A 139882-nucleotide genomic window follows, 5' to 3' on the forward strand; every position below is an offset into this window, starting at 1 on the left:
GGTTACATATTTTCCTAGTATTTTATGACTTGTCACATGACGAACCCGGTATTTCATGCCATAACCAGAAGTGCCATTCTAAAATATATAAAGAATATAAATGTCTGGATTTGATTTGAAGACATTTTATGATCCCAAGCCCAAAAAAGCCCAACTGATCGTGCCATTATCTAATACATTGTTTATGATATAGGCTACCGCACATGACACAAAAACATAAAAGCCAATAGATGTATACATGCTCTCTTGGGTAAATAAAGGAAACAAGCTCTAGTAGCCTAATCTTTTTGAGTGTGGACTGTAATAGTATACTGTATTGTATTATAAGGACTGGAATTACAGACCTCATTCAAAACATGAAGCTGGGAGAGAATGTGATGCTGGTGCAGGACATGAGGCCTACAAAGTCACAATTATATTTGGAAATATAATATGGCCTATTTTAAAATGTGTATAATTTGCAGGCTGACATATACAGTGCCTTGCGAAAGTATTCGGCCCCCTTGAACTTTGCGACCTTTTGCCACATTTCAGGCTTCAAACATGAAGATATAAAACTGTATTTTTTTGTGAAGAATCAACAACAAGTGGGACACAATCATGAAGTGGAACGACATTTATTCGATATTTCAAACTTTTTTAACAAATCAAAAACTGAAAAATTGGGCGTGCAAAATTATTCAGCCCCCTCAAGTTAATACTTTGTAGCGCCACCTTTTGCTGCGATTACAGCTGTAAGTCGCTTGGGGTATGTCTCTATCAGTTTTGCACATCAAGAGACTGAACATTTTTCCCATTCCTCCTTGCAAAACAGCTCGAGCTCAGTGAGGTTGGATGGAGAGCATTTGTGAACAGCAGTTTTCAGTTCTTTCCACAGATTCTCGATTGGATTCAGGTCTGGACTTTGACTTGGCCATTCTACCACCTGGATATGTTTATTTTTGAACCATTCCATTGTAGATTTTGCTTTATGTTTTGGATCATTGTCTTGTTGGAAGACAAATCTCCGTCCCAGTCTCAGGTCTTTTGCAGACTCCATCAGGTTTTCTTCCAGAATGGTCCTGTATTTGGCTCCATCCATCTTCCCATCAATTTTAACCATCTTCCCTGTCCCTGCTGAAGAAAAGCAGGCCTAAACCATGATGCTGCCACCACCATGTTTGACAGTGGGGATGGTGCGTTCAGGGTGATGAGCTGTGTTGCTTTTACGCCAAACATAACGTTTTGCATTGTTGCCAAAAAGTTCAATTTTGGTTTCATCTGACCAGAGCACCTTCTTCCACATGTTTGGTGTGTCTCCCAGGTGGCTTGTGGCAAACTTTAAACAACACTTTTTATGGATATCTTTAAGAAATGGCTTTCTTCTTGCCACTCTTCCATAAAGGCCAGATTTGTGCAATATACGACTGATTGTTGTCCTATGGACAGAGTCTCCCACCTCAGCTGTAGATCTCTGCAGTTCATCCAGAGTGATCATGGGCCTCTTGGCTGCATCTCTGATCAGTCTTCTCCTTGTATGAGCTGAAAGTTTAGAGGGACGGCCAGGTCTTGGTAGATTTGCAGTGGTCTGATACTCCTTCCATTTCAATATTATCGCTTGCACAGTGCTCCTTGGGATGTTTAAAGCTTGGGAAATCTTTTTGTATCCAAATCCGGCTTTAAACTTCTTCATAACAGTATTTCGGATCTGCCTGGTGTGTTCCTTGTTCTTCATGATGCTCTCTGCGCTTTTAACGGACCCCTGAGACTATCACAGTGCAGGTGCATTTATACGGAGACTTGATTACACACAGGTGGATTGTATTTATCATCATTAGTCATTTAGGTCAACATTGGATCATTCAGAGATCCTCACTGAACTTCTGGAGAGAGTTTGCTGCACTGAAAGTAAAGGGGCTGAATAATTTTGCACACCCAATTTTTCAGTTTTTGATTTGTTAAAAAAGGTTGAAATATCCAATAAATGTCGTTCCACTTCATGATTGTGTCCCACTTGTTGTTGATTCTTCAAAAAAAATACAGTTTTATATATTTATGTTTGAAGCCTGAAATGTGGCAAAAGTTCAAGGGGGCCGAATACTTTCGCAAGGCACTGTATACCTTTCATAATATTTCCCCTAATGTTTTACCATGTGTGTATTAGCCTACCTACTCTTTCTCCATTGTTGCGTCATTCCTTCTTTGCTTTCAACAGTTAAATGAAATACGTTTTGTTGTCCTTATCTTCACCATTGTAATGACATCTTTGAATAATACATATAGGACCAGAATAAGATGCAGATGGCTATCTATTCACTCCATGAAGATTGACCAGTTATGGGTCTGAATAAATAACTGCCAGAGCCTACCATCGCACATTCTCTCTTCTTTTAAACTCCATGCAAGTTCTATTGGATGCTGTAGGCCTATTTAACATTCAGCAAAGAAGAGACTGCATCCCTCTTCGATTAGTCTACTGATAGTCTAATCATGCTTAAAAAAATATCCAACAAGCTATTATTTTAGTCTAGCTTTTCCTGGGACTCCAAGAGCTAAGGAGCATTTTTTAAGGAGAGAGGCCAGGTGTGGATTATGCAAGTGACGAAGCCTATAGATCTTTGAGCCTACCGGTTTCAGGTAATAAATTAAAATGCAGTATTAGCCTTATTTAGCTAAGGAATGATGGGTTATGCATAGGCTAAGCTTCTAATTTATATTACCTGAAACAGGTAGGCTCAAAGATCTATAGGCTATAGAGTGAATTCGGAAAGTATTCAGACTCCTTCCCTTTGTCTACATTTTGTTACGTTACAGACTTATTCTAAACTGGATTACATAAAAAATCGTCATCTACACACAATACCCCATAGTGACAAAGTAAAAACAGATTTAGAAATGTTTGCTAATTTATTACAAATTAACAGGAATACCTTATTTAGTATTCAGACTCTTTGCTATTAAACTCAAAATTGAGCTCAGGTGCATCCTGCTTCCATTGATCATCCTTGAGATGTTTCTACAAATTGATTGGAGTCCACCTGTGGTAAATTCAATTGATTGGACATGATCTGGAATGGCAAACGCCTGTCTATATAAGGTCCCACAGTTGACAGTGCATCTCGGAGCAAAAACCAAGTCATGCGGTCGAAGGAATTGTCTGTAGAGCTCCGAGATGGGTTTGGGTTGAGGCACAGATCTGGGGAAGGGTACCAAAACATTTCTGCAGCATTGAAGGTTCTCAAGAACACAGTGGCCTCCATCATTCTTAAATGGAAGAAGTTTTGAACCCAAAGACTCTTCCTAGAGCTGGCCACCCGGCCAAACTCAGATATCAGGCGAGAAGGGCCTTGGTCAGGGAAGTGACCAAGAACCTGATGGTCCCTCTGACAGAGCTCCAGAGTTCCTCTGTGGAGATGGGAGAACCTTCTAGAAGGACAACCATCTCTGCAGCACTCCACCAATAAGGACTCTATGGTAGAGTGGCCAGACAGAAGCCACTCCTCAGTAAAAGGCACGACAGCCTGTTTGGAGTTTGCCAAAAGGCACTTAAAGGACTCTCACACCATGAGAAACAAGATTCTCTGGTCTGATTGAACTTTTTGGACTGAATGCCAAGCGTCATGTCTGGAGGAAACCTGGCACCACCCCTATAGTGAAGCATGGTGGTGGCAGGATCATGCTGCATGGATGTTTTTCACCAGCAGGGACTGGGAGACTAGTCAGGATTGAGGGAAAGATTAACGGGGCAAGGTACAGAGATCCTTGATGAAGTCCTGAGCGCTCTGGAGCAGGTTGTCAGACTGGGGACGAAGGTTCACCTTCCAACAGGACAACAACCCTAAACACACAGCCAAGACAACGCAGGAGTGGCTTCGGGACAAGTCTCTGAATGTCATTGAGTTGCCCAGCCAGAGCTCGGACTTGAACCCGATTGAACATCTCTGGAGTGACCAGAAAAAAGCTGGTGCAGCGATACACCCCACCCAACCTGGCAGAGTTTGAGAGGATCTGCAGAGAAGAATGGGAGAAACTCCCCAAATACAGGTGTGCCAAGCTTTTAGTGTCATACCAAAGAAGACTGGAGACTGTAATCACTGCCAAAGGTGCTTCAGCAAAGTACTGAGTAAAGGGTCTGAATATTTGTGAATTTGAGAGAATTTTTTTTGTGCAAACATAAAAAAAAAAATATATATATATATATATTTTTTTTTGCTTTGTCATTATGGAGTAGTGTGTGTAGATGAGGGGGGGGGGGAACAATTTTATCAATTTTATAATAAGGCTGTAAAATAACAACATGTGGAAAAAGTCAAGGGGTCTGAATACATTCCGAGTGCACTGTACAGCATATATCAATCTTGACCAGGATTAGGCATATCTATTTTTGGATGCAATTTGAATGGAATTGATGGAGCAAGAAAGGCAGTGTTTGCAAACGCACTGACTTAAAGTAACGATATTCAAGTGATAGGCTGTTTTAAAACTCTGCAGCTGCAATTTACAAAATGCATCGCCCCCGAAATCCAGATGGAGAAGTGTAAATTGGACTGCATTCAGACCTTATATTGCTGTAGCATAGGCTATGTTGAGGCAAATGTAGTCCTACCTTTCACAAGAAAAAAAAAGTTACCATGAGATGCATGCATTGTGAACTGCGCTCCATACTGAACAGCGTTGATGATTGATAATGCAGATAGCAGAGTAGGATATGGCTGCAGTGGTGTAAAGTACTTAAGTAAAAAATACTTTAAAGTACTACTTAAGTACTTTTTGGGGGTATCAGTACTTTATTTTGACATTTATTATTTTTGGCAACTTTTACTTCACTACATTCCTTAATAAAATAATATACTTTTTATTCCATACATTTGCCCTGACACCCAGAAGTACTCATTACATTTTGTCCTGACCTTATCAAGAGAATAGGGATAACCAGGGATACTGCATCTGATCTGGCGGACTCACTAAACACGCATACTTTGTTTGTAAATTATGTCTGAGTGTTGGAGAGCTCCCTGCTTTTCCGACAATAATAAAAAACTATTGTGCTGTCTGGTTCTTAATATAAAGCAATTATGAAAATTACAGGCCTCTCTCATCTTTTTAAGTGGGAGAACTTGCACAATTGGTGGCTGACTAAATACTGACTAAAGGCACTTTAAACTTAGAGGATGTTTGGAGAGAAAGGGAGGGAGGAAGAGTGCAACAGTGCGCACGTGAGAGAGAGCTGTTTCATTTGTGGTGGGAGAGAGTGGATGATGTTCATTGCTATAGAGAATAGGATGGAAATGGGTAAGACGCTTTAGTCTTATTTTCTACCCTTTTGATCTCTGACCTCAGATGCTTTAACTTTTCATTCAGACTTATGCTTCATTTGTAGAAGTAGTGTCATGACAAACATGCAATTCCTAATGTCATCTCATAATTTTTTAGAAACTCATATGCATTAGAATTGTTGCATTGTGTGAATAAAGACCATATGAGGGCGAAGTCATGTACTAAATGTCTTCTATAAATCTAATGACTTTATTTGTTTCAAGTCCTACTTGGTCATAGGTGGGAAATGTATAAAAACTGGGCTAACAAATTACCAAAATGTAACCTTCAACATGTTCGCCAGCATCTTCCTCCTGGCGGCCATCAGCCTGGACCGCTGTCTGTCCATGTGGGTGGTTGTGTGGGCCCATAACAAGTGCACGCCATGCAGGGCCGAGGTCATCTGTGTGGGGATCTGGTTAGCCTCATTGGTCTGCAGCCTCCCGTTCACCATCTTTCGGCAGATCATGCACTATGGTAATAGGACAATATGCGGTTATTAATTTTCCCATGATTACTCCACCTACAGGAAAATGGTTGTGTTCCGCTTCCTGCTGGGCTTTCTCATCCCCTTCCTGGTCACCATAGCCTCTTACATTGCCATATGGATACGCACCAGGCGCCTTGAGAGGAAAAACGTGCAGATCCCTCCGGATCATCGTCTCCGTTGTCCTGGCCTTTTTCATCTGCTGGTTGCTCTTCCACGTCTTACAGTTTCTGGACATCATGACAAATGGCAGCCCAGGCCTCAACCTGGTCGTGCATATTGGAATTCCCCTGTCCGCTAGCCTGGCCTTTCTCAAAAGCTGCCTGAACCCCATCCTGTACGTCTTCATGTGTGACGAGTTCCAGAAGAAGATGCGTCAGTCCGTGCTGGTTGTATTCGAGAACGCTTTTCCAGAGGACCAGGGGATGAACTTTGTGTCATCAATGCGCTCCCATCTCTCCCGTTAAGTCTAAGTCTCTGACTCCAGAGAAGGACATTTACGCCTCACTGGTGACCAGTCTGATGGTAAAGTGGAAACCGAGGTGTGAGATGTCTTCAAAAGACAGGGCTAGTACATCTGTATTACAGTGTAATTTGACTATCTATACTGTAGTTATGAAACCTGAAATGGTCAGTAGTTGTGGTCATAGTTGTGGTCATAGTTGTGGTTTTCATGGTGGTATTAATCAAATCAATCAAATGTATTTTATAAAGCCCTTTTTACATCAGTTGTCACAATGTGCTTTACAGATACTCAGCCTAAAACCTCAAAAGTGCAAGTAATGCAAATGCAGTTAACGGATTTAACTTCTAATGTTATAGTGATGTTATGTTGAAGTTATGGGGGACCTTTTTTTGATGTTATGGGAAAATTATGGGGATGCTATGTTGACGTTATAGGGAAATGATGGGGACATTATCACACACAAATAGACAATAACACTCCTACACCTCGAATTTCAAAATCTTACAAGACTGTTCGACCAGACGGATCGATTAACTGAAGGTATTTTGGTATCAAAAATGTTTTAAAAAAAACTCTTACAGTCATTTATTAATTTCTGTGTTTATATTTTTCTTGTAGCTAATATAAAAGAGTTGACTCCTAAAAGGACTCTTCGTAAGTGTTTTTCTTTGGTCAGATAAAGGTTTAACTTCAGACGACATTCCTTTGTGATCCAAAACAAACTGAACATTTATTGCCTGTATGTGATCAATATCTTGGACCTTATTTCATCCATGTGGACTGTGTTTCTGACCTGCAAATGACAAGATCCCTCTGGAAAAACCCTCTCCCAAAATAACTGCTGTGGAGAAATCCTTTGAATTACATTTCAGAAATCAATCAACTGTAAAAACAGCACTCTAGCAGATTTATTATAGCGATAAATAAATTACAATAGCTCAATAGTTTATAACTTTTTTACACAGTTTACTTACTTTAAATTAGGGAGACGTGTGTGAGACTTTTCTTTTGAACATCTATGCAAAAAAAAAATATTCCCAAGGGCACTGCTTATCTGGGAAACTGGTGATCCTAAAACAAATATTTACCATTGGAATTGATTTAGAGTATCCCAGAATTTAGACAAATGTTGTACACTACTTAACCTGTTTACAAACTTTTCATGACACATTGTGGAATCAACAACAGACTATATAACGCATTACCAGATATTCTGTAATATGACAAAAAACGTTAATGTAATTATTATCCAAGAGTCCCAATACACCAGTCACAGGTGAACTTGGGCCCACCAGAAGCATCAACTTGCTGAAAGTATTGCTACATTTTCAAAACGAGGACTTTGGGTCCTTAAATGTGGCAGTATATGGTAAAAATGGGCTCCATGAGGCTCCTTTGACATTGTCACACGCAATGGCCTCCTTGGGGAGAGGACTAGGGCAGCGTCCTGGGGTAGATGACTTCCTCGTAGCTCCTACCTGCTCTATTCTTTTCTCCTCCCTCTGCTGTGGGATACTACCTGGAGGATTCCCAGCTAGCGGTCGTACATTTCCTTCATCTCTTTCAGGATCTTGATGCTCTCGCTATACCTCAGCTGATTCTTGTTGGACGCTTCTTTCCATCTGAACACAGTTATGTATATTAAGATTGATCGCAGCTAGATAAACAATGTTTACTGACAGAATTTGTATCAACTTTTTTTCCCAATCAAGATTACATTCGGATCAATAGTTGATATTCGACTCCCCAATCTATCCATGTCAACTAAGTTAGCTTTTGTGATTATTTAGATGCCTTGGACTTACTTTTGCCTTATCTTTTTCCAGCGTTCTATGTGGTTGTATATGAGGGGACCAGAGACAAGAGCTGTATCTGTAGACTGGTGACAAAGACAGACAGATTGTTTCAATCAACCGTTTTACTGTGGCAAATATGAAAGTGATGGCTAGGCGTAGTAGATGTTATACAGTACCTTGCTGACGATAGGCTTTTCTGTGGATGGGATCCTCAGATTGACAGGATCTCCAGAAGGGTTGAGAGGACAGGTGGTGGGCGGAGGGAGGCGATACACATTCTGTCCCTTACCATTGAGCATGTCTGCAGCCTGGTAAGATGCACGTGAAAACAAATACTGAACAGAGAGCTCTATTGAAAAATATATATATTTATGCCCACATTGTGGGCATCTTTGTCCTGCTTTTTGGGTGTGAGCTTACCTCCTCTTCCCCCATGCTGTGTGGGGGGCTTGGGGATGCAGCTCTCTCTCTCACTGCCGGGTTGTTCCTCATCCAGGCCCGGCAAATGGGGTAAAGTGGGGTACTGGTGGTGTACTGGGCCAGGTCCACACTGCGGTCAAACAACTTGATAATGTAGGCATCTAGCAGAGAGGGAGGAGAACAAATGATTGTACATGTAGGTGAATATCTAGAGCTTGAACGGTAGAGTCAGTGAGTGAGACACAAAAGGTTTTTAAAAGTCAAACTACAGTGCCTTGCGAAAGTATTCGGCCCCCTTGAACTTTGTGACCTTTTGCCACATTTCAGGCTTCAAACAAAGATATAAAACTGTATTTTTTTGTGAAGAATAAACAACAAGTGGGACACAATCATGAAGTGGAACGACATTTATTGGATATTTCAAAATCATGCAAAATTATTCAGCCCCCTTAAGTTAATACTTTGTTGCGCCTCCTTTTGCTGCGATTACAGCTGTAAGTCGCTTGGGGTATGTCTCTATCAGTTTTGCACATCGAGAGACTGACATTTTTTCCCATTCCTCCTTGCAAAACAGCTCGAGCTCAGTGAGGTTGGATGGAGAGCATTTGTGAACAGCAGTTTTCAGTTCTTTCCACAGATTCTCGATTGGATTCAGGTCTGGACTTTGACTTGGCCATGCTAACACCTGGATATGTTTATTTTTGAACCATTCCATTGTAGATTTTGCTTTATGTTTTGGATCATTGTCTTGTTGGAAGACAAATCTCCGTCCCAGTCTCAGGTCTTTTGCAGACTCCATCAGGTTTTCTTCCAGAATGGTCCTGTATTTGGCTCCATCCATCTTCCCATCAATTTTAACCATCTTCCCTGTCCCTGCTGAAGAAAAGCAGGCCCAAACCATGATGCTGCCACCACCATGTTTGACAGTGGGGATGGTGTGTTCAGCTGTGTTGCTTTTACGCCAAACATAACGTTTTGCAATGTTGCCAAAAAGTTCAATTTTGGTTTCATCTGACCAGAGCATCTTCTTCCACATGTTTGGTGTGTCTCCCAGGTGGCTTGTGGCAAACTTTAAACGACACTTTTTATGGATATCTTTAAGAAATGGCTTTCTTCTTGCCACTCTTCCATAAAGGCCAGATTTGTGCAATATACGACTGACTGATTGTTGTCCTATGGACAGAGTCTCCCAACTCAGCTGTTAATCTCTGCAGTTCATCCAGAGTGATCATGGGCCTCTTGGCTGCATCTCTGATCAGTCTTCTCCTTGTATGAGCTGAAAGTTTAGAGGGACGGCCAGGTCTTGGTAGATTTGCAGTGGTCTGATACTCCTTCCATTTCAATATTATCGCTTGCACAGTGCTCCTTGGGATGTTTAAAGCTTGGGAAATCTTTTTGTATCCAAATCCGGCTTTAAACTTCTTCACAACAGTATCTCGGACCTGCCTGGTGTGTTCCTTGTTCTTCATGATGCTCTCTGCGCTTTTAACGGACCTCTGAGACTATCACAGTGCAGGTGCATTTATACGGAGACTTGATTACACACAGGTGGATTGTATTTATCATCATTAGTCATTTAGGTCAACATTGGATCATTCAGAGATCCTCACTGAACTTCTGGAGAGGGTTTGCTGCACTGAAAGTAAAGGGGCTGAATAATTTTGCACACCCAATTTTTCAGTTTTTGATTTGTTAAAAAAGTTTGAAATATCCAATAAATGTCGTTCCACTTCATGATTGTGTCCCACTTGTTGTTGATTCTTCACAAAAAAATACAGTTTTATATCTTTATGTTTGAAGCCTGAAATGTGGCAAAAGGTCGCAAAGTTCAAGGGGGCCGAATACTTTCGCAAGGCACTGTATCTGTGTTTGGCAGGGGATTGACATCTGCAGCAGACTTACTTTGTTTATGTTGGTTGCTCTCTGTTAAGCTATCATCCATCTCTTTCCGTTTCTTCCTCCGGTGCTGTGGGAACCGTGACGATGGCCTATGACATCAACAACAAGGGAAAGGGGACAGGTCAAGGCCTGTCAGTGTCTAACAGCCACACAGTCAGATGTGTTTAAAAAAATCAAATAAGACTTACCGCTTCCCAGCAGAAGATGGAGACACATCCCTATGGAAGAAATAGGCAATCGGAATTACTACAGAAGTAGTGGTACTAACGGAACCACAATAGGCTATTGAGTAAGTCTAAATAGCATACTTCTTTTAATATAAAAAAAAAATACAAAAAAAGAAAGAAAAAAAATGGCCATACTTGCTCAGAGACTCTTCTGCCATCTTTGTCTCGTCTTCATTTTGCTCCCTGTAAAACAGCAAAAACAGCATTTCCCATCACCTAAGCTTGATTAGAGGAAAATGAAAAGTTCCTGAAGCTGTACGTTTCAATGTCAAGCCAGTTAATGTACTGCATCTTCACAAATAAAATGAAAACACCAACCTCTCACTGTCACTCTTCTCTACCAGCCCCTGTAATACTGCATCTAGTCGGCTGCGTGCACCACTCCCCTCTGCATCTGTCATATATAAATAAACAGTCGACTTTACTTAGGAGAGATATAATAATTCCAGTAGATAGTGTTAGGTACCACTGTATCGTCAGCTGAATGGGTTTTTGGTTTTGAAATGTTCAAGCTCTCACCTGGCTTCTCAGTCTTGATCTTGACGTGATGCATGATCTACCCGTTCACACTGACATTCAGAAATCCCCAAAACAAAGATAAAATACAAGTTAGTTGGTAGCTAGCTACAACGACAAGCTTGATAAATTGATTATATAAGAGAAAACCCTGATTCAAAATGTTTCTAGATATTAACGTTAAATGACCCAAGGGGACACTGTTGTTGTGCCTGGATACTGAACCTAAGTAGCTAGTTAACGTTAGCTAATTGAAGCAGTCTTTTCTTGAATACGCGTGTGTAGCCGCATTATTCGACTTGTGTCTATTTTATACATCACTTGTCCTCAGCAGAACATTATTGTCGAATTAATGTCTAAAGGCCACGTATCTATACATAGAACGTAGTTTTGTTACCCTCCAACAACTAGCTAGCTAGCTGCCTGGTTAGCGCGGTGGTCGGATTTGTTTCAGTAGACTTTCCTCTTCCGCGCGCAGGTCGTTTCCTTTCTGCTGGTTGGGCAATGCGGAGTCAACTACACGACTATCATTGGTCCAGATCGATGTCTGTCACTTACCAACTTTCTGTAGATTGGCCAGAATCGATTGTTGTCGATAATGATGTTCTCGGAAAAGATCAACTCAACATTATCGAATCTGTCAAATAATTGAATAAAAAGTTATCCTACGAGGAATGTAACATTTAGAAAAGTATAACTAATTGTCTAGACTATGCATATTTTCCTAATCTAACTATTTTATTTAGCCGTTTGGTTGCCTGGTAACTGACACAAGTCCAAGCCAGATAAAAACCCGGAAGGCACAGTGTGTTTTTCTTTCATTGAATCAACCCAGGCAGTGATCAAATCGAGATGCTCAAGTAACATTTACATGGAAAGTACGTGCTTTTTAAAAAGTTAATACGTTATCGGTGTCAGTGATCTAGCCTTTCTAAATGAACAAACTAGTTGTAAACTGCAATGCTGTTAGCTAGCTAAGTTACAGGGAAAACGTTTTGCAGTGCTCTTTTCACTCTCTTGTTAAATCAAATGCATGTGTGCTAGCTATTTACCTGACACACACTTTAACATTGTCTCATCCTATGATTATAGCAAAGAGTAGTCTACATGTGGGCTATAACACTTCGCTGCCCATTGTGTGAGTTGGTGTCGGTGGTACTGTCAACATGAAATCCAGGTGAGACGTGGAACAAATAAAAATTAATGCAGAACTACCGTTTTCAAAACCAGAACGATGTGGGTTTTTTTTACCACAATGAAAATGGTCATCTTTTGTCTCTTGCTCTCTTAGTGGTGCTGCTCTGTTCACAAGGAACAACCCCTTTCCGCCAGACCCACCTCTGGGAAAAACACATTTACAACCCCTCACGCACCAAGAAGCTTCCAAAACAACAGAGGAAACCCGTAAGAACTGAACTATGGGGCTGTCGGGGTCTTTTCCAAATACACATACTCCAATACAGTAAATGCATGTATTGTCAGTATAGTCTCCTGATCAAACTAACTTTTTTTCCTGGTTTGTCTTAGACCCTGAACCCTGTTGGCCTTGCCCAGCTGTCTAGCCCTCCTCCTCTCCAGACACACTCACTGAGCCCAGAGGACCCGTGCTTCCTTGGGGCAGCCAACCACTTTGTCCTCTGTCCTCCTCCTGCCACTAGGCCCAGCCTAGTTTTTAAGAGTCCTGGCCCTCCACTGATCTTGTGTCCTCCCCGGCCAACACTGCCGCCTCCCCGAACACAGACAAAGGCATAGGACCCAACATCGGGAAAGTCCCTGGTTTCCACTGGGGGAGGAGAGCAGGAAGATTCAGTGTTGGTAAAGTATGCTTAATTCTATTTCTAGAATTACATAATGGTGATTTGTTTTATTTGTGATGTGTCATACAGCATTTGTGACCCTGCATCCTCATGTATGTCTTCATTGTAATGTGTATAATGATATCCACAATAAGCTTGCAGGTGACGAATATAGGATTTTTGTATTGCTTTATGGTGTTATGCCCTTTACATGTCTCATTAATAACTACAATAATTCCTATTTCCAAGAACATTGAACACTTTCGTCACGGAAGGCCGCAGAGTCGAGAGGAACGTCTGCAGACGTCGGCAATGGTGGGAGAGGGCCAGCAGCCTTTCTGGTGGCTGTCCTCCTCCCCTCTACCCTCCAGTTCTACACCCACTCAAACCACTGACAAAGGTACTTCACTTTGCTCATTCATTGTTCTTTACATCTCATTGAAACTCATTAAAAGTTTTGCTGGCTCGATAAAACAAGGAATCTAGTGACCGTTGTGATGCATTTGACCAACTGTTTAAAGGAAAGAAATCAAGAATGTAAGGACAAATCCATCTAACAACCCAGATAGCACCATCAAAATGAAATCTATACACTGGATGAATATGTACAGCAGTAGCTATATTAGTGAGATATATCAAGAATCCAGTATGTAAATAAATATGCTGTGTGTATAAACAGTAAAATACAATTTCTTATTAATTCCCTATTTCTTTATGCACACAGGCCTTTCCCTTAGAAAAGACTCAGCCACCACCCTCAGTCCAGTTGGGTAGTTTTGGCATGGCACAACCCTCTCCCCATGCAGGGGACTCCTTGATCTTAGTGCCATGGTGTGTGATGAACCTTGTTGTTACAAGTGTACATTGAATTGGTGGGGTCAGTGTAGCCATCTAGTGGTGTTAATTGGAACAGCATTGTTCTGTTCATGCTATGTTTTGTTAAGAGTTTGTGTTTGAGATGTATTGGACAGGTTTATGTAATGCTGTCAAGTGTGCAAGAGCCAGAATGGCTGAGATCTATTGGAAGAAAGACTACCCATGCAGAGTGCCTCTCCTCATAAATATTTGCATACCAACACCAGATGACATGTCCTGCCCAACCAATGTGTTTATGTGAACTAGTCAGAAGCTGTTCCCTTTGATTATGCAACTGTGTTTGATGACTTTGTTGATACCCCTTCTGGTCAAAACACCGCTCCATATCCAGCTTGCTGCATATCCCTGAGGGAATGAGCTAAACTCTATGCAACTGACGTGAGCTTTTATAGAACTGATCCATAAAGCGTTTTCAAAACGAAACCCGCTGAGGGCTCAGTTACACAACATTGTGAATGTTCTAGAATGTTGGTGATAGAAATGGTGACAGGAGATGATGCCTCTAATGCACTCACTGGCCTCTCTTTCTGATGCCCTGTCAGGGCCTGTCAGACTCCTCTCACGGTGACCTTGGAGGCTCCGAGATACTGCATCTACAGGAGAAGGCCAGTAGACTGCTACACAGAAGGTGGATATGCTGGGAGGAATGGGGTTGGGGTCAATTAAATGTAATTCAATCAGTTGCAATGTGGAGAATTGGATTAGTCTTACAAAAAAAAAAAATGTTTTCAGTGAGCACTCACTCAGTAGTGGATATATCCTCATCAGCTCTGAGGGCCTGGGCTGCTCCAATTTGTCCTCCCCTGTGAGCATAGATGAGCCAGTCCAAAGGCCTATAATTACCACTCTTATCAACTCAACCACTGGTGAGTCATGTGGGTTGGGAAGTTCAAAACATCTGATTTGCATGAATTTCCCTGGTCTCAACCACATTATATTGCTTTTTCAAACTCCCAGAGCCACTGTTATTCTGTGCTCTTGCCACGTCCCTCATTTCTCATGGTCACCATTTAGTTTCCTTTTGCAACTTTCTTTATTCTCACACATATTGCAATAACTCTTCTTGTGCAACCGCTTCCTCAAGTTGTGGGGAACCTAAGCTCTTCAGACCTCTATGCTGGAACCGTGCCCAAACTGTCTGTGGTTGGTCCCCCTGACCCATGCACTCGCCCAGAGGAGGACATCAGCTTTCAGTGGCGCCTGAGGAGAAAGATGGAGCAGGCCAGTAGGTGGTCACACCCACATCAGGTTCGCACCCTTCATCAGCACTCTGTCAGCTGGCAGGCACACAAGGTACTTACCCTCAAGTCTACTACACCTGCTATTAGAAATATCTTTTGAAGTCTCTTTGAAATGTCTGCTATTGTGTGGTAGGATTTTCCAATGCATTTAGCTAATCACAGATAATTTGATTTATTTTCCTTCGTTAGATACAGCGGAATCCCCACCCTGCATATTCCACTCACCTGCTCCTTCACCCCAGCCCCCCAGGAGACCAGTGTCCCCCATGGACCATTCTCCTCTGCAGCTGCCCTCCCCATCTCCAGCCCCACCGTCTCCAAGTTGTAGCCGGATACCCTGGTCTGTCCCCACATGCACCTCCTCTGTGACATCGTTCCTTATACCACTCAACCCCTCTCCCCTCCACCCAGCCACCAGAGGAGCCCAAAGAGGAGGGAGGTCTCTAGGGCCGACCGGACCATCAGGCAGCCCAAAGCCCAGTTCAGCTCCACAGACACCTCCACTGAGGAGCCCACTAGTAAACATGAGTCCTCTTCAACACCACCCGCCTTGTCTCTTCGCCTTGCTCGCATCACGTTGGTGATGCCGACCATGCTGAGAGGCCCAGCTATACAGATTGGAGTGTAAGCCAACACAGCACCAGATGTAAAGACAGGGTCACCCCATGGAGAGAGGAGCCCAGCAGAGGCGGGGGCAACAGGAAAGCAGGCCAGGGGTAGTGAGAGAGGGCCGCCCTGGAGATCGTGCTCCATCACCCTCTCCCATACACATTAACCTGGGACAGGTCAGTTAACACCGTGGGTCATCAGCATCACCGATGCTAGATACCATTAATACATTGAAGAAAGACAGTTATACATTTTTCATTGTTACAATAATATTCATTTACTTTATTAATTTATCCAGGTTAGTTTAATTTAGATGAAGATATTAGATGAGTAAAGCATATTAATTTACCTTAGTAAATTGTAGTTTCAGAGGTAATGTTACCGACCATGGACTCCCCGGACCCGCCCAGAACCCCTGTGTCCTCTGACTCGCCCAGATATGCGCCCCCACAGTCCCCCGCCCTGCCTCCCAGTGCACAGCAGCCCCGGGAGGTCGTAGCTCAGCTGCTGCAGGAGGCTGAAGGTGAGACTGCCTGGTGCAGTGGGGACTGCTGACCTTAACTCTCTAGGTAGCAGAGGTGGAATAGACTCTGGCCGTATAATACAGTGTGTGTATATATAGCCTCCAGTCAAGTTCCACCGGGACTGAATCCAAACAAACTTTTTCCTGAAAATTTCATTTCTATACATGCATTACTTACTCTAAATAATAAGTTAGGATTTTGCCCTAAATGCTAAAGGGGTCTTTTGCTTACTATATAGGGCAGCATAACAATTGAGTGATGCCATAGTCTTCTGTTATTGTCAATGTACTCCTGTGTGGACCAGTGACAGTTATTGGTTTTTACTTCACCTTGCTCTTGTTCATGTGTACATTTCTGGCTATCTATACCTTTGTACAATTAACATGTGATCTAATATAACATATTATGACCACCTGGCATAGCTTTGCTGGAAAGTAACTAAAGTTAGAACAAAAATAATCGGTCATGTAATCAACTGCTCCTAAAGTTACTTTTGTTATCTGCACAGTGACATTTTAACTGCGTATTTTTTTCCCCCTTAAGATTCAGACGAGCAAGAGTTTAAAGACGACCCCTTACTGAATGTCTTAAGGCAGCAGAGGATGGGTGAAGGAGTAAATCAGGTAAAGAACTGGTATATGTTCCCTAGATACAGTACATCAATCAATCAATCAATCAATCAAATTTATTTTATATAGCCCTTCGTACATCAGCTGATATCTCAAAGTGCTGTACAGAAACCCAGCCTAAAACCCCAAACAGCAAGCAATGCAGGTGAAGAAGCACGGTGGCTAGGAAAAACTCCCTAGAAAGGCCAAAACCTAGGAAGAAACCTAGAGAGGAACCAGGCTATGTGGGGTGGCCAGTCCTCTTCTGGCTGTGCCGGGTGGAGATTATAACAAAACATGGTCAAGATGTTCAAATGTTCATAAATGACCAGCATGGTCGAATAATAATAAGGCAGAATAGTTGAAACTGGAGCAGCAGCACAGTCAGGTGGACTGGGGACAGCAAGGAGTCATCATGTCAGGTATTCCTGGGGCATGGTCCTAGGGCTCAGGTCCTCCGAGAGAGAGAAAGAAAGAGAGAATTAGAGAGAGCATATGTGGGATGGCCAGTCCTCTTCTGGCTGTGCCGGGTGGAGATTATAACAGAACATGGCCAAGATGTTCAAATGTTCATAAATGATCAGCATGGTCGAATAATAATAAGGCAGAACAGTTGAAACTGGAGCAGCAGCACAGCCAGGTGGACTGGGGACAGCAAGGAGTCATCATGTCAGGTAGTCCTGGGGCATGGTCCTAGGGCTCAGGTCCTCCGAGAGAGAGAAAGAGAGAAGGAGAGAATTAGAGAACGCACACTTAGATTCACACAGGACACCGAATAGGACAGGAGAAGTACTCCAGATATAACAAACTGACCCTAGCCCCCCGACACAAACTACTGCAGCATAAATACTGGAGGCTGAGACAGGAGGGGTCAGGAGACACTGTGGCCCACTCCGAGGACACCCCCGGACAGGGCCAAACAGGAAGGATATAACCCCACCCACTTTGCCAAAGCACAGCCCCCACACCACTAGAGGGATATCTTCAACCACCAACTTACCATCCTGAGACAAGGCTGAGTATAGCCCACAAAGACCTCCGCCACGGCACAACTTAAGGGGGGGGGGGGGGCGCCAACCCAGACAGGATGACCACATCAGTGACTCAACCCACTCAGGTGACGCACCTCCTCCAGGGACGGCATGAGAGAGCCCCAGTAAAGCCAGTGACTCAGCCCCTGTAATAGGGTTAGAGGCAGAGAATCCCAGTGGAAAGAGGGGAACCGGCCAGGCAGAGACAGCAAGGGTGTCCTTCGTCATTTATTTCATTGACCTTTCCATTACTCATTAAGATAATGAACTTAATATATTTTCAGGGTAATTACAGTGCCTTAGAAACTATTCACTTTTTTCCACATTTTGTGTTAAAGCCTGAATTTAAAATGGATTCATTAGAGATTTTTTTTGTCACTGGCCTACACAATACCCCATAGTGTCAAACGTGGAATTATGTTATTAGAAATCGTTACAAATGAATTAAAAGCTGAAAAATGTATTGCGTTAAGTATTCAACCCCTTTGTTATGGCAAGCCTAAATAAATTCAGGAGTAAAAATGTGCTGAACAAGTCACATAATAAGTTGCATGGTCTCAATCTGTGTGCAATAGTGTTTAACATGATTTCTGAATGACTACCTCATATATATATATATATATATATATATATATATATACCCCACACATACAATTATCTTTAAGGTCCCTCAGTTGAGCAGTGAATTTCAAACACAGATTCAACCACAATGGCCAGGGAGGTTTTCCAATGCCTCACAATTAAGGGCACATATTGGTAGATGGGTAAACAAAGAGGAAGAAAAAAAGCAGACATTGAGTATCCCTTTGAGCATAGTGAAGTTATTAGTTACACTTTGGATGGTGTATCAATACACCCAGTCACTACAAAGATACAGGTGTCCTTGTTTACTCAGTTGCCGGAGAGGAAGGAGACCGCTTAGGGATTTCACCATGAGGCCAATGGTGACTTTAAAACAGTTAGAGTTTAATGGCTGTGATAGGAAATAACTGGGGATTGGTCAACCACATTGTACTTACTCCACAATCCTAACCTAAATGACAGTGAAAAGTAGGAAGCCTGTACAGAATAAAAATATTCCAAAATATACATAATGTTTGCAATAAGGTATTAAAAAGTAAAACTGCAAAAAATGTGGCAAAGAAATTATATTTTTGTCCTGAATACAAAGTGCTATGTTTGGGGCAAATACAACACATTACTGAGTAACACTCTCCATATTGTCAAGCATAGTGGTGGCTGCATTATGTTATGGGTATGCTTGTAATCGTTAAGGACTGAGGAGTTTTTCAGGATAAAAGAAACTGAATGGAGCTAAACACAGGCAAACTCCTAGAGTAAAACATGCTTCAGTCTACTTTCCACCAGACACTGGGAGATTAATTCAAATCAAATTTTATTGGTCACATACACATGGTGAACAGATGTTATTGCGAGTGTAGCGAAATGCTTGAGCTTCTAGTTCCGACAGTGCAGTAATAGCTTACAAGTAATCTAACAATTTCACAAGTACTTTGTATACACTCAAGTGTAAAGGAATGAATAAGAATATGTACATATAAATATATGGATGAGCTATGGCCGTGCGGCATAGGCAAGATGCAGTAGATGGTTTAGAGTACAGTATATACATATGAGATGAGTAATGTAGGGTATGTAAACATTATATAAAGTGGCATTGTTTAAAGTGACAAATGATACATTTATTACATTAATTATTAAAGTGGCTAGAGATTTGAGTCTATGTTGGCAGCAGCCACTCTGTTAGTGATGGCTGTTTAACAGTCTGATGGCCTTGAGATAGAAGCTGTTTTTCAGTCTCTAGGTCCCAGCTTTGATGCACTGATCTCGCCTTCTGGGTGATAGTGGGGTGAACAGGCAGTGGCTCGGGTGGTTGTTGTCCTTGATCCTTTTTGGCCTTCCTGTGATATCGGGTGCTGTAGGTGTCCTGGAGGGCAGGTAGTTTGTCCCCAGTGATGCATTGTGCAGACCTCACTACCCTCTGGACAACCTTACGGTTGTGGGCAGAGCAGTTGCCGTACCAGGCCCGACAGGATGCTCTCGATTGTGCATCTGTAAATGTTAGTAAGGGTTTTCGGTGACGAGACAAATTTCTCCTGAGGTTGAAGAGACGCTGTCTGTGTGGGTGGACCATTTCAGTTTGTATGTGATGTGTACGCCGATTCACCTGTCAGCAAGATTGTAACTTAAAACATAAGGCCAAATCTACACTGGAGTTGGTTTCCAAGGAGAAAGTCAATGTACCTGAGTGGCTGAGTAACAGTTTTTAATTAAATCGATTTGAAAATCTATGGCAAGACCTGAAAATGGTTGTCTCGCAATGATCAACAACCCATTTGACAGAGTTTGAAACAAATAATGGGGAAATGTTACACAATCCAGGTGTGAAAAGCTCTTAAAGAGACTTACCCAGAAAGATTCACAGCTGTAATCACTGCCAAAGGTTCTTCTACAAATTTCTGTATTTCATTTTCAATAAATGTGGAATAATTTCTAAAAACATAGATTGTGAATTCAGGCTGTAACACAACAAAATGTGAAATAAGTCCAGGGGTATTAATACTTTCTGAAGGCCCTGTATACAGCCTTTTTCTAAAATGGATTAAATAAATAAATAAATATTTTCATCAATCTACACACAATATCCTATAATGACAAAGCAAAAACAGGTTTTTAGAACAGGACAATGACCCTAAGTACACAGCCAAGACAATGCAGGAGTGACTTCGGGACAAGTCTCTGAATGTCCTTGAGTGGCCCAGCCAGAGCCTGGACTTGAACCTGATCGAACATCTCTGGAGAGACCTGAAAATAGCAGGGCAGCGATGCTCCCCATCCAACCTGACAGAGCTTGAGAGGATCTGCAGAGAAGAATGGGAGAAACTCACCAAATACAGGTGTGCCAAGCTTGTAGCGTCATACCCAAGAAGACTCTAGGTTGTTATCGCTGCCAAAGGTGCTTCAACAAAGTTTTTTTAAATTTATTTTATTTCACCTTTATTTAACCAGGTAGGCAAGTTGAGAACACGTTCTCATTTACAATTGCGACCTGGCCAAGATAAAGCAAAGCAGTTCGACACATACAACAACACAGAGTTACACACGGAGTAAAATAAACATACAATCAATAATGCAGTAGAAAAATAAGTCTATATACAATGTCAGCAAATGAGGTGAGATAAGGGAGGTAAAGGCAAAAAAAAGGCCATGGTGGTGAAGTAAATACAATATAGCAAGTAAAACACTGGAATGGTAGATTTGCAGTGGAAGAATGTGCAAAGTAGAAATAAAAATAATGGGGTGCAAAGAAGCTAAATAAATAAATACAGTAGGGGAAGAGGTAGTTGTTTGGGCTAAATTATAGATGGGCTATGTACAGGTGCAGTAATCGGTGAGCTGCTCTGACAGCTGGTGCTTAAAGCTAGTGAGGGAGATGTGTTTCCCGTTTCAGAGATTTTTGTAGTTCGTTCCAGTCATTGGCAGCAGAGAACTGGAAAGTTCTGAATATTTATGTAAATATCATATTTCAGTTCTTTATTTGTAATACATTTTGCAAAAAAAAAAAACTTTTGCTTGGTCATTATGGGGCATTGTATGTAGATTGAGGGGGAAAAAAACGATTTAAACCATTTTAGAATAAAGCTGTAACAGAACAAAATGTGGAAAAAGTCAAGGGGTCCGAATACTTTCCGAATGCACTGTATTGTTAAATCATGATGTGTTATGCTGATTGTTTTGTCTTGAGTAAAATTGTACTTTTTCTTTTCTCATTGCAGACACAGATATGGATCCTAGAGTGATATAATATTCGGCTATGCAAAGCATTGAAGCAACCTTGGAACATGCTCTAAAAATAGATGTTTTTTCTTTCAGCGAGGTGGACTCACTGTTGGATGAATTCCAGGAAGCGTGATCACTGGTGGTGAGCACACACATGGAACAAAAACAACAATCAATTCAACAGCATTTTTATTTTTGTACCGAAATATAGTGCATTTATTTTTGTTAACAAATTCTCTTTTTACAATGAATAGTTAAATATACAACAACCTTACAGTTGGGTTTTGTGAACATTCTTGATAATCTGATTGTTAACCTTTACACATGATTTAGAGGGCATTAGACACGCCACACAATCAAATCAACATTTTCAATGGTTTTATCATATTTACAATAAATGGTTCCATAAAAATATTAAGATTGATGAGTTAAATGGGATTCTTTAGGATGAGGGATGCTTTTAAATGAGAGATCTGTCCTGTTAATATGTACAAACCTAATTTTAATGCTGTGACAGCTTAGTTAATGGGTGTTTTGGTACAGGCAGGCACCAGCTCCTTGGTGAGTGTTTGATATGCCTGTTGGAGGAGAGCGTGCCTGTATTTTTGCTTCTATCCTTATTTGGTGTGTGTACAGTTTACCAAGTTACCAATTACTTCACACTGGAAGAAGTTAAGATACCCATAACTACTTTTTTATTTTCTTTAACTAAAGTTAATTTGAAAAATTGCAAACTTCTTTGCGATAAACTATTTTAAATTATAAATGTCAGACTACAAATTGCAAGAACAGATCACTCTGTAGTAAGATGTTAACAGAAAGTGTAATTTAGCATATTAAACAACTGTTTCAAATGAGAATTAGAAAGGGGTAATACTGAAAAAGGAAATTATTGCCTACTTCACCCATGTTTTCAATTTGCAAAAGAAGTAGTGTGTAGTTCCAGTAGTTAACTACTTTTTTTTTTGCTGTGTAGCAAACTACCAGATATGAACTGCCACCAAGCTACTGCAAAATGTAGTTAAATTACTAGTTGAACTACATGTAGTTTACTACTACCCCCACAACACTGGTTCCTATGGATTGTGTGTTTGTTCTTATGGTGTGTATGCTCATGATTCTGAGTGGGGCAGGTGTCTGGAGTTCTCCCCCTGCAGCATAGGGGCCGATATGATGAGGATGCCTTCAGGCGACACAGCCGACTCCAGAGCCATGGAGTCCACTCCCTCTGGAATCCTGTAGCGCCGGTTAAACTGTCGCGTCACCAGCCCCGACCCATCCTGCAAACACACGTTATAGTGAACACAGTCAGTGAGGAATGCTCGTTTTCAGGCTAACAAGTGGCCTGGTTTCCAGTCTGTTTGGTCAGTAGTTGTCTGAAGCAGAAACAGACTGCATAGCAACCAGGCTATATTCAATGTCTGTCATCACACTATGGCAGTGTGATTATGAACAGAGAACAACTCTTGCATAATACATGTAACACAGTAGTTGCTTACTTTTTTCTCTTTGTGTTTCCCTTGGACCTCCACAAAGTCTCCTGTCACCTTGACCATCAGCTCCTCTGGGTTGAAGTGTTTCACATCAACCTGAACTGTGAATCGACTGTGGTCACAACACACCTGGCAACAGGGGAAGATACCAATATTACTACTCAAATTGACACTTGCTGCTCTATTACTGCTGGTTTAATATACTTTTATGTAATTATATTCAAATGATAAAGGCAAGAGCACCTGCAGTAAATGGGCATTCATTAAAATGTCAGTAGAATATAGAAAGTAAAACATAAAATGTATTAATCAAAGCTACCTCATTGATACAGAACAAAGTCATGAAAAATGAATCCAGAAATGGTTTGATCAGTGAGAAATTAGAACACTGCATGCGTGCAGTGTAACGGGAATAAACCTACCTGTGCAGAGCCAGTTTGCTCCGTCACTGGGGTGAGCAGCTCCGACGGCGTGAATGAGTACAGCCCGAATGTCCCGTTCAGCCCGGGAAGAAGAGGCGGCAGGACCCTCTCCCATGCGATACCGCTGGCTGGAAAAGTGGGTGGCAGATCGAAGTCCATTTCGCGTCTGAGGTAAAAAATTAAATATGCAGTGATTACTACAGCCTTTCACACCCGTATGGGCCGGGATGTTACGAATATTCTAGGCCACAGGAAGAAATCGCACATGGGAAAAATGATAGACCTACATTTATTGGACGATTCGAGAAACTATTAGCCTAATAGAAGTTGTTAGAATGAAGCAAGAAATAATTCAACTATAATATATCCCCTTCTTCACTGCGGAGGTTCAGAAAGTGATTGATTCGTAAAGACTACAGCGATGGTTTTTATAGTCCTTGTCAAATCTGGAATATTGTAAATAATACCGAATACGCTTGAACCTCAAAGACCTTTCAAATTGTTGCTGGGAAGGGTCACCGTGTAAAATCCCGTTTGAGACGTAGAGTCGTTAGCACTTACCGTTATGATATGCCTGCAAGTCCTATTATGTTCTGACTGCCAATAGGATGGATTGCTGCGTCCGTGTATCTGACTCTGCCCTTTTCCCTGACAAACTGTGGAAGTGCCAGTTAAGGTCTGTATTTATGATAGCAGGAGTTAGATAATGAGGCGGGAACTTCGCTGTGGGGCACCCTGCTTGCTTTGGATTCACCACCAGACCCCCTGGGAATAATGATTTTATTTTAGTTGTGATCAAATGCTTCGATAGCGTGGGGACCTGCCTTAAGAAACACTCCTCCCTATCATATCAACCTAAATATGAAGAACTGTTACTATATTCTCCATTATAATCATATAGTGTACGTGTGATAGTGCACCTTTTTAATTAAGCTTACATGGTCGTTTTCCTTGACACCTATTGGGAGCCCCTTCTGGTGATTTGGCAATTGACATTCAACACTGCCAAAAGCAGTAATCTCAATACAGTGTTCTGCCAGGCAACAGTTCAGACGCTTCCTTCTAGGGATAGACTGCATAACTGACTGGACTGCTCAATAATTGCTACAACAGATTCGTTGAAAACTGATTCAATATTGCAATTTTATTTTGACAGGCTTAATTGGAACGATGGTATCCATTAGGCCTACACTGCATAAACTGTGCTTATCCCGGGTTATCAACTGGGGCATGAGGATTATTTTTCTTTACCTACACTTATTAAACAGAGGTTGAACAAGGTCACAAACATTGTCAATGTCACACCCTGTAACAATATTTGACCAAATACTGGAATGTTTAAGATGTTACAATATTTATTGTATAGGTCTACATACTTCAGATTTTTCTGTTACATTGTTTATGTAATGATCTTTTGATCAATGTGAAGCAGGCACACTAATCTTCAATCACATTGGCCTTATTTGGAAGTCTTTCTATTCAAAAGAAAAATTATTCAATATTTGTATTAATTTTATAATTTCTACAGAGATGATCATAATCCCAAAGAGAGGGATGAACAAATCTGTGATTAATGTTAGCCAGTCTCCCCGAGCCACTTTGTCCTGGTGATTAAAACGACCTTATAATAATTAGGTCATCATGACATGCAGGGTGAACATCATGTTCTACAATTACACTGACACCACATCCACAACAATGTCATATAAGCCTCCAGCATGTCACAGATCTTAGCACCTCATCGATTGGGTATCTTATGACCATCCATCACACACACATCTGATTTGGGTTTACATCCACTGCCCCTTGACCCCATTTAGAGCAGACAGTTGTGTGACTTATACAACCCTGGCAGACTCAATGGACTTGTTAAGTACTGGAGCTGGTGGGGTGACATGTCCTTCCTGCCATGGCGTCAGTTGGTAATAGAAGTAGAGTCTGACTGAGTGCCTAAAAATGGCATCAACCATGATCCTGAAGAGGGGGGGGGGGGTAACATTTGCTACAGATGGATTGAGTTTCATAATAGGCGCCTAAGAGATTGGCCAGAAGCGGACCTCATTTAAGCACTTAAAAAAAAAATAATTCTGCAATCATAAAGTACTTTACTGGCTAATATCTCATCACTGTTGGAATGGTTTACACAGAGTACAAAGGATACTATGAATATTATTATCTGGAATAAGTATGTTGTTATTGTGAGCAGTGTTACACAAATACTGACATATTAAACACAAACCAATTGGATATTGTTATCCAAAGCTATGCTCATGCCATTCATATTATCCATAGGAGTCAAATGTCTAATGAAATGCACACTAGACCACAATCTGGCATCTAAACTCAAAACCTTATTACAGCAAATAAAAAAGGCATACACTTCCATTTAATTTAGAAAGTTAATGAATTTGCTATTTATTTTTGTCATACATACCATTCGCCTGTATAACCTTCCAAATTTACTCAAACGTGTTGAGACATCCACACACTACACACAATTTGGGGAAAAGGTGCAGTGTTCATAGGACATCTTCCCACTCATTAAAGCCCAGAAGAAAATTACCATGGTTATCCATTGAGAAACTACACGTTTAACTATTTCAACCTATGTTAGATTTGCCTATTAATTCTGTCATGGTAAAGTTTTATACAGTAGGAAGCTTTCTTGTTTCCCCGCCTTGTCTGTCTCAGGGAATGCCAAGTGGAATGGTGAAGGAGAGGTAGTCGCCCACCTCACCCCATTCTGCTCTGAAGTGCTGGAATATGGTTATCCATGTGGTGAGTACTGCAACCCACAGTAGCAACCCCAGCCCTGAACGCTTTACATCTGAAAGAGAGATGTAATGTATTGTAGTCATGTTTGCATAGAAACTGCATGCTTTCACTAATACTTACACTAATGTTAATTAAACTAATACAAAGCCAACTTTGTTTTAGCTGGATCATCTTATCTCATCATGGATCATAGGCCTACATCTCATAAGACACACAACCTGTAACAAATGTATTATTTATCCAGTATGTGGATTTGCCACAACAAATATGGACAACTAATCATTTGTACAGGAATCTTGAGTTACATTAATTAACAGCACTTTCTCTGTGTACATTGACTCTGATTGGATGATTGACACTCACATGTTTTGATCTGAAGTTGTTCAGTATATGTTGGCTTTACAAAGGCCTCTTTGAAAAACCACACCACATTCACCAGCCACAGGAACGGAAGGAATGCAAATCCCCCTGAGATAGAAAGTCATTACAGTATTACTACATGATTCTTGCATTACTTATATATATATACACACACACACGTTGTAAACACTAACATTGGAGAGCTCATGCAATGTTTTTCTCTTTGAACCATGCCAGGGGACAGAAATCCCCTGGTCACGTGGCTTATAATTAGAGAAAAACAACACTTGGTGGTTCAGACTTACCAACTTACCGAAATAGTATTTCCTACAGAGGGTGAGTTTCTCCTCATTGGGAAGGCGCTCTAGGTTCATGTTGATTTCCCCCTTCGTATTGACAGCTTTTCAAAGAGACCTTGAAGTATGATGGAAGAGGATAAAAGTGAGAGGGTATTTTGAAGATCAAGACTGGCACATTTCGGCTTCATGGAACTGCCCGTCTGTAAAATACGAGGGTGCCATCTATCGATAAGAATGGAACAAGTCTTGTGTTTCCACCGAACTTTTGCCTGGCTATCTGCCCAGATGACACGATAACATATTTAAACACCAATTTTGCGAACTGAAGTATTTTAAGGCGAAATGTGTAGGCTAGTAGATACGTTTTGAAAAAGCAGTCGAGAATAATGCGTACTGGATGGCTAAAAATATATGCTACAATGTTAACAGCAATTGTCCTCTATTACAGAAAATACATAATTAATAATATTTTCCGAGGCTTTTACCTGTAATCTTTAATTACATAGATGTCAAATACCTCTAAATTGCTTGACAACTTCACGTTCAACAGCTCAAAACATACACACAAAAGAGAATGTCAATTTGTTCATTTCCGCTTCCTACTCCAGTTTCCCCCCCCCCCCCCCTCCGTTCGTTGTAGTTCAGATAGCGTACATAGAAACGTATGTTTTGGCATTTAAATTAAAATATATTTCAACAGTGTAATTCACTTTTGCTTGTAGTAAATCACCTATGATTGCTGACAGTGCAGATGATGTGAATTGCAATGCAAAATATGTGCTTTGCAGTTGCAGAATTACTGTTAACCTGCCTGTCTTATTCTGTGAATAATTTTCATCAGGGAAGTTTACTACAATATACAACCATAATTCTCCTCTTATCAATGCAAAATAATATAGGCCTAGACTTGTGGATATTTTCAATTCTTCTTTTCAAATTCTGTTTAGAGCTTGATTTAAGTGCATATACTCTCTCTCTCATGTAAGGAGCGCGCACATAATGTATAGTGGTGCAATTTGTATGATCATATCAAAAGACGAGGACAAGCCGCTCTGAGGAATAGGAAAAAGCATAAAAATATTGGTACAGCGGTAGATGGCCATTCACAAAATGTGTATTTTTTTGCATGGAGGGAAGCTGGGCCTTGTAGTTAATTATCAATAAACGTAATGGTTGTAATGAAACGATGATCGACCAATGCGTCCTTTGTTTAATATCAAATGGGTTTATTACTTGTATTACATAATGCATTGCACACACCACCCCTATAAATTCCAATCATAATTTAAATAAAGATTTGCAAGTTACCCTGTGAAGCTTTCCTTGGACATACTTCATTTCCCGGCAGCCTTGCGGGTCCCCCCTCCCTTTCTCGCGCCTTCCCTCTTGTCTCACCTCAAGTTGCTATCGGTGTTGTTTTTGAAGCTATGATGGCGGCAGCGGGATGCGGATCAGCAACCGCGGCTGCCATAGGAGGCCAAGTTGGTACTGCTGCACCCCGAGGTCGCTTCCCTGGTCGGCCATGGTCGTCTCGCAGCCGCTTGCGTTCTGAGAAGCGATGGCAACTCGACCGATCAGGGGCAGAAGCTGAGGATGTGACTAATGCTGGAGGCCCAAGGCCCACAAGCCTGGTTCTCTCGTTAAACGAGGACCAGTCTCACTTGCGCTTACTTGGGATAGAGTCGAACCACAAGAGCTTAGCGGAGGCTGGGTACAGCTCAAGTGGGAGCGAAGAGGTGAGAGCCCAAATCGCTGCTGGAGTTAGTATATTTTTGCTTATTTTATCATGCCATTTTGGTTACCTGTGTTGGTGTGTAGTTTTGTGTGTGTGTGTGTCATGTAGAGTTGGCCCCGTTTCATAATACTTTGCTTTAAGTGTCAACATTAGTTAGCTAGCCAGCTAACGTTAGCAGTAGCGACTTCATGAGATGTTCGTCAATAGCGCTAGCTAACAAAGGGGAAGGCTAATGTAATATTTGTCTGCATTGGAGCTCTATGGTTAGTTAGACATAATATTTACCACGAATAACTTACACCCACGCTAGCTAGTCAGGTATTTGTCTTAAATTAGTATTTAACTGGTTCATGCCTGTAATTGCTGCAGTGAGTAACGAACGTAGCTACATAAATGTTTCTATGGATTCAAGAGGGGGAGGGGCTACGTCAGATACCTACTCTCTATGATAGCTAACTAACTACGGTGTATGGGGATCATTTCACGTTCCTTTCAAGAACAAGGCTTGCAGAATGTCACCAGGTCAGTTTTTTTGTCGCTGTCACTGAGTCAATTAATGTAACTAGGTTGTTGAAGTCATTGGAGGGAAACTGATAACGAAACCCGGTAGTGGGTACATTTGTCATGATGTGAGATGTTAACGTTACTTGGCCTGCTATTGCAGTCCATTTTCTATTTCATCACAAGCAAGAGAGGAGCACCAAGCATATTATATATTTACATTTGAAATATAAATGACCTAGGCCTACCTAATGACTGCAAGTATTCATATGTTAATAATCTGGCTTGGACCCAAGCTCCACATTAGCTGACAAAATGCTGCTGCCACAATATCGACTTTATTTGCATATTAACAGGCATGTAGCAGATGTAGTTAGAGGCCTGCAACCCCTCCCCAGTTCCCAGGCATGACTGGGTAAATTGCTGCTGGTTTCTTGGTAATGTCTCGCCATCCATGAACAAAGATGCATTACCTGGAGGAGAAGATCATTTGAAAGATGTGCTTGGACTGTTTTTGAATGATTAACTTAACTAGTTGATGTAATGGCTTGTCCAGTGCACTTGTGTTGGGTTTGTAATGGTATAGTTTGGTGCTCAAGACTAGCACAATAATCTACAGGTCATCCCAGTGATAGTAAACATTTGACATGGGAGACCTATTCCAAGTAGGCAGTAACCTATAACACTATACATGGTCATTTCCATGTAAAAGAACCCATGAGCACCAAGGTGAAGTTCGTAGGAGCATATCAAATTGGGTGTCAAATGAAAGCGAAGAGTATATTTTTGGAAAATAAAGGTACAGATGCATTAAAGAAAATACAGTTTTTTTGCAAATTAGGAATTGATTTCTGGCACAAAAAAAAGATGGAAACGGGTCTTTAAAAATATCTACCAGAAAGTCTTAAAAGGTATTAGAAATAAATCAAAACACAATGTTGAAGTAAAGACTAGAGGTCGACCGATTATGATTTTTCAACGCTGATACCGATTTATTGGAGGACCAAAATAATGACAATTACAACAATACTGAATGAACACTTATTTTAACTTAATATAATACATAAATAAAATCAATGTAGGCTCAAGTAAATAATGAAACGTTCAATTTTGTTTAAATAATGCAAAAACAAAGTGTTGAAGAAAGTAAAAGTGCAATATGTGCTATGTAAGAAAGCTAACGTTTCAGTTCCTTGCTCAGAACATGAGAACATATGAAAGCTGGTGGTTCCTTTTAACATGAGTCTTCAATATTCCCAGGTAAGATGTTTTAGGTTGTAGTTATTATAAGAATTATAGGACTATTTCCCTCTATACCATTTGTATTTCATTAACCTTTGACTATTGGATGTTCTTATAGGCACTTTAGTATTGCCAGTGTAACAGTATAGCTTCCGTCCCTCTCCTCGCTCCTCCCTGGGCTCAAACCAGCAACACAACAACAACAGCCACCATCGAAGCAGCGTTACCCATGCAGAGCAAGGGGAACAACTACTAGAAGGCTCAGAGCGAGTGATGTTTGAAACACTATTAGCGCGCGCTAACTAGCTAGCCATTTCACTTCGGTTACACCAGCCTCATCTCGGGAGTTGATATGCTTGAAGTCATAAACAGCGCAATGCTTGACGCACAACGAAGAGCTGCTGGCAAAACGCACGAAAGTGCTGTTTGAATTAATGTTTACACACCTGCTTCAGCCTACCACCGCTTAGTCGGATACTTAGATGCTTGTATGCTCAGTCAGATTATATGCAATGCAGGACATGCTAGATAACATCTAGTAATATCATCAACCATGTGTAGTTAACTAGTGATTATGATTGATTGTTTTTTTATAAGATAAGTTTAATGCTAGCTAGCAACTTACCATGGCTTACGGCATTTGCGTAACAGTCCTTGTGGAGTGCAACGAGAGAGAGGCAGGTCGTTATTGTGTTGGACTAGTTAACTGTAAGGTTGCAAGATTGGATACCCCGAGCTGACACGGTGAAAATCTGTCGTTCTGCCCCTGAACGAGGCAGTTAACCCACCGTTCCTAAGCCGTCATTGAAAATAAGAATGTGTTCTTAACTGACTTGCCTAGTTAAATAAAGGCGTTAATATAAATAAAAACACATTTTAAAAAATCGGTGCCCAAAAATACCGATTTCTGATTGTTATGAAAACTTGAAATCGGCCCTAATTATTCGGCCATTCCGATTAATCGGTCGACCTCTACTCTGAATGCCAAGTGTCACGTCTGGAGGAAACCTGGCACCATCCCTACAGTGAAGCAAGTTGGTGGCAGCAGCATGCTATGGGCATGTTTTTCAGTGGAAGGGACTGGGAGTCAGGATCGAGGGAAAGATGAACGGAGCATAGTACCTTGATGAAAACCTGCTCCAGAATGCTCAGGACCTCAGACTGGGTTGAATCTTCAACAGGACAACGACACTAAGCAAAGAAAGGGAAAGGGGGATACCTAGTCAGTAGTACTAACTAAATGCCTTCAACTGAAATGTCTTCCACATTTAACCCAACTCCTTTTGAATCAGAGCTGTGCGGGAGGCAGCCTTAATCGACATCCACATCTTTGGTGCCCAGGGAACAGTGTGTTAACTGCCTTGCTCAGAGGCAGAATGACAGATGTTTACCTTGTCAGCTCGGGGATTCGATCCAGCAACCTTTCGGTTACTGGCCTAACGCTCTAACCACTAGGCTAGACAATACAGGAGTGGCTTCGGGACAAGTCTCTAAATGTCCTTGAGTGGCCCAGCCAGATCCCGGACTTGAACCCGATTTGAACATCTCTGGAGAGACCTGAAATATGCTTCAACAAAGTATTGAGTAAAGGGTCTGAATACTTATGTAAATGTGTGGGGGTGGGGGGGGGTGGGGGCGTAATATGTTTTAGAATAAGGTTGTAATGTATTTTTGTGTTGTAGAAAAAGTCAAAAGGGTCTGATTTACACCCCCCCCCCCCCCCCCCCCCCCCCCCCCCCCAGTTAATGCAACTTCTCCCAGCTCTTACTGACAACTACCCACGAGACCACTTGCTTTCCATTTACTGTAACTGGCACGTTGACATTTGGTCAGTCCGCCATGGCCTTGATTTCAACGTCCAGAGACGTCGGGTTTAGACCGGCCTCGATTTAGCCCAAACATAGACGTCTATGATCGGTGATCATACCAAATCATGGACGTCTGTTTCACAAGTTTGCACAGTACAGTGAAGCACAACTGGGTACAATAAAGAGTATAGATCATTACGCGTTAATGCAGAAATTTTGCATTTTTCCCTCAGAAAAAGAGAACGCCTAAGATGCTGTATCTTGCTGCGTTTTACAAGCACAGATCTAAAATGCTTATTGTAATTTCTGCTTGGCATCAGACTAATTTTGTGTTTCAGTTGCACTTCACTCGAATGAGAATTCACAAACAGGCATTGTGCTCTGACTGACATGTAGGTACTTTTCTCTGGTAATTTTATCGGTGTAGCCTATTTTTCTCAGGTAAAATGCAAGATTAACTTCAAGAGACACATTAGGAAATGTAGCTAGCTAATCTCTTTCTATGATAATAAACAATTGAAATATGATGGTCATACATCGTTTTTGCAAAAAATACCTAGATTTTTTTTCATTGTAAACTAATTTACTTGTGTGGCTGTAAGCCAGATAATGTTGCACTTCTGTTGTCATCTGATGAAAATGAAGCTATTTTCTGACGAATGTGTTGCACTAATGTATTTTCTGTAAAGAACTATAGTTGCACTCCACTGATCACCCTATTGAAACAAAAAGGCACTCTTTCAACATAAAACTCGTGGGAAATGGTTTAAAACACAGATTTTGATGAAAATGCAGATTTCTGAACTCTAACGTGATCCCTGGTACAGTAGAGTCTACTGTACTGAATAGGGATCTTAACAGTTAATTGGTTAGCCGCCGAAAATACAGTTGACCGCTCATGCTTATCAGTCTATGGGTTAATTGGCATAATTTAGGGGAATTAAATTGTTCTTGTGTATTTTCATTGGTTCTCCTGTATCTTATTTATCGCACGTGCACAGCATACAGAGAATGGCCTATCACCTGTCAGAGAGCAGCTCCTCAAAAGATGGTACTGGAGTGAAACGTGCTTTTATATATTACTTTTTATTTCTCAATCTCAACTCGTATTTTAAGCCTGCCTCCCATTTCCCATTCGAGTGCATATGCTATAGTCAACGATAGTCAGGCTATCACCCACCACTTTGCAACATGAGCTTTAGGCAGTATAATTGTTTGAAACCTGAAAGTTTTACTTTACTTCAAATAATGAGCCATTTCTTACCTGGCTTCAAGGTCGCCCAGAGAAAATCCAACCATAAAAACAGGCAATTATTTTATATAGACTTCCTCATGCCATTAACTTTAATTTCTCTACTGTTCTATTGATTTTCATATCAACTTTCTTTTGTTGGCTAGAAGCAAAAGGCACAATCCTAGTCATATTAACAACCCATCCTAGTTGTTGCTTTTAGATTCCCCGTCTTTTTGTGTGACAGATTTGAATCCCTGTCACACATGAATCGGCTCGCTTTAGGTGCACAGTTTTAGAACTACTTTTTCCCGCATAATGCATTTTGGCAAGTGTTTGAAAATGACGTTTTATTGGCTGCTTCATTACAAGAGTTGCATGTTCCATAATAGGCTATAACATTTTGACTTTAAAACAATAGGTGTGGTAGAGTTGCATGTTTGCATTTAAGCTCTTAATGAAAAATGTCCTCTCCTTTTTAATGCATAGTATTTTCAGTTGGTCATGCCATTTTACTGTTTGTAAAAATGTAGCTGTTTTATTGACCGGTTAATGATGGTCGGATAGTCGGCAGCAAAATTTACCAAAATTTGCAATCCTAGTACTGAACTGTACCCTACATAGAAGTCTATGATTGGTTCAGATTTGTTCTGGACCAACCAAATTTGGTCTTAATTGGTGACAGAGATCATGAGAATAATGGCCAGTGTGTAGAATAATACCCATATATGCAAAGTAAGATATTGCATATTTTGTACCTTTTTGTGTACCTAATTCAGGATACATCACCATGAAGAGTGAAAATCATATCCATAATTATGCATTTCTGTGTTGTACAGATCAGAGACCGATTAGGTAATTCCGCAATCATTGTTCTGTTGCCGGTTGTAAATTCACTTCACATAGTGTATTCAATAACCAACATCGATTTTCAAAGTCAAGGTGTCATGTCATAGCTGACACTCCATTCTTTCTGCTAACATCTTTGAATCTGACGTTTTTGGAAAATGTGGTTGCAATAACAGAGGGAGATTTTACTGTTACCAAATTTAGCATCTGCACAGTTCTACCAGTAAATGTATTTTTGTGAAATGTTCTGTGTAAATTGTTCAAAGTAGTCCTTGTGCATAGAGTTTGTTCGGTTTGTTCAACTTTGAAATCAATGTTTTTTTCTTTCGCATACATTTGAATGTAAAAAATAGGAGTCTCCGCGTAATTCTGTTATCATGGAATAACCTACTCACTACATGACATTACACAATATCATTTTTGATTGCCCTGCCACTGTTCTCCCTCAAGATTGGGATATAAAAAAAGATCCTGTAGTCAACAGTATTAGTACTAGCAATCAATTACATAGGCCTAGTTGTGTTCAGGTGTGTGTGTGTGTTAGGTTATTGTCACAGTTGTCAAAGCTTTTAGACCTATTTGTTGCATGTAAACTACTATTCATCAATTTCAAATGCATATTCGGTATCAAACTGTTGTGAGGTTATGGAAAATTGTGAAACAGTCGGAAAAAGAATGTTGGGTGTCCAAAGTTAATAATCTGACCTTGCCTTTCAGGGAGATGATTTCACAGGATTTGAATCTGATCGTAAAGGATATAAAGGCCCCATACGGTCCAGACATAATCCCTCCAAAAGTAAGTATTAGCCTATTCTACACCTATGCCCATCCCTTGCCACCTATCTATTATTCTTGGGCGGAATCGAGATTTTCATACTGTTATTCTGCCATACCGGGATTTACGGTATTACTGGTATAGCACACAAGAGGCTCAAAACGCAAAAAAGGCCCATTGGCAGTCTATTACCAGAATTACAACAAAATTAGCACAATTAATGGCAAATTCTCATGGACGCTTTTAGCTGAATGCTAACGGGCACAAACAAACAAACCAATTGAAAAGACTGGTAAATCCAGCTAATAATGTTATACAAGTATAGCTAGTAGTAATTTCTGGTGTAGACATTTATAAGCTAAAGTGAACGAGAGAAATTGTGCAAATAAACAAATTTGTATTGCATGCTTGTCTGAAGGAAGAACAGCATCTGTATGCTGAGAAGAGGGGAGGAGAACAGAAAGGGTGAAAAAACAATAGTTGGAAGCACAGAGAAAAAATGGCAACTGTACAGATAATTCATCCATAGCTCTTTGACTTATCAAACACGGCAGAAAGCTAACCGCCCATCTCCTTATTAATTCAGCCACTTACAAGTAACTAACAAGTAACCAAATACACAGCTGGAGAGTATAGCACATCTTAGACAGTTTATAAGATATCTGATGGCTAACACTTAGTAGTGAATTGCATACAAGTGTAACTTTATCACCTCATGTGCGCCACACAGAGACCGATAGATAGAGAACACAATGGACTCACCAGCTCCCGCTTTCTCCCGAACACGACTGGCTGCTGTTCTGGGAAACTATGGTATGCTTCATAAATAAAAATGTGACTGGGGAAATAGGGTTGCACATTTTGGGGAATATTCAGAGGTGGAAACTTTCTGTGGGAATATATGGAAATTTGGAAATTTAATATTAATACCATTTAAATGTAGATGTTTTTTGCATTGGATATATTTACCATATCATATGGAGACAAACATAAACCTTTTACCTTATCATAAGTAGACATAATTGCAAATTATTAAATCCTTCCAATGGAAAAAAATAATTTAAAAAATGCAGTTACTAATTGAACTTTAATTAAATGAGTTGACTCTTCACATGGGATGATTTCACTGAACAACAAAAGGGAATATATGATCCATCGCTTCTCCCAAAAATGTTTTCAACACACAGTGGGGAGAACAAGTATTTGATACACTGCCAATTTTGCAGGTTTTCCTACTTACAAAGCATGTAGAGGTCTGTAATTTTTTTTATCATAGGTACACTTCAACTGTGAGAGACGGAATCTAAAACAAAAATCCAGAAAATCACATTGTATGATTTTTAAGTAATTAATTTGCATCTTCACTATCACTTTCCAACCTTGTTGAGGATGTCTCGTTGTCAGTCTCAAAAAGCCTCAAATTTGCCCGGATGTCCACCAATTTTTCAACCCTTGTATTGGTCAGCCTGTTGCCTGCTTTGGTGTGTGTGTTCCCAAACAAGGACCAGTTGCACTCTGACTCGGCTGATGTTGGTGAGATTTGGAGGATGATGGGAGGCAACAGGGGAAAGAGCCTCAGATCCACAATGCCCCTTCCACCAGGTGGCTGATTAGATATGTTGGCACGACTGCCATATTGCATCTCCATCCCAAAGCCCTTGCTTGGAAGTGTACTTCGCCAGACTGCCAAGACCCTTGCCCTCATCCAGGCCAAGGTGGCGAGACATGGTAGTGATGACACCATAGGCCTTCTTGATTTCTGCACCAGACAGGATGCTCTTGCCAGCATACTTAAGGTCCAACATGTACACTACGGTGTGTATGGGCTTCAGGCAGAAGGCTTTGCGGTTTTTGATGCATTTCAGAACTGCAGTTTCCTCTGCTTTGAGCAACAGTGAAGTGGGCAGGGCCGTACGGATATTCTTCTCTTACATCTGCAAGCAGAGTCTGAACATCAGACAAGATGGCATTGTCTCCCTCAATCCGTGTAATGGCTACTGCTATAGGTTTTAGGCTGTTTACCACTCTCTTCCAAAATACATCATCGAGGAGGATCCTCTTGATGGGGCTGTCCATATTGGCAGACTGTGATATGGCCATTTCTAGGAGAGACTCCTTCCCCTCCAGGAGACTGTCAAACATGATGACAACACCACCCCAATGGGTGTTGCTGGGCAGCTTCAATGTGGTGCTCTTATTCTTCTAACTTTTCTTGGTGACGTAGATTGCTGCTATAACTTGATGACCCTTCACATACCTAAGCATTTCCTTGGCTCTCTTGTAGAGTGTATCCATTGTTTTCAGTGCCATGATGTCCTTGAGGGGCAGATTCAATGCATGAGCAGCACAGCCAATGGATGTGACGGTAAAACTCTTCCACTTTAGACCAAGCAGCCTTCATGTTCGCAGAATTGTCTGTCACCAGTGCAAATACCTTCTGTGGTCCACGTTCATTGACTGCCTTCAGCTCATCTGCAATGTGGAGACCGGTGTGTCTGCTGTTCCTTGTGTCTGTGCTCTTGTAGAATACCGGTTGAGGGGTAAGAGAATGTAGTTAATTATTCCTTACCCACGAACATTTAACCACCCATCAGAGATGATTGCAATACAGTCTGCTTTCTCTATGATTTGCTTGACTTTCACTTGAACTCTGAACTATGCATCAAGCAAATTAGTAGATAAAGCATGTCTGGTTGGAGGGGTGAATGCTAGGCTAAGAACATTCAGAAATCTCTTCCAATACACATTGCCTGTGGGCATCCGAGGTGAACCAGTTGCATGCACAGCTCAACAAGACATTCATCAGCATTTCTCTGATTACGTTCCTCCATTGAGTCAAATAAACTTCTGATTCCAGGAGGACCATGAGCTGTTGCTATCGATAAGGTGTCTCATCATTTTCACCTCGAATAGAAGTAGAGGGACTTTTGTCAGAGGTTGCTTGTTGTGAGCGCTCAGGGAACTTTATGCACTTGGCCAGATGATTCTGCATCTTTGTTGCATTCTTCACATGATTTAGCACAGTATTTGCAAATGGGCACAGCTTTTCCTTCTACATTGACTGCAGTGAAATGTCTCCACACATCAGATAGTGCCTGTGGCATTTTCCTGTAAAGATTAGATTTTTTTTTAAAGAAAATCCAAAATACAATTCCATGTACAGATAAATAGTTAAGCAGTCAGATTAAACAACTCCTTTGTAAGATAAATGTTTTAAAATGAAACGTATTGAAACGGATGAATTAACACTCCTCAGTTAGCAGGCTCATGCAAGCTAAAACACACATGGTAGCAAACACTAACTAGCAGAATTTGTTAACCAGTTAGAAATGATTTAAACACACTTTGCTGTAGGCAACTATTTACTAGTTAACAAATGTATGTATGTCATATAAAATATATCCCCTCACCCAGTATTGTAATCAAAACCTACCAGAAAGCATGTAGTCCTTGGCTCAGACAGTGTAGTAGTGTGGGCTCAACATTAGTGTGCAAGATCTTGAGAATCAGCTGTACATGTGCTGGAAGAGTGCACTGCACATTTGATGGAAGATGCCGTGGGTTGCAATTCCATTGAATTGGGGATAGTTTAACCAAAATATGCCACAAGACCTAGAATTGCCTCGTGTATCCCACATAAAAGGTTCACCGTTATAAGTTAACTTTTTTGATGAATTTAAGCAAAAGTCCCAGGCTTATCTTCCCATGGAAAATTCCCGGAAAGATTCCGACCCTTTGCAATCCTTCTCATGATACCTAGGAAGTAAGTGTTATGTTCGGGGTAAATCCAACACACCACATCATTGAGTAACTCTCTTCATATTTACAATGTTATGGGTTTGCTTGTCATCGGCAACTGCTAGTGAGTTTTTTTTTTTTAGGACAAAAAGAAACAGGATAGAGATAAGCACACGCAAAATCCTTGAGGAAAACCTGGTTTGGTGTGCTTTCCAACAGCCACTGGAAGACAAGTTCACCTTTCAACAAGACAATAACCTACTACACAATGACAAATATGTACATCAAATTAATATTTGTTACATGCTCCGAATACAACAGGTATTTCACCTTACAGTGAAATTCTTACTTACAGGCTCTAACCAATAGGGCAAAAAAGGTATTAGGTGAACAATAGGTAAGTAAAGAAATAAAACCACAGTAAAAAGGCTATATACAGTAGCGAGTCTAAAAGTAGCGAGGCTACATAGACACAGATTAGTCAGGCTGATTGAGGTAGTATTTAGATATGGTTAAAGTGACTATGCATATATTATGAACAGAGAGTAGCAGTAGCGTAAAAGAGGGGTTGGTGGGTGGTGGGACACAATGCAAATAGTCTGGGTAGCCATTTGATTACCTGTTCAGGAGTTTTTTTATGGCGTGGGGGTAAAAACTGTTGAGAAGCCTTTTTGTCCTAGACTTGGCACTCCGGTTCCGCTTGCCATGCGGTAGAGAGAACTACATACATACATGCATACATACAGTTGAAGTCGGAAGGTTACACACTTAGGTTGGAGTCATTAAAACTCCAACCTCACAAATGTCTCGTTAACAAACTATAGTTTTGGCATATCGGTTCAGAAATCTACTTTGTGCATGACACAAGTTATTTTTCCAACATTTGTTTACAGACAGATTATTTCACTTCATTCACTATCACAATTCCAGTTGGTCAGAAGTTTACATACTAAGTTGACTTTGCCTTTTAAACAGCTTGGAAAATTCCAGAAAATGGTGTCATGGCTTAAGAAGCTTCTAATATGCTAATTGACATCATTTGAGTGAATTGGAGGTGTACCTGTGGATGTATTTCAAGGTCTACCTTCAAACTCCGTGCCCCTTTGCTTGAAATCATGGGACAATCAGCCAAGACCTCAGAAAACAATTGTAGACCTCCACAAGTCTGTTTCATCCTTGGGAACAATTTCCAAACGCCTGAAGGTACCCCGTTCGTTCATCTGTACAAACAATAGTACACAAGTATAAACACCATGGGAACGCGTAGCCGTCATACCGCTTGGGAAGGAGACGCGTTCTGTCTCCTAGAGATGAACGTACTTTAGTGCAAATCAATCCCAGAACAACAGCAAATGACCATGTGACGATGCTGGAGGAAACAGGTACAAAAGTATCTATATCCACAGTAAAACAAGTCCTATATCGACTTATCTGAAAGGCCGCTCAGCAAGGAAGAAGCCACTGCTCGAAAACTGTCATTAAAAAGCCAGACTACGGTTTGCAACTGCACATGGGGACAAAAATTGTACTTTTTGGAAAATGTCCTCTGGTCTGATGAAACAAAAATAGAACTGGCCATAATGACCATCCTTATGTTTTGAGGATAATGGGGGAGGCTTGCAAGCCGAAGAACACCATCCCAACCGTGAAGCACGGGGTGACAGCATCATGTTGTGGGTGTGCTTTGCTGCAGGAGGGACTGGTGCACTTCACAAAATAGATGGCATCATGAGGAAGAAAATTATGTGGATATATTGAAGCAACATCTCAAGACATCAGTCAGGAAGTTAAAGCTTGGTCGCAAATGGGTCTTCCAAATGGACAATGACCTCAAGCATACTTCCAAAGTTGTGGCAAAATGTCTTAAGGATAAGGTATTGGAGTGGCTAGCACAAAGCCCTGACCTCAATCCTAAAGAAAATGTGTGGGCAGAACTGATAAGGCATGTGTGAGCAAGGAGGCCTACAAACCTGACTCAGTTACACCAGCTCTGTCAGGAGGAATTGGCCAAAATTCACCCAACTTATTGTTGGAAGCTTGTGGAAGGCTACCCAAAACGTTTGACCCAAGTTAAAGGGAATGCTACCAAATACTAATTGAATCTGTGAAATTCTGACCCACTGGGAATGTGATGAAATAAAAGCTGAAATCAACCATTCTCTATTATTCTGACATTTCACATTCTTAAAATAAAGTGGTGATCCTAACTGACCTAAGACAGGGAATTTTTATTAGGATTAAATGTCAGGATCTGTGAAACTGAGTTTAAATGTACTTGTCTAAGGTGTATGTAAATGTCTGACTTCAACTGTACGTACCTTTTTAGTATTTTTACTTAAGTAGTTTGTTTTGGACTTTACTATTTATATTTTTACTACTTTTGCTTCACTACATTCCTAAAGAAAATAATGTACTTTTTACTCCATTTTCTATGACACTCAAAATTACTTGTTACATTTTGAATGCTTAGCAGGTCAGGAACAGGGTCTAATTCACACACTTATCAAGAGAACATCACTGGTCATCCCTACTGCCTGAGCTGGAGGAATCACTAAACACAAAGTGCTTAATTTGTAAATTATGTGTAAGTGTTGGAGTGTTCCCCTCTATCCAGAATAAAATGGTGGTCTGGTTTGCTTAATATAAGGACTTTGAAATGTATTTATACATTTACTTTTGATACCTAAGTATATTTAAAACCCAATACTTTTAGACTTTTACTCTGGTATTTTACTGGGTGACTTTCACTATTACTGGAGTCATTTTCTGTTAAGGTATATTGGGTACTTTTTCCGCCACTGCAAGTCTATACTGGTGTTGCTTACGAAGATGACATTGAAGGTTACTGAGAGGCCTAGTTACAACTGTTCCCTTAAATCTGCTTGAAAATCTATGGCAAGACTTGAAAATGGACGTCTAGCTATGATCAGCAACCAACATGACAGCCTGCAGAATTTTAAATAGAGTAATGTGCAAATATTGTACAATTCAGTGGTGCAATGCTCTTATAGACTCACCCATAAAGACTCACAGCTGTAATTACTGCCAACGGTGATTCTGACAACTATTCACACCCCTGAGTAAATATATATGTAAATTAGATTTGTGTATTTCATTTGCAATAAATTAGTTTTCACTTTGTCATTATGCGGTATTGTGTGTAGATGGGTGAGAAATTTCATTTTAAACCATTTTGAATTCCGGCTGTAACACAACAATGTGGAATAAGAGAAGGGGTATGTATACTTTCTGAAGCCATTGTATATCAGCTTAGATATGATAGTAATTTCTTCTCTCATTTGTTCTTTTCCTCCATAAGGTGATCCTGTCCAAACAAAATCAAAAAGGATACGAGAGAAGCCACCCCTTGTAGTCACCCCAAAGGAGACAGATGAGTCTCCCACTCCTGAAGAAGATGCACGATCTTCACAAGAAATCCACTGTGCAATTTCTCCAGATGCAGTGCCTTCCAATGATGGTAGGAAGGGTTCAAAAAACAAGCACTCAAACCCAGCAAAGGAGAGGCGTCCTGCGAAAAACGGGGCAGCTTTAACTCCAAGGATTACCATCAAGTTGGTGGCCAAGAAGACGGTGCGAAAGGAAAAGGGAGGACGTATAAAATCTGTGGAGAAGCTGAAGGTAAAAGGATTACATTTTCAATCAAAGGCTAATGACGTCAAAGGTGACCAGATCTCCAGTGCCCATGTCAAATTAAAGACCGAGGCACAGCATCTGAATGGCACTGAGGATGAGGGAGGCGGAGGAGCCATACCGGCAAGGAGGCGTGGTAGATCTGCCTCCAAGATCACTGAACCCTGTGTTCAAAGGGGGGCCAAAGTTGGGGATGTTGATGACCAAAAATCAGAGGGGGGTATAAAATCAACAGGCAAACAGGACATTGCACTGGAAAGTGGAAATGCGGAGCCAAAAACTGACATTAAGAAATTCAAACGGAAAGAAAGAACCACAGAGGTAAGCACTGAAGTCAATAAACTGGTGATCCGGAGAAGAAATCGAACTACTAATCCATCCTCCGAAACACATGAAGGCCTTGTAACAGAATTAAAAAACCAGAGCAATGACAAAGTATGTCTGGCAGAGTCATTGTTAGAGGTTTCAAGAATAGAGGAAGCCAAAACACCACCCAGAAAGAGTAGGCGTAAACAAAGCAAGGCACATCAAGGAGAGAAGATTTTCACAGAAATCCATGTTCCGTTAGCCACAGAACCTGAAAAGCCAATTGTTGAATCCAATGACGGTCTGGCTTTTAAAAATGATGATGACATAATCGGGATTCCAAGTTTTAAGCTGATTAAAATCAGAAACCCCAAATTGGAAGGCTCATCTCGGACTGACAGTAAGGGCTCCTCTCGTAAGAAGAAACGAAGCAAGTTTGTGTGGACACTTACATTGGTTAAGGGGAAAAGAAAGGACACCCAAGTGCAGGCCTCTGGAAATACTGTCAAAGGAACAGAGAAGCAGCGGAATAACACTGAATTAGACAATGCCTCTCTTTTTGAACCCAGTGTGATCAAGAATGTTGAGAACCCTGAAGAGAAAGAGGCCACGAGTTGTACCACTTCCAAAGATGCTGAGCACACACATAATGAGAAGTCTTCCAATAAGAAGATTAAGGAGGCTTTGTCTCTTGAGGAAAAGTCATTTCTTCATGTTGAGGTGGGACAGGGAACGCAACCACATCCAGAGGAGGCCACTCAAACTGACTGTGGTAATACTGTGGCAATGGTTGTTCCACCCCTTCAGATAAAAAAGGTCTCCTCACCCGGTAAACCTAAACGCTCAAAACCATCATTCCTGATCCATCAAACTACTCCTGCGCCTGAAGAAAAAAAGATAGTGGTAATCACAAAAGATTCAAGTGAAATTCTGGAGGAAAAAATGTCTTTATCAGACACAAATGCTGTGCCAACTCCCAAAGCAAGGAGGAGAAGACTGGCGAAGATGTCTACACCACGGAAGAAGCGTGGAAGTCATAAACCCTGGACAACCCACAAACACAAGCTTCAAACAAGTCCAAATGTGGAACATCCATCTGATGAACTTTCCAGTGAAGCAGAACCACAGACCAATGAGGTTTTGAAGACTGAGGTTTCCACATTGTCTGTTTCTAAACCTAGAAGGAGAAGAAGTTTGAGTGTTTCAGTTAGAAAGAGGCCAGGGAAGACGCAGATGTTACCTGAACCCACTGAATCTCCAAACACAGAGTTAGCCCCATCTGAACCACAGACCGAGGTCTCCACATTGTCTGTTGTCTCTAAACCTAGGAGAAGAAGTTCTAACCTTTCAATTAGAAAGAAGTCAAGGAAGACACCATCTGAAACTGCAAACACAGAGATGGCCCCATCTGAACCACAGACAGAGGAGGCCTGTAAGTTGTCTGTTGTCTCTAAACCTAGGAGAAGAACATCTAGCCTTTCAATAAGAAAGAAGTCAAAGACACCAACATCTGGAACTCTCAACACCGAGATAGCCCCGTCTGAACCACAGACAGAGGAGGCCTGTAAGTTGTCTGTTGTCTCTAAACCTAGGAGAAGAACATCTAGCCTTTCAATAAGAAAGAAGTCAAAGACACCAACATCTGAAACTCCAACCACCGAGACTGCCCGATCTGAACAGCAGACAGAGGAGATCTCCACATTGCCTGTTGTCTCTAAATCTAGGAGGAGAAGAAATTCTAGCCTTTCAATTAGAAAGAAGTCAAAGACACCAATATCATCTGAAGCTCCAAACACCGAGATGGCCCCATCTGAACAGCAGACAGAGGAGATCTCCACATTGTCTCTTGTCTCTGAACCTAGGAGAAGAACTTCTAGCCTTTCAATTAGAAAGAAGTCAAAGACACCAAGATCTGAAACTCCAACCACCGAGACGGCCCGATCTGAACAGCAGACAGAGGAGATCTCCACATTGTCTGTTGTCTCTAAATCTAGAAGGAGAATACATTCTAGCCTCTCAATTAGAAAGAAGTCAAAGACACCAAGACCTGAAACTCCAACCACCGAGACGGCCCTATCTGAACAGCAGACAGAGGAGATCTCCACATTGTCTGTTGTCTCTAAATCTAGAAGGAGAAGAAATTCTAGCCTTTCAATTAGAAAGAAGTCAAAGACACCAACATCATCTGAAGCTCCAAACACCGAGATGGCCCCATCTGAACAGCAGACAGAGGAGATCTCCACATTGTCTCTTGTCTCTGAACCTAGGAGAAGAACTTCTAGCCTTTTGATTAGAAAGAAGTCAAAGACACCAACATCTGAAACTCCAAACATAGAATTAGCCCAATCTGAACCTGTGACTTTGGCTGACACTCAACCAGTGGTAAAGGTGGAGCCAGAGACCCAGCCAATAGGGAGTGGAAAGGTGCTGCTTTTGGAGCCCTCTGTTATTGAAAAGACAGAACGAAGCCGTCATAGAAGTCTGTTCAAACATGGCAAAAAGAAGCGAAGAGCCTTGATTGGACAGAGGCAGAAACAAAGGCAGAGGCCAGAAGGGAGCACGAGTGATGAGAGTAAATTACCTGAAAGTAAGGTACCTGAAGCTGTTGAAGAGGTGGACCTAAAGGAAGTTTATTCCCCAGAGGCTGCTTCCACACTGGCAAGCTCTAAACTCATTGGTATCCTCAAGACCAAGAACAGAAGGAAAAAGGTCCCCAATTCAAGCCTTCAGTTCCTTGGTAGCAAAAGACCAAGAGCCAGGCCTAAAACTCTATCTAAGCAGGTAGAAATTGATCTCGCCCAGCAAATTTTGGAGGAGCAGGATATACAAGACACTGTGGATGATGAACCACAGTCTGATGCTTTTGATGACCAGCATGGTAAATCAAAGTACCTTAAAAACATAAAGCACTTCATCATGCCTGTTGTCAGTGCCCGGTCCTCACGGGTGATCAAGACTCCACAGAGGTTTATGGATGATGCTGGCATGTCTGTTTTGCCTCGTAGAAACTCCCCGAAGAAAGGCCAACTATTCGGCTTACACCCACGCACTGGAAGGAAACGAGAAGATGGCACAGGTAGAGAGCTTACTCCTGATCTGCCTATCGACGATGAAGAATTTCTGAATGAGGCGCAGTTAGATGTCGATTTGTTCTCAACTCAGGAACTCGAAAAGGAAACCACTGACATGAGTGACGGCTTATCCCCCGGAAAGCAATTTGGAAAGAGGAGGTCCCTTTTGAGGAATCCCAGTTTCAAGTGGCATGTGCCAGGAGAGTCTGGTGAGGAAGTATATACGCTGGACAAAACTCTTCAGAGCGAGTATGAGACTTTACTTTTATCCAAAGAAATCCAAATTGCTTCTGACCCATCAACCGATCCCCAGGAGGTTCAGAAAAAGAAAAGGTGCTACAAGTTCAACAAGCAAACATCTCACCTAAATATGTACAAGCGACTGAAGAAGCTGCAACCAGGACTTCCCAAAAAGAGAAGAAAAAACGTGATGACAGATGGTGTTTGCAATACTCTTCAATCTTCTGTTCATATGCTAGCGGAAGGTCTGGATGATGAAGTCAAGAGCATTTGTCTAAAGAAACGTCCCACAATCACAGCTCCAAGCAAACCCAAATCAAAGCAAGGCAAATCCAAGCTCAAGATTGAGGACCTTGATAGCCCTGGGGTTGTGCGAAAAGTCTCTGTGTGTGTTCGGACTATGAACTCAAACTTCTTAACATTTCAATATGGAGAACATGAGGAGTTGACAGAGGAAGACAAAACAAATGCTGAAAATGTTATTGCAGGTAAGAAAATAACTATCAATCAGTTAATGCGTATAGTTGTTCAACATTAGCTTGCTTGATAAATAACTGCACATTATGTAAATACTGGTATTTTTGTTTATTTGTATGTTACTTGGTTTAATATGTACAGTGCCTTGCGAAAGTATTCGGCCCCCTTGAACTTTGCTACCTTTTGCCACATTTCAGACTTCAAACATAAAGATATAAAACTGTATTTTTTTGTGAAGAATCAACAAGTGTGACACAATCATGAAGTGGAACAACATTTATTGGATATTTCAAACTTTTTTAACAAATCAAAAACTGAAAAATTGGGCGTGCAAAATTATTCAGCCCCCTTAAGTTAATACTTTGTAGCGCCACCTTTTGCTGCGATTACAGCTGTAAGTCGCTTGGGGTATGTCTCTATCAGTTTTGCACATCGAGAGACTTACATTTTTTCCCATTCCTCCTTGCAAAACAGCTCGAGCTCAGTGAGGTTGGATTGAGAGCATTTGTGAACAGCAGTTTTCAGTTCTTTCCACAGATTCTCGATTGGATTCAGGTCTGGACTTTGACTTGGCCATTCTAACACCTGGATATGTTTATTTTTGAACCATTCCGTTGTAGATTTTGCTTTATGTTTTGGATCATTGTCTTGTTGGAAGACAAATCTCCGTCCTAGTCTACAGGTCTTTTGCAGACTCCATCAGGTTTTCTTCCAGAATGGTCCTGTATTTGGCTCCATCCATCTTCCCATCAATTTTAACCATCTTCCCTGTCCCTGCTGAAGAAAAGCAGGCCCAAACCATGATGCTGCCACCACCATGTTTGACAGTGGGGATGGTGTGTTCAGCTGTGTTGCTTTTACGCCAAACATAACGTTTTGCATTGTTGCCAAAAAGTTCAATTTTGGTCTCATCTGACCAGAGCACCTTCTTCCACATGTTTGGTGTGTCTCCCAGGTGGCTTGTGGCAAACTTTAAACAACACTTTTTATGGATATCTTTAAGAAATGGCTTTTTTCTTGCCACTCTTCCATAAAGGCCAGATTTGTGCAATATAGGACTGATTGTTGTCCTATGGACAGAGTTTCCCACCTCAGCTGTAGATCTCTGCAGTTCATCCAGAGTGATCATGGGCCTCTTGGCTGCATCTCTGATCAGTCTTCTCCTTGTATGAGCTGAAAGTTTAGAGGGACGGCCAGGTCTTGGTAGATTTGCAGTGGTCTGATACTCCTTCCATTTCAATATTATCGCTTGCACAGTGCTCCTTGGGATGTTTAAAGCTTGGGAAATCTTTTTGTATCCAAATCCGGCTTTAAACTTCTTCATAACAGTATCTCGGATCTGCCTGGTGTGTTCCTTGTTCTTCATGATGCTCTCTGCGCTTTTAACGGACCTCTGAGACTATCACAGTGCAGGTGCATTTATACAGAGACTTGATTACACACAGGTGGATTGTGTTTATCATCATTAGTCATTTAGGTCAACATTGGATCATTCAGAGATCCTCACTGAACTTCTGGAGAGAGTTTGCTGCACTGAAAGTAAAGGCGCTGAATAATTTTGCACGCCAAATTTTTCAGTTTTTGATTTGTTAAAAATTTTGAAATATCCAATAAATGTTGTTCCACTTCATGATTGTGTCCCACTTGTTGTTGATTCTTCACAAAAAAATACAGTTTTATATCTTTATGTTTGAAGCCTGAAATGTGGCAAAAGGTAGCAAAGTTCAAGGGGGCCGAATACTTTCGCAAGGCACTGTATGTTTTCACTGCTTGAACTACCCTGGAAAGTAAAGTGACATACCTTTTGGACTTTCTCTGTCCCAGAAGCAGGAAAGGTTGAGCCACAGGAACTGCATCTGGACACGATCGCTGAGGCTGACCGTGCTGCTGCTGAGGAGAAAGGAGCCACCCAGAGAGTTTGCCTCACAGGGGCCAATAAGAGGATGTTCAATCTGCTCAAGAAAGCCAAGGTCCAGCTCAACAAGATCGACCAGCAGAAGCAACTCAAGTCCTCAGGGGTAATAATTGTCTCACTCATAAAAATAATACACTTTAAAATTGCAATGCAGATAGTTATTTTTTGCACTAAACAGCATGCATGATGGGACTTTTTTCTGATACAGAATATGCTTTATGTTTCCCCTCATTGTCATTAAATAGGATGATATTCATTAACATCTATTGTGATATCTCTGGAGAGCTTCCTGTGTAAGCCCATAGTGATGAAACATGTTACCTGCAGCTTCTATCAGGGCCTGCTGGCTCCAGAGATGCAGCAGGGAAGAGACAAAGGAGGAAACCGAAAGAGCAGCTTGAGCCTGCTGCCTCAAACATGACTGACCCTCCCCTGTCACAGGTATGGGCATATGAACACAATCCTGGTCTGTGCTGTTCTCTGCATACTTTATCTTCAGTGTCTCTCGCTTTTCAATGTGTCTGAATGCAACTTTGTCTCTTTCTCTTAGTCAATAAAGTATCAGTATGTTGTTTCTTCCTCACTAAGACCCACCTATTCTGGTCACAAATACATTTTTCATTGTGATAAAAGAATGTGTCATAACAGCATCCCTCCCTGTCCCCCTCTCTCCTTGTTACCAGGAGTTCCGCAGAGCGGGGGGTCCACGCATCAAACACGTGTGCCGTGCAGCAGCTGTGGTGTTGGGCCAGCCTCGTGCACTGGTGCCCGATGACATGATCCCCAGACTCAGTGCTCTGCCACTGCATGAGAGAACTGGCATATCTCCCTCTGGCAAGAACCAAGGTAGAGCCTCAAGCTTTCAAAACGGATTATCAATGCAAATCTCTCAACAAACTTTTTTAAGTGACATCATGCGTTCTTGTCTTTCCCCACAACTTTCTTTGACTTTCCTATGAAAGATATCATAATCATATACCTTACCTATTGCAGGTGGTCGGTCTCCCTCTGGGCCAGACAGCCCTGGGCTGCCGGACCAGAAGGTTACCAAGGTCAGGAAGTCGGGAGCTGGTTTTGCTAAACAAAAGAGCCTTGGACCATTCGGGCTCCGCTCTCGGAGGTGTGGGATCTGCAAGGGCTGCAACCATGAGGAGGACTGTGGCGAGTGCATGAACTGCCTGGACAAACCCAAGTTTGGAGGGCCCAATACGAAGCGACAGTGCTGCGTGTAAGTGTACTGCTCATCAGAATTGCAAAGGTGACCAACTCACATATATGCTATTGAATTATATAGATTGAATAGACAACTAAATGACAAATGTATTTCTCTCTCCAAAAGATATAAAAGATGCGATCAGATTGAAGACAGAAAGGCACGTCGCCTGAGTGGCAAGTTTCCTAGAGGTCCTGGGAAGCGCAGGCGGCACTCCCTCAGCGTGGGTCAGTCTAGCAATGAGGAAGTTGATGGGATGGAGATGGGGGACAGCCAGAGCCCATCTGTGAGGAAGCAGCCGCGGCGTTGTGTGAAGCCGCGCTCCTACTTTGACCTGCTGGACTATGACTCCGACCTGGAGATCACTGTGGGTTCCAACTCTGCCTCCCCCGGCCGGAGGAGAGGCCCCGGCCCACGCAGCCAAGGTAGTAATATAACATTATTGAGAAGTGATCATACAAAGGGATTTTCCTCTGTTAATTTAATATTGTTAGATCTTCTAGAACAGGTATTCCCAAACTGGGGTACGCACAATGCCGTCGGGGGTACGCCAAATAAAAATGTGATTCACGTTTTAAAAATAAATCAATAAAAATTCTTCACATTTTCAAACAGTCCATTTAGTAAGGCCCACGTCCATAGAGACACATACCAGCTCTACTGATAGTACTACACCTGCACCCGTCGACTATACATTGTTCTGCTTCCACGAGCACGTTGTCGTGGTAATTTCCTGTATTACTAAATGAGGAGAGTTTACAAACCACACACCAGTCAGTTATACTTAAACGTCATCTTTAATTATATGAGCTTCACCATAGCCCTTTGACTCTCAGATCAATTCAGTGTCTATAAATTAATTCTGAGAGTGCCTATAAGAGAATACCAAGATCTTTTATAGCCAAGATACACCCCTCTCAACTTACATGACAAACCACAGATCTTAGGAACAGTTCACAAAGAAAGACTTTTACTTGAGAGAGGAGTATCCCATAGCCAGATAGCATTAGCTATAAATTATCATTCAGTTTGGTCTCTAAGATGAGGTTCTCATCTCGTTCCTGAGACTTCATAGTACCAAAACATTACCTCATCCAATGGCATATATCAATTGTCAATTCTAAATACTCCCATCTCAAATACAACTCCTGGACAAGCTCACTGAGGGGAGTGAGCCTCTAGGTCAGATACTATGAAAGATAAGTTTCAACATCAGAGGGGTAATACAATGGTTCCAGACACTGCCATACTCCTCCCCCCAATGGGAAAAGGAGGGGTTGACTGGCGTACAGACCTTGTGGAGCACTTCACATGATTTAACAGATACATTCACATATGAAGATAATGTTCAAACCTGACCTCTCCCCTCTTTGTGCCCCAAGTGACTTTTCCCTAGCTGAGAAGGGAAAAGTGCAACTGCCAACAGTATAGTCCAAAAAGAGACATTCTAATGACAAATATCTCACATAAGCATATTATGAAAGTAAATAAAACATCTTATTTATCTATGTTACCCAATTCATTCTGATTCATCCGCAACAACGTCCAATGCTAGCATCAGTAATTCTACATTTGTTGTTAGCCCAGCTAGCATGGACACTGACAGTTGTGAATCTGATGCAGCCGAAGAGCTACTGCCCCCTTCCCCAGGAAAACACTGAGCAACAGACAGGGACATTGGACCATCGAAGAGGTGCAAATATGATGAGAACTACATTGATTTGTGGTTCATTTACATTGGGAGTAGTGCTTTTCCTCAGCCACTGTGTGTTATATGTGTAAAAGCACTATCTCAGAACTCAATGAAACCTTCACTCTTGCACAGACATTTAGAAACAAAACATACCAATTTGAAAAATAAGCCAAAGGAGTTTTCTGAGTGAGAATTAAGATTACTTTTGAGTAGTAAGACATGTATAAAAGCAACAGATGCCATTTATAAGAAGGGGCTAGAAGCATCACATATGGTGATCTACAGAGTGGCTAGGAAAGGCAAGCCCCATACCATTGTGGAGGACTTAATTCTTCCTGCTGACGTGGATATGGCTGGGGGGAAAGGCCAAATAAACTATACAGACAGTGCCTTCATCAAACAACACTGTTTCACGACGCAACAGTGACATGGCAGATGTTTTGAAACAATTACTGCTTCGCAAACAAGCCAGTAAATTCTATATGTTACAGCTGGATGAGTCAACAGACGTGGTGGGCCTGGCACAGCTTCTGGTATAGGTCCGTTACTTTTATGGGGGAAGACATCCTCTTCTGCAAACCAGAACAACAGGAGAGGATACTTTTAAAGTACTGGACATCTTTGTGACAATGCTGGGCCTTGTCAAATGGACTTTGGTGGTCAAGATGTGTTATCTGTACTGATGGTGCAAAAGCCATGACGGGGAGACATAGTGGAGCGGTAACGCGTGTGCAAGCAGTTGCTCCCGACGCCACTTGTGTACACTGCAGCATCCACCGAGAGGCTCTTGCTGCCATGGGAATGCCTGGCAGCTTAAAAATACGTTTTGGACACTAAAGTGAAAATTGTTCAATTTTAAAGCAAGCCCCCTGACCTCTCATGTATTTTCTGCACTATCCAATAATATTATTCAGTGACCATGTAACGTTTTAACCACCCACAGAAGTGCAATTCTCTTTACTGACCATAATTTTCACTTGTGTATATACTGCTTGCATGATGACGAGTTTCTCACACGACTGGCCTATCTGGTTGATGTTTTTTCTCACCTGAATGATCTGAATCTAGGATTACAGGGACTCTCCGCAACTATATTCAATGTGTGGGACAAAATTGAGGCTATGATTAAGAAGTTGTTGCTCTTCTGTCTGCATTAACAACATTTTTAATGTGCAAATTAACTCAAGCTTACGGACAATGTTAAATGTGATATAGCGAAGCGCCTGAGTGAGTTGGGTGCGCAATTACGCAGGTACTTTCCCGAAATGGATGACACAAACAACTGGATTCGTTATCCCTTTCATGCCCTGCCTCCAGTCCACTTACCGATATCTGAACAAGAGAGCATCTTCGAAATTGCAACAAGCAGTTCTGTGAAAATTGAATTTAATCAGAAGCCACTGCCAAATTTCTGGATTGGGCTGCGCTCAGAGTATCCTGCCTTGGCAAAACACACTGTTAAGGCACTGATGCCCTTTGCAACCACATACCTATGTGAGAGTGGATTATCTCCCTTCACTACCATGAAACTAAATACAGGCACAGAACCGGGTGTGGAAAATGATTTTAAGACTGAGACTCTCTAGGACAACCCAACATTGCTATGTGCATCCTTTCAAGCACACCCTTCTCATTAATCTCTGGTGAGTTATTCACAATTTTCGATTAACAAATAAAGTTTTATATGTAAGATTGCTAAATAAAGAGCAAATATTATTATATTATTATTTGTGCCCTGGTCCAAAAAGAGCTCTTTGTCACTTCCCACAAGCCGGGTTGTGACAACAACTCACACAGATTCTTGTGTTTAATAAATGTATAGTGTGTGTGTGTGTGGCAGGCTTACAATGATGGCAACAAACAATATTTGAGAGTGCGCTGACCCTGGTATTAGTGCAGCTGAAGGTTGAATGTTTGAAGGGGTACGGGACTATAAAAAGTTTGGGAACCACTGTTCTAGAAGATCCCGTTCATAGCTGTGAGGTAATGCATTAACTCTGAAGTATTAATGCTGTATGTCTAATGACCACTGCAATGGTTCCTTTTCGTCTTCAGACTTTGTCTCTCTGGATGGATTCCTGGGAGACCTGTCAGACGACGGTGTGAGACATCGCCGACTGCACCACCGAGTCCCTCCTGGTCGCCGTAAAACTGACAAGGTAAAGAATCACAACAGGGCTGCTGCTCTGATGCCACTGAGCAGGCGGTGCATGAATTGACAGTTTCTGGGTCTCCTAGGTGTATAACACAAAGGATCTCCACAACCCACTCCCCACCCTTCTCTCTCTCTCGCTCTCTCTCCAATCTCTCCATATTTCCACTCACTTCGTGTTCCCTCTGCTGCACCTCATGGTGGGATTCCCTGTCCTCTCTTCCTTCTCTCATTCTGAGTTAAGCTGCTGCTTGCTTATAGGTGCTCGTGGCAGATAACGCTGGTGCTCTTTTGCTTTGGCCTTAGCAGTCCCACCCTTCACAGGCACAGCAGAAGCAGACCGGCCCGTTGAGCGGTGGTGTCTACAGCTGGCTGGACGATGACTACCAGGGAGAGAGAGAGTCAGAGGGGTTGTCGGCGGAGCAGCTACTTGCACAGATGACTCAGTCCCCCCCACACCCACAGCCAGACCTGGAGCTATCCTCCTCCTACCCCGAGGACCAAGGGTCTCCCCACCCCTGGCGCCTGCTATCCCACACTGGGGCCACTCCGGGGTGGCCAAGGGCCAGGGTAGGGGGTGAGAGGGGAAGGATGTTGGTGGAGGCGGGGTGGGGACGAGCCCGTTTTCATCCTCCGTCATATTTTTCCCAGAATCCTCTGGAACAGACGCCACCCAGCGTCCTGGCCGCCCTGGCCAATGGATTCGACCAGAGGGAGAGGGAGCCCTCCGAGCCTACGCACAAGATCGGCGTGGACTTCAAGGTCGGATGCTTTTCCCTGACTCTTGTAGCTGTGTTTTTAGAGATCTCATTTACCAGTTAGCTACTGATTTTGCTTGTCGAGCCAATCCAGAAAAATATAGGCCCAATACAAGTGCATTGATTTAAACAACTGAACTTGAGCCTTGCATTATAATTAAGCAATAAAGCAGAGGAGGTGTGGTTTATTTCAGCAGTAAGGCCCGAGGGAGTGTGGTATATGGCCAATATACCACAAACCCCTGAGGTGCCTTATTGCTATTATAAACCGTTTACCAACAGAGTTAGAGCAGGGCTCATAGCTTTCAGCATTCAGGGCTTGAACCACCCAGTTTATAATGGCCAATATACCAGAAATCCCTGAGGTGCCTTATTGCTATTATAAACTGTTACCAACATAAATATAACAGTAAATAAGTTGTTTTGTGTCATACCCGTGCTATATTGTATGCAAAATACACGGCAAGAATGCTGTTTCAGCATCCAGGACCCAAACTACTCTGTTTATAACCATTGTTAAATTAGCCATTATCATCAGGTTTTGTCTTTGGTTTGGTTTATTTCTGTAATACCCTTATCTATCCACTGGATGTCAGTGTTATTCTACATCAAGAGTCCAGAAGGCTGTTTCCCATCTCTGTATCTCCCACACCTGTGTCTGACTCTGTACTGCGGGCCTTCGTATGAGAGCTGAAAGCTGTGTCTAAGCCTCCCGTCTGCCATGCAGGAGGACTGTGACCTCCAGAACGTGTGGATGATGGGAGGCCTGAGTATCCTGACCTCTGTACCCATCATGCCCCCCTGTGTCTGCCTGCTGTGTGCCAGTAAAGGACAACAAGAGGTAAAGGCTCACAACATGGCTCTGTTATTACAATGTCCCATTGGAGGAATGTCTTTGTTTTCAACACTGATATTTGCTATAGGATGTTTTGACATGTAGGATGTTTTTGTCAATGTATGGCCATGATGGATCTTTTGAATCCACCATTGGAAGGTCTTAAACCTGCAGACTGTTATCTGTTCCTATCCTAGCAAATGCTGTACTGCCAGGTGTGCTGTGAGCCATTCCACCGGTTTTGCCTTGAGCCAACGGAGCGGCCCTCTGAGGAGAACAAGGAGAACTGGTGCTGTCGTCGCTGCAAGTGCTGCCATATATGTGGTAGAAAAAACAAGCACTCCAAGGTATGGGTCCACACAAGGCCCCAGTCACTCCTGAGAACTTAAACACCTGGTCACTAGTTTTTAGGCTATATCTAGGGTCCATAGTTAACCCATAGACTGAAGAGGAAGTGACACTCCACTCTGTTTATTTTCTGGTTCAATGAGAGTCGATGAACTGAGTAGACCAGATCTATCTGCTATTGATGTCTATGGGAGAGACACTTAAGTAGACCACAACAGACATTTTGTTAAATAGTTCCCACTCAGGCCGTTAACAATCTTCATATATCCACCATATATCCAAACTGTGACATCAGTGTTGCCACCAATCTATGTGTAACTGTAATACTGTATCTCTCTGGTGTTCCTCAGCCTCTGCTGGAGTGTGACAGATGTCAGAACTGTTATCACCCTTCATGCCTGGGGCCTAACTACCCCAAACCCAACAGGAGGAGGAAGGCCTGGGTGTGTATGACGTGCATCAGGTGTAAAAGCTGTGGGGTTACACCAGGGAAGAGTTGGGACACCGAGTGGAACCACGATAAAGGACTCTGTCCAGACTGCACCAAGCTCCACGACCAAGGTGAGATGACGTGAGCGCTTTGGGGAAGTTGATCTGCAAACACTAATGTTAAAACATGATAAGACAAGTTCATTTATTTGATTTCACTGTTCATATGGGAATGGCAGGATATTGACGGTATCTCTTTCTAAAGGCAATTACTGTCCGATCTGCTTCAAGTGCTATGAGGACAGTGACTACGACAGTCAGATGATGCAGTGTGCCACCTGTAACCACTGGGTCCATGCCAAGTGTGAGGACCTGACAGGTGGGTCTTCCAGTGTTACGCCCAACATCTTCTGCTGTGTAACGGGCTCCCATGCTCAGCGGTACCTTTCACAGGGATGCAAACTCGTCACTTTTCCGTGATATTTGCCTTTTTATCTCAGAATAAAGGTCATCCACGTGAGTCATGTAGATCTGACAAAAAGTGCGTAGATAACTCATCGAGTTATAACGTTGAGGCCCCAACAGATCTTCTCCCTGTGAGATCACCTCTGCGTCCTACAAATAGAATACCAGGGTTTAGATCGTGATGTCAGATATGTCATATCAGAACGAGTGCTTCATCCAACATCACGTGTGACAGCTGTGAGCAGCCAGCTGCGTCCCACTAACCAGCCGTTAGCCTGCTCAGCGGCCTCTCTCCATCTGTTTTTTCTGCACATCTCTATCACTTTTAAAATTCAATTTAGCCGTGATGGCGAGCTGGCGTGTGCAGATAGTGATGTGGTTTCTGTTACATTTGTTAAATAATTTGAGCTGCTCGCAAGGGAAGTGGATACATATTATTATTGTATTATGATACTTGGTCTGGTAGCACATCCTTAGTAAAGTGTTGGTGTGGTGACAACCCCACTCTGAAAATAGGCACATTTTCTTGCAGTTTACGTAGTATTTTTTTGTGCGTTTCTGTGCGAAGAATTTCTGTCACCTTTTTAGGCCCTCAACAGTTTACATCCCCGCTTTCACAATAGAGAACATACACTGAGTGTACAAAACATTAGACACCTGCTTTTTCCATGACAGACTGACCAGGTGAATCCAGTTGAAAGCTATGAGCCCTTATGGATGTTACCTTCAATCAGTGTAGATGAAGGAGAGGAGACAAGTTAACCTCTCTTGGGTAGGGGGCAGTATTTTCACCTCTGGATGAAAAGCATGCCCAAAGTAAACTGCCTGTTACTCAGGCCCAGAAGCTAGGGTATGCATGTAATTGGTAGATTTGGATAGAAAACACTCTAACGTTTCTAAAACTGTTAAAATAATGTCTGTGAGTATAGCAGAACTGATATGGCAGGCGAAACCCCGAGGACAAACCATCCTCTGACTATCCGTGAGACTTACTCCCCATCCTCCCTCAAGATAGGGAGACCCTGGGAAGTACTCTCAGTGGCCCCAGCCAAGGTCGGCACCGAATCTTGCTCAGACAATCTGTTTTTAAGATACTATAATAGACATAAACTACATACACGGATATATAATTCTACTGACTAAAACCACACACATCATTAGAATAATCTCATGATTCTAGTCAATTTCATACAGTCATATGGTTTCAGGGTGGAATATTCTAATTGTTCCTATGAACATATAAATCCCATTATCACACATATATTTTCTAGAATGTTAAATATTTGAATTTGGTATTTTTGAATTTCACGCTCTGCGGATTTCACTGGATGTTGGTCAGGTGGGCCACTACCGTCCCACAACCGATACTATGAAAGCTTAACCAACTTTATTCTTCCCAGAGGGTCAGTACAGATCATTCAGACAAAACATGTTTCCACCAACACAAGTATATATACTCCAATTTAGATGCACTCCACCTTCTCTCCAACCCTTACATCTTTTATGGTTCGACAGGAAGGTGAAGTGATGGGGTAATAAACCGTTCCTTCTCCCTTAAGGTGACCGGACCTCAACCCCCTTGATGCCTAATCCAAAAGCTCTCCACCGATAGAAATCATGTGATTGCCTCCCCTCTACTCAGCACATTCCAAAGCCATCTGGCTCCTACAGATAACCATTAACTGCTGATATAAACACCAGTCTGTTTCACTCCTCAGATACTATAGTATTACTTCTGATGTATCATGTCTCTAACAATAACAATGTTCCAAGTTTAAGAAGTCAGAACCCAGAATCTAACAGTATCAAGAATGGTCCACCACCCAAAGGATATCCAGCCAACTTGACACAACTGTGGGAAGCATTGGTGTCAACATGGGCCAGCATCCCTGTGGAACGCTTTAAACACCTTGTAAAGTCCATGCCCCAACAAATTGTCTCTAGCCTAAACGGTTACAAAAATATGACCCATAGTACCAGAGATGCCTTTTTTATTTGTATCAGGATTCGCGTGCATTTTATATATCACAAACCATGACGCGGGACGTTTTGAACAAACCCCGGGTTGCTCATTGATTTGACATCAAATAACGTTGTTCAGTCATGTTACCTAACAACCTGTTAACTTGACAGTAGGTTTGGGCAAATTTGATTGGTATACGAGGAAAGGAATTTGGGTCTGCTACTCATGAGATGTGCTTTAAATGTAGGCTTCATATAGACCTAATGTAAGCCTGAACTATATAAAAAAATATATTTCTGGTGCTCTTTAAATTCTGTTTGGTGCCTAATGTTTTAAGTTGGTCTCAGTGTGTGTATATGTGTGTTTGTGGGAGAGAGTGATGTTTGAGAGTGAGGGAGACAGTGAGTGTGTGTCAACTGAAGAGTAAAGAAGGTTTCATGCAGTGTCTTCTCCTTACTGACACAATGACATGCAGATCATTATGCGTCTATTTCACAGGAGGTTGGTGGCACCTTAATTGGGGAGGACAGGCTTGTGGTAATGGCTGGAGCGGAATTTGTGGAACGGTATCAAACACATGGTTTATATGTGTTTGATGCCATTCCATTTGTCTTGTTCCAGCCATTATTATGAGCCGTCCTCCCTTCAGCACCCTCCACTGATATATATTCCTTCCTCCCATTACTCCAGCCAAATCACAGGTAGGGCTTTGCAAATATCAGAAAATCAGCCATTCTATGCGGTATTCTATTAAGTTCATTATGTTGTATTGAGTACAAGTGTGGTTTTTGGAGAACATTTAGAAAAGCATCCAGGGGATGCTAGGCCACTGATACTGCTCGGTATCGTGATACTTCGCATGGTATTGTATCGTTTGTAAAATGTTGGTATTGTGACAAGCCTACACTGTATAGTGACACAAGTCAGAACATCCGGTGCAATGAGCCCAGTAGCATTAAAGAGCATTCAACAAATGACTCATCACATTAAGCACAGGAGTTTCCAATAGAGAACTAGTATGAAAGGTTGAATGAATTACGTGGGTGATTCTCAAGATAGTTATTTAATGTGATGCCCTGATGTCACTTTCTGCCTGAAGGAGTAGTAAAAATGCACGACTAGAGTTCTGCTTTCTTGCTTTGTCCTTTTGCTATCGGGGTTACCCAGAAACATACAGTTGAAGTCGGAAGTTTACATACACTTAGGTTGGAGTCATTAAAACTCATTTTTCAACCACTCCATACATTTCTTGTTAACAAAATATAGCTTTGGCAAGTCAGTTAGGACATATACTTTGTGCATGACACAAGTAATTTTTCCAACGATTGTTTAGAGACAGATTGTTTCACTAATAATTCACTATCACAATTCCAGTGGGTCAGAAGTTTATGTACACTAAGTTGACTGTGCCTTTTAAACAGCTCGGAAAATTCCAGAAAATTATGTCAGAAGCTTCTGATAGGCTAATTGACATCATTTGAGTCAATTGGAGGTGTACCTGTGGATGTATTTCAAGGCCTACCTTCAAACTCAGTGCATATTTGCTTGACATCATGGGAAAATCAAAAGAAATCAGCCAAGACCTCAGAAATGTCAGGTTCTTCCTTGGGAGCAATTTCCAAATGCCTGCAGGTACCACGTTCATCTGTACAAACTATAGTACGCAGCCGTCATACCGCTCAGGAAGGAGATGCGTTCTGTCTCCTAGAGATGAATGTACTTTGGTGCGATAAGTGCAAATCAATCCCAGAACAACAGCAAAGGACCATGTGACGATGCTGGAGGAAACAGGTACAAAAGTATCTATATCCACAGTAAAACGAGTCCTATATCGACATAACCTGAAAGGCCGCTCAGCAGGGAAGAAGCCACTGCTCCAAAACCGCCATGAAAAAAAGCCAGACTACGGTTTGCAACTGCACATGGGGACAAAGATTGTACTTTTTGGAGAATGTCCTCTGGTCTGATGAAATAAAAATATAACTGTTTGGCCATAATGACCATCGTTATGTTTGGAGGATAAAGGGGAGGCTTGCAAGCCGAAGAACACCATCCCAACCTTGAAGCACGGGGTGACAGCATCATGTTGTGGGGGTGCTTTGCTGCAGGAGGGACTGGTGCACTTCACAAAATAGATGGCATCATGAAGAATTGAAAATTATGTGAATATATTGAGGCAACATCTCAAGACATCAGTCAGGAAGATAAAGCTTGGTCGCAAATGGGTCTTCCAAATGGACAATGACCCCAAGCATACTTCCAAAGTTGTGGCAAAATGGCTTAAGGACGTCAAGGTATTGGAGTGGCCATCACAAAGCCCTGACCTCAATCCTAAAGAAAATTTGTGGGCGAAACTGAAAAGGTGTGTGAGCAAGGAGGCCTACAAACCTGACTCAGTTACACCAGCTCTGTCAGGAGGAATTGGCCAATATTCACCCAACTTATTGTGGGAAGCTATTTGGCTTAGCTGTATGTAAACTTCTGACTTCAACTGTATATAATTACAAAGTTTCCCATCTTGTGCTTTAGTAGTGGTTTTTTTTCTCCAGTTATGAAGAAGTTGACCTTTGATCTCAGGAACATGTTTCTCACATTTTTTGTTGTCTAGTTTCAGTTAGTTTTCCTTTGAATTTACGCCATAGGAGAGGCATGTATGGGGAGTGAGTAGCTCTGTTTAGGACGCATGGGGAGTGAGTCGATTTTTTTTTTTTTTAACAGACAAATCTGTTTGTATATATAGAAGCCAGAAAACAGAGTTTAAATTAAGCCCATAAAATCGATAGATCAATATATCCCCAAGTACCTGGGAGAGAGTGAGTGGTAATCTATGTACAGTGGGGCAAAAAAGTATTTAGTCAGCCACCAATTGTGCAAGTTCTCCCACTTAAAAAGATGAGAGAGGCCTGTAATTTTCATCATAGGTACACTTCAACTATGACAGACAAAATGAGGGGGAAACATCCAGAAAATCACATTGTAGGATTTTTAATGAATTTATTTGCAAATTATGGTGGAAAATAAGTATTTGGTCACCTACAAACAAGCAAGATTTCTGGCTCTCACAGACCTGTAACTTCTTCTTTAAGAGGCTCCTCTGTCCTCCACTCGTTACCTGTTTTAATTGCACCTGTTTGAACTTGTTATCAGTATAAAAGACACCTGTCTACAACCTCAAACATTCACACTCCGAACTCCACTATGGCCAAGACCAAAGAGCTGTCAAAGGACACCAGAAACAAAATTGTAGACCTGCACCAGACTGGGAAGACTGAATCTGCAATAGGTAAGCAGCTTGGTTTGAAGAAATCAACTATGGGAGCAATTATTAGGAAATGGAAGACATACAAGACCACTGATAATCTCCCTCGATCTGGGGCTCCACGCAAGATCTCACCCCGTGGGGTCAAAATGATCACAAGAACGGTGAGCAAAAATCCCAGAACCACACAGAGGGACCTAGTGAATGACCTGCAGAGAGCTGGGACCAAAGTAACAAAGCCTACCATCAGTAACACACTACGCCGCCAGGGACTCAAATCCTGCAGTGCCAGACGTGTCCCCCTGCTTAAGCCAGTACATGTCCAGGCCCGTCTGAAGTTTGCTAGAGAGCATTTGGATGATCCAGAAGAAGATTGGGAGAATGTCATATGGTCAGATGAAACCAAAATAGAACTTTTTGGTAAAAACTCAACTCATCGTGTTTGGAGGACAAAGAATGCTGAGTTGCATCCAAAGAATACCATACCTACTGTGAAGCATGGGGGTGGAAACATCATGCTTTGGGGCTGTTTTTCTGCAAAGGGACCAGGACGACTGATCCGTGTAAAGGAAAGAATGAATGGGGCCATGTATCGTGAGATTGAGTGAAAACCTCCTTCCATCAGCAAGGGCATTGAAGATGATACGTGGCTGGGTCTTTCAGCATGACAATGATCCCAAACACACCGCCCGGGCAACGAAGGAGTGGCTTCGTAAGAAGCATTTCAAGGTCCTGGAGTGGCCTAGCCAGTCTCCAGATCTCAACCCCATAGAAAATCTTTGGAGGGAGTTGAAAGTCAGTGTTGCCCAGCAACAGCCCCAAAACATCACTGCTCTAGAGGAGATCTGCATGGAGGAATGGGCCAAAATACCAGCAACAGTGTGTGAAGACTTACAGAAAACGTTTGACCTCTGTCATTGCCAACAAAGGGTATATAACAAGGTATTGAGAAACTTTTGTTATTGACCAAATACTTTTTTTCCACCCTAATTTGTAAATAAATTAATTAAAAAATCCTACAATGTGATTTTCTGGATTCTTTTTTTTTCTTCATTTTGTCAGTCATAGTTGAAGTGTACCTATGATGAAAATTACCGGCCTCATCTTTTTAAGTGGGAGAACTTGCACAATTGGTGGCTGACTAAATACTTTTTTGCCCCACTGTATAACAACAAACCAATCGGTTGTTAAAGCGATGTGACGACTCAACCATGACTTCCCTCAGAGGAAAAGACAAGGAACAACTTGGAGATGCAGAGGAGAGTAATGAACATTTAAGGGATATCCAGGAAAGCGTAGCTAAAAGGCTCTTGATGCTCACCAAACAAACAATTTGTGGTGAAAAGGGTAGATTTGCTCAAAGGTAGTAAGTAGTCTTATCGTGCCAGACACGCACCAACAAGGCATGTATATGGGCGAACAAGACGACAAAATTAGCCTTTTGGAAACACAGCTGCGAACTTTGGACGATGAATTGGACCAAACAAGAAAATACTGTAGAACAAGATGAAACATCAGAATATTGTCCTTACCGGAAGACAACGAAAAAGAAGCCCTTTCCAGCTACATGGTCAAACTGATTTCAGAGAAACTTGATGTGGGTATATCACCAGAAGATCTGGAACGGTTCCATTGGATCGGCGTGAAATAGAAGAAAGCTAAATCCCCTTGCATGGTAATCTTCAAGTTGTGGAACTATCGGTCCAAAGTCAATGGAAATTCTGAAGGCACAGGGGTGTAAAGAAATTCAAATCCATGGCCAATCCATTATATTCATCCAGACCTGTCTGCTAGGCTGTGAAAAAAACCCGCTACGAATTCATTCCGATCAGATGGTCACTGGAGAAAAGTGAAATCAAAACTTATCTACGATTCTTGGCAATGCTGTGGGTTTGGAAGGGAAAGTAAACAATGGAATTCACAAGTGCAGATGAGGCCCTGGACACAAAGGAAGAATCCCTTCCTGTTGAAGGAGAGATCTCTTATCTGAGGAAAGGAAGAAGCGGGAAAAGGTGATCAACACTCTAGGCTACATACAGGGATGTCTAGGACCAGCACATTGTAAATTGAGGCATTATTATCCCCCCCCCCCCCCCCCCCCCCCCCCAATATAATCTATACACTACCTTCCCCAAGTAATTATTCTTCATTATGAAGTAATGATAGAAGTAACCGATGCCAATGGGCTGAACAGACATTGAAAAGACAATTCAAAGGGGTAAATGTATGCACAATGCATGTACAGTGCCTTCAGAAATAATTCACACCCCTTGACTTTCTACATTTTGTTGTTACAAAGTGGGATTACAATGGATTATTTGTAGTTATTTTTTATTATAAAAAAAGAACATCTTGATAATAACCTTATCTATGTATTCAACCCCCTTAGTCAATACATGTTATAATATCCTTCTGGCAGTGATTACAGCTGTGAGTCTTTCTGAGTAAATATCTAAGAGCTTTGTACACCTGGATTGTACAATATTTGCACATTCTTTAAAAAATTCTTCATGCTCTGTCAAGTTGGTTGTTGATCACTGCTAGACAGCTATTTTAAAGTCTTGCATAGATTTCAAGCAGATTTAAGTCCAAACTAAAAAGGCCACTCAAACATTCAACTTGGTAAGCAAGTCCAGTGTATATTTCGCCTTGTGTTTTAGGTTCTTGTCCTGCGGAAAGATGAATTTGTCTCCCAATATCTGTTGGAATGCAGACCTGAACCAGGTTTTCCTCTTGGGTTTTGCCTGTGCTTAGCTCTATTCCATTTATTTGTATTTTTATCCCTAGTCCTTGCAGATGACAAGCATACCCATAACATGATGCAGCCACCACCATGCTTGAAAATATGAAACGTGGTACTCCGTGATGTGTTGGATTTGCCTCAAACATAATGATTGGCATTCATCAACGGTGGAAAAAGTACTCAATTGTTATACTTGAGTAAAAGTAAAGATACCTTTTTAATAGAAGATGACTCAAGTGACAGTCAGTAAAATACTAATTGAGTAATAGTCTAAAATGATTTGGTTTTAAATATGATTAAGTATCAAAAGTAAAAGTATAAATCATTGCAAATTCCTTAAGCAAACCAGACAGCACAATTTTCTTGTTGACATTTTTTTTTATTTACAGCTAGCCAGGGGCACACTCTCCCCCTCAGATATAATTTACAAACAAAGGATTTGTGTTTAGTGAGTCCATCAGAGACAGTAGGGATGACCAGGGATGTTCTCTTGAGAAGTGTGTGAATTGGATCATTTTTCTGTCCTGCTTAGCTTTCAAAATGTAGCGAGTACTTTCGGGTGTCAGGGAAAATGTAGCGAGTAAAAAGTATAACTTCTTTAGGAATGTAATGAAGTATAAGTTGTCAAATATAAATAGTGAAATACAGATACTGAAAAAAAATACTTTAAATACTTTAAAGTACTCCTTAAGTACTTTATACCACTGGTATTCAGGACATAAAGTTAATTTCTTATTCAAATTCTTTGAAGTTTTACCTTATGCCTTACTGCAAACAGGATGCATGTTTTGGAGGATTTTTAGTATATTCAACAGGCTTCCTACTTTTCACTCTGTCAATTAGTATTGTGGAGTAACTCCAATGTTGATCCATCCTCAGTTTTCTCCTATCACAGCCATTACACTCAAGCTGTTTTTAAAAAAAGTCACACTTGGCATCATGTTGAAATTCCTGAGAGGTTTCCTTCCTCTCTGGCAACTTTGTAGTGACTGGGTGTATTGATACACCATCCAAACTGTAATTATTAACTTCACCATGCTCAAAGGGATATTCAATTTCTGCTTTTTTTTAAACCCATCTAGCAATAGGTGTCATTTGCAAGGCATTGGAAAACCTCCCTGGTCTTTGTGGTTGATTCTGTGTTTGAAATTCACTGCTCAACTGAGGGACCTTACAGATAAGTGTGTGTGGTCAGAGATGAGAATTGATTATGTGTGGTACAGAGATGAGATTGTTGTCCCACACTTCAATGGCTGTGCGAAGCTGCTGGATATTGGCGGGAACTGGAATGCGCTGATGTACACGGCGATCTAGAGCATACAATACATATTTAATGGGTCTGGTAAGTATGCAGGCCATGGAAGAACTGGGACATGTTCAACTTCCAGGAATTGTGTACAGATCCTTGCGACATGGGGCTGTGCATTATCATGCTGAAATGTGATGGTGGCGTATGAGTGGCACGGCAATGGGCCTCAGGATCTTGTTACTCTGAAATCTTATTTTGATAGATTGTAGAATAATAGTGAAGATGTCAAAACTATGAACTAACACATGGAATCATGTAGTAAACAAACACATATATTTTATATTTGAGATTCTTCAAAGTAGCATCCTTTGTCTTGACACCCTTTGTCTTTCACATCCATTTTGTATTCATGTGTCCTAGTTTTGTTAGAACCAATTTATTGATTTGATTATGATAGGCTATAGGTGAGGCCCTATTGGTCTCGTGCATGCGGTGCGTACATGTTTCACGCAAAGAGAACAAGGGTCTAGGGAATATTTTTCCTAAACAAATGTAGGTATTTCAGTAACAGAACTTTTCAGTTTAAGAAACAAGTAAGAAATGAAATCGCTGTTATTATGTTGCAGCATTGGCGCGGACAGTGCAATAAACACTTGCTGCTTGCTGCACCAGGGAGGAGAGACTTGCTGTCATTTATTATAAATGTTTTTACTCAGTGTGGCCAATGGGCTCCCTCGTGAGTAATTTGTCTAAATTATTTAATCAAACATTGAGCTTAAATCATCAGACAATCTTGGTGCATATAGTTGATTTTATTCAAATGCATAGGGTGTGTCTATGAGGGGAAAACATTTAAATTGTGATTTGTCTAAGGAACAGACGCCTCTGTTTGGGACAGCCCAAATCTGAAGTTTATCACATGCTGTTACCTCTCATGCTTTGATGTAGTGCCAAGGAATGGTTATTATGGTTGTTCTCCACTCTCCTCCCCTCCAGGTGACCTGTATGAGATTCTGTCCAGCCTGCCAGAGAGTGTGGCGTATTCCTGCCGGCCCTGCAGCCAGTCCCAGCCCAGCCCCTGGAGAGAGCTGCTCCACATGGAGCTGAGGGCCGGGGTAGAGAAGGTGCTGGCCTGCCTGCTCACCTCCACTCTCACCCAGCACCTCATTGCCTGCTCACAGGTGAGAGGTACCAGGCCGTACAATCTTTCTTACCACAGGATGCTAAATGAGTCAGGATGCGCAGGCTGAAAATAGCAACACGCTTTTTAACACCTATCATGACTTGTAGTCATGTTTTGATGTGGCTTTTCTGAAGAAATAATTCCAAAGAACAAGTGCAACGACTCTCCACTTTAAAAAAATAAGTTTATTAGCTGATATCAGATGTACATTTGCAGACAGATCTGCTAGGAATATTTGCCTGTTCCTCTTGAACTGTTGCACATAAGTGCTTGTGTGGCTATATGTTCAGTGTTTTTTCTCTGTAGCGTACTAAATGTGTCCTTATTCCCCTCATGTAGTGTGTGACCCAGGTTGTCTCTGACAGTGGAGTGGAGGGCCTGCCAGCCTGTGACCTCCGTGCTGTGGGCAAGAAGTTTGACAAAGGCCTCTACACCACCCTGGTCAGCGTCTGTCTATATAGCATCTGAATTGGCAGGACAGGATCTCAAAGATTTCAAAGGAAGATGAGTGAGTAGTGTCAGCTAAATAACTATGTTTGTATATTTCCATGTCTATTTATGTTGTAGAAATCATTCCATGAAGATGTGGTGCAAGTGGTGCGGAGGCGTCTGGACCAGGAGGAGTCTCTCCCGGAGGATGAAAGGCCCACAGCCGTGGCCCGCTCCTACTACTTGAAGGTAATGCTGAGTACTCAGACAGCAACACTCTGGGAGGAAACTAATCTGAAGTATTTACTTGATCGTGTTGCTGCAAGCACAGTACTTTCAGTATGACAGAAAAACAGTTGGTTGAACGATGTCTTCTGCAATGTTATCGCGTTTGTCCTGTACTTTAGCTACACAGCTTTTTTGTTAAAAGGCACACACACGTGATAATAAACGGATAAACAAATGTTTCATAAAGTTAGACAACACAGACCCTTGAATACCCTCATCCTAACACAATGCATGGTCTGTACTCAGTCAGTGACATCAGTCCTCAGAAAATGTCTTGTGGTGTCTTAAGTTGTTCCATATGGCTGTCTAGTCAGCAGAACGGTATGTAATTGGAAATGAGTTATGGGGCGCTATGATTCTGGTGGCCATGACTCCCCTGGTGGTCATAGGTTCACTTGGTTCAAACTAAAGTCATAGAAGATGGTTGAATCCAAGACCATTTGTAATGTTTATTGGAAAGAAAAAAGCGGTACATGTTTTAAAATGGCCAACAGAGGAGTATAGATTCACCCTCTCCTCACTGTTTTCTCTGTAGCTTCTGGAGGAGGTATTCAACTGGTTCAACAGCCAGGACCCCAAAGTGTGGGACCCCCGATCCAAAGACCTGCCTATGTGAGTAGCAATCTGCTCCTCGTATCTCCTAGTTCAGGGTATATCAACTGGTGGCCCACAGTGATTTAATTTCCCGTGCATAAAAGAGAAATAAGTGGTTTTATACAAATGTAAGTTTTGAAATGGCTGTTTTAGTCAAATTATTATCTGTTTGGGGATCTTGCGATCATTTTGCAGTCCTACAAATGATGTGTAATTGTGTTCCGGCCCCCTGACCATCTTCTCAAGAGAAAATCGACCCGCTGCTGAATCTAGTTGATGATCCCTGTCCTTGACTGTTAAACCTGGTTTTTGTTATGCTTGTGAACTCGGCGTACGATTAACCAAGGCTCTTAGAAGGTTATCTGTCTGGGAGTTATTTCTCAGACATTGGGATTTGGGGATTTACCACATAGGTTGAAGAAGTTGCCATGTTTTAAGTCATCAGATATTGACTCGTGAACATTTCTATGAAATTCCAGTTTAACTTTGGGTTTGAACATATTGCTTCACTACTGCCCTGCGGGAATTTATGTATTTTCCCATGAAGCAGCATAAGCCTACATTCAGTGGAGCAACTGATTTATGTTTTCTGGTTTGCCACACATTTGTATGACACCCCTGTTGTTCACATCCTGATAGGAAATGATGAGTTGATTGAATTGTACTATACTGTCAACAACAACCTTAAAGTGGGGGGACAGACATTCAAATCCAATGTGACAGGAAGTTACAGAAGTTAGTCTTGCAATTATTTTCTTCTTCTGGATGTTAAAACCAGGACTGGCCCCTTCTCTCACACATTCCCAGTTCACATCTTTCCTTCCCTGCGACTGAGGACACAGAGTAGTGACTTCATTTAGCTCATTGTAGGGTGATTCACAGAGTGGTAAAGGTAGAGTGGTACGCTCAGGTCCTGACCTGCCTGTCACCTTATCTTCTGGGGGGTAAGATTTATTAATAAACATGAATTATTTGTTAATGTAAATGAGTGTAATCATAATCAGCTAGATGTGAGCCACTGTCTCAGTTGTATACTCTTCAAGTCAAATTCTAACTTGAGTGTAACTGTGTGCATGTAACTCAGATGTTTGCCCAAACCATCCAAATTTGAGTTACGTGCTGGTAACTCAAGTTGGAATCTGGCACAGCATGACTCTAACACAACTTGACTAACTCTTTTTTTCATCTCCTCACCCCTCCATTTCTCCATCCATTACCTTTCTAGTGGGATGCTGTCCCATGCGGTTCAGCCCCCCACCACTGAGCATGTGTACGCTCAGTGGCGTGAGAGGGAGGAGTTAAGGTCCAGGACCCCTCTGGGGACCCTGCAGACAGAGAACGTACTACGCCTGGAGGTGAAACAAGAAGAGGTGCCTCACCCCACAACCCCACTGACCACAGAGCCAACCAGGGGCCTCCACTTCAGGAAAAACAGGGCTTTCAGACTTAATAAACTTAAAGGTAATTTACACAACTGAGGGGAGGAAAAACAATGAGAAAGCAAATATTGCATAGACCAATTTCCTAAGGGGATTGTTGTGGTTTTGGTATGATGTCTGTCCTTTGTCCCTCAGGGAAAAGGGGAAGAGCCGGACGGCAATCCATGTCTGAGGGATGGCCATCCAAGTCTGAGGGACGGTTGTCCAACGCTGACCTAGACACAGGGTGGTCCAAGGACGACGGGAGGCAATGCTCACTGTGCCAAAAGTATGGAGATGCCAAGTCCAATGTGAGTAAGACTGAATGAAACTAGGTTTCAGAACACTTCTGAGAAGCCCTTGTCAAAAGTGACTTAAGCTGTAGTGACACCCCATCCCGTGAACGGGACCGTTGTCATCATCTGACACTAATTAGCATAGCGCAACGGACATAAATCTTCCTAGAAAATCTTCCTATTCATGAAAATCGCAAGTGAAATATATTGGAACACAGCTTAGCCTTTTGTTAATCACCCTGTCATCTCAGATTTTCAAAATATGCTTTACAGCCAACGCTAGACAAGCATTTGTGTAAGTTTATCATAGCCTAGCATAGCATTATGCCTTGCTAGCAGCAGGCAGCTTGGTCACGGAAATCAGAAAAGCAATCAAATTAAATCGTTTACCTTTGATGAACTTCGGATGTTTTCACTCACGAGACTCCCAGGTAGACAGCCAAAGTTCATTTTTTTCCCAAAATATTATTTTTGTAGGCGCAATAGCCTCGTTTGTTCTTCATGTTTGGCTGAGAAATCGCCCAGAAATTGCGGTCACCACAACGCCGAAAAATATTCCAAATTAGCTCCGTAATATCGACAGAAACATGGCAAACGTTCTTTAGAATCCATCCTCAAGGTGTTTTTCTAATATCTATTCGATAATATATCCGTCGGGACAATTTGTTTTTCACTAGGACCGATTGGAATAATGGCTACCTCTGTATTTTACGCGAGAATCTCTCTCTGGGCCACCATGTGACCACTTACGCAATGTGGCCGCCTACGGCTATTCTTCAACAGAAATGTGTAAAACTACGTCACAATGCTGTAGACACCTTGGGGAATACGTAGAAAGCGTAAGCTCGTTGATGGTACATTCACAGCTGAATAGGGAGTCATTGGAACGCAGCGCTTTCAAAACCTGGGGCACTTCCGGATTGGATTTTTCTCAGGCTTTCGCCTGCAACATCAGTTCTGTTATACTCACAGACAATATATTTACAGTTTTGGAAACGTTAGAGTGTTTTCTATCCAAAGCTGTTAATTATATGCATATTCTAGCATCTTTTCCTGACAAAATATCCTGTTTAAAACGGGAATGTTTTTTTTCCAAAAATGAAAATACTGCCCCCTAACACCAAGAGGTAAGGAATCACAGCATGGTGGGAAGAAACACAAACCACACTGACTTCAGAGCACTAAGCCTTCATACCGTTGTTCAACTTAACCTTTCTGATCTCCCCATCCCGGATCCGGGTTCGTGAATACAGACTCAAGCTCATTACCATAACGCAACGTTAACTATTCATGAAAATCGCAAATGAAATGAAATAAATATGCTAGCTCTCAAGCTTAGCCTTTTGTTAACAACACTGTCATCTCAGATTTTCAAAATATGCTTCTCAACCATTGCAAAACAAGCATTTGTGTAACAGTATTGATGGCTAACGTAGCATTTAGCATTAGCATTCAGCTGGCAACATTTACACAAAAAAACAGAAAAGCATTCAAAAAAATCATTTACCTTTGAAGAACTTCAGATGTTTTCAATGAGGAGACTCTCAGATAGCAAATGTTCAGTTTTTCCTGAAAGATTATTTGTTTAGGACAAATCGCTCCGTTTTCTGCGTCACGTTTAGCTATGAAAAAACCCCTGTATCCAGGATTGTGTAAATCTATCAGCAAGCTCATTAGCATAACACAACGTTAACTATTTATGAAAATCGCAAATGAAATGAAATAAATATGCCATCTCTCAAGCTTAGCCTTTTGTAAACAACACTGTCATCTCAGATTTTCAAAATATGCTTCTCAACCATAGGAAAACAATAATTTGTGTAAAAGTAGCTAGCTAGAGTTAGCATTTCGCGTTAGCATTTAGCGTTAGCATTAGCGTTAGCATCCAGCACGCAACATTAACAAAAACATAAAAGCCTTCAAATAAAATCATTTACCTTTGAAGAACTTCTGATGTTTTCAATGAGGATACTCTCAGTTAGATAGCAGATGCTCAGTTTTTCCAAAAAGATTCCTTGTGTATTAGAAATAGCTCCGTTTTATACATCACATTTGGCTACCAAAAAAAATCCATAAATTCAGTCCTCAAAACGCAAACTTTTTTCCAAATGAACTCCATAATATCGACTGAAAACATGGCAAACGTTGTTTAGAATCAATCATCAAGGTGTTTTTCACATATCTCTTCATTGATACATCGTTCTTGGACACATGCTTTCTCCCCTGAATCAAATGGTAAAGTGGAAGCAGCTGGCAATTGCGCACCGAATTCGACGCAGGACACCAGGCGGACACTTGGAAAATGTAGTCTCTTATGGTCAATCTTCCAATGATATGCCTACAAATACGTCACAATGCTGCTAAGACCTTGGGCGAACGACAGAAAGTGTAGGCTCATTCGTTGCGCAATCACAGCCATATAAGGAGAGAATGGAAAACAGAGCTTCAGAAATTCTGCTAATTCCTGGGTGATGCATCATCTTGGTTTCGCCTGTAGAATGAGTTCTGGGGCACTTACAGACAAAAGCTTTGCAGATTCTGAAACTTCAGAGTGTTTTCTTTCCAAAACTGTCAAGAATATGCATAGTCGAGCATCTTTTCGTGACAAAATATCGCGCTTAAAACGGGAACGTTTTTTATCCAAAAATGAAATAGCGCCCCTAGAGCTCTAAGAGGTTAACAGCCCTTGACTATCAGGAAATGAAGTAAACCAAATCCACACAGTAGGTAACCCACCAGTTCTGTATTTCTAACCTCATCCGCGTGTTCCTCAGGAGGCGGGCAGGCTGCTGTACCTGGGCCAGAACGAATGGGCTCACATCAACTGCTCCATGTGGTCTGCCGAGGTGTTCGAGGAGGACAATGGTTCTCTGATGCACGTGCACAGTGCTGTTGCTAGGGGGCGCTTCATGGTGAGGCTTCACTTTATTTGGGCAGTGACGTTCTTGTTTTTCCAGCAGCTGTAGTTTGTGTATCTTTGTCCAACGTCCGTCTCTCTCAAACGCTATTCTCTCCTCCTGGACTGATCTAACCTGTCTGTGTATCTTGTTCTCTCAGCGCTGTGAGCGCTGTAACCATACAGGTGCCACAGTGGGCTGCTGTCTGACCTCCTGCCAGAGCAACTACCACTTCATGTGTGCCCGCTCCCGCAACTGTGTATTCCAGGACGACAAGAAGGTCTACTGCTACAAACACAGAGACCTCATCAGTGGCAAGGTAAAGTCCTGGGACTACTCAGTAGTGGGACTATGTTTTTTTCATGAGTTTCCTCACGCATTTGTACATTGTTCTTGTTCCATTGCAGATCATCACCGGCCAAGGGTTTGAGGTGAATCGGAGGATGTACGTGGACTTTGATGGGGTCAGTCTTCGCAGGAAGTTCTTGACCGGACTGGAGCCAGAAAACATCAATTTGATGATTGGTATGTTGTCTCGACACATTACATTGTTATTTTTTAGCTCCCTTGAGTACAGGTATCACAGTACAGTGGACACAGGACGGGTCATGGGTTTTGCTCATCTAATCATTGTTGTTTTCTGAATTCAGGCTCTTTGCAGATTGAAAAGCTAGGTATGCTGACTGAGCTGTCTGCAAAGCAAGGAAAACTTTTCCCAGTGGGTTACCGGTAAGTAGCAGCAATTCATAGTTAATAATGAATCAGAAATTGTCATGTTTAGATGTGTTTTTTTATGACTTCCTTCCTTTCAACTCCTCTCTGCAGGTGTTCTCGCTGGTACTGGAGCACGGTGAACCCACTGCGGCGATGCAAATACACGTGTACGATCCGTGAGGTCCGCCCTCCGGTCCCTGAGAAACCTGCTGAAGAGATGCCTGACAAAGGAGAGAATAGCACTATAGCACACAGCCCCTGCGCCCAGTCAGGTGAGAGTCCTGGTAATGCAACACTGCATCAAACCCTCACTGCTATGCTGAACAAAAATATAAGTGCAATGTGTAAAGTGTTGGTCCCATGTTTCATGAGATTAAATAAAATATCATAGCAATTTCTGTATGTTCAAAAGCCAATTTCGCTCAAATTTAGTGTACAAATTTGTTTACATCCCTATTAGTGAGCATTTCTCCTCTGCCAAGATAATCAATTCACCTGACAGGTGTGGCATATCAAGAAGCTGATTAAACAGCATGATCATTGCACAGGTGCACCTTGTGCTGGGGACAATAAAAGGCTACTCTAAAATGTGCAGTTTTATTACACAACACTACCACAGATGTCTCAAGTTTTGAGGGAGCGTGCAATTGGCATGCTGACTGCAGGAATGTCCACCAGACGTGTTGACAGTGAATTGAATGTTCAGTTCTCTACCATAAGCTGCCTCCAAAGTCGTTTTAGAGAATTTGGCAGTACGTCCAACCAACCTCACAACTGCAGATCACGTCTATGGCGTCGTGTGGGTGAGCGGTTTGCTGATGTCAACGTTGTGAACCGAGTGCCCCATCGTGTCGTGAGGGTATGGGCAGGCATAAACTACGGACATAGAACACAATTGCATTTGATTGATGGCAATTTGAATGCACAGATACCGTGACGCGATCCTGAGGCCCATTGTCATGCCATTCATCCGCCGCCATCACCTCATGTTTCGGCATGATAATGCACGACCCCATGTCGCAAGGATCTGTACACAATTCCTGGAAGCTGAAAATGTCCCATTTCTTCCATGGCCTGCATACTCTCCAGACATGTCACTCTTTGAGCATGTTTGTGATGCTCTGGATTGACGTACAACAGTGTGTTCCAGTTCCCGCCACCATCCAGCAACTTCGCGCAGCCGCAATCTATTTTAGCCACAATCAACAGCTTCATCAACTCTATACGAAAGGAGATGTTGCGCTTCATGAGGCTAAAATAGTGGTCCTACACGATACGGACTGGTTTTCTGATCCACGCCCCCACCTTTTTTTTTGTTAAGGTATCTGACCAGAATATGCATATCTGTATTCCCAGTCATGTGAAATCCATAGATTTAGGGCCTAATGGATTTATTTAAATTGCCTGATTTCCTTATGAACTGTCTCTCATTGAAATCTTTGAAATTGTTGAATGTTGAGTTTCTATTTTTGTTCCTTATAAAATAGTAGTGTGAATGTGTAACTGTTGGCTTTCTTACACTGCAAAGTGGATAATGGCAAAGACTTAACCGTGGCATAGTAAACACAGTTGTTGTTGTCACCTCTAGAATCTGATGCCCAAGAGGTTGACGTGGTACATTCCCGACCCACTACTCCCAGCTTCTCAGCTCCACTCCCTAAACCTGACCAAGGGGCAAGGCCCAAAATCAGGAGACCAGCTGGAGGACTGTTCCGGCCTCTGCCCTCCCCAGGTAACTGTTCCGTAGTTGGCTGATATTGTTTTGTAGAACACCTCTGGGTAAAAAAACAAAACAATTGCCAGGTTTGGATTGATTTATAGATATTACCCAGAAAGCATTGATTGATTGTGTGTCCGTTCAGTTGTCTTACTTCTATCTGTTTTTCCTCTGCAGGAGCTACAAAGTCCAAACCCCACCACATCCTGACCATCAGTGACCTGGAGGAGACACGCAGGCCCCGTCGCCACAGCCCCCACTCCCAAACCCGCAGGGACATGTCCTCCCCACCCCTAGGCTCTCCAACTGGTTCTGGACTAATCACTCTCCGCACTGGGGGCTCCATGCATCCCAAGGCCTCCGTGCCCACCTCTCCGCTGTTTCCCCTAGGGGCTACTGATATCCTGCTGACCTCTCCCTCTACCCGCCCTGTCAGAGGTCGAAGTGCTTCCTCTGCCCGATGCCCCGGGAACATGACTCACTCTACCTCAGGACTCTTTCCCCAGCCACCATGGGAAGACAGTGTGGGCAGCTTCCCTTCCCCTGGCCTGTCCCTCTCCCCCACCATCCAGCACTCTCCTAGACCCAGGCTGTCTTTCGACCTGAACCAGTCAGACTCAGTGGAGGTACCACACAACTTCCTGGCCTCCCCAGAACCGGAGGATAACCCTGCACCTAACAGCATCTCACCACTTAGGGGCTCTTTCACACAATTCCGCGAGGACTCTGACGTGGCCATGGGCTCCGAGTTGAAGACTGAGCTTGAGATTGAGGAGATGCTAGTGAATGAGGGAGTGGCCATGAACTGTGGTGCCCAGATAGACGTGGAGGGTGACGACAACCAAGAGGAGTTCTGGGAGCCAGAGGTTCGCAAGAGGAAGACACGTCCAGCCCTAACCCGCTCAGCTGCGTCTGCCAGGCAAGACTGGGGGAACACTTCCTCCGATGAGGACATGGAGCACTATTTTGACTTCTCGCGGACTGTGGTCAGTCGCACAGGCTCCAGGGACCCAACCCAGGCTCCTGCCTCTCCCTCTTCAAGATCTATCCCTCAACTGGATGGCGTGGACGATGGGACGGAGAGTGATGCCAGCGTGACAACCACGGACGGGGCTCAGAAACTGAAGAGCGCCAGTCAAGTTCAGAACCCAGCTCAAATGCATGTTCCGCCTGAAGTAGAAATGACGACAAATGGTCTAAGTGCAGACTCTGGAAGCCCTGTCTCAGATCAGTCGCCCCTTAGCAACCCTCTCAAATCTTCAACCAGAGTTGTCCTCCCCTCTACAAAACCTCCCCCAGCGTATATACCCCAGGATCCATCCAAAGCCTTTAATGCCGCACAACTGGCTGGGACTGACTTGGACAGTGTGACCCTTGCGCCAATTGAGATCTCACCAGAAGCTCCAAGACCAGCTGCAGTGGACCCATCCACAACAAACAGCCCTGCTGATGTGAATACTACTCCCCTGCAGTTATACACCTTCCCAACTCCTCTTGAACAACAAAACTCAATCCCCACCTTAGAAGCCCAGGAACCAGTGCCGCTTGCACCCCTTCTAGGAACTCTGCCGGACTTTGTCCATACTAAGGTGCCTGATACGGTCTACCCAGAGGATTTATTCCAAGATTCCGGTCTAGACTTCGCCCCTGAGGCTCCACTTGTTCTTGAAAGGTGTGATCCTCCCTCCCCCAGCACCTGTTTCACTGAACTGGTCCCTGTCCAGGTTGATGCTCCCATGGAAACCCATCAGCCTCAAGCTCCAAAAGACCTCTTCTTGGATTCTAACAGCGGCCACTTTGTATTGCCCACAGATGGATCTGCCATTTACATGAATCACTTGACCGAGAGTTCTGGAGATCTCTCGTTGAGCAGTAGTCAGGGCACCCTGTTGGAGCTTCTTCAACCCTCTTCTCTTATCTCCTCGGACTTCCCTAACCCCAGCATAGCACAGATGAACCCTTTACAAATGAGTCCCTCTGTGCAGTCCTCTTTGCCTTGCTTTAACCCTTCAAGGCCACCTCTCACTAGCATCTCACTACAACCCCTGACATCCTCCCAAGGGTCAACAGTCTTGCCACCCATGGAGACCTTTTGTACCAAATTATCAGCACCTATTCCAGGCAGTGCCCTTCCACATTTGTCATCTCAAATTGATCCCATTTTGTCTGCAACATCAAGTGTCAGTCTCCCAACTTATGGATCAGTCTCTCTGCCTATATTCTCCACACAATCCCAGGCCATGGTCTCCACAGCAATTACCATTGTATCCTCCTCTCCTTCTGTATGTTCTCTCTCCAATGCTCTATCCACCCAGTGTCACCCCATGCTCTCTTCACTTCAGCCCTCCTCTGCCCCTGTGATGATTAACGGATACAGCTCCACGTCTCTGCAGAAGGAAGCTGCCATGGGACACACCATCTCCATCAACTTCTCCACCCCCAGGCCGCCACTGGAGCCCCAACAGCCGCTGTTACCTCAGGGACTACCTGGCCACGCTATCCTTACTGTGAAGGAAGTGGGTGGTCCCAACGTGGACCCTACACCTCACGTTCTGCTGGTCAACCGCCTGGGCCAGATCTTTGTGAAGAACCCAGAGAGCAACACCTTCCAGCTGCCCAGTCAGAGTTCTCCCTCCTATAATTGTGTCACTCAGATAGCCAGCCTCCTTCAGAGCAATGCGCTGTCTGCCACCTTGGCAGCAGCTGGTACAATGTCCACCCCAGCTCCAGGGACAGCCATGCCAACCCATGTCCCTAGGATGGCCACGCCTGCGGTTCAGAACCCAGGTACCATCACTCAACTGCTCACTCACAACAGCAATGGGACAGTGGCAGCAGTCAAGAAACCCAGGAAGAATGCAAGCACATCTGCAGATGGAGCTATACCAGGGATGAAGAAACCCAGAAAGAAGAAAGAACCTTCCACAACTTCTGGGAGAAAAAAGTCTGACAAAGCTGCAGACCTGTTTGAGTTTGCTGGTCAGGACGGGAGTTCCTCCATGACCAAGACTGAGAGCGCCCAAGCCATCATCAACCAAGCCATGGCCAGTAACTACACCCCCAACCGGACCGGTCCGCGCATACTGAGTCCCTCCACATTCCGTAACAACCCTTCCCTGAAATCTGTGGTCCTGCCCCCAGGACTACTCATCGAACCCGAGCCCGCAGCCACCATACTGTCTGTTTCAACACCCCGCCCTCCTCGCGCCCATGTCCGTATGAAGAGGGTGTCCTCCCTTTCTGATCGCATTGGTGCCACAAAGAAGTCCAAGACAGACTTCCTAGAGCCAGAGCCCCCTAGTGCTAAGGAGGACCTGCCGACACCCAAAGACATCTTTGCTGCTGTCTCCAGCAGGGCTGGGGGTGTTCGCATTAAAACCCCAACGGTGAAAGGTGTGTTGGACCTGGACAAGCTAAAGGAGGAGCACTTGAGTGACACTGAATGCACAAGGTTAGTCTTTTGGAACTTATCAGGGCAGTGATCTTATGAAATGAGTAATGAGACAAAATGTACAAATATTATTTTCAATTAATAATACAAGAATAGTCATGCCTTTATGTTTGATAGCCAGTGAGTCTCATGTAGTGTTCCTTTTTTATTAAGTGGTTAACTTGCTACATCTGCAACTATGCTAAAGGTCAGAATCATATTGAAATAGATTTTTTTTCACTATTGCTACGTCACTCATGTTTCCAGTGTGGGCCTCTTTTCGTCAGTGTCGATAAGATCATGTCTGGCTATTTTTAACCTTATGCTAAACTCTTCCTCTCCCTACTAGTAACCTAATAGTATGATATGACAAATGGAACAGGGCATTTTACTCCTGAAATAGGACTGTCAATATGCTTTGTAGAGGTCAGTAACTATAGAAACCTTTTTGAAGTCATAACTGAGATTGGTAAATGAGTGGTGACGGTTATTATCACTGCATTTTTGCCCTAACCGAAGTGTGTATCTTATACAGTGAGTGATATACAGCCTGTATCCAGTCGATTTCAGTGTTTTCTCTTGTTGTATTCCTCACAGGCCAGGGCTTTGGGACCGCCTGTCGATACCTCGATTAGGGATGGACACAGGTAAACAACAGAACTGGGATGCAGTGGGCCGCAGTGCCCTGACTGACTGGAACAAATACTCCGGTACTTATGTGTAATAGTGCCGTATGAACAGTATGTCTGTATGATGACTGATGATACTTCTTATACCTGTACAATGTAAACAAGTGTGCCTGATTTGAAAATACCCTGTGGTATTTCCATCCTGTCAGGTGCTGTATCGTGCTCAGATGATGAGCTGCTGCCCTCAGACGATGAGTGTCCCCCCAGCCGAGATCAGCCCCACCTCCGTTTTGAGATCAAAAGCGATGACGGCTTCAGTGTGGAGGCAGACAGCGTAGAGGGTGAGGTTTCAGGGAGGAAAGGGCAAATGAATAGATTTCATGTGTCTTACCTGTAGTGTTCATTTACCCAGTACTCAAGGCAATGATTTCTGCACAAATACCCACTATTTCTACATACAGTTGAAGTCGGAAGTTTACATACACATAGGTTGGAGTCATTAAAACTTGTTTTTCAATCACTCCACAAATTTCTTGTTAACCTCACTAGGGTATGTGGGACGGTAGCGTCTCACCTCGTCAACAGCCAGTGAAACTGCATGGCGCCAAATTCAAAACAACAGAAATCCCCAAATTTAAATTCCTCAAACATACATTTATTTTACACCATTTTAAAGATACACTTGTTGTAAATCCAGCCATAGTGTCCAATTTCAAAAAGGCTTTACGACGAAAGCAAACCAAACGATTGTTAGGTCAGAGCCAAGTCACAGAAAAACACAGCCATTTTTCCAGCCAAAGAGAGGAGTCACAAAAAACAGAAATATTGATCAAATTAATCACTAACCTTTGATGACACTCATAGGACTTCATGTTACACAATACATGTATGTTTTGTTCGGTAAAGTTCATATTTATATCCAAAAATCTGAGTTTACATTGGCGCGTTATGTTCAGTAGTTCCAAAACATCCGGTGATTTTGCAGAGAGCCATATCAATTTACAGAAATAGTCATCATAAATGTTGATGAAAATACAAGTGTTATACATGGAATTTTAGATCTATTTCTCCTTAATGCAACCGCTGTGTCAGGTCTTTAAAAAACTTTACGGAAAAATCAAACCATGCAATAATCTGAGTACGGTGCTCAGACGACAAATCTACCCAAAGACATATCCGCCATGTTGGAGTCAACATTATAAATATTAACTTACCTTTGATCTTCATCAGAATGCACTCCCAGGAATCCCAGTTCCACAACACGTGTCTTTTGTTTGATAATTTCCATCATTTTTGTCCAAATTCCTCCTAGTTTTTCGCGCGTTCAGTACTCAATCTAAACTCACGTGCAAGTCCAGCGGACAGTACGGACAAAAAGTCCAAAAAGTTCCGTTACAGTCCGTAGAAACATGTCAAATGATGTATAGAATCAATCTTTAGGATGTTTTTATCATAAATCTTCAATAATGTTTCAACCGGAGAATTCCTTTGTCTGTAGAAAAGCAATGGAATGCAAGCTACCTCATGTGAATGCTCGTGATCAGCTCTTGGCTCTCTGGCAGACCTCTGACTCATTCCCCTCTCATTCGGCCCCACTTCACAGTAGAAGCATCAAACAAGGTTCTAAACATCTAGTGAAAGCCTTTGGAAGTTCAACATGACCCCATTTCCACTGTATCTTGGATAAGCAAAGAGTTGAAAACCTACAAACCTCAGATTAACAAACTACAGTTTTGGCAAGTCAGTTAGGACGTCTACTTTGTGCATGACACAAGTAATTTTCACAACAATTGTTTACTGCAGATTATTTCACTTATAATTCACTGTATCACAATTCCAGTGGGTCAGAAGTTTACATACACTAAGCTGACTGTGCCTTTTAAACAGCTTGGAAAATTCCAGAAAATGTCATGGCCTGAGAAGCTTCTGATAATTGGCTAATTGACAATTGGAGGTGTACCTGTGGATGGGCCTACCTTCACACTCAGTGCCTCTTTGCTTGAGATCATGGGAAAATCAAAAGCAATCAGCCAAGACCTTAAAAAAAACATTGTCGACCTCCAAAAGTCTGGTTCATCCTTGGGAGCAATTTCCAAACGCCTGAAGGTACCACGTTCATCTGTACAAACAATAGTATGTAAGTATAAACACCATGGGACCACTCAGCCATCATACCGCTCAGGAAAGAGACGCGTTCTGTCTCCTAGAGATGAACGTACTTTGGTGCAAATTAATCCCAGAGCAACAGCAAAGGACCTTGTGAAGATGCTGGAGGAAACTGGTACAAAAGTAACTATATCCACAGTAAAAACGAGTCCTATATCGACATAACCTGAAAGGCCACTCAGCAAGGAAGAAGCCACTGCTCCAAAACCGCCATAAAAAAGCCAGACTACGGTTTGCAACTGCACATGGGGACAAAGATTGTACTTTTTGGAAAAATGTCCTCTGGTCTGATGAAACAAAAATAGAACTAGCCATAGTGACCATCGTTATGTTTAGAGGAAAAGGGGGGAGGCTTGCAAGCCGAAGAACACCATCCCAACCGTGAAGCACGGGGTGGCAGCATCATGTTGTGGGGGTGCTTTGCTGCAGGAGGGACTGGTGCACTTCACAAAATAGATAGCATCATGAGGCAAGAAAATTAAGTAATATTTAAGCAACATCTCAAGACATCAGTCAGGAAGTTAAAGCTTGGTCGCAAATGGGTCTTCCAAATGGACAATGACCCCAGGCATACTTCCAAAGTTGTGGCAAAATGGCTTAAGGACAACAAAGTCAAGGTATTGGAGTGGCCATCACAAAGCCCTGACCTCAATCCTATAGAAAAATTGGGCAGAAATGAAAAAGTGTTTGTGAGCAAGGAGGCCTAAAAACCGGACTCAGTTACAGCAGCTCTGTCAGGAGGAATGGGTCAAAATTCACCCAACTTATTGTTGGAAGCTTGTGGAAGGCTACCCAAAACGTTTGACCCAAGATAGGCAATGCTACCAAATACTAATTGAATGTATGTAAGCTTCTGACCCACTGGGAATGTGATGAAATAAATAAAATATGAAATAAATCGTTACTATTATTCTGACATTTCACATTCTTAAAATAAAGTGGTGATCCTAACTGACAGGGACAGGATACTAGGATTAAATGTCAAGAATTGTGAAAAACTGAGTTGAAATGTATTTGGCTAAGGTGTATGGAAACTTCTGACTTCGACTGTATGATTTAACATACGATTATGACACATTCTTTCTCGTAATCAGCTAGCACAAAATGTTGGCTGTTTTCCATATGTTTTACATTTGTGTGTTATTGTGTGTTACTCACGTTTTACTCTTCTCTTCCTCTTCCCCCTCTTTTCCCTCCTCAGAGGCCTGGAGGGCAGTGATAGACTGTGTCCAGGAGGCGCGGGCGGGGGCCAGGCTTCGGCAGCTGTCCTTCTCTGGGATGACAGGTGCCCGTATGCTGGGCCTGCTCCACGACACAGTGGTCTTCCTGGTGGAGCAGCTCCAGGGGGCCCGCCGCTGCCATAGCCACGCCTTCCGCTTCTTTAAACAGATCAGCCAAGAGGAGGACCTGCCTGTCAACCCCTCTGGATGCGCCCGCTCTGAGGTCTACCTCAGGTCAGTGTCCCGGTGTCTGTTCACTACAGGGGCCCTGGAAGTTAAATATAGAAAATATAAGGGAAGTCATTATTTTGTCATGTAAATTGGTTCACCTCGGATGCCCACAGGCAATGTGTATTGGAAGAGATTTCTGAATGTTCTTCGCCTAGCATTCACCCCTCCAACCAGACATGCTTTATCTACTCATTTGCTGGATGCAGACTTCAAGTGAAGGTCATCTGAAGGTCATCATCTCTGATGGGTGGTTGAATGTTCGTGGGCAAGGAATAATTAACTACATCATCTCCACCCCTCAACCAGTATTCTATAAGAGCACAGACACAAGGGACAGATGAGCTGAAGGCAGTCATCAATGACCTTGGACCACAGAAGGTATTTGCACTGGTGACTGACAATGCTGCGAACTTGAAGGCTGCTTGGTCTAAAGTGGAGGAGTCCTACCCTCACATTACACCTATTGGCTGTGCTGCTCATGCTTTGAATCTGCTCCTCAAGGACATCGTGGCACTGAAAACAATGGATACACTCTACAAGAGAGCCAAGGAAATGGCTAGGTCGTTGAACGGTCATCAAGTTATAGCAGCAATCTACGTCACCAAGAAAAGTGAGAAGAATAAGAGCACCACATTGAAGCTGCCCATCAACACCTGTTGGGGTGGTGTTGTCATCATGTTTGACAGTCTCCTGGAGGGGAAGGAGTCTCTCCTAGAAATGGCCATATCACAGTCTGCCGATATGGACATCCCCATCAAGAGGATCCTCCTGTAGGATGTATTTTGGGAGAGTGGGAAGCAGCCTGAAACTCCTGAAACCTATAGCAGTAGCCTTTGCACGGATTGAGGGAGACAATGCCATCCTGTCTGATGTTCAGACTCTGCTTGCAGATGAAAGAGAAGAAATCCGTACTGCCCTGCCCACTTCACTGTTGCTCCGAGCATAGGAAACTGCAGTTCTGAAATCCTGAAGCCCATACACGCCACAGCGTACATGTTGGACCCCAAGTATGCTGGCAAGAGCATCCTGTCTGGTGCAGATATCAACAAGGCCTATGGTGTCATCACTACCGTGTCCTCGCCACCTTGGCCTGGATGAGGGCAAGGTTCTTGGCAGTCTGGCGAAGTACACTTCCAAGCAAGGGCTTTGGGATGGAGATGCAATATGGCAGTCGTGCCAGCATATCTCATGAGCCACCTGGTGGAAGGGGCTTTGTGGATCTGAGGCTCTTTCCCCTGTTGCCTCCATCAATCCTCCAAATCCCACCAACATCAGCTGCCTCAAAGCGCAACTGGTCCTTGTTTGGGAGCACACACACCAAAGCAGGCAACAGGCTGACCAATACAAGGGTTGAAAAATTGGTGGCCAGCCTGGCAAATTTGAGGCTTTTTGAGCCTGACAATGAACAATCCTTAACAAGGTTGGAAAGTGACAGTGTAGATGAGGCCTCAGAGTCGGATGTTCAAGAGGTGGACATTGAGGAGGTCTAGGGAGAAGACATGGACGCCTGAGAGGAAGACAACTAAAGCTTTAGTTTCTAGACTATCATTTTACAGATGTATGTTGAAAATGTTTTTGGGAGATGCGATGGATCATTGGGGATCATTCAATATTCCCTTTCATTTTGTTCAGTGAAATCATGCCATGTGAAGAGTCAACTCATTTAATTAAAGTAAAATTTGTAACCAAGTTTTTGTTTTTTTCTATTGGAAGGTTTTACCGGTAATCATTTGCAATTATGTCTACTTATGATAAGGTAAAATGTTTGTTTCTGTCTCCATATGATATGGTAAATATATCTAATGCAAAAAACATCTACTTTTAAATTATGTTAATATTAATTTACATATCTTCCCGTATATTCCCGTTAATTTCCACGGGAAGTTTCCACCTCTGAATTTTCTCCAAAATGTGCAACTCTAACCATGCGTTATTGATTGGAGGATGTTTTAATAAATAAAAATATGTTAATTTGGAAGTTTCAGAGAATTGGTACATCGCCACAAGTGTAATGGTGGGAACCGGTATTACTTTGTCCTTACCTTGCAGTTGGTCAACCCATACCACTGTCTAGCAAATGTCTGGAGAATCTGGGTTTTCCCCTCTGTGGGTGGTTTTCAACTTCAAAGTGGAAGCTAGTCTCTCTGTGTAGAGTATTGGTGGAATGTATGTTTTGAATGTAGACATCTGTCAGGTTTAGAGGAACAAGGGCTGTGGCTGTTGTGTTTCTATGTGTGTCATCTCCACCGCCACATTCTGCGTAAGCTAGAAATAAGACCTGTATGACATCTATGCTGCTCCGTTCATTAACTTATGAAGAGTGTTGGTGACGTCCACATCCCAAGTTCTACACCAATGCTGGGGGGGGAAACAATGATAAAGAAAGTCAAGCCTGCATACTGTAAAATGTAACGTGACACCTTGTTCCTGTCTTCTCTTACAGGAAGACTACCTTCGACATGTTCAACTTCCTGGCTTCCCAGCACCGCCAGCTGCCTGACATCAACCCCTACGATGAGGAAGAAGATGAAGTCCCACTCAAATCCACAAGGTCAGATTAGAGTTATTGTATGCTGGCCATTGCAAAGGAAGCTAGCTAAATGCTAACATCTTAAAAAAGGATGCTTTGGCTTAAATACTGCAGGAGCTAGTCCATGAAAGATCTTGTCTCGCGGAACATTCTTAGAACTTGTTGTACATGGCCGCAAGTGTTGTTCCTTTAAAAAACAACTTTCACATCAACAAATGATCCATGTATAAGTTTGTATACATAACATATCAATGTTCTCATTCAGACTTATGAGTAACAAAGGAGCTGTACAGCTACAGGTTTACATAAACGTTTTTATAGCTGGAACTAATTCACTAATGAAATGTTGTCCATTCCTGTATTTGTAACTCCCCTAAAGTGATCTTTGTGGTTGGACTAAACCATTCCGTCATTTCTGCAACTACCTCCTCCTAACAAGCCATGTTAAAAATATGTTCTACCCTCTTGTGTCTGAGTCTCTAGTGACTCTTTTCTCAGAGTTCAATGTGAAAGGTCAGAAGCACATCGTCATCTTCTTTGCTTATCCCTTTTCTCCTAGACGTGCCACTAGCTTGGAGCTCCCCATGGCCATGCGCTTCAGACATCTGGAGAGGACATCTAAGGAGGCTGTAGGCGTGTACAGGTCAGCACACAACTAGTCCTCATCCCCCCCTGAGGCACTGAGGTCAAAGCCAATACTATGGACAGAGCCTGTGACTATGATCATGATTCTGGGCTGAAGAGCTCATGTGTTTCTCAGTGGAGTGCCAGCTGACCCCACAATAGATCATTTGCAGTCTGTCTGGACAGGAAGCAGTCACTGCGGTTCTCTACAGCTATCACAGCAAACTAGAAACTGAGGCATGGTTTATATTTCCTGCCTCTCCCTTTTCTGCTATTATGTTATTCTGCTACAAAATGAATAGCATGAATTCCCATTGACTCAGGATCAGATAATAAATAAATAAATAATGTGATCATCGCATCCTTTTAATTGCCAAGGAGATTAGCTATGGAAACTGTTGTTCATACTTGGGCCTCTTTTGACATCTCTCTCTGGTGTAGGTCTGCTATCCACGGCCGAGGTCTGTTCTGCAAGAGGAACATTGATGCTCAGGAGATGGTCATCGAGTATGCCGGCATCGTCATTCGCTCAGTGCTCACAGACAAGCGGGAGAAGTACTACGATGGCAAGGTGAGATCAATCAGTCCAGAGTGTGGTTGAGACGACATAACTATGGTTTGTCCCAACGAGACCTTAGTTGGTGGACTTTTTAAAAATCCACTAATTGTGGGCTTGAATGAATAAATGTTATTGATACCAACATAATACATGTTAAACTAAAACTAAGTCCCCTGTCTCTTTTCCCTCCTTCCTTCACAGGGTATTGGCTGCTACATGTTCCGTATCGATGACTTTGACGTGGTGGACGCCACCATGCACGGCAATGCGGCGCGCTTCATCAACCACTCGTGCGAGCCCAACTGCTACTCGCGCGTCATCAACGTGGAGGGCCAGAAGCACATCGTCATCTTCGCCCTGCGCAAGATCTACCGGGGCGAGGAGCTCACCTATGACTACAAGTTCCCCATCGAAGACCCAGCAAGCAAGCTCAACTGCAACTGCGGGGCCCGGAAATGCAGACGCTTCCTCAACTAGGGGCAGGGGGAGGACGTGGTACTGCCACAGTCTCTGCAGGGGGAACAAGGCACAAGGGAAGGGGGTGCGAGCAGAGGCAACAGGGGAAGACAGAGGTTAAAATCCTTAAATTAAGGTTTTTCTGGGTTGGGAGGTGGGTGAAGAGAAAATACAGGAAAGGATGAGCCACTACGGAGAGACTGGGAGAGGAACCAGGGCCATGAGATGGGTAGCAAGAGGGAAGAGGAGCGCCACACAGAGACATGCATCCATAAGCTCACATTGACTTCTAACTAATATGCACTTGCCAGAGGTTGGACAAGTTCACCACAGGAGAGGGTGGAAGTAGCTACCGTTATAGTGTGGGTTTTTTCTTGAGAACAGGAACCCTGCAGACATCTGTTGTGGTTATGCTGGTTCTATGTTGCATGAAGGTATTTTCCTTGACGCCATAACGTCAAGTCCTTTCTGTTGAAATAAGGGTGGACCAGAAAAGCTAGACTTTGGAGATATTCTTTCTTTTGTTGTCGGGTGGCGGGGGTAGATTTTTAATTTTGACACTCATAATCATGTTGGCTCCATGCTATCTAGTTGATCCCTTAGCCATATCTCCATCTTTACTTGATCCTGTAATCATAGTTTTATTTATTTGAAATCATATTTCACAGTGCTCATCATGCGTCAGGTTGTACATATTTGCTTTCCGTTGACTGTTCAGAGAACCATGGTGCTAGATATGATGGGCAATAGGCTTGGAGGCTCCTACGTCAGAGACCCTGCAAATAATACCTATTTTTCTATCCATTCTCCACTCCCCTCACACAGACCGGGGAAGGGACCTCCATTATGTTCAGTTAAACGGTTAGATAACGGTTAGTGTCACCCTTATAGAGTTTGCTGCAGCTAAATCATATCTTTAAGAACTTTCCCTTCGCCATTTTTGTATGTTGCAAACACTACCCAATCCAAGAGTGAAGAGTTTAGCTGGAAACCTCAGTGCATCTTTTTTTATTTTAAAATATATTTTATTACTATCATGGCAAATGCTGATTACCTTTGGCAATAATATTAGGCCTACGACTTTGCTGCGTTACAGTTGCGCGTCTTTAGTGAACTAACAAAATCCAGACTCCATATTTCTCAACATTCAGTGGAGTTAACAAAGAACTGACTTCTCTCTCTGACATTCTCCGCAATCCACAAATCCACAAAGGGTGTTCATGTTACACCACTAAGAGATGTGTTATAAACTCTATATATTCCCGACTGTGTGGACTGACAGCACCCCTGTGCACTGGAGATCTCAAGCATAGCATTAGGCCAGTACTGTACTGTATGTTGCTCCCTAGGATGGCTTTAAGAGAGAATCATGTCTTGGTGTAAAACCAAGATGGGGAGAGAATGCACTCAGCACCTTAACGTTTGCTGTCGTACAACTTTAGACATCGCTGTCAGTTCAGTCAGACATATTAGGACATCAAATGTACACATTGTTCACATCTTTACAGGGGGAGAATGTTTGAGCTCTAGAATAGTTGTATTTATTCATGTTTCTGTTCCGATTTTGGACTGGTGAAACTAGCTTTGCTTAGTGTAAATGGTGGTGGTCTTGTGGGAAATCTTCCTCCCCTCGTTTCCTCTTTTTGTTTACTTTGTTTCCTCTTTCTTTTATTTGAACCTTGATGTTTGAGGAAAGTTGTGTATAACATTTCAGTCTTTACACAAGACGTTGTTCTAAAGCAGGTCTTTTTTAATTGTTTTTGATTTTATTTCTTTGTTCTGGTATAATTTTCATGGAGAAAGTACAGCAGGCCTTATTATCGGCAGGCCTTATAACAGAAGAATAGCAAGCATTCGAGTCCATGCTATTCTTCCCATCTGCGTGCCACAGAGAACCTTTCAAGCTAGAGATAATAATCTAAAGGAAATGAGCACTGTCCTTTTGGAATTTAATACACAGTAAGGAAGAGCTTAAGCCCGCCTGCCTGCGCGACCAATCAGTGAGATGGAGCCTGTATTCCCATGTGTCAATCATCTAACACCCTTAGCAGAGTTTGCCATTAACAGGATGCATCTGGTTTTCAGGGATACGGCTATCCTTTACCTAGCTTCCTTTTCTGCTTAAAACCGGATGTGGGAACACTTCTCAGAGGAGAAGGTTTCTCTATGCCCACTCCACTCCCCAACCTTTTGCCAGGATTCTACCTCAGTAGTTCTGACAGATGTTAAAGAATACTAATGCAAAAAAGAGGATGATGATGATAATAAGAGTAACGTGGTTTTAATGTCCTGCAGAGCTGGCCTGTGTGTTCGATGAAGCATACAAAGCACTAGTTGTAAAACCTGAAGTTACCATGACGATCTCTCCCAGAACTGGTTCAGAAAGCTGTATGTTCTATATGGTAGGGTTATTTTAAAGTATAACAAAGTGTAAAAGACATAAGAAAATGTGTGAACTTGTCTTTGTTACCTTGTACAAATAAACCCTGAGTTTGTAAATAATTGTATACATATTTCTAAACCCGTTTAATTTTTCTATGCACTTTTTTTATTTATAATGTTATTTGCTTAATAAAGATGTTAAGATGTTTGAACAAATCAGACTTGGTCAATTGAAAATGTAATTTAACATGCTGATATGACATTTATATAACATGCAATGTATAAGTACAGCAATATCATTGGTTGGTGATAATACATTTGACAATCGATGATAGTGATTGTGTGAGGGCCAGGTTGGGAACTTAACACCTGTTCTGAGCACCTGAGATTTACGATGCCATCTGACACACGTCAAATCAGTTTCCTTCATCTGATTTCGTGTGAGGATGATGTTCTATACACGGATCTTTATAGGAAACCTATTGATGTAACAGTTTGAGGGCTGTCACCCGCTTCCCATTAAATACAGTTTGCCCTACAGCCAATTCTGTCGCATCAAAAACATGGCTGAGGTGCAAAGAAAATTCAAGGGGAGAGGGTACAAAAATTGTCCGATTTAATACTGCCATTGAGCAAATCCAAATGTACAAATATTTACACAGGGATACTGAATGTCAATTTTAAATGAATATTAGTTTATATGTCAGCGCGCTAAAAAGGTTCCAACCAACTATTTGCACTATAGTACACACGTCTGTCAGGAAAAACTCTGCCGGGGCAGTCCCAACAGTTGTCTTATATACGGCTATACACAGACTAATTACATTTGCATGATTTAGAATAATTCATTCATCATTACCATTTTGTTTCATAACATGACAGACCAACACCTCACAAGGCTTCTTTCTCTAAGCTGAGACCTTGAAACAGATCTTTTGTTTGTTCTCAAAACACGTTCGTTCTGGGCTTACTGCCAAATTGCAGTTACTGATAGGTGTGACTTATCCAGTCAGCCACTTGCATGAACACAGAAATTGGTTTGTAGAACAGCACATGTATAGAATACAGAAATGAGTTAAGAAAAGCACAAACAAAAATGTCACTTAATCTCTTCCAAGGACAGTCTGGCAAAAAGAAGCATTCTTGCGTCTTCACTACCCGCTATTTAAAGTGCTCTGAACAAATTAAGGGAATCGTTCACAAACATTGCCACATTCTAAGATGACCGAATCGGTAATGTGTTTTCGGACCCTCCCTTGGTCGTATTCTTGTGGGACAGAAATCTCAATTGGTAAACTGATTAACCCCTGCACAATGTCTATTTGCACCTCTACGGGATGTAAACTACAAATGTAACGGCTGCGCTCAATGCAATGTCACTTACAAATGTACATCCCTTAAACACCCCCAAACAGGGAAACAGATCCCAATCAACGGTATTATGTATCTTAACTTGTCCTTGTGGTAAAATGATGTGGGTAAAACCAAGGGAGAATTAAAAGTGCAAGTTGTAGTACCATTATGTGCAAAAACTCGACGTACCCAGTTGCGGCCCACTTTTTGGAAGGGAACCACTTGATTTCATCCCTACGTTATATCGGCATCGAACACATCACCCTCCCTTATTGTTAAAACGAGAGGCTGCCTGGATCTTAAATTTAAAGACCCTTGCTCCCCTCGGGCTCAACGTAGACTTTGATCTGAAGCCATTATTGTGATTTTGCTATTCATTATAAATGTTATCTATGATTGTATGCTATCCATTCATGTTTTTTGTATGTTCTATTTATATCTGAAAATTAACCAATGATGTCAAGCCACACCCGGTCATGATTACAGACACCTGTGTGTGTCCTTTGACACTATAACAACTAGTGACCTGCAGCGTTTGTCGTTAGACCCTGATGAAGACAGCTTGTCTGTCGAAACGTTGGTTACTACATTATTGCATCTGAGCTCCTGGAGTGTGTGGCTCTCCTTTTTCAGGACACCGGGGTTAAAATTTCTTAAGGCTAGGGGCCAGTATTTTGACGTCCAGATGAAAAGCGAGCCCAAAGTAAACTGCCTGTTACTCAGGCCCAGAAGCTAGGATATGCATATAATTGGTAGATTTGCATAGAAAACACTCTAAAGTTTCTAAAATTGTTAAATAATGTCTGTGAGTATAACAGAACTGATTTGGCAGGCGAAACCCCGAGGACAAACCATCTAGGGTGGAAAAAATTGAGGTTATAGGATTTTCCAATTGTTTTCTATAGGAAACCTATTTATTTTGAACCTGGTTGCAGTTCCCATGGCTTCCACTAGATGTCAATAGTCTTTAGAAATTGGTCGATGTTTTTCTTTTGAGAAATGAAGAAGTAGTGCTATTCATTCCATGTGTCACTCAGAAGGTCTCTAGTATTTTGTTGCACGTGAACAGGAGCGCGCTCCGTGTTATTTTTCTTCGGTATTGGAAACAAATTATCCCGTCTTAAATGTATCAATTATTTACATATTAGGGTACCTGAGGTTGGATTAGAAATGTTGTTTGAATTGTTTTGACGAGGTTTACAGGTAACTTTTTAGATTCCTTTGTAGTCATGTTGGCCGAGTTGGAACCGGTGTATTTCCGAATCAAACACGCCAAATAAATTGACATTTTGTCGATATAAAGAAGGAATTTATCGAACAAAACGATAATTCATTGTGTCACTGAGACATTTTGGATTGCATTAAATAGAAGCTCTTTAAAGGTAAGGCATTTATTGTATCGTTATTTCTGACTTTTGTGTCGCACCTGCCTGGTTGAAAAATTATTTGAATGTGTTTGTATGCGAGGCGCTGTCCTCAGATAATCGCATGGTGTGCTTTTGCCGTAAAGCCTTTTTGAAATCTGACACAGCAGCTGGATTAACAAGAAGTTAAGCTTTATATTAGTGTATTACACTTATATTTTCGTGAATGTTGAATATTGATATTTCTGTAGTTTGAATTTGGCACTCTGCAATTTCACTGGATGTTGTCAAATCTATCCCGCTAACGGGATTGGCGCGTGAAGGGATCACTAAGAGGTTTTAACATCCCTGCTTTAAGTGGTAAGCGCCATGTTGTCACAGTTAAATATCTTATTTGAACCCTAATGAAAAAGAACAGTGTTCCCAATCACTGCCTTGCGACTTTGGGGTCCCCAAGGAAAGCATGCCTCCTACTGGCCCTCCTGTTATATCTCAGTGCCTTGGCAGGTGGTAGAGACTCCGTGATTGTATCTGGATGGAGCCATCTTTTCCCCACCCAACACAAAACACACCCAGACTAGACAACCGTAAGCAAGATGTGCTTGGTGCGTATTTCCACTGCGTCGTTCTGGTCCATTTCTCAGCAGCCTGGCCAATTGTCCTACAGTCCCGTCTGGGTGCTTGATGATGACCCCCTGCAGCACGGCCCTCAGGGGGCTATTTCTGTCCATCAAGGAATAGGTGTAGGTGTTCCAGGTGCCGGGGAAGGAGCAGCGAGATTCTAGGTGGCTGGTGTTCTTCACCCCAGGGATCTCCGGGTCCAGCAGGATCACAAGTTCCTCTATAACAAATGTGTAAATCATGTATTAATGGGTCGTGCCACGAAATGAGTCCCTTTTGCGTAGTGTAACTTGGAGAAAAACCTGATTTCACATCATTTTAACATTACAGTGCCTTGCGAAAGTATTCGGCCCCCTTGAACTTTACAACCTTTTGCCACATTTCAGGCTTCAAACATAAAGATATAAAACTGTATTTTTTTGTGAAGAATCAACAACAAGTGGGGCACAATCATGAAGTGGAACGACATTTATTGGATATTTCAAACTTTTTTAACAAATCAAAAACTGAAAAATTGGGCGTGCAAAATTATTCAGCCCCCTTAAGTTAATACTTTGTAGCGCCACCTTTTGCTGCGATTACAGCTGTAAGTCGCTTGGGGTATGTCTCTATCAGTTTTGCACATCGAGAGACTGAAATGTTTTCCCATTTCTCCTTGCAAAACAGCTCGAGCTCAGTGAGATTGGATGGAGAGCATTTGTGAACAGCAGTTTTCAGTTCTTTCCACAGATTCTCGATTGGATTCAGGTCTGGACTTTGACTTGGCCATTCTAACACCTGGATATGTTTATTTTTGAACCATTCCATTGTAGATTTTGATTTATGTTTTGGATCATTGTCTTGTTGGAAGACAAATCTCCGTCCTAGTCTACAGGTCTTTTGCAGACTCCATCAGGTTTTCTTCCAGAATGGTCCTGTATTTGGCTCCATCCATCTTCCCATCAATTTTAACCATCTTCCCTGTCCCTGCTGAAGAAAAGCAGGCCCAAACCATGATGCTGCCACCACCATGTTTGACAGTGGGGAAGGTGTGTTCAGCTGTGTTGCTTTTACGCCAAACATAACGTTTTGCATTGTTGCCAAAAAGTTACATTTTGGTTTCATCTGACCAGAGCACCTTCTTCCACATGTTTGGTGTGTCTCCCAGGTGGCTTGTGGCAAACTTTAAACGACACTTTTTATGGATATCTTTAAGAAATGTCTTTCTTCTTGCCACTCTTCCATAAAGGCCAGATTTGTGCAATATACGACTGATTGTTGTCCTATGGACAGAGTCTCCCACCTCAGCTGTAGATCTCTGCAGTTCATCCAGAGTGATCATGGGCCTCTTGGCTGCATCTCTGATCAGTCTTCTCCTTGTATGAGCTGAAAGTTTAGAGGGACGGCCAGGTCTTGGTAGATTTGCAGTGGTCTGATACTCCTTCCATTTCAATATTATCGCTTGCACAGTGCTCCTTGGGATGTTTAAAGCTTGGGAAATCTTTTTGTATCCAAATCCGGCTTTACAGTTCTTCACAACAGTATCTCGGACCTGCCTGGTGTGTTCCTTGTTCTTCATGATGCTCTCTGCGCTTTTAACGGACCTCTGAGACTATCACAGTGCAGGTGCATTTATACGGAGACTTGATTACACACAGGTGGATTGTATTTATCATCATTAGTCATTTAGGTCAACATTGGATCATTCAGAGATCCTCACTGAACTTCTGGAGAGAGTTTGCTGCACTGAAAGTAAAGGGGCTGAACAATTTTTCAGTTTTTGATTTGTTAAAGTTTGAAATATCCAATAAATGTCGTTCCACTTCATGATTGTGTCCCACTTGTTGTTGATTCTTCACAAAAAAATACAGATTTATATCTTTATGTTTGAAGCCTGAAATGTGGCAAAAGGTCGCAAAGTTCAAGGGGGCCGAATACTTTCGCAAGGCACTGTATATCATGAGCACACAGTCAACTTAATGAAAAACATGTTTTCCCATATCAAGAGGTTCATTAAAATAATTACTATATTAAGTGCCATATAAAGTAACAGGGATGACGATTTCATCTTAAATCAGCTATGAATCCCCTTTGACAGGGGGAAATGCACCTGCACTGTGATAGTCTCAGAGGTCCGTTAAAAGCGCAGAGAGCATCATGAAGAACAAGGAACACACCAGGCAGGTCCGAGATACTGTTGTGAAGAAGTTTAAAGCCGGATTTGGATACAAAAAGAGTTCCCAAGCTTTAAACATCCCAAGGAGCACTGTGCAAGCGATAATATTGAAATGGAAGGAGTATCAGACCACTGCAAATCTACCAAGACCTGGCTGTCCCTCTAAACTTTCAGCTCATACAAGGAGAAGACTGATCAGAGATGCAGCCAAGAGGCCCATGATCACTCTGGATGAACTGCAGAGATCTACAGCTGAGGTGGGAGACTCTGTCCATAGGACAACAATCAGTCGTATATTGCACAAATCTGGCCTTTATGGAAGAGTGGCAAGAAGAAAGACATTTCTTAAAGATATCCATAAAAAGTGTTGTTTAAAGTTTGCCACAAGCCACCTGGGAGACACACCAAACATGTGGAAGAAGGTGCTCTGGTCAGATGAAACCAAAATTTAACTTTTTGGCAACAATGCAAAACGTTATGTTTGGCGTAAAAGCAACACAGCTCACACCATCCCCACTGTCAAACATGGTGGTGGCAGCATCATGGTTTGGGCCTGCTTTTCTTCAGCAGGGACAGGGAAGATGGATGGAGCCAAATACAGGACCATTCTGGAAGAAAACCTGATGGAGTCTGCAAAAGACCTGAGACTGGGATGGAGATTTGTCTTCCAACAAGACAATGATCCAAAACATAAAGCAAAATCTACAATGGAATGGTTCAAAAATAAACATATCCAGGTGTTAGAATGGCCAAGTCAAAGTCCAGACCTGAATCCAATCGAGAATCTGTGGAAAGAACTGAAAACTGCTGTTCACAAATGCTCTCCATCCAACCTCACTGAGCTCGAGCTGTTTTGCAAGGAGGAATGGGAAAAATGTTCAGTCTCTTGATGTGCAAAACTGATAGAGACATACCCCAAGCGACTTACAGCTGTAATCGCAGCAAAAGGTGGCGCTACAAAGTATTAACTTAAGGGGGCTGAATAATTTTGCACGCCCAATTTTTCAGTTTTTGATTTGTTAAAAAAGTTTGAAATATCCAATAAATGTCGTTCCACTTCATGATTGTGTCCCACTTGTTGTTGATTTTTCACAAAAAATACAGTTTTATATCTTTATGTTTGAAGCCTGAAATGTGGCAAAAGGTCGCAAAGTTCAAGGGGGCCGAATACTTTCGCAAGGCACTGTAGTTATGCGCATTTATGACATCCTGTCTGGGTGTTCTCAAGCTATTGAGTGAGTGCTTATGTAACCTGATAGTGCAGCTGTTTTGGGTTATTGATGTGTAGTGACCTTGTTGAACTGAAAGAAGATGTGAAACAGCTGGGAAATTTGGGAATTTATGTAGTCAATGGGGAGGCCTGAGTTTGACCATTTTAAACAGATGGGTATTTATATAGTGAATTGGGGAGGCCTGAGGTTGAACATGTGAAACATTTGGGAATTTTTGTGGTGAACTTATGGAGCTGCTGTTAAGGGAGCTTGTGAAATGAAAGGGTATTTTCCGGGTAGGTCTGCCTGAGTATAAGTAACTGTTAGACTTGTCGTGTGTGTGTGTGTGTGTGTGTCTTCCTTTAAAATATCTGTCTTTCCAACAGTTAAAAATAATTATTATTTTTAAATATGTATTTTGTAGTTCTGTATGACAAACATAAAGGTTGAGTAAAAAAACAGAGGTATAGTTTAATATTGCATAGTAACTTTTAATAAGAGTAATATGTTTAAAATGTTGCTGGTAACATTAAATGTAATTGACCTTTTATGAAATATAAGGCTCTGTGTGTGTGAACCTGAGGCAGGGCGTTGGATTACAAGCAGAGAAACTTACTGGAAACATTATTTTCTAAGACAAATACATATGGTTGTGTGTGTCTGTATGTGTGCTTGTACCAGCGTTTTTTAAAAACCTGTCAAACCTCTGACCTTCCAAAAGACTTCTCGGCGTATCTATATGAAGGGTCAACAAATGTTTACAACCCTTACACCTCAGGAGACCACATAACAAATGTTTGAAAACAGTTATTTGTTGTCCTGGGGGTGGCTGTCTCAGTCAATCACACCATCCTCTTTTTGAAAGGGTAATTGTACTCTTTAAGATGGGCCCCTTTGGGCAGAACATTTCCATAATGGATATTTACTCCCCACCCCCCTGATTTCCTCACTAAGGTATGTATAGACTTTTCAGAATTGAACTCAGACACTGCAGTGGTTGGAGGAGATTTTAATTGTTTGTTGAACCCCCTTATTGACAAGTTTCCCAGCGGTATAGCTTCACTCTCTCCTCAAGCTAGGTCGCTTAAAGCTATTTGTGATGATCTGGTGTATGCTGATGTTTGGAGAACCTTTCATCCCTCTAACAGAGAGATCACTTTTTTCTCTGTGCCTCATGGATGTCAGACTAGAATAGATTACTTTTTGATGCCCAGGATAGGAAGCATAGTCATATCTGATCATGCGGAGGTGATCCTGGACATGAAACTCAATGGGGCATTCAATCTGTCAAGACATTGGAGGTTGAATACAACCATTCTTAAAGACCATACATTTACATCTTATTTTATTAGAGTTTAAAGCATTTTTCTCTAACTCTCAATCAACAGATAAACCCTCGCTCCTTTGGGAAACCTGTGAAGCGTACGCCAGGGGTCTGACTATGTCATACACAGCCACAAAGAGGCGGAAAAAGAGTGAAAAGCAAAAAATGTTAGGAACTAAATTAGGAACTAAAGAGAAGGACTACATTAACTCCCACTCCTGCCCTATTAAAGGAAATATCAGTCCTTAGTTTAACGTTGGACTCTCTCCTAACACAGGACGCTGAAAAGAAAATGAGATTTGTCAGGCAAAAGCTTTATGAACATGGAGATAAACCAGGAAAGTATTTGGCTTACCTAGCTAAAAAGCGAGCAGACTCACAGTCAATTGCTACTATTACTTATTCCGATGGCAATCATTTATATGAAAACAAATTGATAAATTACTCATTTAAGACATTTTATGCAAATCTTTATGCCTCAGAACTGACAAATGATGCACCCAAACCTCCCTACTATCTCCAAAGAACAGAGGCCTCTCTTTAATGCCCCTATTACTGAGGAAGAGATAATGTTCGCAATTAAGAATCTGAAAAATGGTAGGGCCCCAGGACCAGACGGGTTTTGTAGTGAGTTTTATAAGGAATTCCATGGTCTGATCCTTGATCCATTGCTTGATATGTTTAACCACTCATTTTCAAAAGACCACCTCCCTCAAACTCTGAGAAGCCAACATTTTACTGATTCTCAAACAGGGAAAATGCCCAGAGTCTTATTCCTCGTACACACCCATTTCCCTTCTGAATGTGGATATAAAATTGCTTTCTAAAATTATAGCCACAAGATTAGAGGACTCACTGCCACTAATTGTGAAAGGAGACCAAACTGGCTTCATTAAGGGCCGAAAGTCATGTAACAATGTCAGGCGACTTCTTAATATAATTCAAGCCTACCAATGAAGTACTATGGATGGCCTTGTGCTCTCACTAGATGCTGGGTAAGCATTTGACTGTGTGGAGTGGTCTTACCTATTCTTTGCTCTGACTAAATTTGGCCTAGGGGACAATATAAAATGGGTGAAAGTTTTATATGATGATCTTCAGGCTACTGTCCTTACTAATGGGCTAAGGTCAAATAGCTTCTCTATACATAGAGGTACCAGACAGGGCTGTTCTTTGTCCCCGCTCCTATTTGCACTCACTATGGAACCACTGGCCGAGGCCACCAGAGTAACGCCTGCTATACAAGGGCTTCTCATTGGTGATGTTCACCATAAAATAAGCTTGTACACTGATGTTCATCTCTAGTCCCGAGACTTCAATTACATCAAATCGCAGACATGCTTTTAGCCCCACTTCCTCTTCTCCTCAGTGTCTTAAATGTCAAACTGATACAGGCATCGTAACACATTGTTTATGGTCATGTACCAAAATACAAAGATACTGGTCTGGTGTTCTGCAAGAATTTGAAAAGATCCCAGGGGTTGATCTAGAATTGGACCCAGTTTATTTTCTGTTTAGGTGACCTTAGCAGACATGTTACTTCTGTGGGTAAGAGGAGGCTTTACAACATCCTTACCTTCGCAGCGAGGAAAAACATCCTCTTACAGTGGATTAGTGATAAGGTTCCTTCTATCAAAGATTGGCATAAGATACTATTTGAATGGGTGCCACTGGAATATCTGACATGTACATTGCATTCTAAAACAGATCCGTTCTAAAAAAGTATGGGAACCTTATCTAAAATATCTAGAAACTGAGGTATCAGGTATTGTGCTGCAAGGATTCTCTTAGAATGGTGGTGATCTATTTATTTCAGACATTGTACGTTCCATGTGTTGAACCTAACTTCTTGATTTAAACTGAGCTTTTGTGTTTAATTTCTATTTGTATGTTGGTTTAAAATGTGTGTAATGAGAGACGCAATGATGGGGATGAAGTGAAAGAAGCTCCGAGCGGGGAGAGGAAGATTGTATGTATATATGTATGCAGGAACGTGTAAGTGAGTGCTGTTTTTTGCTTTGTCTTTGTATCTCTTAATATGGGTGAAAATTGTGAAATTCCAATAAAAATGCTCTTACAAAAACAGATGGGCCCTTTACTTATGACTTATACAGATCAATTTACACCCCCCCCCCCCCCCCCCCCCCTTAATAACATATTACTGCAGTGGGCTACATCAGGGGCACACAGTGTTTCCTGGTAGTCTTAAACAAATCTGCAGTGAAACAAAAGTGTACACCTCACACACATGGTTATGGACATTTGACCAAGTGCCTAATTCCAAAAGTTCCAAAGTATACAGCAATAAGGGCATTATTGTCACCAAAAAGTTGAATGATCGTCGTTTTTCAGGCCGAGTTTTAATACTAGTTCAGGCCCACAGTTGCAGGACGGGTCTGATTTATAACTGCGCTAAGTTAAATCTCAATAGTTTTGTACTATAGGTTACCTTTTGGGGCTGTTTTCTGGCATTCCTCGCACTGCCGGCATTAATCCTGGACTGCCCTCTTCACTCCGGGCCAGTAGAACCGAGCCCGGATCCAATCATTGGTTTTCTCCACTCCTAGGTGTGTTCCAAGAAAATGTGAGTGGGCTAGGTATAGAACTTTTGAGATGTAACATTTGGGCACTAAGAGTTGTTCTGCCACTTCGTCTCCCAGTGCCGAACTGTCCCGGTGAAGTTCCTTTTCCTTCATCCACAAAGTGAAACTGAAAACATTTCACCTGGGGAGTTCTCCTCCTCAGGCCTCTGGCTGGGGCCTCCACAGAGTCTGAGGAGGTGGGCGGGGAAGCGGCGGCACAGACTGGTATGATGCTTCTATGTCAGAAAACCGTTCTCTTCCCCTAAGCTCTTCTCCTAGGGGCTGTGGCACCTCTGCTCCAGAATCTCTGGAAAATCTGGCACTCCTGGCCCAGTAGGACATCTACTGGCACTTTCTCTACTACCCCAGCTACAATCACAAAGCTACCTTGAGGGGTTTGCACTTCCACACGGCTGGTGGGGTAACTTATCGTATCTCCCAGTGTGGTCTCACCGGGGCGTGGCCATTATAGGCCCAGGAAGGAAACCCATGGGCCCGGGTTGGTAGGTTGCGCCCATTATGGGCCAAGATGCACGTTTTCAGAGCTGCATAGTTGTTGATGTCTGCCAGCGCCAAGTCTCTACAGTCCTCTGGGCCAGCCAAGTCCTCCTTGGGCCATCACTCTCTCTGCAGTGTGCTCAAATACCCCTAGATATGCTTCAATGTCCTCTCCAGCAGTTACCTTGCTGAGGACCATGCCTGGTTCTGTAATTCGGTCCGGCTGGACCATGGCTTGGATAAGCTGTGTTACGGCCTCCTGAAGTGCAATGAGACTTTGGGTTTTCTGCGTTTGGCCTTGCACCAGCTGAGTTACAGCATCTTCCGTAATGATGTCTTATTTTATTGTGATTTCAGAGCAAGGGAGGTTTGTGCCCTCATTCCCCGCCAAATGTGGCAGCCCAGGGGAGTCAGAGGTGAAACTCACAATAAAATAAGACAGCAGGAGACCGATTTATGGTGCTCAAAACAAAGTAGTTATTTAATAAAGGTTGGGGGAGGGGATAAATATAAATGAAAGGCCTCTCAGGTAACTGGTGGGTCACTCTCTGAGTGAGAGTGTGATGAGTCCGGGGTTTCAATCCTTGCTCTCAACTTGCGCCAGGTGGCGTGCTGCCCGGGAATAGGTCCTCTTCTCCGGTTCTTCTGAGGACTCCACCTGTCTGCCCAACCGCCCCAGGAGACCAGATATCCCGGCCCAAGAAGAGAGCAGAGACGCTGCTCTTCAGCCGCACATGCGTCATCGCCAACCGTGATGACCAGCTGTGTCTGATGTTCCAACAGGGTAACTTGAGGGAGGGCCACATGGCCATGAACAGTTGAGGAAGCAGCAGTTTGAGATCATTGTCCTCCTGGAGGGATTGTGGAGGCCACTGGTGGGTCACACACTCTGTGTTCAGTTACGGAAGGAGGGAGGGAGGCGAAGGTTGGGCTGGGTGGGGAGTGACCTCTGGACAGTGTGGTTAGGAGCTGAGTATATGTTGTGGAAATTCTTATACCAGGACACTCAAAGTCAATATTAAATGAATCACTCTTTATTGTCAGCAAGCTGGAGAGGTCACAGTCAAACTTTGATGCATAAGTACCGGTCTGAAGGGAGCTCTAAAAGGACGATCCTTACATAGAGCCTTCTATACTGCCATCTAAACCTACATAAACATGATTTATTGGATCGGTTCACACACGTGAATGGCTCCGTCTCTATCTTAACTTAAAGAACATATTCTGGGTGTTCTGCCAGATGTTCCCTTGGAGGGGGCCCTCCCCCTCTTCTCTTGACCAGATACAGCCAGGAACCAATGATTGTTTATGAGACCAAAGATAAGATGCACAAAGTCCATTTCATTCACAAGATTCCATCCTTTTAACACTTGTGTGATTTGAGCTTCTATCAAAAGGAGTTTCTATAAAATTATCTCATAAATCATAATAAAGCTCAAATCTACAATCAAGAAGTTAAAACCAACGTGTGTGAGTATATAAAAACATAAATACACAAGGGATCTATCGATTCAGAGGTGAACAACTCTCAACGTTATCCATTGTTTCCATACCTCTTTCCACCATCTGGTTGGATTGACCGATGTTTTTCACTAATTGTCCCTGGGACATCAACCTAGTCAAGACATTAAACTCTATTGTTTAACAATTCTGAAAAGACCTTGATCATCAGCTCAGTGTTCCACATAATGGTAAACAGATTAAGGGTTTAGATGACCTTACCCTCAACTTAAAAGAAAACAAACTTCAATCATTACTTATCGTCTGCATCTACAAGGGGGAAATGGGAGGTCATCCAGAGTTGGCAGCTCATTAGTTTCACCATTCTCTGGAGGAGCAGAAAACAACATAATAACAGCTGAAATCTTGCCAGTCAGACAGGCACAAATCGCCTTACAGCATGTTAATAACACAATTAAGCAAACTAAACAAAAAACACATGCTGGGAACACAATTTGGGATCACCAATTTACAAACAGGGATTCAAACCAAGTTGCAAGCGTCCAATCTGGTTTTGGGGAATTATTCTTAGCAACAGTGGCAATGTATTCGGCAAAATCAGTCACATTTGAAAGTGATCTGGGACAAAAGTACAACTTTCATCACCAATGACTGCACAAGTGCCCCCTTGACCTGCCAAAATATAGTCAAGGGCCTCTCTGTTTTGCAGAGCGAAATTATGCAATTATTTAATTTCCCCATTTAATTCTTCCAGGGCATTTCGAGGAGCATTGCCAATTTTCTCTGTGTCTGGAGATGTCTTGAATTTGATCTAACACACATGAAACTCCATACTCAGGAAAAAGTGTGAGTGATGTCAGCCAGAGATCTCTCATCTCTTCTCATTCCAGGAGGTCTGTAGTCTTTAAACAAAGCCTTCAAATCCCTATCATTATTCTGAACGGTTCTTATAGCTGTCAGAATCATTTTTAATGGCAGACCCCATCTGGGTATGATCTCTTTCGCCACATGTGAATGGCTCCGTCTCTATCTTAACTTAAAGAATACGTTCTGGGTGTTCTTCTAGATGTTCCTCTGGAGGGGGCCCTCACAAGAGTATAACAAAACCATAAAGCAGCAAATTAAAAACATTGACCGGTCAAGGAATCAGCCTTAGAGTAGGGGCATAAATGTTTAGTCTAAAATGCATGCATACATACAGTGGGGCAAAAAAGTATTTAGTCAGCCACCAATTGTGCAAGTTCTCCCACTTAAAAAGATGAGAGAGGCCTGTAATTTTCATGATATGCTGGGCCTGCTCCACGATACAGTGGTCTTCCTGGTGGAGCAGCTCCAGGGGGCCCGCCGCTGCCATAGCCACGCCTTCCGCTTCTTTAAACAGATCAGCCAAGAGGAGGACCTGCCTGTCAACCCCTCTGGATGTGCCCGCTCTGAGGTCTACCTCAGGTCAGTGTCCCGGTGTTCTGTTCACTTAGGGGGCCCTGGAAGATAAATATTGAAATGACAAGGGGAGTCATTATTTTGGAATGTAATTCGGAAATTGAGTCCGAGTTGTCTGACAGATTCATCTTAAATATCTTGTAAACATTTTAACCAATACTTACTAGGTATCATGAGTCGTAGCTTAGAATACATTTAATAAATTCAAATGTATTCATTGGTGAATTGGTACATCGCCACAAGTGTAATGGTGGGAACCGGTATTACTTTGTCCTTACCTTGCAGTTGGTCAACCCATACCACTGTCTAGCAAATGTCTGGAGAATCTGGGTTTTCCCCTCTGTAGGTGGTTTTCAACTTCAAAGTGGAAGCTAGTCTCTCTGTGTAGAGTATTGGTGGAATGTATGTTTTGAATGTAGACATCTGTCAGGTTTAGAGGAACAAGGGCTGTGGCTGTTGTGTTTCTATGTGAGTGTCATCTCCACCTCCACATTCGGCGTAAGCTAGAAATAAGACCTGTATGACGTCTATGCTGCTCCGTTCATTAACTTATGAAGAGTGTGGGTGACGTCCACATCCCAAGTTCTACACCAATGCTGGGGGGGAAAACAATGATAAAGAAAGCAATAATAATGAGAAAGTAATAATGTAAAATTTAACGCGACACCTTGTTTCTGTCTTCTCTTACAGGAAGTCCACCTTCGGCATGTTCAACTTCCTGGCTTCCCAGCACCGCCAGCTGCCTGACATCAACCCCTACGATGAGGAAGAAGATGAAGTCCCACTCAAATCCACAAGGTCGGATTACAGAGTTATTGTATGCTGGCCATTGCAAAGGAAGCTAGCTAAATGCTAACATCTTAAAAAAGGATGCTTTGGCTTAAATACTGCAGGAGCTAGTCTATGAAAGATCTTGTCTCGCGGAACATTCTTAGAACTTGTTGTACATGGCCGCAAGTATTGTTCCTTTAAAAAACAACTTTCACATCAACAAATGATCCATGTATAAGTTTGTATACATAACATATCAATGTTCTCATTCAGACTTATGAGTAACAAAGGAGCCAGCTGTACAGCTACAGGTTTACATAAACGTTTTTATAGCTGGAACTAATTCACTAATGAAATGTTGTCCATTCCTGTATTTGTAACTCCCCTAAAGTGATCTTTGTGGTTGGACTAAACCACTCCGTCATTTCTGCAACTACCTCCCCCTAACAAGCCATGTTAAAAATATGTTCTACCCTCTTGTGTCTGAGTCTCTAGTGACTCTTTTCTCAGAGTTCAACGTGAAAGGTCAGAAGCACATCGTCATCTTCTTTGCTTATCCCTTTTCTCCTAGACGTGCCACTAGCTTGGAGCTCCCCATGGCCATGCGCTTCAGACATCTGGAGAGGACATCTAAGGAGGCTGTAGGCATGTACAGGTCAGCACACAACTAGTCCTCATCCCCCCCCCTGAGGCACTGAGGTCAAAGCCAATACTATGGACAGAGCCTGTGACTATGATCATGATTCTGGGCTGAAGAGCTCATATTCTCTCCAAGATGGCATAGCAGTTCAGACGTCTTTTGTCCTCGTCTTGTCGTGTCCCGTGTATACAGTGCCTTGCGAAAGTATTCGGCCCCCATTGAACTTTGCGACCTTTTGCCACATTTCAGGCTTCAAACATAAAGATATAAAACTGTATTTTTTTGTGAAGAATCAACAACAAGTGGGACACAATCATGAAGTGGAATGACATTTATTGGATATTTCAAACTTTTTTAACAAATCAAAAACTGAAAAATTGGGCGTGCAAAATTATTCAGCCCCTTTACTTTCAGTGCAGCAAACTCTCTCCAGAAGTTGAGTGAGGATCTTTGAATGATCCAATGTTGACCTAAATGACTAATGATGATAAATACAATCCACCTGTGTGTAATCAAGTCTCCGTATAAATGCACCTGCACTGTGATAGTCTCAGAGGTCCGTTAAAAGCGCAGAGAGCATCATGAAGAACAAGGAACACACCAGGCAGGTCCGAGATACTGTTGTGAAGAAGTTTAAAGCCGGATTTGGATACAAAAAGATTTCCCAAGCTTTAAACATCCCAATAAGCACTATGCAAGCGATAATATTGAAATGGAAGGAGTATCAGACCACTGCAAATCTACCAAGACCTGGCCGTCCCTCTAAACTTTCAGCTCATACAAGGAGAAGACTGATCAGAGATGCAGCCAAGAGGCCCATGATCACTCTGGATGAACTGCAGAGATCTACAGCTGAGGTGGGAGACTCTGTCCATAGGACAACAATCAGTCGTATATTGCACAAATCTGGCCTTTATGGAAGAGTGGCAAGAAGAAAGCCATTTCTTAAAGATATCCATAAAAAGTGTTGTTTAAAGTTTGCCACAAGCCACCTGGGAGACACACCAAACATGTGGAAGAAGGTGCTCTGGTCAGATGAAACCAAAATTGAACTTTTTGGCAACAATGCAAAACGTTATGTTTGGCGTAAAAGCAACACAGCTGAACACACCATCCCCACTGTCAAACATGGTGGTGGCAGCATCATGGTTTGTGCCTGCTTTTCTTCAGCAGGGACAGGGAAGATGGTTAAAATTGATGGGAAGATGGATGGAGCCAAATACAGGACCATTCTGGAAGAAAACCTGATGGAGTCTGCAAAAGACCTGAGACTGGGATGGAGATTTGTCTTCCAACAAGACAATGATCCAAAACATAAAGCAAAATCTACAATGGAATGGTTCAAAAATAAACATATCCAGGTGTTAGAATGGCCAAGTCAAAGTCCAGACCTGAATCCAATCGAGAATCTGTGGAAAGAACTGAAAACTGCTGTTCACAAATGCTCTCCATCCAACCTCACTGAGCTCGAGCTGTTTTGCAAGGAGGAATGGGAAAAAAATTCAGTCTCTCGATGTGCAAAACTGATAGAGACATACCCCAAGCGACTTACAGCTGTAATCGCAGCAAAAGGTGGCGCTACAAAGTATTAACTTAAGGGGGCTGAATAATTTTGCCCCCCAATTTTTCAGTTTTTGATTTGTTAAAAAAGTTTGAAATATCCAATAAATGTCGTTCCACTTCATGATTGTGTCCCACTTGTTGTTGATTCTTCATAAAAAAATACAGTTTTATAACTTTATGTTTGAAGCCTGAAATGTGGCAAAAGGTCTAAAAGTTCAAGGGGGCCGAATACTTTCGCAAGGCACTGTATATATATTTACAACTTTTTTCACAAACATTTTTTTAATTTTCCATCAACTCATCTTCAAAACACTCTCCTGCAACCCGCCTCACCAATTTATATTTATAAAAAAAGTATTATTTACCTCAAATCTGTAATCCTCCCAGAAGCTAGCCAGAAACTCCAAGAAGCTAGCCAGAAACTAGCCAGAAGCTAGCCAGGAGCTAGCCAGAAGCTAATCCAGAAGCTAGTTCAGAAGCTAGTTCAGAAGCTAGTTAGCTTCTTTACTGGCAAATCGTTAGTATTCAGCTAACCACGGTTTGTGGTCATCAGCTATCCTTTAGCTCGAAAATCTATCGGCAGTTTTGTACGGCGCAGCGCAGCGCGGCTCGGAACGGAACATACAGGACCAATTTTTCTCTCCATGTCCCTGGATTTCAACCGCTAACTCAGGACATTCATACCTGGATCTCACAGCTAGCTAGCTGCTATCCGTGTGACTATCGGCTTTCGTCGATTCCGGAGCAAACATCAATTATTCCGGAGCTAGCCAGCTCCGTCAATCACTCCTGAGTTCCATCAATCACTCCTGGGCTGCAGTCACCTATCCGGACCCGTTTTACTGCCTACGCGGAGCCCCACCGGGCCTTCACAACAGGACTGCCGACGTTATCTACCCGAAGGAGTAATCCGGCTGGCTCCTCCGTCGCGACGTTACCTGAACGCCCATCTGCGGCCTGCTAACCGTTAGCTGTCTTATCGGCTGCTATCTGAATAGACAATCGGACAATTTATTTATTTATTATTATTATTATTATATTTTCTTCTTGGGCCTCTATAACTATATCTATTGTTTTTATTGTTGTTGTTGTTGTGTGATTTGGATTAATCCCCTCTACCACACGGAACCCCACTAATCTACTGACCGAACGCAAGAGGTGGCTAATAACAGACCTCCATCCTATGCTAGCTTGCTACCGATGGCCTGGCTAGCTGTCTAAATCGCCGTGACCCCCAACCAACCTCTCCACTCACCGGACCCTTTTGATCACTCGACTAAGCATGCCTCTCCTTAATGTCAATATGCCTTGTCCATTGCTGTTCTGGTTAGTGTTTATTGGCTTATTTCACTGTAGAGCCTCTAGTCCTGCTCACTATACCTTATCCAACCTATTAGTTCCACCACCCACACATGCAATGACATCTCCTGGTTTCAATGATGTTTCTAGAGACAATATCTCTCTCTTCATCACTCAATACCTAGGTTTACCTCCACTGTATTCACATCCTACCATACCTTTGTCTGTACATTATACCTTGAAGCTATTTTATCGCCCCCAGAAGCCTCCTTTTACTCTCTGTTCCAGACGTTCTAGACGACCAATTCTTATTGCTTTTAGCCGCACCCTTATTCTACTCCTCTTATGTTCCCCTTGCGATGTAGAGATGAATCCAGGCCCTGCAGTGCCTAGCTCCACTCCTATTCCCCAGGCGCTCTCTTTTGACGACTTCTGTAACCGTAACAGCCTTGGTTTCATGCATGTTAACATTAGAAGCCTCCTCCCTAAGTTTGTTCTATTCACTGCTTTAGCACACTCTGCCAACCCAGATGTTCTAGCTGTGTCTGAATCCTGGCTTAGGAAGACCACCAAAAATTCAGAAATTTTAATTCCAAACTACAACATTTTCAGACAAGATAGAACTGTGTTGCGATCTACTGCAAAGATAGCCTGCAGAGTTCTGTCCTACTATCCAGGTCTGTACCCAAACAATTTGAACTTCTACTTTTAAAAATCCACCTCTCTAAAAACAAGTCTCTCACCGTTGCCGCCTGCTATAGACCACCCTCTGCCCCCAGCTGTGCTCTGGACACCATATGTGAACTGATTGCCCCCCATCTATCTTCAGAGCTCGTGCTGCTAGGCGACCTAAACTGGAACATGCTTAACACCCCAGCCATCCTACAATCTAAACTTGATGCCCTCAATCTCACACAAATTATCAATGCCTCATTGCCTGCATCCATAATGGGTCAGCGGTCAAACGACCTCCACTCATCACTGTAAAACGCTCTCTGAAACACTTCAGCGTGCAGGCCTTTCTAATCGACCTGGCCGGGGTATCCTGGAAGGATATTGATCTCATCCCGTCAGTAGAGGATGCCTGGATATTTAAAAAAAAAATGCCTTCCTAACCATCTTAAATAAGCACGCCCCATTCAAAAAATGTAGAACCAGGAACAGATATAGCCCTTGGTTCACTCCAGACCTGACTGCCCTTGACCAGCACAAAAACATCCTGTGGTGTACTGCATTAGCATAGAATATCCCATTAGGAAAGCAAAGGCTAGCTTTTTCAAACAGAAATGAACATCCTGTAGCACAAACTCCAAAAAGTTCTGGGACACTGTAAAGTCCATGGAGAGTAAGAGCACCTCCTCCCAGCTGCTCACTGCACTGAGGCTAGGAAACACTGTCACCATCGATAAATCTCTCTCTTTCATATCGTCTGAGATCCCCAAAGATTGGAAAGCTGCCGCGGTCATTCCCCTCTTCAAAGGGGGAGACACTCTGGACCCAAACTGTTACAGACCTATATCTATCCTACGCTGCCTTTCTAAGGTCTTCGAAAGCCAAGTTAACACAGTGTCCAAAGAAGGGCCAGAAGTATACAGAATGGTGTCGTTTGCGTAGAGGTGGATCAGAGAATCACCAGCCTCAAAAGTTACATCATTGATGTAGACAGAGAAGAGAGTCGGCCCGAGAATTGAACCCTGTGGCATCACCATAGAGACTACCAGAGGTCCGGACAACAGGCCCTCCCATTTGACACACTGAACTCTATCTGAGAAGTAGTTGGTGAACCAGGTCAAGACAGTCATTTGAGAAACCAAGGCTGTTCAGTCTGCTGATAAGAATGCTGTGATTGACAGAGTCGAAAGCCTTAGACAGGTCGATGGATACGGCTGCACAGTATTGTCTTTTGTCGATGGCGATTATGATATCGCTCTTGAATCTAGGGGGCACTATTTTCATTTTTGGAAAAATAACGTCCCCAAAGTAAACGGACTATTTTGTCAAGACAAGATGCTAGAATATGCATATAATTGACAGCTTAGGATAGAAAACACTCTAAAGTTTCCAAAACTGTAAAAATATTGTCTGTGAGTATAACAGAACTGATATTGCAGGCGAAAGCCTGAGAAAAATCCAATCAGGAAGGGACTCTTATTTAGAAAGCTCTGCGTTCCTATGCGTCCCTATTGAGCAGTGAATGAGATATAAACCAGGTTCCTTTTTCTACGGCTTCTCTAAATGTGTCTAGTGTCACAATACATAGTTTCAGGCTTTTATTTTGAAAAATGAGCCTGAACGTCAACATTGGGTCAGTGGTCAGCTGAAGTCTCTCAGAGTGTTTTGTGCGTAAAGGACAATTGCGGCCATTACATCTCTTTCCTACTAAGAAGCCACCAGTTCCAGTTGATATATTATCGAATAGATATTTGAAAAACACCTTGAGGATTGATTATAAACAACGTTTGCTATGTTTCTGTCGATATTATGGAGCTAATTTGGAATATTTTTTGGCGTTGTCGTGACCGCAATTTCCGGTTGATTTCTCAGCCAAACGTGAAGAACAAACGGAGCTATTTCGCCCACAAAAATAATATTTTTGGAAAAAATGAACATTTGCTATCTAACTGGGAGTCTCGTGAGTGAAAACATCCGAAGCTCATTAAAGGTAAACGATTTAATTGGATTGCTTTTCTGATTTTCGTGACCAGGTTGCCTGCTGCTAGCTAGACATAATGCTATGCTAGGCCATCAATAAACTTACACAAATGCTTGTCTTGCTTAGGCTGTAAAGCATATTTTCAAATGACAGGGTGATTAACAAAAGGCTAAGCTGTGTTTCTATATATTTCACTTGTGATTTCATGAATGGGAATATTTTCTAGTAATATTTATGTCCGTTGCGTTATGCTAATTAGTGTCAGTTGATGACAACGCTCCCGGACCCGGGATGGGTAGTATCAAGAGGTTTTAAGACCTTGAGTGTGGCTGAGGTGCATGCATGACCAGCTTGGAAACCAGATTGCATTGCGGAGAAGGTACTTTGGGATTCGAAATGGTCGGTGATCTGTTTGTTAACTAACCTCCAAATGAGCTTCAATGCCATACAACTCTCCTTCCGTGGCCTCCAACTGCTCTTAAATGCAAGTAAAATGAAATGCATGCTCTTCAACTGATCGCTGCCCGCATCTGCCCACCCGCATAGCATCACTACTCTGGACGGTTCTGACATAGAATATGTGGACAACTACAAATACCTAGGTGTCTGATTAGACTGTAAACTCTCCTTCCAGTCTCATATTAAGCATCTCCAATCCAAAATTAAATCTAGAATCAGATTCCGATTTCACAACAAGGCATCCTTCACTCATGCTGCCAAACATACCCTCGTAAAACTGACGATCCTCGACTTCGACGATGTCATTTACAAAATAGCCTCCAACACTCTACTCAGCAAATTGGATGCAGTCTATCACAGTGCCATCCGTTTCGTCAACAAAGCCCCATATACTACCCACCACTGGGACCTGTATGCTCTCGTTGGCTGGCCTTCGCTTCATATTCGTTGCCAAACCCACTGGCTCCAGGTAATCTATAAGTCCTTGCTAGGTAAAGCCCCCCTTATCTCAGCTCACTGGTTACCATAGAAGCACCCACCCATAGCACGCGCTCCAGCAAGGGTATATTTCGCTAGTCACCCCCAAAACTAATTCCACCTTTTGCCGCCTTTCCTTCCAGTTCTCTGCTGCCAATGACTGGAATTAATTGCAAAAATCACTGAAGCTGGAGTCTCATGTCTCCCTCACTATCTTTAAACATCAGCTGTCAGAGCAGCTTACAGATCATTGCAACTGTACGTAGCCCATCTGTAAATAGCACATCCAACTACCTCATCCCCATATTGTTATTTATTTTATTTATATATATATATATTCTTCCCCTTTGCACCACAGTATCTCTACTTGCACATTCATCTTCTGCACATCTCACTCCAGTGTTTATTTGCGAAATTGTAATTATTTCGCCACTACGGCCTATTTATTGCCTTACCTCCCTAATCTTACTTAATTTGCAGACACTGTATATAGACTTTTGTATTGTATTATTGACTGTACATTTGTTTATTCCAAGTAACTCTGTGTTGTTGTTTGTGTCACAATGCTTTGCTTTATCTTGGCCAGGTTGCAGTTGTAAATGAGAATTTGTTCTCAACTGGCTTACCTGGTTAAATAAAGGTGAAATAAAAAAATGTAAAATAAAAAGAAAATACTGTATGTGGATATGTATGTCTTATGTCCGTCATACATGTAGTGATGGTACATGGAATATTCCTCAACTGCATATATCATAAATTGCTATTGCAAATAGAAGTATTCTGTTCAACAACTGACATTTTCAGATATTATTTTGACAAGCACACTTTGGTGCTTACAATTAGTTCTCTATTGTCATAGATTTGGTGGGCACTGTCATCTGTGATCTTTGTGATATGACTTTCTTTAAGCACATACTGATGAAACTGTCACTTAATACTTTTTTCTTAAAGTCTACAAATGCTCTACAGTCGTGGCCAAACGTTTTGAGAATGACACAAATATTAATTTCCACAAAGTTTGCTGCTTCAGTGTCTTTAGATATTTTTGCCAGATATTACTATGGAATACTGAAGTATAATTACAAGCATTTCATAAGTGTCAAAGGCTTTTATTGACAATTACATGAAGTTGATGCAAAGAGTCAATATTTGCAGTGTTGACCCTTATTTTTCAAGACCTCTGCAATCCACCCTGGCATGCTGTCAATTAACTTATGAGCCACGTCCTGACTGATGGCAGCCCATTCTTGCATAATCAGTGCTTGGAGTTTGTCAGAATTTGTGGGTTTTTGTTTGTCCACCAGCCTCTTGAGGATTGACCACAAATTCTCAATGGGATTAAGGTCTGGGGAGTTTCCTGGCCATGGAACAAAAATATCGATGTTTTGTTCCCCGAGCCACTTAGTTATCACTTTTACCTTATGGAAAGGTAATCCATCATGATGGAAAAGGCATTGTTTGTCACCAAACTGTTCCTGGATGGTTGGGAGAAGTTGCGTTGGTACCATTCTTTATTCATGGCTGTGTTCTAAGGCAAAATTGTTAGTGAGCCCACTCCCTTCGCTGAGAAGCAAACCTTTTGAAGCTTCCAGTCTGTTATTCGAACTCAATCAGCATGACAGAGTGATCTCCAGCCTTCTCCTCGTCAACACTCACAAATGTATTAACGAGAGAATCACTGACATGATGTCAGCTGGTCCTTTTGTCGCAGGGCTAAAATGCAGTGGAAATGCTTTTTTGGGGGGGATTCAGTTCATTTGCATGGCAAAGAGGGACTTTGCAATTCATTTTAATTCATCTGATCACTCTTCATAACATTCTGGAGTATATGCAAATTGACATCATAGAATCTGAGGCAGCAGACTTTGTGAAAATACATATTTGTGTCATTCTCAAAACTTTTGGCCACGACTGTACATTTATTCACTCTGTGATAGGGTTGGATCCCATATGCCACTTTTATTGTCCTGTAAATGGTTCAGTGCCTATAATTTAGGCTGTGTGTAGAATGGGGCATAAAGGAAATTACCTCTACTAATAAATTACTACCAGATTATAGTGATAAGGAAAACAGCATACAAATTTGGCCTGTGTATTCATTTGCCTATTGCTAATCAGAATTCCATTATTTTTACATTACAAAAAGGGAATAATTCAAAATGAGAAGATCCTGCCATGGAAAGCATGACTGGGTGGACATAAAGTGTAAAGGAGGGGAAATAACTCACCACGCAGCAGGACACCTTCAGCTGTGGGGTCTTTATAATGCAGGTTTGATAGTTATATTTTCAATAATGAATGGTTAGCTGTTCTTTTTTGGTGAAGATGGCCAAGGAAGTTGCACAGAACTTCCCCAACATCCCTTCCCAAATTAATATGGAACCTTCAAAAACACATGGAGCAACTGTGAAAAGAAATGGCTGAGGATATACTAAAAATGTCTGGTATGTAATGACATGTAATTCAAAGTAAATGTAAATTCTTTATTTTTATGTAGTAGTGTGGGAAAGCCATATGTTCAGTTCATGACTCTGATTTCAGAGTTCAACAAAGCCAACAACTGCTTCATGTGTGCCACTGATAAAGAACCTGGATGTGGCCCAAAGACTGACTGGGTTAGTAACTTCATTTAACATGTTTATAATCTTTTGACAACAGTGACGGCATGTAAGACAATTTATGATATAACACAATGGACGGCTAATTTGTCATATTGCATTGATATTTTATATTATTTATAACGTGTTACACTTTGTTTTGTTTTGATTTAATATTTTGCATGCCAACGGTGGTTCCATGTGCTGTGCCTAGGAATGATGACAGACATAGTACAACATAGTAAAGAACACAAACTGGAAGTAAGTCTTTGTTGGTGAAATGGTGAAATGTTTCATACTTAATTGAAGTTAAGTGTCTGTTGTCATGTTGGAAAAGATTAAAGGTCTACAAGTTGTTTAATTTGTCAGTATAACATTTTTATTAATTGATTTACTGGCCACCAATACTGTGGTTACATGTTCAGTATATGTATTGACCAGCAAACCCACTGCAGCTTACCTCACTAGCTCCCGCTCCATCCCTGCTTTGGACAATTAATAGCATGACTCTCGTACTTTGCCCCTTTCCTTTATGGTTGATATTAACGACGAAAGGAGATATTATCTGTCTCTCTCCTATTGTGTACCAAATACACAATAGGAAAAATAAAAAACAGGGAAAATAAGTACTTAGAACGACCAACTATTGTAGATAAACATTAAAGAAAAGGGTAAACACTGGACTGAACCCCCTAATTGTCAAACTAATAATAATGTACAACAATATAGAAGATACACGACTAGAGGTTATGCAATATGGGTGTATATCCACTGCATGCTTCTTAGGTGTGTAATTGACATGACCAAGGAGCTATTGCAAATGTGAAATTATGAAAAAGGTATGTTACACCACGTGATTTTACAGTACACAAACAAGAGTGTGCAATATAGAAGGGTAGTCAGCGGACATTAGGTCACATGACCAAGGAGCTATTGAAATTCTACATTTTTATAAATTCATGTAAAACCATGTAAGATTAAAATGGACAAACTAAAGGTTGTGCAATGTGTAGGGACACTGAGTGGACATTCTGAACCTTGTTTGAAGTCACATGACCAAGGAGCTATTGAAATTCAAACCCCCGAGCTGACAAGGTACAAATCTGTCGTTCTGACCCTGAACAGGCAGGTAACCTGTTCCTAGGCCGTCATTGAAAATAAGAATTTGTTCTTAACTGACTTGCCTAGTTAAATAAAAATAAAAAAGCCCCAACCAGGGAAACGGATCCCAATCAAACATGTTGTTTATCTTATAACTTGTCCTAGTGGTAAAATGAAGCACGAATTAAAACTACGGATCTCAGAGCATCACAGCACCATTAGGTGCAAAAACTCAACATACCCAGTTGCGGCACACTTTTTGGAAGTGAACCACCCGATTTCGTACTTACGTTATATCGGCATCGAACACGTCACCCTCACTAGGAGAGGGGGTTGGGGGGGACCTCGACAATTTATTGTTAAAACGAGAGGCTGCCTGGACTTTGATCTGAAGCCATTTTTGTGATTGTACTATTCATTGTATAGGTTTGTAGGCCGATGTAGCAAAATTGTATCTATGATTCATGTTTTTGTATGTTCTATATATATCTGAAAATGAACCAACGATATCAAGCCACACCCGGTCATGATTACAGACACGTGTGTGTCCTTTGACACTATATAAACTAGTCACCCCACCGTGTTTGTCATTATACCCTGATGAAGACAGCTTGTCTGTCGAAACGTTGGTTATTAGGTTATTACATTATTGCATCTGAGCTACTAGAGTGTGCGGCTCCTCTTTTTCAGGACACCGGGGTTAACATCCCTGCTTTAAGTAATAAGTGCCATGTTATCACAGTTAAATATCTTATTTGAACCGTAATGCAAAAGAACAGTGTTCCCAATCACTGCCTTGGGACTTTGGGGTCCCCAAGGAAAGCATGCCTCCTACTGGCCCTCCTGTTATATCTCAGTGCCTTTGCAGGTGGTAGAGACTTGTGATTGCATCTGGATGGAGCCATCTTTTCCGGACCCAACACAAAACACACCCAGACTAGACAACCTTAAACAAGGTGAGTTTGGTGAGCACCACCACTGCGTCGTTCCGGTCCATCTCTCTCAGCAGCCTGGCCAATTGTCCTACAGTCCAGTCTGGGTGCTTGGTGGTGACCCCCTCCAGCACGGCCCTCAGGGGGCTCTTGCTGTCCCTCATGGAGTAGGTGTAGGTAATCCAGGTGGCGGGGAAGGAGCAGCGAGATGCTAGGTGGCTGGTGTTCTTTACCCCAGGGATCTCTGGGTCCAGCAGGATCACAAGCTCCTCTAGAACATCCAGGTTGTCCAGAACCGTTTGCAGTGGCGCAGACTGGAGGTCAGGACCTGGTGAGACGAGGGGAAATATCACTAAGGGTGAGTTACGCGTCTGTAATGCTGACTTGTGTCAAACTAGAGCCAAATGCGTAAATCATGAACTAATGGGCTGTTCCACGAAATGAGTCCCTTTTGGGTAGTGTAACTTGAAGGAGAAAAACCTGATTTCACCTCATTTTAACATTCTGTCATGAAGACCACACAGTCACCTTAATAAACATAAACATAAACATGTTTTCCCATCTCAAGAGGTTCAATAAAATAATGACTATATTAAGTGCCATATAAAGTAACAGGGATGACGATTTCATCTTAAATCAGCTATGAATCCCCTTTGACAGGGGGAATGTAAGCTTATGTGTAACAGGGAGGGGCAATTGAATGCAAGCTTCACAACGTAAATTGTTGAGTAACAGGGTTGACTTGTGCTCAACCCACTCAGTTTTCAACCTCAAAACACCAGAAAATGTACAAAAAGAGTAGAACCAGCTCACCTGCTTTTACACTATGATTTGACTATTAGATGTTTAATGTTTCTTTTGAAACAATTATTTTAAAAGGAATAGTTGAACGTCTTTTCAGTCTTTATTCATATGAAGGACCTGATTTATTTAATTATCCATGTGGTCTATATTAAAGGGCACTTCATTTAATATAGCAGGCATTTCAAATTCAATATTGGTGCACATTTTCTACTTAAAATATGAAAGAAACACAATAGGGACCCATTTCATGGAACCACCCAAATGTCATGGGAGATTTGAGCTGAAATTTGAGTGCCGTGTTAAAACCTCAAGAGCCTTTTGGCAACTTATGGAAGAATAGTGATGTAGAGGTACTAGTAATACCAATGAATAACAGACTGGTAGTAGCTCTATTAGTAATAGAACCATCCGTAATAGCACTTGATAACTCACTCAAAATGTCCTCTAGGTTCCTTGTCTCTGACTGTAGGAGAGCAACCTCTTCATTGACAGCTGCTGTTCTTCTACTAGTCCATGACTGTTGGTTGGTGTACAGGATATTGTCTGATGGGAGGCAGTCTTTAAGGCTGACCATGAACCATGGCTTATTCTCCTTACCTGTGTCAAACCACACCCATTCAAAAACAGGACAGGAAAAAAATAGCTTTTTACACAGAGTAAGGTAAGTGGAAGAGTTAAAGCGGTTTTAAGCAAACATGTCAAACCAGATGTTCTGTGTTATGCATTGACAGGTTGACATTTTTAAATTCTGCCTAATGCTCATCATTCTGCTCACCTCTGATGCAAAAGGCTCTTGATCTTCCCCTTCTCTTCTTAATATAGATGAATAAGAGAAATGCAAGTACAGAGAGAACCAAGATGACAGTAAGCACTATCCCTGAAAGAACACAGAGGACCGTGGCAATGAGCAGTTAGACATGTTCAGCAGTATCCTAACAAAGCAGTTTAGTCATATTTTTGAATGTTGAAGGACTGGTATTATCAAACTCAGTACCTTCTAATATTACTTCTACTATTGATCATATTTGTGGTTTGGGTTGTAACTTACATGCAGTCTTATGGTTGATGTCTGGTGGTCTGATGGTTTGATCAGTGTGTTTGGCTGTGGTGGGATTTGATGTTGACATTTGGACCTTTAACATTGTTGACTGTTGCACCTGTTGAGTCTAAAATTGATGTGAAGTCAACATATTAACTATGTCATTCCTAATTTAATACGTTTGTTTTGTTTTCTCTTTTCCCTATTGGGAAGTCATTGACCAAAATTAAAAACATTTGTGAATTACTGGCCTCCCTGGGTCACTGTCTGTTGATGTAGTTTGAGTCTACAGAAGAATAACTGCCATGATAAGTTTGAGAGTGGACTTCAAGGTCTACCACGCAAATGCTCTTAACTAACTAGAATCATCAGCTTCATCATCATAGATTAAACTCACCGTAGTACCCAGGACTCCTTCCCGACAGCCTGTCTGGTCCCTAGATAAAGGGTTTACAGTTAAACATGTTACTCAACCATCCAGAACCAGATGAAAAACAATGGGCATCCTTTTTTTTCCTGTCAAGGTTTGAAGCTATCCCAGACTGAATTTGCGCTCACCTCGATCCGCAGCATTGCGTGTCTGTCGTGATGTTGCATTCGGACAGCTTTTGATGAGTTGGGGGGCAGCTAGAACAGGGTTGGCATTTCACGAAACTCCCATTATTGAAGGTCTGGGCGGCACATTTCCGATATGGTATTTCCGACCTCCCCCCATCATCATGCATGCCACAGTTTGGACTAAATTCGTGCCCTGGTCAAAAAAATGTATATTTGTTTGTAGACTACAAGTGTGTGCTGTGCACAGACAAACATCAAAACGTATCAACATCAAATAAAGATGATCTTTTCCGCATGTCGAGCTCACCTGGTTGGATCGGATGCTGTGGATGTTGATGACATGGCACACATTTATTTCTCGACTCATCCCAAAATGTATCCAAGTCATCAGAGCAATTATCAGAATAGTGGCCCATTTTGTTAAGAAAAGCCTGTGGCTCCCGAGTGGCGCAGCGGTCTGCACTGCGTCTCAGTGTTGGAGGCGTCCCCACAGACACCCTGGTTCACAACCGGCCGTGACTGGAGTCCCATAAGGCAGCGCACAATTGGTTTGTTTGTTTCAGTATTTTTAGACTGTCTAGACGAAATGTCATACTACTTCTGGCCAGACAGGATCAGGGCTACATAAAGTAGGAGGTGTTTCGCTCGATCGGCTGTTTTCTCTGGTGGTATAGTTTCAGCGCGGAGGCGCGGAGACGCGAGAGGGCTCACTCTCGCCAAAATCTGTCTTGAATCAGCCCAATTCGAATAAAATACAGACTTAAGCTGTTGTTGCCTGCCTTCCCGCCTTTGGAACAAAGACTCATAATGTTAGAGCGGAAACATGAGCATCTCGTCGTTATATACTGAACGCTGGTTTCAGCCCCATGCAAATTGGAAAGGAAAGTGGGTGGGTGCACAGCGCACTGACATGATGCTGGATTGCACTAAAGTAAATTGATGTTACGTAAAAAAATATATAATTACTCCTGTCTAAATAAAATAATTTAAAATACTTAACCGGAGAGCATGACATCATTAGCTTATTTTTTGTTGCTGTGGATTGTTTCAAATCGGAAATGTGTTTAGGAAGCCCCGATTTGGGTAGTGCATGGGTGGTAGTAGGTCTAGCTGATTGAGTTGCAGCTGTCAGTGAAAAGCGTCTAAAACATGTGTGAACATAATGTGTCTTGGGTATAATGTAAAATGTTGCATCAAGAAGAAGGGGAGGGGGGTGTGGCGAAAATATGGTCCTGATGGTCTCTCTCCAGGATGCATGCATATGTAGGAAAGTGCCCATTTGGCAGTGTTACTTCTGATTGTCTCAACTCAATAGGTACACCACTAATACAGTGCATTTGGAAAGTATTCAGACCCCCCGACTTTTTTCACATTTGTTAGGTTACAGCCTTATTCTAAAATTGATAAAATACTTTCCCCCCCTCAATAATCTACACACAATACCCCATCATGAAAAAGCAAAAACAGGTTTAGAAATTTTAGCAAATGTATTAAAAAAATAAAAAATATAACATTTACATAAGTATTCAGACCCTTTACTCAGTACTTTGTTGTAGCACCTTTGGCAGCAATTACAGCCTTGAGTCTTCTTGCACACCTGTATTTGGGGAGTTTCTCTCATTCTTCTCTGCAGATCCTCTCAAGCTCTCAGGTTGGATGGCACAGCTATTTTCAGGTCTCTCTAAAAATGTTAATTGGGTTCAAGTCTGGTCTCTGGCTGGGCCACTCAATGACATTCAGAGACTAGTCCCGAAGCCACTCCTGCATTGTCTTGGCTGTGTGCTTAGGGTTGTTGTCCTGTTGTTAGGTGAACCTTCGCCCCAATCTGAGGTCCCGAGCGCTCAGGAGCAGGTTTTCATCAAGGATCTCTCTGTACTTTGCTCCGTTCATCTTTCCTTCAACCCTGACTAGTCTCCCACTGCCTGCCGCTGAAAAACATCCCCACAGCCTGATACAGCCACCACCATGCTTCACCGTAGGGATGGCACCAGGTTTCCTCCAGGCGTGACGCTTAGCATTCAGGCCAAAGAGTTCAATCATTGCTTCATCAGAATCTTGTTTCTCATGGTCTGAGAGTCCTTTGGGTGCCTTTTGGCAAACTCCAAGCGGGTTGTCATGTGCCTTTTACTGAGGAGTGGCTTCCATCTAGCCACTACCATAAAGGCCTGATTGCTGGAGTGTTGCAGAAACGGTTGTCCTTCTGGAAGGTTCTCCCATCTCCAAAGAGGAACTCTGGAGCTCTGTCAGGGTGACCATCAGGTTCTTGGTCACCTCCCTGACCAAGGCCCTTCTCCCCAGATTGCTCAATTTGACCAGGTGGCCATGTCTAGGAAGAGTTTTTGTGGTTCCAAACGTCCTCCATTTAAGAATGGAGGCCACTGTCTTCCCCAGGTCTGTGCCTCGACACAATCCTGTCTCAGAGCTCTACCAACAATTCCTTCGACCTCATGGCTTGGTTTTTGCTCTGACATGCACTGTCAACTGTGGGACCTTATATAGACGTGTGTGCCTTACCAAATCATGGCCAATCAATTGAATTTACCACAGGTGGACTCCAATCAAGTTGTAGAAACATCTCAAGGATTATCAATGGAAACAGGATGCACCTGAGTTTAATTTCGAGTCTCATAGCAAATGATCTGAATACTTATGTAAATAAGGTATTTCTGTTTTTTATTTGTAATACATTTGCAAAAATGTCTAAACCCGTTTTCACTTTGAGGTCTTGTGTGTAGATTGGTGATACTTTTAAATGAATTTAATCCATTTTAGAATAAGACTGTAATGTAACAAAATGTGGAAAGAGTCAAAGGTTCTGAACACTTTCCAAATTGACTGTAAACTGAGCATCTCAGTCATTTTTTTCTTCACACAAGTCAATGAAGTCTGTTTGATTAACATCCATTGCGAATAATATTTCTTCATTGTTTAAAAAATCCTTCCCACACCTCGATATCCAACAAGCCTCGGTGTGAAATAGCTAAATCTAATTATCTGATGATCCCATATATCCAGTGGAAACGTCATAAAAAAAACAGCTGTCTGTCTGGAGCTCTCTGGCGCAGTAAACGCTGAGGGCGGGAATATGCTAGTTGACACAATGTTGCAAGTTCACTAGTGACAGCTTCCGGCCGGACCAAGTCATGATTTTCTATGTTGCACTTCACTACCGATAGCTCAAGTCAAGACAAATATTAAAGGAGGCAGACAGACGGAGTAGAGAGATTAATGTGATTGAAAAAAATGGAATTTTCATCAGGATATTTCCTACTGTTTTGTCGGCTTTAGGCCTATATATTGTACTTAGAAGATGATGATTAACGTGACTGATTTAGAGAAATGAAACTGTTCCACGAAAATGTGCATATAAAAATAATTTTAACTGTAGAACTGGTATGATCAATTGTAAGCTTCACCAAACTTGAAACTCACGAGCTGCCTATGGTCTTTACTATTACACCCATAAAAGGAGGTCCCCTTATGGAAATCAAAGGCCTGTCCAACTGATTTGTTCTGCTGCCGGCCCTGGAAAAGGGTATGTGATCGGATTGTGGGAGGTGGCTACATGGCAGTAGATCGAGCTACATATGGCCTCAGGTTATTTATTGGATATGAGATACATGGCCTGCGTTTACACAAACAGCCCAATTCTGATCTTTTGCCCAATTATTGGCAAAGAGCTGAGCCCATTTGGTCAAAAGACCAACTAATGAAAATGTTCAGAATTGGGCTGCCTGTGTAAATGCGGTCTAAGTTATTTATTCGTCTTATTCATTGGTTAAAAGCAGTGGAGGATCCTCTGAGGAAGGGGAGGACGATCCTTTTCAGTGAATTTCATAAAAATAAAAACAGTGAAACATAACTAACTGTAAGTTGCTCTCCACTACTTTTTTCCCACTGCTTTTAACTGCTTTTAATGAATAAGATGAACAAATAACTTAGAATTGGGCTGCCTGTGTAAATGCAGTCTAACTTTCACCTTGACTTAGCTAGCAAATGCAGCTAGCTAGTTTAGCCTGTTCACCCTACTCTGTCTTTATCTGTCTAGTAAATCCCCCTATTGCTGTAAACACTGTTCCCAGGACAACTCCAGACTGTGTATCTGATCTCAGCAGTGCGTAGAGGAAACGCTAACAAAGTGGTTCTGTTGCACATGGTTTTATAGGGTTCTTGGTTGGTGGGTTGCTGCCAGTTAGACTAGGGAGTGGCTAGGAACATGGTTGTAGGAAAGTACTTTATGTGATGTCCCTGACATGTAGAAGTGGCTAAACAAGCAAACAAGATTTGTACATTTTTCAGGCCGGTTTTATTTTAGGCTGAAGCCTTCCAAAGATAGTGTCTGGATCAGGAAATGCCCAATGCAACCTCTAAAGAAAATGGAGACATTTGGCATAACTGCAGGCAACATGGCGTGTCTTGCCCTTTTAAGATATGTCAAAACATGCCATAATTAAACTGTGGCTGATGTGTGGAGTGAGCAGTGTTGTCCTTAATTAACACATTGTTGTAATGACCAGGGGCCTCATTTATAAACATTGCATATGCACAAAATATGCCCCAAAATATGCGTGCGCCAGTTTTCATGCTAAAGTTGACATTTATGAAAACTGAACTTGATTGAGAATTTGCTTATCTTCCTGCAAACTTTAGACCCAGCGTAAGCACAGTTTCTAGTGGTTGAAGTATTGCATTGCAAGTAGGCATAAGTAGCCTAGCCTTATGAAATGGGGGAAAATATGATGACACTCTTATTCCTAAAAAACAGGTAGCTACAGTGCCTTGCGAAAGTTTTCGGCCCCCTTGAACTTTGCGACCTTTTGCCACATTTCAGGCTTCAAACATAAAGATATAAAACTGTATTTTTTTGTGAAGAATCAACAACAAGTGGGATACAATCATGAAGTGGAACGACATTTATTGGATATTTCAAACTTTTTTAACAAATCAAAAACGGAAAAATTGGGCGTGCAAAATTATTCAGCCCCTTTAAGTTAATACTTTGTAGCGCCACCTTTTGCTGCGATTACAGCTGTAAGTCGCTTCAGGTATGTCTCTATCAGTTTTGCACATCGAGAGACTGAATTTTTTCCCATTCCTCCTTGCAAAACAGCTCGAGCTCAGTAAGTTTGGATGGAGAGCATTTGTGAACAGCAGTTTTCAGTTCTTTCCACAGATTCTCGATTGGATTCAGGTCTGGACTTTGACTTGGCCATTCTAACACCTGGATATGTTTATTTTTGAACCATTCCATTGTAGATTTTGCTTTATGTTTTGGATCATTGTCTTGTTGGAAGACAAATCTCCGTCCCAGTCTCAGGTCTTTTGCAGACTCCATCAGGTTTTCTTCCAGAATGGTCCTGTATTTGGCTCCATCCATCTTCCCATCAATTTTAACCATCTTCCCTGTCCCTGCTGAAGAAAAGCAGGCCCAAACCATGATGCTGCCACCACCATGTTTGACAGTGGGGATGGTGTGCTCAGCTGTGTTGCTTTTACGCCAAACATAACGTTTTGCATTGTTGCCCAAAAAGTTCAATTTTGGTTTCATCTGACCAGAGCACCTTCTTCCACATGTTTGGTGTGTCTCCCAGGTGGCTTGTGGCAAACTTTAAACGACACTTTTTATGGATATCTTTAAGAAATGGCTTTCTTCTTGCCACTCTTCCATAAAGGCCAGATTTGTGCAATATACGACTGATTGTTGTCCTATGGACAGAGTCTCCCACCTCAGCTGTAGATCTCTGCAGTTCATCCAGAGTGATCATGGGCCTCTTGGCTGCATCTCTGATCAGTCTTCTCCTTGTATGAGCTGAAAGTTTAGAGGGACGGCCAGGTCTTGGTAGATTTGCAGTGGTCTGATACTCCTTCCATTTCAATATTATCGCTTGCACAGTGCTCCTTGAGATGTTTAAAGCTTGGGAAATCTTTTTGTATCCAAATCCGGCTTTAAACTTCTTCACAACAGTATCTCGGACCTGCCTGGTGTGTTCCTTGTTCTTCATGATGCTCTCTGCGCTTTTAACGGACCTCTGAGACTATCACAGTGCAGGTGCATTTATACGGAGACTTGATTACACACAGGTGGATTGTATTTATCATCATTAGTCATTTAGGTCAACATTGGATCATTCAAAGATCCTCACTGAACTTCTGGAGAGAGTTTGCTGCACTGAAAGTAAAGGGGCTGAATAATTTTGCACGCCCAATTTTTCAGTTTTTGATTTGTTAAAAAAGTTTGAAATATCCAATAAATGCCGTTCCACTTCATGATTGTGTCCCACTTGTTGTTGATTCTTCACAAAAAAATACAGTTTTATATCTTTACGTTTGAAGCCTGAAATGTGGCAAAAGGTCGCAAAGTTCTAGGGGGCCGAATACTTTCGCAAGGCACTGTAAATGCACTATAATAACAATATGAAATCATCTGCCGTTCATGAGAACAGTGAAAATCTATTTATTGTATATTTGCATTCTAAAATTAGAAATTGGGATCTATTTCCTATTATTTCATTTCCGTGATCATTGCAGAATAAATTCCTCACCTTTTCTGACTGGTGGTTTCATACTCCTGAAATAGCCTATAAACCTACAACAAGTAAGGATAGGCTTCTTTTCATTCCATCTCTCATTTCATTGTCTCCACTTCACAGTAGTAAATAGATAAGCTTGTTCAAGTATTTTGCTCTATGCGATCCATTCCTGAAGCACAGTTTAACAGTAGAGCAGAGGATCACCTTTTCTCGAGTAGACAATATTTAATTTATAAACAATACATTTATCATATTATGATATGTATTAAAGAAGCTAAGATAGAAGCTAAGATATGCAGATAATTGGTAGCATTGGATAGAAAACATTCTGAAGTTTCTAAAACTGTTATAAATAATAAAATGTGAAACTGTTATAAATAATGTCTGAGTATAACAGAACTGATATGGCAGGTCACAGCCCATTTGAATGCTTGTTTATGGGATATTCAAAGGAATACCTCCCAGATTGCAGTTCCTATGGCTTCCACTAGATGTCAACAATCTTTAGAAAGGGTTTCAGGCTTGTTTTTTGAAAAATGAGTTAGTAATTGTAGTTTTTCAAGGTGGCTCTCATTTTGGACTGTAGTCTTGTGGCGAGTGTGGAGGAGGGCGCGCACTTCGTTATTTATCTCCGGTATTGAACATACTACATTCCGTCTTAAATTCATTTATTATATCATTTATATACATATTAGGGTACCTGAGGATTGATTAGAAATGTTGTTTGACTTGTTTGGACGAAGTTTATTGGTATTGGTAAGTTTTGGGATTCCTTTGTATGCACGTTGAACGGGTGGATTACTGAATCAAACGCACCAAATAAACTGACTTTTTTGGGATATTAAGAAGGACTTTATTGAGCAAAATGACCATTTGTTGTGTAGCTTGAACCCTTGGAATTGCAAACAGAGGAAGATCTTCAAAGGTAAGTGATTTATTTTATCGCTATTTCTGACTTTTGTGATGCCTCTGCTGGCTTGGAAAATGTTTTTAATGCTGATGTATGCAGGGCGCTGTCCTCAGATAATCGCATGGTATGCTTTCGCCATAAAGCCTTTTTGAAATCTGACGAAGCGGCTGGATTAACAAGAGGTTAAGCTTTTAAATGATGTATGACACTTGTATTTTCATGAATGTTTAATATTATGATTTGTTTGTATTTTGAATTTCAAGCTCTGCAATTTCACCGGATGTTGTCATGGTGGGACGCTAGCGGGACACCTAGCCCAGAAAGGAATGGCCATGATGAGTTAATATTCCCGAAGTAGCCATTCAACAAATTACCATGCGCATCTCATTTAATTTGGCCTATTAGATGGGCTATTATAATTTCAAGTTTTTGCTCTATGCATCAGAAGGGGAGCGCGGTTTATAACATACAGGTGAAGAGTAGATATTTGGCATTGAAGTGTATTAGCTACCACTGCAAGTAGTCCCAATGTAGTTTAAAAAATAATCAGGCTAGACAATGTTTCACAATTCGCGGGCAGTGCTGCATATTTATGTGCAGGAAAATTAAATGCACAACATTATTGAATTCAAACGATCTGTTTACAGGTCCACAACAATTTGCAATTGTTTTTGTATTTCAGAAACGGTTAGATACCTCAAAAGGAAACATTCTGTCAACAGCTACAAAGACATTGATCAAGTTCGCCATTGCTATTTCCTTTAGATACTCTTGACTTAATTCCAATACTTCCAAAGTATACAGCAAATAAGGGCATTATTGTCACCATAAAAGGTGAATGATGGGTATTTTTGAGGCGGAGTTGTAATGCTAGTTCACGCGCGCATAGTTTCAGGACGGGTCTGATTTATAACGGGAAACATGGCGTGCGCTAAGTTAAATCACAATAGTTTTATACTTGTCCAGTCTTTTAAAAAATGTCGCAGAAATATATTTAGTGTGTCATGTACGCAACGGCTATGAACGAGGCACCTGAGCTGTCTGTGGTTCTGAAATGGGAGCTGGTCAACCATACCTATGACCATGCCCCTGACTCTGCCAACAAGGTTTTGTTTGCTTGAGTCTCAAAACAGTTATGGAAGTGTACTGTATCTCCTTTCTCTGGTCATCGGCTGCTATCTGAACAGGTCTATCGAACAATCTTCTTGGGCCACTATAACTAACTATTTTGACAATTGGATTGGTCCCCTCTACCACACGGAACCCCATTAATCTAGCGACGGAAACGCACGGGGTGGCTAAAAACAGACCTCCATCTTCTGCTAACTTGCTACCCATGGCTCGGCTAGCTGTGTGAATCGCCGTGACCCCAACCAACCTCACTACTCACTGGACCCTTATGATCACTTGGCTAAGCATGCCTCTCCTTAATGTCAATATGCCTTGTTCATTGCTGTTCTGGTTAGTGTTTATTGGCTTATTTCACTGTAGAGCCTCTAGCCCTGCTCATTATACCTTATCCAACCCTTCAGTTCCACCACCCACACATGTGATGACATCACCTGGTTTCATTTATGTTTCTTGAGACAATATCTCTTTCATCACTCAATGCCTAGGTTTACCTCCCCTGTATTCACATCCTACCATACCTTTGTCTGTACACTATACCTTGAATCTATTCTATCGTCCCCAGAAACCTGCTCCTTTTACTCTCTGTTCCGGACGTCCTAGACGTCCAATTCTCATAGCTTTTAGCCGTACCCTTATCCTACTTCTCCTCTTCCTCTGGCGATGTAGAGGTGAATCCAGGCCCTGCAGTGCCTAGCTCCACTCCTATTCCCCAGGCACTCTCTTTTGATGACTTCTGTAACCATAAAAGCCTTGGTTTCATGCATGTTAACATTAGAAGCCTCCTCCCTAAGTTTGTTTTATTCACTGCTTTAGCACACTCTGCCAACCCGGATGTCTTAGCCGTGTCTGAATCCTGTCTTAGCAAGACCACCAATAACTCTGAAATCTCCATCCCTAACTACAACATTTTCAGACAAAATAGAACTGCCAAAGGGGGCGGTGTTGCAATCTACTGCAGAGATAGCATGCAGAGTTCTGTCCTACTATCCAGGTCTGTACCCAAACAATTTGAACTTCTACTTTTAAAAATCCACCTCTCTAAAAAAAGTCTCTCACTGTTACCACCTGCTATAGACCACCCTCTGCCCCCAGCTGTGCTTTGGATACCATATGTGAACGGATTGCCCCCATCTATCTTCAGAGCTCTGCTGCTAGGTGACCTAAACTGTGGCACCCCGGCCATCCTACAATCTAAGCTTGATGCCCTCAATCTCCAACAAATTATCAATTAACCTACCAGGTACAACCCCAAAGCCATATACACGGGCACCCTCATAGATATCATCCTAACCAACTTGCCCTCTAAATTCACCTCTGCTGTTTTCAACCAAGATCTCAGCAATCACTGCCTCATTGCCTGCATCCGTAATGGGTCAGTGGTCAAACGACCTCCACTCATCACTATCAAACGCTCCCTGAGACACTTTAGCGAGCAGGCCTTTCTAATTGACCTGGCCCGGGTATCCTGGAAGAATATTGACCTCATCCCGTCAGTAGAGGATGCCTGGTTATTCTTTAAAAATGCCTTCCTCACCATCTTAAATAAGCATGCCCCATTCAAGAAATTTAGAACCAGGAACAGATACAGCCCTTAGTTTTCTCCAGACCTGACTGCCCTTAATTAACCAACACAAAAACATCCTGTGGCGTTCTGCATTAGCATCGAAGAGCCCCCGTGAAATGCAACTTTTCAGGGAAGTTAGGAATCAATATACACAGGCAGTTAGAAAAGCCAAGGCTAGCTTTTTCAAGCAGAAATTTGCTTCCTGCAACACAAACTCAAAAAAGTTCTGGGACAATGTAAGGTCCATGGAGAATAAGAGCACCACCTCCCAGCTGCCCACTGCACTGAGGATAGGAAACTCTGTCACCACCGATAAATCCACTATAATTGAGAGTTTCAATAAGCATTTTTCTATGGCTGGCCATGCTTTCCACCTGGCTACCCCTACCCTGGTCAACAGCACTGCACCCCCCACAGAAACTCGCCCATGCCTTCCCCATTTCTCCTTCTCCCAAATCCAGTCAGCTGATGTTCTGAAAGAGCTGCAAAATCTGGACCCCCACAAATCAGACAATCTAGACAATCTGGACCCTTTCTTTCTAAAATTATCTGCTGAAATTGTTGCAACCCCTATTTCTGGCCTGTTCAACCTCTCTTTCGTGTCGTCTGAGATTCCCAAAGATTGGAAAACAGCTGCTGTCATCCCCCTCGTCAAAGGGGGGGACACTCTTGGCCCAAACTGCTACAGACCTATATCTATCCTACACTGCCTTTCTAAGGTCTTCGAAAGCCAAGTCAACAAACAGATCACCAACCATTTCGAAACCCACCGCACCTTCTCCGCTATGCAATCTGGTTTCAGAGCTGGTCATGGGTGCACCTCAGCCACGCTCAAGGTCCTAAACGACATCTTAACCGCCATCGATAAGAAACAATACTGTGCAGCCGTATTCTTTGACCTGGCCAAGGCTTTCGACTCTGTGAATCACCACATCCTCATCGGCAGACTCAACAGCCTCGGTTTCTCAAATGATTGCCTCGCCTGGTTCACCAACTACTTCTCCCACAGAGTTCAGTGTTCAGTGTATCAAATCTGAAGGCCTGTTGTCCGGGCTTGTTGTCCGGGCCTCTGGCAGTCTATGGGGGTGCCACAGTGTTCAATTCTTGGGCCGACTCTTCTCTGTATACATCAATGATGTCTCTCTTGCTGCTTGCTGCTGGTGAGTCTCTGATCCACCTCTATGCAGACGACACCACTCTGTATACTTCTGGCCCTTCTTTGGAGACTGTGTTAACAACCCTCCAGACGAGCTTCAGACGAACTCTCCTTCTGTGGCCTCCAACTGCTCTTAAATACAAGTAAAACTAAATGCATGCTCTTCAACCGATCGCTGCCTGCACCTGCCCGCCCGTCCAGCATCACTACTCTGGATGGTTCTGACTTAGAATATGTGGACAACTATAAATGACTAGGTGTCTGATTAGACTGTAACCTCTCCTTCCAGACTCACATAAAACATCTCCAATCCAAAGTTAAATCTAGAATTGGCTTCCTATTTCGCAACAAAACATCCTTCACCCATGCTGCCAAACATACCCTCGTAAAACTGACCATCTTACCGATCCTCGGTGATGTCATTTACAAAATAGCCTCCAACACCCTACTCAACTAATTGGATGCAGTCTATCACAGTGCCATCCGTTTTGTCACCAAAGCCCCACATACTACCCACCACTGCGACCTGTATGCTCTCGTTGGCTAGCCTTCGCTTCATACTCGTCGCCAAACCCACTGGCTCCAGGTCATCTACAAGACCCTGCTAGGTAAAGTCCCCCCTTATCTCTGCTCGCTGGTCACCATAACAGCACCCACCCGTAGCATGCGTTCCAGCAGGTATATCTCACTTGTCACCCCCAAACCCAATTCCTCTTTGGCCGCCTCTCCTTCCAGTTCTCTGCTGCCATTGACTGGAACGAACTACAAAAATCTCAAACTGGAAACACTTATCTCCCTCACTAGCTTTAAGCACCAGCTGTCAGAGTAGCTCACAGATCACTGCACCTGTACATAGCCCATCTATAAATAGCCCAAACAACTTCCTCTTCCCCTACTGTATTTATTTATTTTTCTCCTTTGCACCCCAGTATTTCTACTTTTCACACTCATCTACTGTCAAATCTACCATTCCAGTGTTTTAATTGCTATATTGTATTTACTTCGCCACCATGGCCTATAAAGGTGAAAAAAAATCATTGGTGAACCAGTCATCTGTAAGCAGCTTTTCATGAGCTCAGACTGCCTGGGTAAATGACCACCCACTGGGCATACTGGTTGAATCAATGTTGTTTCAATTAAATTAAGTTGAACCAACATTGAATAGACGTTGAATTGATGGCAGTGCCCAGTGAGCTTTAACCAGCTGCTCTGGAGATGTAAAGGATTCCTGGGATCTCATCACCTGCTGGTTATTTCAAGACCAAGTACTCATCTGTTTCTGTGTTCTGTTTGTTGACATGCTCTTGTGTTTCTTTAGGTCTTGAATGACTGGGAGACACTCCCCTGCCATGAACATTGTTCTAATATCTGACGCCTCACCAGCTATAGTATGTTGACAAGGGCCAAAGGGGCCCCTAGTGCTGAGGCCTGGGGTTCCACAGGATCCACAGGGACCATACAGGAGGGTCCACAGGGCCGGCAGACATCCATCACCAATCAGCCCAAAGCTACCATGACGGTCCAGACCAGAGCTCCAGAGGAGACCGTTCACTATCAGACTCACCTCATCAACGTGAAGGAATCAAATGTTTACATGGGTGTTTATTGAATAATGTTCTTATAACTAGATTTTTAAAAATCGTTTCTTATGTTTTTTCTCAATGAACAGCACTGGAAAACTAATACCAATGGTTAGATTTGTTTGCTCAAAAAGGAAAACAGAAGAGATAACAGGGATTTAAAAAAACAAACATTTTCTATACTGACTGTATTGCAGTTTTCCAGATGAAAAAGGCATCTCCTGAGAAGGTGTGGAAAGTTTTAAAATGTAAGTTCAGCAGAGCAGCATGAGGCACAAAAAGGGAAACTTAATGTGAGCAAGAAAAAAAAGGGCCAGGTCTAAGGAATGTGGTTTATTCATGTAAACCAGAGGTTCTTCTAGCTTTTCCCAGAAGCTAGAGTTCCTCTCAGGACAAACTTTGCTCTCTCGCTCTCTGTGTGTGTAAAGGGCTGTGTACATTGTCAAAGCAAGTGAAATAGATAATAAACAAAAGTTAAATAATCAATCAAAAATGAACAGTAAACATTACACTCACAAGTTTCAAAGGAATATACACATTTGAAATGTCTTATGGCTATGTACAGTGTTAGAACGATGTGCAAAATAGTTAAAGTAGAAAAGGGAAAATAAATAAACAAATATGGGTTGTATTTACAGTGGTGTTTGTTCTTGTTCTCCCCTTTCTCGTGGCAACAGGTCACAAATCTTGCTGCTGTGATGGCACACTGTGGTATTTCACGCAATAGATATGGGAGTTTATCAAAATTGGATTTGTTTTTGAATTCTTTGTTGGTCTGTGTACTCTGAGGGACATATGTCTCTCTAAAGTTGTCATACATTAGGCAGGAGGTTAGGAAGTGCATCTCAGTTTCCACCTCATTTTGTGGGCAGTTTTCTCTTGAGAGCCAAGTCTCTCAATAGCAAGGCTATGCTCACTGAGTCTGTACATAGTCAACGCTTTCCTTTAGTTTGGGTCAGTCACAGTGGTCAGGTATTCTGCCACTGTGTACTCTCTGTTTAGGACCTAATAGCATTTTAGTTTGCTCAGTTACTTTCTTAATTCTTATCAATGTATCAATATTCTTATCAATGTATCATATTTGTTTCTCATGATTTGGTTGGGTCTAATTGTGCTGCTGTCCTGGGGCTCTGTGGGGTCTGTTTGTGTTTGTGAACAGAGCCCCAGGACCAGCTTGCTTAGGGGACTTTTCTCTAGGTTAACCTCTCTGTAGGTGATGGCTTTGGTATGGAAGGTTTGGGAATCGCTTCCTTTTAGGTGGTTGTATAATTGAACACTTCCTTTTTGGATTTTGATAATTAGCAGGTATCGGCCTATTTCTGCTCTGCATGCATTATTTGGTGATTTACATTGTACACAGATAATGTTTTTGCAGAATTCTGTTTGCAGTGTCAATTTGGTCAAACATTTGGCATTGTTTATTTTTTATTATCAATCAAATTCAATACAATGTATTTATAAATCCCTTCTTACATCAGCTGATGTCACAAAGTGCTGTACAGAAACCCAGCCTAAAACCCCAAACAGCAAGCAATGCAGGTGTAGAAAAACTGTGGCTAGGAAAAACTCCCTAGAATGTCCAGAACCTAGGAAGAAACCTAGAGAAGAACCAGGCTATGAGGAGTGGCCGGTCCTCTTCTGGCTGTGCCAGGTGGAGATTATAACAGAACATGGCCAAGATGTTCAAATGTTCATAAATGACCAGCAGGGTCAAATAATGATAATCACAGTGGTTGTCGAGGGTGCAACAGCAGCACCTCAGGAGTAAATGTCAATTGACTTTTCATAGCCAATTATTCAGAGTATCTTTACTGCTTCTGCTGTCTCTAGAGAGTTGAAAACAGCACGTCCGGTGAACAGGTCAGGGTTCCATAGCCGCAGGCAGAACAGTTGAAACTGGAGCAGCAGCACAGCCAGGTGGACTGGGGACAGCAAGGAGTCATCAGGTCAGGTAGTCCTTAGGCATGGTCCTAGGGCTCAGTTCCTCCGAGAGAGAGAATTAAAGAGAGCATACTTAAATTCACACAGGACACCGGATAAGACAGAAGAAATACTCCAGATATAACAAACTGACCCTAGCCCCCCGACACAAACTATTGCTGCATAAATACTGGAGGCTGAGACAGAAGGGGTCTGAAGACACTGTGGCCCCGTCCGACGATACCCCCGGACAGGACCAAACAGGCAGGATATAACCCCACCCACTTTGCCAAAGCACAGCCCCCACACCACTAGAGGGATATCTTCAACCACCAACCGACTACCCTGAGACAAGGCCGAGTATAGCCCACAAAGATCTCCGCCACGGCACAACCCAAGGGGGGACGCCAACCCGGACAGGAAGATCCTGTCAGTGACTCAACCCACTCAAGTGACGCACCCCTCCTGAGTCACTGGCTTACTGGTGATCTTCCAGTAAGCCAGTGACTCAGCCCCTGTAATAGGGTTAGAGGCAGAGAATCTCAGTGGAGAAGGGAACCGGCCAGGCAGAGACAGCAAGGACGATTCGTTGCTCCAGTGCCTTTCCATTCACCTTCACACTCCTGGGCCAGACTACACTCAATCATAGGACCTACTGAAGAGATGAGTCTTCAATAAAGACTTAAAAGTTGAGACCGAGTCTGCGTCTCTCACATGGGTAGGCAGACCATTCCATAAAAATTGAGCTCTATAGGAGAAAGCCCTGACTCCAGCTGTTTGCTTACAAATTCTAGGTACAGTTAGGAGGCCTGGTAAAATATATAGTGAAAACAATAATGGTCCTAAAACAGAGCCTTGAGGAACACCAAAATGTACAGTTGATTTGTCAGAGGACAAACCATCCACCGAGACAAACTAATATCTTTCCGACAGATAAGATAAAAACCAGGCCAGAACTTGTCCGAGGTTGTCTGCTTGAAATTTTTTGATTTTAAAGAGCTCTCTCTTTCTCTCTATCTCCCTTCCAGACTCCCCACGCAGCATCAACCCCCTCCCCTTTCCTGACATCATGCCCAGTGGCTCCTCCCAGCCTGAGCTCCCTCATGCGTCGACACAAGCACCACAGACATCCCCCACAGCCCATACCAAGGGGGGGGGGCATGGCTACTTCCGGGGCCAGTGGATCTCCATCCAGGGCTCCAGGTAGGCAGATCTAGCCCTGTTCTGCTCCTAGGTCAATGGTGTTCCCCGACACGCCCCCAGTGTGCCCATCATGGCCAAGCCAACCTCTTACGGGGTCTCACCCCTGTCCCCATCGCAACCCTCAAGCAGTCCCTGCCTCACCTGTGAGAAGGACAGCATGGCCAAGGAAAGGAAGTGCTGGGTCAACCTGTGTCACATTGCCGAGAGGGGGCCATTTATTGTCTGGCATCTTCACTTCCTTTGTGGACTTGCAGTTCTGCTGGTTCATTTTTATTTTCATGATGTGCTACACCACCACCTGGTTCTGGTTTGCTGGTCTCTACATCCTGAATGTGTTTCTTTGTGGGGACCTGGAGCCTCCTTCTAATAGCAGCCAGGACCAGACCCTGGGGCAGCAGCCCTGCTACCTGGGAGTAGATGACTTCATCTCAGCCCTGCTCTTCTCTGTGGAGACACAGCGCACCATCGGCTACAGCTCGCTCGCCGTCATCCCGGCCAGCCGCGAGGGCGTGTTGCTGGTCATGATGCAGTGCATCGTGGGCTCCATGATCAACACTCTCATGGTGGGCTGCATGTTCGTCAAGATCTCCCTTCCAAGAAGAGGGCAGATACACTGCTCTTCAGCTGCACTTGCGTCATCGCCAACCGTGACGACCAGCTGTGTCTGATGTTCCGACTGAGGGACCTGAGTGAGAGCCACATTCTCCAGCCCCTTCTGGGAATTGGGCCCTGAACAGCTGAGGAAGCATGAGTTTGAGATCATCGCCCTCCTGGAGGGCATCATGGAGGCCACTTGTGGGTTAAACACTCTCCATCAGTTTTCCGTTATGGAAGGAGGGAGGGAGGATGGAGTTACCCATGGACAGTGTGGTTAAGAGCCAAGTGTTCATGTTTACATGTTCTATTCTGGATGGGGGACTCCCACAACCAGGGCTGTGGCACTGACTCAGAGCTAGAATAACACATTGTGTAGAGTAGGGACATAAATGTTTAGTCTAAAATCAGAGCCAGATTTGGATATACAGTTTAGAGTAAAACTACGTGTTGTAATTTTGGCCGAGAATCAGATAAATATTTAGAAACGCGAAGGATGATGAGTAGCTGTTTTGTTTTCTGTTGAGTGAATACATTGGTTACACAAGACTGTAGAAGGGCTGTGCCATGTAATTACTGTTGCACAAGATCACAGTTATCTAAACCATGTTAATTACAATCATGTGTTGTAGTTTTCTAGCACACTGACAGACAGGCATTAACCTCTAAAAGTCTAAAAATATGGAATTGTTTTTTATTTTGAATTTTGGACCCCTTTCAGTGTCCAACAAATATATATAAGAAATGTATTTGATAAAATATAGAATTTTTCCTTTACTACTATATCCCATAGAAACACATGGAATAACACAATCATAAATGGCAAAAAAGACCAGTATATTGTATATATTTTACTCATATTTAACCCCTTACTTTTGTTGGCACAAAACTACCTCCATACTTCCACTCATTTGTATGGGTTACCTTCAGACAATTCCCTTGACACGTGTGTTGGCCAACGAGCAAAACGTGTTCATGAGACTCTCCCCTTTCCATAGAGTGGTCACTGGTCATATTAGTTTGTGGGCCAAACCATTCCGATGCAACAGATGTGAGAAGACCGATGTCTAATGGTCAGACAAACACCACTGTAGCTTGGCCACCTTCCATCACAGATGCCTAAGGCAACATAGGCCCGATGCGGTTGTTTGGGACGCAGCCCATACAAAAAAATTAATCTCTAGTTTAAACTGACAGATTTGGATGGGGATTTTGTTTTCAATTATGTTACTTAGACTCTAAATGACCAGGGGTTACAAAGAGAACGGTTATTATGAACAACCATAAGTAACAGATGCAAGTTTTGGCTCATAGTGACCTCTTGTGGCAGAATATGGTAATTCGAAAAATGTCGTTCAAATGATGTATAACTTTATTAAGTGCCATGGCTGGCTATGCAGCAGAAAGTATTCAGTAGCTTATTTGCAAACATTTCCAGATGCAGTGTCTGGACCGACTTTATTCCTCTCCTCTCCCAGGTATGATGTGCCAAGCGAATATCTCCTACATAGATACAGAGACGTTTGTTTATCTACTTCACTTGCTTTGGCAATGTTAACATATGTTCCCCATGCCAATAAAGCCCTTAAATTGAATTGATAGAGTAGGGGGCTTGATGTGAGCCATGCATGACCCTGGAGAAGGGATCCTTCCGGGTGGACCTGCGTCGGTTCCACCCCACCCCACTGCAGCGCTCGCGAGACCTAGCAGCTTAACGTCCTGGTGGAGGGTTTTACTCCACTCACCCTCCAAGGCCGGGAGAGGGAGAGGGATATATATCAGGTGCTCTCAGGCTTCCACATGGACTGATTATAATCAACTAAGCTATTTTAATTTAAGATAATAAGCAACTGTAATTTTAAATGTAGAACATTCATTTATTTGTTCATTCCTATTTATTTAAGACTGACTGTTTAAAGTGCTGCCTTAGCGAATGCTGCTTTTCAGATATCTTTTCAGATAGTTCAGATAAATTATGAGGATTGCTTAGACCAGATGAATAAGATGTTAGATATGGTTGTTTTATGTTTAAAAAAAAAGTACAGTAAGTAAAATGGTAGAACACTGACTGACACAACCTGTCAAAATAAATATGTATTTAAAACATTTATTCTCTGAAGAGATACTAATTGCAAATACACACTGCATGCCAGCTGCTGTGTAATTTATGCCAAAATGTATTCACACTCAAGTTTAGAGCAAATCAATGGTCTCATATCATAAAGGTTTGACAGGCTATTGTTTCTTTGTGGTTGGGTGTGACTGTGTGAGGATCTACATTCAGTACCAAAACAGGCCATCTGCTAAACTAGTACATTGATTATAACAATACTATCATTAAAATAGCAACAGGCTAAAGCACATATACAACACCTATAAAAAGTCTACACCCCCTTGGTTTCTTCACATTTTATGGTGTTACAAAGTGGGATTAAAATGGATTTAATTGTATTTTTTAGGTCAACGGCTTCCACAAAATATTCTAATATCAAAGTGGAAGATTTTTGTATTTTTTGTATTAATAAAAAATTAAACACTAATATACCTTGATTAGATAATTATAAGACTTTGCATGTTTTGGATTATTTGTATTCTGTATATTTATATTCTTCTTTTCACTCTGTCTTTTAGGTCATTATTGTGGAGTCACTACAATGTTGTTGATCCATCCTCAGTTTTCTTCCATCACAGCCATTGAACTCTGTAGTTGTTTTAAAATCCCCAATGGCATCATAATAACAACCCTAAGCAGTTTCCTTAATGTCCTGCAGCTCAGATCAGAAGGATGACTGCATCTTTGATGTGTCTGGGTGGTTTAATACATGATCCACAGCATAATTATTAATTTGACCATACTTAAATATATATTCAATGTCTGATTTGTTACTATTACCCAGCTACCAATCACTGCCCTTCTTTATGAGGCTTACAAAAAGCTCCCTGGTCTTTGTAGTTGAATCTGAGTTTGAAATTCAATACTTGGCTGAGGGACCTTACATATGTTCTATGTATGGAGAACAGAGGAAGGGGTAGTCATTAAAAAATCATGTCAATCCCTGTTATTTCACACAGAGGGAGTCCATATAACTTATGTGATTTGTTAAGACACAATTTTACTTCATTTAGGCTTTGCTAAACAAAGGGTGTGAGTACTTCTGCAGCTACTATATTTTAATAATTTAATTGTTATTAATTTGTAAAAACGTGTAGAATTTTCTTTTCACTTTGACATTAGGGACTATTTTGTGTAGCTGAATGATTAAAAAAAAATATATATATTTCTATCCCACTTTGAAACGCAAAAGAACGTGGGGAAAAAATCCTGGAGGTGCAGACTCTAAAGGCACTGTAAATATGAATCAAACAACATCTAAATGTACTAAACACACATGACTAAATGAAAATCAAAAATTTGTGCACAAAACGATTGCCCCAAGTCTTCTTGAGAGAGATAACGGCCAAACATAGATGGACACATTCATATGAAACAAGGACACATTTTTTGCTGCCTCTAAATAGTCTTGATGTTTCCTTTCCTTGTCTCTTGTAAGTGACTGACTTCAGCTGCAGCCACGATAGAATGGTAATAATACTGTGCTTGATAATGATAATGCTGCTGGTGCTAGACATGTTTTACATTCTTTTCTGAGACCCAGTGTCCTTCTAGTGGTGGAACTATGCATTGACGTACTCCATGCACTTTTGGAGTACATGGATAAATGCTACGGTAACTGGTGTCTTGTTACCATGTATGTACATTACATTCTATGAGTTAGTTTCCCTGAGATGTAGTTGTTTGGTAGTAAAATTATTCTCTATTGACATTACATTTGCCTTCAAGCTAGTTCAGGTATGGCATGTGTACAGGTAGGTGCTGCTGATGGTCCAGTCTGGGGGAAAGTCCTGCAGCGGGTGGTTCTTCAGGTGTTTCTGCATGGCAGCCAGGCTGCTACAGAACTCCAGGCAGACAGTACACTGGTAGGGTGTGGCCCCGCCGTGGGTCCGCAGGTGCTTGATCATGGCTGAGTAGTCCCTTGACCGCTGGCCACACAGACGGCACTCAAAAGGCTTCTCTCCTGGGGTTGACATTGAGAGTGAGCAGGCAAGCACATACACAATAACTGACACATTGAAACACACACCTACACCTACACCCACACCCCCAATCTTACACACACACACACACACACACACACACACACACATACACACACACACACACACACACACACACACACACACACACACACACACACACACACACACACACACACACACACACACACACACACACACACACACACAGGGGGATATAATACCTGTGTGTACCCGGTGGTGTGTATCCAGTTGGTGTTTGAGGCTGAACCTCTTGGAGCAGCGATTACACTGGTAGGGCTTCTCTCCTCCCTGATCTCGTCGGTGGGACGGCAGTGACCGCTCCACCCTGAAGCCACGATCACAGTACTTACACCCCAGAGAAGTCTCACCTGGGCCTGGGGAGGAGAGAGCAACAAGATGGGGTGGGGGTGGAATTGTAATCATTCCATGTCATGTAAATTCCTTCTTTCATTTAGTATCTTGTGATGAGTAACTTATAATTAGTTATAGTTAACTTTACATGAATATACATTATGTGTATACAGACAGAACCGTCCACTGAACATCAGTATTAATAAACCTAGCTTAGCTCCATTTCTATTCTGTAATGCGTTTCTTCCCCTGACGTTCCCCCTGTGCTCCCCATTGCAGCCTGTATAATTGAGCATATGGGTTAATTGCTTTCTCAAACGTCTATATTTATCAGCACAATCATTGGTGACCATTACCCGGTTAAACAATAGTGTCAGGCCAGAGTGATGACCTACTAATAGCATGAAAGGGTGATGTGAGCTCAGCCACATTGCATGCATATGGATTCTCTGTAGGACAGGGGTCACACTCATGACTGTAAAGGCTCACTGTTGTCATAGCAGCAACCTTCTTCACTCAATATGTTTTGTTGTCTTCATTTGTGAAGATAAATTCAAAGATTACTTTAAAAA

The 139882-nt window shown here is 42.3% G+C and overlaps 6 protein-coding genes, 1 long non-coding RNA gene and 2 pseudogenes across 17 annotated transcripts in view; 3 read left to right on the top strand and 6 right to left on the bottom strand.

Annotated features, from left to right (window-relative positions):
* Positions 1-5588: 5588 nt before the first annotated feature.
* On the top strand, positions 5589-6349 carry LOC110538320 (C3a anaphylatoxin chemotactic receptor-like; annotated as a pseudogene).
* Positions 6350-7130: 781 nt separating this feature from the next.
* LOC110538325 (protein lin-37 homolog) lies at positions 7131-11601 on the bottom strand. Of its 2 annotated transcripts, none has more exons than XM_021625073.3 (10): positions 11504-11601; positions 11110-11159; positions 10909-10984; positions 10726-10773; positions 10552-10581; positions 10367-10452; positions 8465-8625; positions 8221-8352; positions 8054-8127; positions 7131-7870 (listed from the first exon to the last, which is right to left on the bottom strand). In XM_021625073.3, exons 2-10 carry the CDS (start codon positions 11141-11143, stop codon positions 7783-7785), a joined length of 729 nt encoding a protein of 242 aa, XP_021480748.1. In that variant the 5' UTR covers positions 11144-11159; positions 11504-11601; the 3' UTR covers positions 7131-7782. The 2 variants fall into 2 exon arrangements, with proteins under 2 accessions (XP_021480748.1, XP_090049218.1); XM_090193092.1 differs by lacking the exon at positions 11504-11601 and adding an exon at positions 11332-11454.
* Positions 11602-11846: 245 nt separating this feature from the next.
* Positions 11847-21864, top strand: LOC110534494 (uncharacterized; annotated as a pseudogene). Its single transcript, XR_016485359.1, has 14 exons — positions 11847-11984; positions 12199-12283; positions 12398-12510; positions 12634-12774; positions 12859-12921; positions 13152-13302; positions 13627-13733; positions 14321-14406; positions 14511-14644; positions 14863-15071; positions 15209-15645; positions 15993-16151; positions 16696-16775; positions 21686-21864. The product of XR_016485359.1 is annotated as an uncharacterized LOC110534494 (transcript).
* hspb6 (heat shock protein family B (small) member 6) lies at positions 21765-25727 on the bottom strand. 3 transcript variants are annotated; one of them, XM_021625096.3, is made up of 4 exons: positions 24069-25727; positions 23508-23673; positions 23092-23214; positions 21765-22872 (listed from the first exon to the last, which is right to left on the bottom strand). In XM_021625096.3, exons 2-4 carry the CDS (start codon positions 23664-23666, stop codon positions 22705-22707), a joined length of 450 nt encoding a protein of 149 aa, XP_021480771.1. In that variant the 5' UTR covers positions 23667-23673; positions 24069-25727; the 3' UTR covers positions 21765-22704. The 3 variants fall into 3 exon arrangements, with proteins under 3 accessions (XP_021480771.1, XP_090049248.1, XP_021480779.1); XM_090193122.1 differs by having other exon boundaries at positions 23999-24072; XM_021625104.3 differs by lacking the exon at positions 24069-25727 and adding an exon at positions 23795-24066.
* A 165-nt stretch (positions 25728-25892) lies between these two features.
* LOC110538355 (gamma-secretase subunit PEN-2) lies at positions 25893-27553 on the bottom strand. 2 transcript variants are annotated; one of them, XM_021625116.3, is made up of 4 exons: positions 27459-27553; positions 26956-27056; positions 26646-26750; positions 25893-26334 (listed from the first exon to the last, which is right to left on the bottom strand). In XM_021625116.3, exons 2-4 carry the CDS (start codon positions 27014-27016, stop codon positions 26195-26197), a joined length of 306 nt encoding a protein of 101 aa, XP_021480791.1. In that variant the 5' UTR covers positions 27017-27056; positions 27459-27553; the 3' UTR covers positions 25893-26194. The 2 variants fall into 2 exon arrangements, with proteins under 2 accessions (XP_021480791.1, XP_090049250.1); XM_090193124.1 differs by having other exon boundaries at positions 27427-27543.
* Positions 27554-28279: 726 nt separating this feature from the next.
* LOC110538034 (histone-lysine N-methyltransferase 2A) lies at positions 28280-89566 on the top strand. 4 transcript variants are annotated; one of them, XM_090192845.1, is made up of 35 exons: positions 28280-28701; positions 35025-35103; positions 42140-46576; positions 48390-48583; positions 48808-48921; positions 49164-49326; positions 49474-49708; positions 49820-50118; positions 53442-53545; positions 53848-54102; positions 54190-54300; positions 55024-55137; positions 55329-55478; positions 55830-56040; positions 56174-56287; positions 66584-66768; positions 67110-67211; positions 67338-67448; positions 68023-68099; positions 69307-69542; positions 69656-69810; positions 72570-72707; positions 72853-73011; positions 73100-73217; positions 73343-73421; positions 73518-73678; positions 74995-75138; positions 75301-78574; positions 79151-79263; positions 79392-79523; positions 82550-82802; positions 85243-85350; positions 85889-85972; positions 86395-86524; positions 86714-89566. In XM_090192845.1, exons 1-35 carry the CDS (start codon positions 28369-28371, stop codon positions 86987-86989), a joined length of 12948 nt encoding a protein of 4315 aa, XP_090048971.1. In that variant the 5' UTR covers positions 28280-28368; the 3' UTR covers positions 86990-89566. The 4 variants fall into 4 exon arrangements, with proteins under 4 accessions (XP_090048971.1, XP_021480255.3, XP_090048968.1 ...); XM_021624580.3 differs by lacking the exon at positions 53848-54102; XM_090192842.1 differs by lacking the exon at positions 53848-54102 and having other exon boundaries at positions 79151-79200.
* LOC149984910 (uncharacterized) lies at positions 56403-71866 on the bottom strand. The gene is made up of 3 exons (XR_016485220.1): positions 71733-71866; positions 71303-71364; positions 56403-56523 (listed from the first exon to the last, which is right to left on the bottom strand). It is a non-coding gene; the product is annotated as an uncharacterized LOC149984910 (long non-coding RNA).
* Positions 89567-114174: 24608 nt separating the features above from the next.
* Positions 114175-119469, bottom strand: LOC110538278 (IGF-like family receptor 1). 2 transcript variants are annotated; one of them, XM_021624998.3, is made up of 7 exons: positions 118560-119469; positions 118253-118445; positions 118092-118131; positions 117704-117821; positions 117431-117532; positions 117088-117252; positions 114175-116179 (listed from the first exon to the last, which is right to left on the bottom strand). In XM_021624998.3, the coding sequence occupies exons 1-7, from the start codon at positions 118666-118668 to the stop codon at positions 115857-115859; spliced, it is 1050 nt and encodes a 349-aa protein (XP_021480673.3). In that variant the 5' UTR covers positions 118669-119469; the 3' UTR covers positions 114175-115856. The 2 variants fall into 2 exon arrangements, with proteins under 2 accessions (XP_021480673.3, XP_021480680.3); XM_021625005.3 differs by having other exon boundaries at positions 118253-118321; positions 118560-119401.
* Positions 119470-136934: 17465 nt separating this feature from the next.
* Positions 136935-139882, bottom strand: part of LOC110538238 (uncharacterized) — an 11804-nt gene continuing 8856 nt past the window's right edge. For both annotated transcript variants that reach the window (XM_036942736.2, XM_036942732.2), the window contains exons 4-5: positions 139160-139333; positions 136935-138916 (exon numbers count right to left, since the gene is read on the bottom strand). In XM_036942736.2, coding sequence (XP_036798631.1) covers positions 138687-138916; positions 139160-139333 — 404 coding nt within the window. In that variant the 3' untranslated portion in view covers positions 136935-138686. The remainder of the gene's footprint in view (positions 138917-139159; positions 139334-139882) is intronic.

This window comes from Oncorhynchus mykiss, chromosome 2, assembly GCF_057628025.1.
Source record: "Oncorhynchus mykiss isolate SJ-2025 chromosome 2, ASM5762802v1, whole genome shotgun sequence".
NCBI classification, from domain to species: Eukaryota; Metazoa; Chordata; class Actinopteri; order Salmoniformes; family Salmonidae; genus Oncorhynchus; species Oncorhynchus mykiss.

Bases quoted from the DNA above. Each gene is read 5' to 3' on its own strand.
- hspb6 (XM_021625096.3), bottom strand. From the start codon at position 23,666: ATGGACTTCGATCTGCCACCCACTTTTCCAGCCAGCGGTATCGCATGG. The intron at 23,215-23,507 runs GTAGGTTTATTC...CCCTGTTGCCAG, and splicing joins AGCAAACTGGCTCTGCACAG to GTGTGTTGTGACCACAGTCG. The intron at 22,873-23,091 runs GTAAGCAACTAC...GTGTGTTTGCAG, and splicing joins GGAAACACAAAGAGAAAAAA to GATGGGTCGGGGCTGGTGAC.
- LOC110538034 (XM_090192845.1), top strand. From the start codon at position 28,369: ATGATGGCGGCAGCGGGATGCGGATCAGCAACCGCGGCTGCCATAGGA. The intron at 48,584-48,807 runs GTAATAATTGTC...TGTTACCTGCAG, and splicing joins AGCAACTCAAGTCCTCAGGG to CTTCTATCAGGGCCTGCTGG. The intron at 55,138-55,328 runs GTAAAGGCTCAC...TTCCTATCCTAG, and splicing joins CCAGTAAAGGACAACAAGAG to CAAATGCTGTACTGCCAGGT.
- LOC110538325 (XM_021625073.3), bottom strand. From the start codon at position 11,143: ATGCATCACGTCAAGATCAAGACTGAGAAGCCAG. The intron at 10,985-11,109 runs GTGAGAGCTTGA...TATATATGACAG, and splicing joins GATCAAGACTGAGAAGCCAG to ATGCAGAGGGGAGTGGTGCA. The intron at 10,582-10,725 runs GTATGGCCATTT...TTTCTTCCATAG, and splicing joins GCAGAAGAGTCTCTGAGCAA to GGATGTGTCTCCATCTTCTG.
- LOC110538355 (XM_021625116.3), bottom strand. From the start codon at position 27,016: ATGAACCTAGAGCGCCTTCCCAATGAGGAGAAACTCACCCTCTGTAGG. The intron at 26,751-26,955 runs GTAAGTTGGTAA...TTTCTATCTCAG, and splicing joins CTGTAGGAAATACTATTTCG to GGGGATTTGCATTCCTTCCG. The intron at 26,335-26,645 runs GTGAGTGTCAAT...TCTCTCTTTCAG, and splicing joins ACAACTTCAGATCAAAACAT to ATGTAAAGCGTTCAGGGCTG.
- LOC110538278 (XM_021624998.3), bottom strand. From the start codon at position 118,668: ATGGGCCACTATTCTGATAATTGCTCTGATGACTTGGATACATTTTGG. The intron at 117,533-117,703 runs GTAAGTTACAAC...GTGTTCTTTCAG, and splicing joins CATCAACCATAAGACTGCAT to GGATAGTGCTTACTGTCATC. The intron at 117,253-117,430 runs GTGAGCAGAATG...GGTTTGACACAG, and splicing joins AAGAGCCTTTTGCATCAGAG to GTAAGGAGAATAAGCCATGG.